General features: G+C 46.6%; 2 protein-coding genes and 1 non-coding gene across 11 annotated transcripts in view; all 3 read left to right on the top strand.

Annotated features, from left to right (window-relative positions):
* The first annotated feature begins 20,614 nt into the window (after positions 1-20,614).
* Positions 20,615-101,927, top strand: ALDH1L1 (aldehyde dehydrogenase 1 family member L1). 2 transcript variants are annotated; one of them, XM_050781623.1, is made up of 23 exons: positions 20,615-20,838; positions 44,265-44,414; positions 46,605-46,839; positions 47,702-47,867; positions 49,738-49,839; positions 50,606-50,701; positions 51,683-51,820; positions 54,463-54,588; positions 58,051-58,142; positions 67,647-67,794; positions 68,717-68,836; positions 69,929-70,056; positions 74,097-74,247; positions 75,329-75,399; positions 79,883-79,988; positions 81,152-81,239; positions 87,526-87,619; positions 90,997-91,096; positions 92,706-92,804; positions 95,461-95,626; positions 98,300-98,405; positions 99,590-99,789; positions 101,656-101,927. In XM_050781623.1, exons 2-23 carry the CDS (start codon positions 44,288-44,290, stop codon positions 101,709-101,711), a joined length of 2,715 nt encoding a protein of 904 aa, XP_050637580.1. In that variant the 5' UTR covers positions 20,615-20,838; positions 44,265-44,287; the 3' UTR covers positions 101,712-101,927. The 2 variants fall into 2 exon arrangements, with proteins under 2 accessions (XP_050637580.1, XP_050637579.1); XM_050781622.1 differs by lacking the exon at positions 101,656-101,927 and having other exon boundaries at positions 99,590-99,959.
* On the top strand, positions 44,813-44,976 carry LOC126949569 (U1 spliceosomal RNA). Its single transcript, XR_007723844.1, has one exon. It is a non-coding gene; the product is annotated as a U1 spliceosomal RNA (small nuclear RNA).
* Positions 101,928-118,366: 16,439 nt separating the features above from the next.
* SLC41A3 (solute carrier family 41 member 3) overlaps positions 118,367-143,088 on the top strand; it is a 78,635-nt gene continuing 53,913 nt past the window's right edge. Inside the window, exons 1-2 of one of the 8 annotated variants that reach the window (XM_050781705.1) lie at positions 118,367-118,553; positions 133,918-134,217. In XM_050781705.1, coding sequence (XP_050637662.1) covers positions 133,945-134,217 — 273 coding nt within the window. In that variant the 5' untranslated portion in view covers positions 118,367-118,553; positions 133,918-133,944. Of the gene's footprint in view, positions 118,593-118,634; positions 118,768-121,742; positions 121,841-123,680; positions 123,740-133,565; positions 133,587-133,725; positions 133,787-133,917; positions 134,218-143,088 lie in introns of those variants that run through there. The other 7 variants (XM_050781707.1, XM_050781710.1, XM_050781708.1 and 4 more) reach the window with 7 other exon arrangements.

Below are 143,088 nucleotides of genomic sequence, written 5' to 3' on the forward strand. Positions count from 1 at the left end.
TTAGAAACAGAATCTCACTCTGTCACCCAGGTTCAAACTCCTGGGCTCAAGCCATACTCTTGCCTCAGCCTCCTAAGCAGCTAGGACTATAGGTGCATGCCGCCATGCTTGGCTAATATACTTTTAAAAAATCTGTAGAGACTGTGTTGCCCAGGCTGGTCTTGAACCCCTGGCTTCAAGTGAGTCTCCCACCTTGGCCTCCCAAAGTGTTAGGATTACAGTCGTGATGCTTGAATAGTAACAAGAGTTTTGCAGGATAGTAACAGGCCTTCAGTTCTGTACACAAACAGCAGTAACAGCAATTGACTCAGGGAAGTCCAAAGAGGGTGGTGGGTTGTTAACTTTTTCTCTACTCATTTCTGGGTTGTTCCGTGTTGTATGCCGAGCACATATTCATTTTGTAGTTAATTTTAACCTTATAATAATTTCTGTTTACAGATCTTACATGTTGAGTTTAATGGGTCTTGGCAGTTTCACAACCTGTATAGTCACCATCTCAAACAAGCTAGAGGACATTTCATCGCGCCAAGAAATCTCCTAGGGTTGCTTTCCAGTCAACCCCACCCTCAAATGACTGTGCTGACTTTTATTATCACACATTAGTTTTGGTGGGATCTCAAACATCCTACAGAAAAGTCATACAGCATGTACTATTTTGAGTCTGGCTTCTGTCACTTAACATAATATTGCTGCATGTTTTCCTTCCTTTTTATTAATAAATAATACTCTACTATATAAAAGTATTAATTTTTTGATTCATTCTCCTATTGGTGGGCATTTGAGTTGTGTTCAGGTCTTGACTATGGTGAATAGGCTGCTGTGAAAATTCTACAAGTCTTTGTGTGGATGTATATCTTCATTTCTCTTGGGTAAAATACCCAGAAGTGGAATGGCTGGGTCAAAGAGTACATAGTTAATTTTTAATAACATAATTTGAAAAATAAAGCAAAAATCTACAGCAATTACGAAGGGTGGTGGCCAGCCCAGGAATAAGCAAACACCAACTGCAGAGAATAGAGAATATAAGAATGTGTGCGCTCCCCATCTTCAGCCTCAAGCGGGCCCTCGTGGCCACAGCCACCTCAGGACCCCTCCTTAGAACTCTTCAGTAACATTTGTAGGGGTCATTGATTTGGATCAGGCTCCTCTCCTGCACCCAGCAGACCAAGCCAATACGGAGTTGCTCATGCTAAATGTCACTAATTTCCTTAAGAGTATACTGAGGCAACAAATAGCTGAGTTTTGGTTAGTTAAGGCTTGAGCTTTATGTCATAGTAGGCAGCCAGCCGACCCAGTGATACAAAACACTGAGCTGTAGCCAGTTTAGTTGTTCTTTTTGCTCTATGTTGGTTTTCTGTTCATAAATGCTGCCTGACCATGTGGCAGGCAGGAGTTCTCTGAACCTGTTCTAGTTCTAAGGGCTGCCCAGCTTGCAAGTTTTTTTCCCCTTAAATAAACCTGATAAATTTAAGCTTGCCTGAGGTTTTTCCTTTTTAACAGATCGGTGAATGTGAAGGAACTCGAAGAGGAACATAGTGACCCCCAGGAGCAGGGGGTGGCCAAGCCAAGGCACACACCAGGGCCCATTGTGCCCACTGATCCCCTGGAACTGGGGATGGTGGGTCGAGCCCTCTCAGATTCTGAGCTCCACTCATTCGGGTTCTGAGCTCTCTGAGCTTATTTGAGAAATTCGATCCACACTGGGTTCAGAAATCTTGAAACTGGACTGATCCTATAGAGGTTTCAGATGTCTGGCTGGGCCAAAACAGAAACTGAACTGGGTGTGGTAGGTAGGGTTCCTAGGAGATAGGGAATCAGGGGTTCACTGGGATCCAAGGAGTTTAGAACTCCCCCATCTGGGACTCTCTAGTCAATTTCTTGTATATGAACTATGGACACAGAACAAGGGCTTTTCTGGAGAAATGGGTGAACCTTACCCAAAATAATTTAGAGTTACAGCAGCCACAGTGGGGAAGTTTGTTTGCTTGTTTGATGAGACAGAGTTTTACTCCTGTTACTCAGACTGGAGTGCAGTGGAACCATCTTGGCTCACTGCAACCTCTGCCTCCTGGGCTCAAGGGATTCTCCTGCCTTAGCCTCCCAAGTAGCTGAGATTACAGGTGCACACCACCACCCTCAGTTAATTTTTGTATATTTTGTAGAGATGGGGTTTCTCCCTATTGCCCAGGCTTGTCTTGAACTCCTGCTCTCAAGTGATCCATCCCCCTCGGCCTCCCAAAGTGCATGGATTACAGGGATGAGCCACCGTGCCTGGTTGAGAAGTTTTAATTTGGATAAAATTGTTTATTTGCAGGGAAAAATTAGGAATAGAAAGATAAAACATCCCACAAGAACAATGGAATGCATTTTAATTGGTATGCAGAAACATGTAAAAGATTAAACAAAGAGTGTCTGCCTTAAAAGTTTCTTCCTAAGAGACAAATAAAAAGCTTAATCAGCAAACTGAGGACCAGAGGAAGGAGGACTGCACGCTCATTGAATTAACTCTGACTGCTCCTTGCTGTCTTTGCCATTACTTCAATACCCCGAGTTCACTGATCGTTTTGCTCAAGTACCTTTCCATCTTGAGGCAAATGAAAAGGAGAGGTTGGACAACTGTCTTACAAAGTAAGACCCTCTGAACACCTAGGCCTGCCTGCTGTAACCACTTTTACTCCATGTTCTGAAGCTGAACTTAGAGCCTTCATAAGATACTTTCCTAATGCAAGAGAAAATCCTCAAACATTTACCTAGGAATTTAGAATTCCCATAGGAGCTTATGATCCAGGAACTTCTGACTTTATTAATTTATTCACTTGATTTTTGAACCTGGTAAAGCTCAAAAGAGTATAAAAGCAGTAGAATAGAGAGAACCCGAGGGGATATTAAAGACCCTAAAAAACCTTACTGCTACAACTAGCTGGAAGAACACTGAAAATCTTTTAAATTCAGTTCCTAAGTCTTCTGCACAAAAAAAGGATCCATCTGTCAGGCTTGCAGGTGAAAAAAGGACAGACCCATTTCATATTACAGAGCTGGTTTAGAAACACTATTTGCGAAACATTCTGCACTCAAAATACAACAAGGAGAATTTCCTGTAGGGACTAAAATGGCATTAACTGCTCTATTTATAAACAAATGTTGTCCTGAATTTAGCAGTTGCATTAAGAAGCATGAATTTGTATGGGGAATGACAGATATGGTTGAATTGGTGGCTTTAGCTGAGCATTTTCAAAGGACTCTAAGAAAAAGCACAGAAAGCTAATAAGCTTATATCTCTTCATTTGCAACAATTACAGCGGCCAAAGCCAAAGGGACCACCTTGTCCTTGTTTTAAACTACAGTCTAAAGAACCTAGAGTAAGAAACCCTTCACCCCAAGGTGTCTGCCTACATTGCAAACAGCCGGGGCGCTGGGAGAGAGGCTGTCCAGTCATCCCAGTCCACCAAGGAGCCTCCTCCTTTCAGTGGGGATGGTCTGCCCACTAGAGGGAGCCCAGGAGATCACAATCAGCCTGGCCGCAGGAGGGACCTTCCGGCTAGCTGTTGCCTGTGATGCCTTTTGATAAACAATGAGAAACAGAGGCTAAGACAAGCAGAGAACCTGTACCATGCTGGTGAATATTGGGGCTGGTTTATCTTTCACAAACCCCACTTTAATAAGCTGTTAAAGCAAACAGCTTGAGAAGGACTCTGTACTTCTATGGTTGAGTCCTTGTAGATGAACTGCAACCTAACTTAATAGGTGGACAAGATTGAAAATCTAACTTAGGAGTATGCACCTGTAACAATCGCTGAGTCCCGGCCAATCCCAGCAGCCATACTTCAACCACTCATACACCACTCAGTGTTCAAACTGTGTTCAAATGAGGCAAACGCCGAGCTATAACCAATCCAGCTGTTCTTTACCTCAATTCTGATTTCTGCTTATCATTGCCCCCCCCTTTTTTGTCTATAAATTTGTTCTGACCACGAGGCACCCTGGAGTCTCTTTGAATCTGTTGTGATTCTGAGAGCTGCCCAATTTGTGAATCGTTCATTGCTCAATTAAAGTTTTTGAAATTTAATTCGGCTGAAGTTTTTCTTTTAACAGGTAGTGTCAGAAGTGGGATCCAAAGTACAGCTTCTAATGACCCCCAGGAGTACTGAGTGAACAAGCAAGGTACCTGCAGGACTTATTTGTGTCCATTGATCTCTCAGAGTGGCTGGGGATCATGGGTAAGTTCTCTCTCAGATTTCAAAGCTCCATGGATTTGTGTTTTGAGCTCTCAGTTTCTTTGAACAAATTTCTAATCCAAACTGGGTTTGGAAGTCACAACAGAAACTGGACTGGGTCCAGGAATGGATTTGATCTGGGAATTAACTGGATCCAGTTAGAGGACTCTTACATCTGACTGGGTCAGAAAGGAACTGGTCATAAATGGTAATATTGTAGGGGGTGTAAAATTTGGCTTTTAAAAATTTGCAGGGATTTTTGTGTTCTATCTTTTGTTTCATTTTTCTTGTGTGTTTAGGTGGGAAAGAAATCATTGGCTAAGTTAATCAAGGAAAGCTGACAGTAAAGCCAATATTTTAGGTAAAAATGGGATCCTTAATTTCTAGAAAACCAGATTCCTTCCAGCTTATACATTAGGCCTGGGCAGCAACAAAGTCTTACAGAAATGGCAAAATGTTACTAAAGATAACTTACAGTGGTACATTCCAAATAAACAACAGATGCACTAGAGTGCATTAATTTTTTTTCTTTTGTGTTGCGGCAGGCCCCTGAAACAAACAAACAAACAAACAAAAACTGGATTAGGTCTCCATCTTGTTTTATGTCCCTGGTAGCTTGGCCTTGTAACTATGTGGCGGTACTTTCTCTTGGTCTCTGCCTTCCAGGGAACAGGAATTTTAGGGTTCATGTCACACTAAAGTCTAAAAATTATCTTGAGTAGTTGAAAGACTTTGCAAGTTCAAAATTAACTACTCTAGACTCCTTCTGGGAAGGGCAATGGAGACTGCCCAGTGTTGTAGCTCAGCAGCTAAGTTTTGTCCTTTCACATTGGTGGCCTGGGCTTGATTCCAAGCTTAGAGAATGAGTACTTTCTGGTTAATACCTGTGTGACTTTTACCACTTCCTGATGTTCTTCCCCTCCATGAACAACCTGTAGCTTCCCTTCTTAAATCTTCCTTTCTCTGAGTTACCTTTAAAAATTCCAGATTTTGTAAAAACTGCTTACCACCTCTTTGAAAATACCTAGTACACTTGTGGTTAAGTCATATCCTTAGTTGAGCTTTGTTGGTTTCATCTGTAAGATTACCTTTGGTAAAGTTCAAAAGTCAGAAATATCAGCCATTTGGCCTGGCTAAAGTCAGGTAATAAGAAATTTAAAAGGAGTTTTTAGAAAGAGCACTATGGTTAAAAGTCAGCTTAATTAAAAGCAGATATTCAAGCTCTAACAGCCTTGGACTCTTTGGAAAAAGTAGGAGGCGCCAGAGACCCCATTTTGGAAAAAAACCCTGTTTTCTTCATGGAACCCCAGGCATTGGAAATGGATAGATCCCTCTCAAAATCTAAGGCTCTGTTCTTTATACCAGATCAAGGATCTGATATAAAAATGAGACCCTTAATTTTTGAAGGTCAGTTTTGCCTTCCAGATGTGACTGCTTATTATATTAGGCCCCAGAAACTGCATGCTTTCCTGGCCCTGTTCTTCCAAGGACTCCACCCTAAACCCAGTAATCCAATTAAGAGATGTATAAACTACTGGGTCTTCTTCTGTTCTGCCTGTATAGTTATATATGTGTTGGCTTCATAATGTTTATATAAGAGAGCTCTAATTAATTGGCCTAAAGAAAAATATGTGCTTAAATCAAATATTTTTGTCAGGAAAGTAAAATCTGTAATGTCTTAGTTTATATAACTTTAGTAATCTTTGGGAAATAAAAACGGCTCTAAAGATTATTGGCAAAATAAAGACATTTGGTCTAATATAAGCAGGTCAGATATTAGGTTTGCTAAATGCTTTAAGGTTATAACCTGCTTTGACTTTTGGAAATTGTTCAACTTACCTACCTTGGAGACCTTAGATTCTAGATAAGGCCTGGGGACATGTGGAATTAGTCATGCGTCTTGGCTATGAAAATAAGGTTATAAAGAAAAGAGATTTTATATAGGAAAGGATCTTGTAGGGTAAATTCTTGTCTTAAAATAAAATAACTGGTTGTTTAAAAAGAGGGATGTTTAGGACAAGTCAGAAAGTCCAAGCATGTTGTAGATGGTCTGTGTATGTTGTGAAAGGATTCATGAAAGGAAATTTATGCACCAAAAGTAAAAGTTGCTAAGAGTTACCATTATAACATGTAATTGAAAATACTAAAAAAATAGTTTTACATGCAAGGTGTGCGAGGAGAGTGAAGCGTGTTTTTGGTAAAAGATTATAAGAAGGGATGGAAATGTAAATTTTTGCCTAGTTTAGAGGGCTAAAGGGTTGTTTCAAATTAGATAAGAAGAAGCTAAGGGTCTGAACAAGTTGTGGAAGATTTGTAAAAATTAACCTGATAAAAAAAATTGTGTGTGTGAACATATTGACTAAATTTAAAGGGGTACTATTCAGTTTTTCCATAAATTGAACATCGAAAAAAAAGCATAGATGGTTTTCTTAAAGCACTGATCTGCTCTTTTACAAAAATTGTAAAGGGTGATAAAAGGTTTATAAGAATCTCATCTCATGGTTAAACTGATTAAGCATAATATCAAATGTTTTAAACCTTTAACATATTTGATAGGCTTCCCAAAATCAAATTTCAGCTTCAAAATAGTCTTTTCTGACCTTAACTTTGGGATGCTACAGAGGGCCCCTGAAGTATCCAAAAGAGAGGTAAACAGGATTATTTGACATGTTATTACATGGGAAACATTGCCAAAAAAATAATATTTAACCTTCTTCAGATTATATTTTAGTGAATGATATTAATATATGTTCTAAAATTGTATGGGATTTCTAAAATTCTAATATGTCTTAGTATATACTATCAATCATAATTATGGTTATTATGTTAAGTTACTGTAGACCACAGAAATAACCAAATTACCATTTATATTATGTCTTTATGACTATTTAAAGTCATTTCCACAGTTAATTGCTTAATGCTGATGCAGTTTTTTAAAACTTCACAAGCATGTAAAATCCTAGAATATGGTGTCTTTTAGGAGACTCATGAAAGGATGAAATGGACCCTAAAAAGCACTCTGGAATGCAGGTTTCTAATAACTTTAGAATCATGTCATTTGAATTGGTTTAGAATTCCTGGAACTTTAATGAAAAGACTGACTAGGTTATAAAACTGCTAACCTAAGTAGAACAAACATTAATTAAATACCAAGAAAATATTTTGCCAGATTTTCACAGTAAATCAGCTAATACCGAAATTTTTTAGTTATACAGTTTGAATGAAATGCATGGTCTATGTCAAATTGCCTATTATGACCCATCAGTTATCAGTGCTATGCACCAAATTTGGAAAAACAACTGCTATTCAAGAGGACATAAGTCTCATGTTAATTAAGCATGAACTCATGGAGAACCAGGATGGCTGCCTTGTCCTTCCAGAATCCAGCTGAAAAAAATATGGGACCACGAGGACACTGTAAGCTATGAATGACATGCTGAAACCAGAAACCCAAAATTATGGTAACTGAAAGTGGTGCTAAGGCCCTAAGTTTTGGTTACACTCTAACTTAAGTGAGAACCCAGTCAAAAGGGAAGATTTTTTTAAAACAAAATTATAGGAGGCCATTGTTTTGGACTGAGCTCATGCACTAGACCCCAACAGACCAAACCAAAAATGGAGTTGGTTATGCTAAATATGACATAATCAAGCTAAGACTTTAAGGAAGCACATAGATCCTAGACCAGAATAGACCAGGTCTTGTTTTTCTCTTAAAACAGTATGTTCCAGCATAAGGAGGCACCCTCTACTCAATCCTTGTTCCTACCTTTGCAAAACCTACTGTTCTACTGTTTCTCAGTGGGTTTTAAGACAAAATAAGTACATTTACAATGGTGATAGTAACATCAATGACTAAAGTTTTGGTCAATCTCTCAAAATTGAGAAAATGACCAAAAGGGGGAATTATCAAAGCAAACTAAATATGGCCTGAGAAGGGCTCCATACTTCTATATCTGAGTCCTTGTGGATGAACTGCAACCTAAGTCAATAGGTAGACAAGATTGAAAACCTAATTTAGAAGTATGCACTTGTAACAGTCGCTGAGTCCTGGCCAATCCCAGGAGCCATACTTCAACCACTCACATACTGCTGAGCATTCAAATTGTGTTCAAATAAGGCAAACCCCAACCTGTAGCCAATTCAGCTGTTCTGTACCTCACCTCCAATTCCTGTACATCACTTCCCTTTCTTGTCTATACATTTGTTCTGACCCTGAGGCATCTCCAAAGTCTCTTCAAATCTGCTGTGATTCTGGGGGCTGCCCGATTTATGAATCATTCATCACTCAATTAAACTCCTTTAAATTTAATTCAGCTGACGGTTTTCTTTTAACAAGCTGACAAATCCCTGAAAGTGGAAAGGTCATTTCTGTGGTGGGGGTTTTGAATCAGACACAACAGTACCCATGTCTGAACCCATCCAGTTGATGCTGGGGCCATTTTCAGAAAAGTGAACCTTTTTCCTATGTGACACTATTCTAGTAACTTGCTAGGGCAAGACTTATCTGCTAAGCTAAAGAGGCATATGAAGTTTCCTGCAGAGCAGGAGTTAGAGTTTCCTGATCCCCTGAACGAGATCTGTTGTGCTCTCCACAGGCAGAAACTGACAGGCCTGCAATATCTCTGATCTCTCTAAAATATCTGAATGTTTATGGGCTTCTTCCTCTACTGATATAGGAAGGGTTAAAACTATGGTAACTATAAAAGTCTAAATAGATCATTCTAAACCTTTAGCTAAATTATCCTAATATTTACTGAGGCCTGGACAATTCAAGGACTCTCATCAATTGCAGAAGATTTCATTAAACAAGGACTTATTCTGTGTATCAGTCCTTGTAATACTCCAATCCTACCAGTTAAAAAAATCAAGGGACAAGGATGGACAACGAGGGAAATTTGTTCAAGATTTATGAGCACTTAATAAAATCGTGATACCAAAGTTTCCTGTGATTCCAAACTCTAACACTTGATTGTTCAATGTGCACATTGATTCAGAATGGCTGACAGTCATAGGTCCCTGTCCAGCTTTCTTTAGCATTCTAGCTGAGAAAGAGAGTCAGTATTTGTTTGCTTTTCACTTGGAAAAATCAAAGTATACCTGGACTGTAATGCCACAGAGGTTTCCTGAAGCTCCTTCTTATTTTTCCCAGGCATTACACCAGGACTGAATAACTCTGCAATTTCCTTGAAATTCTCCCCTCATTCGGCATGTAGATTATCTCTTGCTTTGCTATCCCAGTAAAGTGTGGTCTGAAATGGACTCACTTTACCTCTTACAGCAACTTGCACATAAAGGTCACAAAGTTTTGATGGAAAGCCTTCAGTTTTCAAGGGGGAAAGTTTCACTTTTTAAGGCATGACCTGACTGTGGAAAGGGTTTCCAAGAGAATAAAAACCACTCAACGTTTTCCCTGGCCTACAGCTAAAAGACAGTGAAGAGGTTTTCTGGGACTTGCAGGATACTGCAGATCCTGGGTTCCAAGCTTTTCCTTAACCACCTCACCACTGTATGAGCTCACTAAGAATGCAGTACCAGAGCCTGCATCATGAGAGGGCAGTCAGGAGCAGGCTTCTCACCGGCAGAAACCGGCCTTACCGCAGCCCCAACCTTAGTACTTCCAAATTACACTAAACCTTTCACCTTGTCCATTCACGAACATGGCAATCAGGCATGGGGGAAAACAATAGGCCCACGGCACATTATAGCCGGCAGTCAGCCCCCGCAGCTCAGGCACATCCTCACCACTAAAAGCAGTAGCCACAGCTGCCATACTGGTAGAGTTTTAACCTGAGTTAGTCTTAAGGAATGAACTTTTATGCAAGCCCTGCATGTTGTGGAAAGTTTATTAAATTCTAGTCAAATTCAGCATTTTTCAGCAAGTAGACTATCATCTTATGAAATCCTTTTGCTTCCCAATCTCCATCTAAGATGTTGCACTCTGCTACCTCTGGCTGACTACAGTGTGAGTGTGGTATCTGAATCAGTAGTCTTGCGTGCTGCTTTATGAAGCACTCCATTAGCTTATCCCAAGGAGACATTTGTTTGTTGATGAGCCTTAGGCTGAAAACTCAGAAGGAAAATGGCAGGTGGGGTATGCTGTTACCACTCAAAATGAATTAATAGGAAAGGAAATTCTTCCCCAATTTAAATCAGCCTAACCTGCAGAGCTTTTTGCTTTTACCTGAGATTGTCACGTAGTTAAAGATAAATCAGTAGATATTTTTAGACAGCAGATATACTTTAGAACTACTTCATAATTTCAGCATGTTATGGAAACAAAGGGAGCTTCTCACTTCCAGTGGGATCCCCATCAAAAATGAACTCCAAGTAGATGAACTCCTTTCTGCCATCCTGTTTCCATCACAAACTGCCATTATTAAAATCAAAACACCTACTTATAAAACTGCACCTGAGTATCAAGGGAATGCCCCGGCAGATGTTCATGCTAAGTCAGCCAGTACTGAAATTGTTAGGATGTGTAATTTCAATAAACTCCATAAGATTCATCAAAGTCAGCTCCCCTATGATGACTTACTTAATAAACAGTGCAGTGCACCAATTTGTAAAAACGAAATTGGTATCTGAAAGGACGTAAATTCAATGTGAAGTATAGACTCATGGAGGCCCTGGATAGCCACGTGGTCCTCTCTGAGTCCTTGAAGCTTCCATTGTTAAGGGCTCTGCACTCCATAGCTCATTACGCTGATCCAAATTATGAAAAATATTGGTAGGGTGATTGTTCTAAAATTGCTAAAAGGGTTTATAGCCAATGTTTGATTTGTCAAACCCATAATCCTGTGAAGACAATGAAAGCTTCAGGTGATGTATTTCTAACACATGATGAACCATTTGAATATTTACAGAGGTACTTCATTCAGCTTCCATCCTTGACAGGATATCAGCATGTTATTGTAATAGTTTGCATGTTCTCTGGTCAGATAGAAGCTTTCCCATGTAAGAAAACTGATGCTAGGACAGTTGCTAATATGTTATTAGAATTGTGTTTCCTTTCTGGGGTGTCCCTGGAGAGGAATCTCCTGCAACAGAGGAACCTATGTTACTGTTCAAACTCTAAAGCAGTTAAACAAGATATTGCAAACACAATGACACTACCATTGTCCCCATCACCCTCAACCTTCTAGAAAGATTGAAAAAACAAATGGCATTTTAACTGAAATTGACAACTGAATCAATTTGATTGCCTTGGCTTTGCGGGGAATCAGATCCACTCCCATCGGAAAACGTAGACTGGGCCTTTATGTAATATTTATTGGAAGCCTGTGCCCTTAATAATAGAACCTCATGTATCTCCCACTCTCCTCAATTCTGATATAACTAAATACTGTAAGGCTTTCATGTATTATGCCAAAGTATATTTTCACCAGATAAAAGAAACTTCCCATGATCCACCAACTGAGAACAATCAAGCCCCTCACAGTTTAGAACCTGAAGACAAGATCCTCTGGAAATGACATCAAAGAAAGATTGCCCTGGAACCCTGTTGGTAGGCACCATAGCAAGTTCTTATCACTACCCACACTGCAGCCAAGCTTCCGGGCCTTGAACCTTGGTTGGGTCCACAACTCACAACTCAAAGGGCCTCTCAAGATTCCTGGAACTGCACACCTGTTGTAGAATTTAAGGTAAAGCTGGCCATGGGGAAATTTTCCTGGAAGCAGATGACATATTAGATATGAACAGTTTTCCCAATACATGGGAACTAAACTCTTCTCTTAGTGAGATGCTTTCCCTGTTGAGCTTTCCTTGTTTATGCCTACTTTGTTTATGCCTACTTTTTTACTTGGAAGGATAATGCTGTAGTTAGAACTTCACAATAAATACAAAATGTTGGATCTTTTCTGCTAAACCCAGAACTTTACATCATCTGAGGGATCCATTAGTTCACTTAGTGATTAACTTTAGCAACATCCCTAATGCAACTGCCTATTTAAATTGTATTTGTGGTCCCTTTTATAGAGGTGGACTTCTGGCCCACTTGCTCTGACTCCTGCTTTGATTTGGCCCAGTCATGGGATGCGAGATGGCTTATTAGCTGAGCAAGGAGGAGTCAGTGCTGATGCTTTTTGTTGCATATGAATAAATACATCAGGTATTGTAGAGATTCAGTCACAAAAAAACAACAAACAGGCTATTTGGTTAAAATGGGTGCACTCTTCATTTGGTTTATTGTTTGATCTATTCGATTTTAGTTGATTTGTTTCATGAGGACCCTGGGTAAGGGGCATACTTTAAACTCTTGGTATCAAGCTCCCAATAGTCATAATAGTAGTCTTCCTGGTGCATTGTATTCTTTCAAAAATTTTTAAATGTTTGCATGCAGCTGTCTGTTAAACATTAAATGGTACCTTTTTATTGGAATGACAAAAATCCTCAAAAGTATGATCATGAGGACACTGTAACCTAGGAATAAATGACATGTTGAGACCGAATATCTAAAATGACGGTAACTGGGAGTAGCACTGATGCCCTAAGTTTTATTCACATTCTTACCTAGGTGAGATCCTGACCAAAAGCAAGGGATTGTTAAATAAAATTTGCAGGAGGCTACTGATTTGGAGAAGGCTCCTGTACTGGGCCCAGCAGACCAAGCCAATATGGAGTAATTCATGCTAAATGTAACTAATTAACTTAGGAGCACAGTGGTCTCTCAGTATCTGCAGGGCATTGGTTCCAGGACCACCTGTGGATACCAAAACCGGTGCATACTGAAGTTCCACAATTGCCTCTGTGAAACCCATGAATACAAAAAGTTGGCCCTCTGCATATGCAGGTTTCACATCCCACAAATGCTGTATTTTTTATCTGTATTTGGTTGTAGATGCAGAAGCTGCCAATATGGAGGGCCGACTGTATTTATTTTAAAAATCCCACGTATGTGGACCCGCACAGGTCCAATCTGTGTTGTCCAAGGATCAAATGTATACTCATGTCACAAATATCTGAGTTTCAGTTAGTAACAGGCAGCCGGCTGCTTCAAGTGAGATACAATGCTGAGTTGCAACCAATTAAGTTGCTCTTTTTGCCCCACTTCCACTTTCTGTCCATAAATGCAGCCTGACCGTGTAGCAGCCAGGAGCTCTTCGAACCTGTTCTGGTTCTGAGGGCTGCCCAATTCACAAATCTATTTTTTTTCTCAAATAAACTCTGACAAGTTTAAACTTGCTTAAGGTTTTTGCTTTATGACAGAGCCGTCGTCACCCAAACCTCTCGTTCAGACTCCCCACCTCCACCTTCTGTTCTCGGTCTGCTCTTTTAGTCTCCGGTCAACCGCTCCAGCACGACCCACTCTTTGGTCTTAAAGGGCCCTTGATAGCTTCTCTCAATTCACTAGCATTTTCCTTGTCCAGCTCAGAATCTGCAGTCCATGACCGCCCTTTGATTTTCAGTGAAACCATCTGGGTAAACTCAGAGATGGGTTTCCTTTTCCTCCGTGCCTGCTTCTTGAGTAGTCTGATGCATCTGGGGTCTCAAATGTGCAGTTTGGTCCCACTGTAAACTGAGGTGAGCCTTCAATACAGCCCAGGGTCCTTCCACCGCTCTCCCATTCCCCAACCCCACAAGGACTGCTCGAGCTTCCCTCTCCTGCACCCCACCTCAGGAGATGACCTTACCCCACTCTTTAGAGAGAGAAGGAAAGCCACCAGTGGGGGATCTTGTACCAACATGAACCATGGGTAAAGAAAACCCACCGTCCAGCTAGCCACCCACCCATCCATCCTGCCACCCTCCCTTCCTTCCTTCTGGTTATGATGCCATTCAAGCCACCTTGGAATCTGCTTTTGGACATCTTCCCTTCCCCCCCTTTTCAGGAACCACAGACACTACTGATTCTCCACTTTCTTGTATATTCAACTTTTCCTTCTCAGCTGAGTCTTTCTCAATAGCTTTATACACTCTTAAGTCTCTCTCGTTACAGCCTTTCCCCCATCCCACCATGACTTTCTCTTGTTACCCTCCCCTTCCCAGCCAAACACTTCGCAGCATGTGCTCCAGGAATGGCAGCAGCGTCTCCTTGATCCCCGCTCCTCCTAAAGAGCCCAGGGTGCCCGTTCCTGGATGGTTCCAACTTGAGAGCTCCACAGTGACTTCACCCTCCCAGCGTCCGTGCAGCCTCAGGTGGTGGCGGGTTGTGCCACTGCTGATCTCCAGCTGCCTCGCCACTTCTTTTTACCCTGCAGCATTTCCAGCACTCTTGCAGCTACTTCACGTGGAGCTCCCTCCACTGAGCAACGTGAGGTGGGCTCTCCGCTGACTAGACAGCGCCACTCATCTGCGAGTCTCTCTGGTCCACTCCCCACCCTTCATGGGGCCTGGTGCTTGGAGTCTGACCTGGAAGGGCAGCAGCCCCAGGCCTCTCTGCATCTGACTTGCAGAGACTTAGCCATTGGAGGGTCCTGGCAGGACATGAGGGGAGGGAAGGAGCCAGGTCTTCCCTGCTCCCAGTTATGATCACAGTTGCCATGTCTCCCAAGCAGCCCCTACACTCTGCACTCCTCTGGGTTCCATGAAGTGCTCCACACCCCAAACCCTCAGGCTCAGGGTCAGGGTCAGGGTCAGGGTCAGGGCTGTGCTGTCCCTGGCTCTGGGCCATGGTACCATCCTGCACTCCCCAACCAGTGCCACGTTCTGCTCACTTGTCTTGCACGTGCCAGGCTCTGGCCTGCGCTGGATCCTGGGTGGGTGATTTCCTTACACTCAGAGGCCAGCCCAGGCCCAGGGCCATCAGGGACAGAGCTTCCAACAAGGCCCAGTTGCTCCTTTCAGCTTTCTGATGCTACACGAACTTTTCCAACTCATTTATCATGATGGCTGGTGGAAACTGATTTTTTTGTTATTATTTTTAATTGTGGTAAAATAAACATAACCCAAAATTTACCATTTTAACTATTCTTCAGTGCACAGTGCTATGTTTTTAAGAGCATTCACACTGTTGTGCAACCATCATCGCCATCCATCTCCAGAACTTTTTCAACTGAAACTCTGTCCCCATTAAACATGAACTCCCCATTCTCCCCTCCCCATGGCCCCTGGCACCCCCCATTCCACTTTCTGTCTCTATGAACATGACTACTTTAGGGGCCTCATAGGAACAGAACCGTTTGTCCTATTGTGGCTGGGTTAATTCAGTTAGAGTAATGTACTCAAGATTCTTCCACGTCGTAGTGTGTGTCAGAATTTTCTTCCTTTCTAAGGCTGAATAATATTCCAGGATATTGATTTTTTAAAGGTGTTTTTACTTTGCAAAACAAAAAAATGAGAATCTAATATCAGTTACTGGAATGCTGTTGAAATTGCCCTGGCCTATGAAATCAGAACATCTTGTTACCACTGGACAACAGAGTGAAACCCACAGTCTGCACCCCATGTTGTGGCCTCGTGACCCCTGACTTTGCCAGCTCCTCTCCTGCAGCTATAATGCTTTCTCCTGGTTCCTCAAAAACAACCCACATCCCCACCTCCATGCACCCATGCATCATTCTTACATTCTCTTCAACTGGAGTGTCTTTCTCATTTTTTGCTGGTTAAATTCATCACAGTCTCACTAGGCCTTATCTCCCAGGTGGAGCTTGAAGTACCCAGACCTCATTTCTTCCTGTCTCCTCTCTGTGATGGTTCACATCCCCTCCCACCTTTGATATCTGCTGTCTGTGCATTCATTTCCCCCGTACGGGTGCAAGCACCTGGAGTAGAGACACTGTCCCTGCCTCCTCTTTTCTCTTTTATTCCTCTGCAGTGAGTTTCTGGGGGCCATGTGTCAGCCCGGTGCTGTCCAGGCATGCGAGTGCAAACACACAACACCCCCAGGTTAGATTTGGTGTGGGGCTGGAGAGGACCCGGCAGGAGCAGGGCTGTAAGCTCTGTGGCCCAGAAGCATTTCTTCTGTGTCTGCAGGTCCTCAGGTGGGCTCTGGTGCGTAGCACAGAGCTGTATTAAGGCTCATGCCTACTTTCACCTCTATAAGAAAAATTGCACGCTGGCCCTTTAAAGGGGAAATATGGAGAAAACTATTTTGAATTCTAGGTTCCCTTTGGGGAGAGGTTCTAAGGGGTGGGGATCAGGTGACATCATGAGTAACTCACAAGGCAGGGTAGAAGTATCTGAACGAGGCATCCCAGGAGATAAAGAGAAACACTGGCTCCAAATTAAAAAAAAAAAAACCAAAAAACAAAAACAAGCCCAGGTCACTTGGCCTGCCCGCTTTGATTTCCCACAGGTTATGACCTTCAAGTTAATGTTTCCTTTGCAGTGTACACACAGTCCCGGTTACTGATTCCCCAAAAACAAGCTGAATCATCATTATACAACAAAAAGAGAACCCATGTCTATCCCATCCCCCATTCACACAGCCCTGAGCCAGGCTCGCCTTCTAACCTGCCTCTGGTTTGGAGCAGTAGCCCCCATTGTTCTACCCAGACCTGGGCTGTGTACGTGCACACTGCTTTCCCTGGTAGGACTTAGCCACCAGGGCCCTGCGGAAAGCCTGGGCAGAGGCTCTCTCTGCAGGGCTTGTCCAGCCTCTCTCACTGCAGGTGCCTCTCCTGCATCAGGGCCTGTGTAGGGCTGTGGGATACACAGATGAAACAGGCCCTGTCCCTGCCCTCAGAGGTGTTGCAGTTGCGAAAGAGACAGACACACATATAAACAGTTGCATTACAGTGTGGTCTGTGCTGTGAGTGAGGGAATTCCCAAGGAGAAGGCTGGGATCAGGCTTCCCAAAGGAGATGATGCACAAGCCCATCCCTGGGGAACAGGCAGGGCTCAGCTGGTGGCTTCAAGAAGCAGGGCATTCCCGGCACAGTGAACTGAACTGGCAAAAGAGGGTTTCAGTGGGACTTGTTCAGAGAGTGTCATATAGTGTTGGGACAGGGACAAGCTGGCTTCTGCCACTCTCTGACCTCAACCCTCAGCTTCTCTATCTTGTCTATGAAAGGATGGATTCGGAAATCACACAGTTACTTCCACCATCTTTCATTTGTTAAAAGGAAGTCACTACGTTCAGCCTACACTCAAAGGCAGAGGAATTATGTGCTACTCCTTGAATGGAAGAGCATCAAAGAGTTTTAAAATGACCACAGTCCACCTAATGGCCACAAATTATTTACATCCTTCCACATGCAAAATACATTTGCCCTCCAAACATCCCCTCAAATCCTCATCCCACTGTAGAATCAGCTCAATGTCCAGAATCTCTGCATCTAAATCAGGCTTCGATGTGGGTGAAGCACCTTGGATATTATTCCCTCAAGTGTAGCTCCTTGAGTAGGGTTGTTCTCAATCTGCAGACTTGGGAATTCCAGAGACAAATTAACTGTGCCTCCCCTGCTGCACCGACCTGACATAAACTGGTGGGACAGGCATAGGATAACCACTGTAGACATGCCTGCTCCAAAGGGGACAAGGATGGGAGGCATGCAGGAGTCACTAGTCCATGGCAATTCTAAAATCTTCCTGGGCAGTTCCTTCAAGTTCCTTGAATAGTACTTAGTCTGACTCTGGCCCCAAAGTGATTCTCCATGGTCTTGGCTCCACCCTTTGGGTTTTTTGTTCTGTTCTGCAAGTCATCCCTTCTTTTCCATGAAATGCAGCCCAGGTTCATATCTGTGTAGTTTCTCAGCTTGCTTCCTCCCAGAATTTGGAGGAATCTACAGGTCTGTTTTCATTTTATATTGTCTCTGACCCTTTCAGTCTAAGTCTACACTGTTTTGCTAACATAATTCTTTTAAAAATGTTACATGTCTCCTGTAGATCTCACTGAGGTTCATGCCTTTAGACAACTGTCAAACCCACACATCTCTTTGAGAAAAGCCTGTCTCTCCCTTGGGCTTCTGCTGAGACTGCTGTCAAGGACGACCGTAAGCTTCTTAGAAATCCCACTATTTTAACAAAATATTCTGAGGTGTCCATTTGATCTCTTTGAAGATTTTACAAAAGATCTCATGGCCATACCCTTGGCTTCATCTTTAGGCCATCTTCCTGGCTCCGGGCTGCATTTGCTCTTTGCCTGGAAGCCATTTGTTAGTTTTAGCATCAGATGACATCTGGAGAAGCTGGATATTTTCACAACCCAAGTTCTGGTTCCTTTTTATTTAACAATCCTTCTTTTGACTTATATTCCTTCTCTCACATTTTAGTATAAGCAACAAGAAGAAGCCAGGAGGAGGCACCTTCAACAATCTTCTTAACCAGATCCCCTAGTTCATCTGGTACATTTTCTACTTTTCACATGATTTCAGAAAACTTCCTGCTTAAATTTCCCTCCTCTCCTGCTCCATACCTCTAAGAGTATGGATTCTTCTCTGATTTACTAATACATCTTTTTGGGGTGTCCAACCTCCAAGCCATTGATTCAGTGGTTCCTGTCACCCATCTGCCTTCTCTATTTTAGCTCCCAAGCTCAGAACACACCACTTTCCCGTTGCAGGCCCCTGACGCTCAGTCAGTTATCCTACAGATTGCATGGTGCACCTTCCACACATAGCGCATGCATTCGGCCCTGGGGACTTCCCAGGATAATAAGCTAGTCTTTGCCATCCTTGTCCAGAGACATGTTAATCAAGCAATCCCAGAAACAGTGATAAAATTGCAGTTGAAGGCCAGGTGCAGTGGCTCATGCATGTGATCCCAGCACTTTGGGAGGCTGAGGTAGGTGGATCATCTGATGTCAGGAGTTTGAGACCAGCCTGGCCAACATGGTGAAACCCCAGTGAAACCTCTCCTAAAAATACAATAATTAGCCAGGCATGGTGGTGCATGCCTGTAATCCCAGCTACTCAGGAGGCTAAGGCAGGAGAATCGCTCAAACCTAGGAGGCAGAGGGTCCAGTGAGCCAAGATTGCACCATTGGACTCCAGTCTGGGCAACAGAGTGAGACTCTACCTCAAAAAAAAAAAAAAAAAAAAACAACAACAACAACAACAACAACAACAAAAAAAACAGTTGAGAGAGGTTCATGAAGAAAAATTACAGGCCTCTCTGTGATCGCATAATGGAGGAATCTGTCCTAGTAAGGCTGAGGCTAGGGAAAGTTTCCCTGAAGTCATGGCATTTTAGTAGGAACTTCCTGAAGAACGAGAGGGGTTGTCTGGACAAAGATGAACAGCACATGGAAACTTTATAAGTTGAGAAGTTCCACAGATATGAGGGACAGCAGGGATACCTGCAAGCTGGAGCTTAAAGAACAAGGGGACAGTGCCTGAAAACAGGCCTGTGGATCGGCAGGCACAGGCCACCTCAATCCTGAGTGTCCATACTGGCTTACGTGAGCAAAATACATGCATTAAGCCATTCAACAAACATTTATTTAGCAACTGCTACAAGCCATCACTGTGTACTGGGGATGCAGCAGTGAATACATCTGGCAAATTTCCTGCCCTCAAAGAGCTTACAGTCTAGTGGAAGAGACAGATAATGAACAAACAAAGAAACAAGGAAATATCAGATATACAATTAAGTGCTGTGAAGGAAATAGAACAGGGTGATGTGACAGGGAGTGGCTGAGGTACTTCCTTAGTTTGTGTGACCTGGAACAGCCTCTCTAAGGCTCTGCATCAGATATCTGATATGTGATACCACCTGGGAGCAGGCTCTGAAAGAACACTACAGATAGAGAGGTAAAGGCAGGAGCTGCAGCAAGCCTGATGTGTTCAGGCACTGAGCAGAGGGCCAGGTGGCTAGGGCTCAGCAAGAGGGACGCCTCAAAAGAAGTGAGGCTTAGCAGGGCACGGAGCAGTGCGGCCGCAGGTGTGGTGGGAAGGGCATTCCAAGAGAAGGAGCCCCCTGGACACAGGCTTGCAGTCAAGAACAATACACCGTTATCACTCCCTGCATTCTACGTGGACTTGCCTGAGACCTGAGACGGGGCTGGCCAGGATCCCCGGGAAGCAGGGGGAGGGGTCTGTGGCACCAGGACTGGGTGGAAGGGAGAGTGGAGAAGGGGAATTGCAGAGAGAAAACCAGGGGCTGTTTTTCTCTCGGAGAGGCGGGTAGGCACTGGACGGGCAGAAGCGCCGCTATTCAGCCGGATGCACAGCTGCTGTCTAAGGGGCCGCGTCTGCAAGGGGCTGCAAATTCCCGGAGGGCAGCGTCTTGTTTGGCTTTGCTGTGTCCATAGCACATGGCAGGTACTTGGCCCATCAAGAGTGAGTGAGAGTGAGTGAGTGAGTCACCTGCTTGGCGAAGGTCTCTTCTGACCCACTTACCCTTGACAGTGCTCATAACTGCCAGCCTTGCTGGGTGCTTGGGCCTTTTCAAAGCCCTGGGGTTTCTAAAAGGGTCCACAGCAAGTCTTCTTGACCTAAGCGGGAAGGAGCGCAGGCCCCTGCGGCGTAGGCTTTTACATGGCATTTATAGACCCGCCCGGAGAGGGTGCGCGGAGCTCCCGCCACAGTCCCACCACCAGTGAGCGCCGCCCCCACTCGGCTGACTCTCAGCCCGCCCCGCGCCCCTCCCCTCACGGGCTCCGGCCTTAACCAGAGCTCGCGGACTGGCGGGGACCGGTCCCACCTCCTGGCTACCAGGACGGGTCGGCACCAACCCCAGTTTCGGGGCTGCGGCTCACAGAAGTCTAACCTGCCGGCGACGCCCGCACCAACTCCTGCGCGCGGTGAGTTTCTGCTCTCTCGAAAGCGCCGGACGCCCGGCGGAAGGGAGGCTGCCCTGGCTGCGGCTCCGGGGGCTCCGGGGGCTCCGGGGGCTCCGGGGGCTCCGGAGGCTCCGGGGGCTCCGAGGGCTCCAGGACTCGGTTCTCACCGCAAGGGCTCCTGCGGGGCCCATAAACTTCGCTGCTGGGACGCCGGGCTCGGGGTACGGGTCCGGAGTTCTTTGGAGCAGTTGAGCCTGAACCTGGCCAGGGGTCATCAGGCTAAAGGATTGCAGCGCCAGGACTGGCCCGCCGAGGATCTGGCCGGCCGCGGTGGTAGGGCCCTTACGGAGCCGGCGCCATCCTGTGGGGTGGGCACTACTGGTCCGGCTTATGGAAGAGAAAACTGAGGTTCGATAAGAGACAGGGACCAGCCGAAGGTGACACGATGATTTGTGACTGGGGACTACCTGTTTCCTGGGTCCCTCGACCCCATGCTGGGACAGGGAAACGTCTTCCCTGATTGGCCAAATCTGGGGGCCTGGCACGAGGGCCTCTTGTGATTGGAGGGGTCGACGTGCGCGCTCAGGGGCTGAGCTGTAGTCCCAGCTCCAGCCACTGCGCTCAAGTGGGAGGTCGTGTGCAGAGGGAGGCCGGATAGCAGACCCCACAATGTGGCTCCTGGGGCCCCGCTATCGAGAGCTCAGGCCCCGCGGGCACTTGCCTAGGAGAGGAAAGAATCTTCCCAAAGTGCAGACGGAGACGGAATTTAATCAGGAGTCTCAGACTTGGAGGCTTGGGCACTGGTGTCCCGTGACTTTGCTTCCTCCCCACGCCTCCACTTCTCCTTGACCTTGGGCAAGTTTCTTGTGTTCTGAATCTTAGTTTCTTGTCTCTAAAATCGGAGGGGCAATGAACAGTAGTGCCTGCCTCCCAAGGTTACATGAGAATTACATGAGGTTGCCCCGTGCCTGGCCCTAGGAAACCCTCGGAGAATGTTGGCTGCTGTTTGTTTGTTTGTGACAGAGTCTCGCTCTGTCGCCCAGGCTGGAGAGCAGTGGCATGATCTCGGCTTACTACAACCTCCGCCTCCCGGGTTCAAGTGATTCTCCTGCCTTAGCCTCTAGAGTAGCTGGGACTACAGGCAAGTGCCACCACACCCAGCTAATTTTTGTATTTTTGGCAGAGACAAGGTTTTACCATGTTGGCCAGGTTGGTCTTGATCGCTTGACCTCGTGATCAGCCTCCCAAAGTGCTGGGGTTATAGGCGTGAGCCGTCACTCCCCGCCGACTGCTGTGTTCTTGTTAGCGTTAACTCTCACGGCCATGGGGGGAGACAATGGTGTGGCGTCCCTTATAGAGAAAAGGAGACTGAGGCTCAAAGATGGATTTACTCAGGGTTGGCCTGAAGCCTAAGGTCCAGAGGGCCAGGTCTCTGGACGGGTCCTGTTGCCTGTTCCGAGGGCTGTGGGAGAGAAAGCGGGTAGAGCATGACCCCCAAGGGACAAAGTGGCCTCCCTGCCAAGTGCCAGACCAAAAAGGCTGAGTGCAGGAAGGGGTCGGCCTTGGACCCTCCAACGGGCAGCGGGGAAATGAGACACCTTGCAGCGGAATGCTGGCCTCTGGGCTGAGCCTCTGCTCGGTGCTAGAGCTGCGTTCGTGGGCCCCAGGACCCCAGCACCAGAACAGAGGGCCCAGAGCTGCAGTCCTGCAGGGTGGCCCAGCCTCACAGGGACTAGAAGCTGGGTCCTGGAAAGCCAGGCCTGGGCTGGGAATTGGGTAGGAGGGTTGGGAGGCCCAGGAAGCCTCCCAGTGTCCCCACACCACCAAGTGAAAAGACACTGAGCAGCAATGACGGGGGGAGGAGGCGGAGGCCTGGAGGCCGCCCACACGGCCCACAAGGGGCTCTCTGGGCTCTTTCCAGCCCCTCTCCCTGGAGGCCCCTGCTCTTTCTGGGGCCAAAGGGCAAGCCTGACTGAGGCCCCTCCCTAGGCTCCTGTGTCTGTCATGCTCGCTTTCCTTGGACTGTGACAACAGCCCCTTGGTGGTCACCTGGACTCTGCCTCCCTGCAGGGGGGGAACAACCTACTCTTTTATTTATTTATTTATTTTCAGAAGTAATCATGGCAATATAAAAAAGAACATTCTGTTAAGAAAACAAAATAATTACAGTCGTCAAAAACCTCTGAAACCCAAAACCCTTTACCCAGTGACTTTCAACATTTCAGTGTAAATTCTTCTAGGATTTTACCCTGCAAATAAACACACACATGCACACACATACACACACAAACTTAAGCCTTACAAAATTATTGTGGTTTGTTACTTGTTGGGGTGTTTTGACAGTGTCAGGTTGTATAATCCAATATTTACCAATATTTTCTAATAATTTAATGTTTTCTTCTTATATTTGATTTTCAAGTATTAATTTTTAACCCAATTGGACTGCATTTTGGAGTAAGATATGAACTATAGATTAAATATTCTATATATAAAAAATATTCATTTATTTCAGTTAATAGACATTTTTAGAGCACTTTTAGGTTTACAGAAAAATTGAGGACGAAGTGCGGAGTTCCCATATTCTCAGTCTGTCCCTCCCTGCATACTTCCTCCTATTTCTCTTTCTATTCTTTTCCTTTCATTTTTTTTTTTTTTTTTCTGTTTTTTTGAGACAGGGTCTCACTTTGTTGCCAGGCTGGAGTGCAGTGGCACGAACACAGCTTACTGCAGCCTTGAACTCCTGGGCTCAAGTGATTCTCATGCCTCAGCCTCCCAAGTACTGGGACTACAGGCAGGCACAACCATGCCTGGCTAATTTTAAAATTTTTATGTAGAGATGGGTCTCACTTTGTTGCCCAGGCTGGTCTTGAACTCAAGGGCTCAAGTGATCCTCTGCCTTGGCCTCCCAAAGTGCTGGGATTACAAGCATGAACCACTAGGCCTGGCCTCCCCTATTTTTAACATCGTGCATTGAGATATTTTTGTTATACCTTTTTTTTTTCTTTTTGACACAGTCTTGCTCTCTTGCCTAGGCTGGAATGCAGTGGCACAATCTCAGCTCACTGTAGTCTCTGCCTCCCAGGTTCAAGCAATTCTTGTGCCTCAGCCTCTCCAGTAGCTGGGATTACAGGTGCACCACCATGCCCAACTAATTATTGTATTTTTATAATAGTAGAGACAGGGTTTTACCATGTTAGCCAGGCTAGTTTTGAACTCCTGGCCTCAAATGATCAGACCGCCTTGGCTTCCCAAAGTGCTGGGATTACAGGTGTGAGCCACCAGGCCTGGCCAATTTTGTTATACTTGGTGAGCCGATATTGATACAATGTTATTAATGAAAGTCCATAATTTACATTAGAATTCCCTCTTGGTGCTGTACATTCTATGGTTTTGGACAAACATATAATGATGTGTATCCAGCGTCACAGTATCATAGAGAATAGTTTCACTGCCCTAAAACTCTCCTATGCTCTACCTATCCACCGCCAAACCCCACTACCTATCCCTGGCAAACACTGGTTACTGCCTTTGTAGTTTTGCCTTTTCTAGAATGTCATGTAGTATGTATGAATCTTATGGTATGTAGCCTTTCCAGACTGGCTTCTTTCACTTAGCAAAATGCATTTAAGCATCCTCCATGTCTTTCTGTGACTTGATAATTCATTTCTTTTGATCACTGACTTACACTCTGTTGTATGGATGTGAATGTACCACAGTTTATTTCTCTGTTCATGTACTAAAGGATATCTTGGTTGCTTCCAAGTTTTAGCAGCAAATAAAGCTGCTATCAACATCTGTGTGCATGTTTTTGTGTGGACATTAGTTTTCTTCTCATTTGAGTAAATGTCAAGAGCAATTGATGGATCATATGGTAAAAGTATGTTTGGGGTTATAAGAAACTACCAAATCTTTTTCCATAGTGGTGGCATCATTTTTCATTTCTACCAGTAATAAATGAGAGTTCCTGTTGCTCCACAGCCTTGTCAGCATTTGTTGTCAGTGCTCTGAATTTAAGTCTTCTAATGTGCGTATAGTGGTGTCTCATTGTTATATTTTAATTTGCAATCTATAATGACTTACAGTGTTGAGCATCTTTTTAAATGCTTATCTGCCATCTGTATATCTTCTTTTGTGAGGTGTCTGTTAATTTACTTTGCCCATCTTAAAATTGGGTTGTTTGTTTTACTGTTGAGTTTTAAAAGTTCTTTGTATATTTTGGATAAGTGCTTTAACAGATGTCTTTTCTCCCCAACCATGGCTTGTCTTTGCATTCTCTTAACAGTGTCTTTTGCAGAGCAGAAGTTTTAAATTTTAATGAAGTCTAATGTACCATTTTTTTTCCTCCATGAAGTGTGCTGTTGTTGTATCTAAAAAGTCAAATCCAAGTTTTGGCAGTTACAAATAAAGATGCTATAAACATCAGCAGATTTTTGGTGTGATTTTTGTGCAATGCAGATTTTCTCCATTGTCTTGCCTTTGTCTCTTTGTCAAAGATCAGTTGACTGTATTGATATGAGTTTACTTCTGAGCTCTCTATTCTGTTCCATTGATCTATCTGGCTATTATTTTGCCAATACCACACTGTCTTGATTACTGTAGCTTTATAGTAAAGTATTGGGGACAGGCAGTATCAGTCCTGTAACTTTGTTCTCCTTCAATATCGTGTTTACTATTCCAGGTCTTTTGTCTCTCCATATAAACTTGAGAATCAGTTTGTTGATCCACAACAATAACTGCTCGGGTTTTGATTGGGATTGCATTGAATCTATAGATAAAGTTGGAAAGAACTGACATCTGGACAGTATTGAGTTTCCCTATCCATGAACATGTAATATCGCTTCATTTATTTATACATATTTTTATGTTTTCATCAGTTATGGTTATTCTCACATAGATCCTGACATATTTTAGATTTATGTATAAGTAATTCACTTTTTGGTGCTAATGTAAATGGTTTTGTGTTTTTAATCTCAAATTCCAGTTGTTTATTGCCAGTATATAAGAAAGTAATAGCGGTGGCTCAAGTCTGTAATCTCAGCACTTTGGGAGGCCGAGGCGGGCGGATCACGAGGTCAGGAGATCGAGACCATCCTGGCTAACACGGTGAAACCCCGTCTCTACTAAAAAAATACAAAAAACTAGGCGGGCGCTTGTAGTCCCAGCTACTCCGGAGGCTGAGGCAGCGTAAACCCGGGAGGCGGAGCTTGCAGTGAGCTGAGGTCCGGCCACTGCACTCCAGCCCAGGCGACAGAGCGAGTCTCCGTCTCAAAAAAAAAAAAAAAGAAAGAAAGAAAGTAATAGATTTTTATATATTAACCATAACTTTACATCCAGCAACTTTGGTAGAATAACTTAGTATTTCCAGTTTTCTGTTGCTTTGTTGGCATTTTCCACATAGCCAATTACGTTTTTTGAGAACAAGGACAATTTATTTCTTCCTTTTCAATCTACAGACTTTTCATTTTCTTTTCTTTTCTAATTACATTAGCCAGGACTTCCAGTATAATGTTGAATAGGAAAGGTGAAAGGGAACATCCTTGCCTTATTTCTGATCTTAGGGGAAAATCTTCCAATTTCTCTCCATTAAGTATGATGTTAGCTGTAGGTTTTTCATAGATCTTCTTTATCAAGTTAAGTTTCCATTTATTACTAGTTTGCTGAAAGCTCTTTTCATAAATGGATGTTAGATTTTTGTCAAATGCATTTTCTGGATCTATTGATGTGATCATATAATTCTTCCTTAGCCTATTCATGTGATGGGTTACATTAATTGATTTTCAAATGTTTAACCTAGAATAAATCCCATGTGGTGTTATGCATAATTCTTTTTAAACATTGTTGGATTTAATTGCTGATTTTTTTGAGGATTTTAACGTCTTTGTTTATGATAAATATTGGTCTGTTTGTTTCCTTTCTTGACATGTTTCTGGTTTTGGTACTATGGTAATTCTGGCCAGAGAGAATTAGAGAATTTCCTCTACTTCTATTTTTTGAAAGAGATCATAGAGAATTGGCATAGTTTCTTTCCTAAATGTTTGGTCATATTCATTAACCCTAGTGCTTTCTATTTTGGAAGGCTACTGGTTATAGGCTCCTGTTCTTTAATCAGTATAGGCCTATTCAGATTATCTATTTCTCTTTCTGTGAGTTTTGGAACATTGCGCTTTCAAAGAATTGTTTCATTTCATTTCACTTACCGAATTTGTTGATATAGAGTTGTTCATGCTAGTACTTTGTTATCCTTTTAATGACCATAGGATCAGTATTGATGGCCCTTCTTTCATTTTTGATATTAGTAATTTGAGTCTTCTCTCTTTGTCTTCTTAATTAACCTGGCTAGAGGTGTATCAATTTTATTCATCTTTTCAAGGAACCAGCTTTAGGTTTTATTGATTTTCCCTATTGACAACGTGTTTTCAATTTCACAGATCCTGCTGTAATTTTTATTATTTCCTTTCTTCTGCTTATTTTGGATTTAATTTGCTCTTCTTTTTCTAGTTTCCTAATTTGGAAGCTTGCTTTTAGCTCTTTCTTCTTTAATAATATATGCATTCAGTGCTCTAAATTTCCCTCTAAACACTACTTTAGCAGCATCCCATAAATTTTGATGTTATATTTTCATTTTAATTTAGTTTGAAATATTTTAAATTTTTTCTTGAGATTTATTCTTTGGTCTGTTTACATGTTGTTTAGAAGTGTGTCATTTAGTTTCCATTTTTAAAATGTTTTTCAGAGCTGTTTCTGTTATAGATTTCTAGTGATTCTGTTGTGATCCAAGTACTCTCCATCATAGAAATAATTGATATTTGTTGTTGTGTGTTTTATGGCACAGAATGTGGTCTGTCTTGATGAATATTCTATGTGAGCTTGAGAAGAATGTGTATTCTGCTGTTGTTGGATGAGGTATTCTATAAATGCCAATTAGATACACTTAATTGATGGTGCTATTCAATTCAACTATGTCCTTACTGATTTCCAACCTGCTGGATCTATCAGTTAGTGGGGACTGGCCAGGCGTGGTGGCTCATGCCTGTAATCCCAGCACTTTAGGAGGCTGAGGCGAGCAGATCACCTGAGGTCAGGAGTTCGAGACCAGCCTGACAAACATGGAGAAACCCTGTCTCTACTAAAAATACAAAATTAGCCGGGTGTGGTGGCACATGCCTGTAATCCTAGCTACTCGGGAGGCTGAGGCAGGAGAATTGCTTGAACCCAGGAGGTGGGGGTTGCGGTGAGCCAAGATCACGCCACTGCACTCCAGCCTGGGCAACAAGAGCGAAACTCTGCCTCAAAAAAAAAATGGGTGGGGACTGACAGAGAGGTGTTGATGTCTCCAACTGTAATAATAGTGGATTCATCTATTTCTCCTTAGAATTCTATCAGTTTTTGCTTTACACATTTTAGCGCTCCGTTGTTAGGCACATATACGTTAAGGAGTATTAGGTCTGCTGGGATAATTGACCCCATTACCATTGTGTAGTGCTCCTCTTTATTCCTAATAATTTTCCTTTCTCTGAAGTCTGCCTTATTTGAAGTTAATAGAACAACTCCGTATTTCTTTTGATTAGTGGTAGCAGGATATATCTTTCTCCATCCCTTTGTTTTTAATCTATCTGGTTTTTATGTTGAAATGGGTTTCTTGTAGACAACATATAGTTAGGTCATGATTCTTTATTCATTCTGATAGTCACATGTTTTAATTGGTATATTTAGACCATTGATATTTAAAGTGATTTTTGACATAGTTGGATTAATATCTACCATATTTATTACTGTTTTCTATTTGCCCTTTGTTTCTTTTTTCTTCCACACTTTTTTCTGCCTTTTCTGATCTTAACTGAGCATTTTATATGATTCCATTTTCTTTTCTCTCTTAGCATATCAATTTTACTTTTTTGTTGTTGCTTTTTTAGTGGTTGACTTACAGTTTGCAATATACACTTAAAACAATTTAAGTCTGCTTTCAAATAACACCGTACACTTTATGGGTAGTGTAAGGGCCCTATTGCGGAGTATTCCTGATTCCTCCCTCCCATGCCTTATTATTACTGCTGTTATTCATTTCACTTATCCATAAGCTGCAATCACTGAACACATTGTTGCAATTATTATTTTGAACAAATTGTTATCTCTCAGCTTAAGAATAAGAAAAAAATTTATTTCACCTTTATTTCTTTCTAATACTCTTTTGTATGTTGATCTGAGTTTCTGACTTGTTCAATTTTCCTTTTCTTCTGAATAACTTCTTTTAACGTATCTTGTAAGGCAGTGTACTGGTGACAAATTCATTCAATTTTTGTTTGAGAAGTCTTTCTCCTCCAGTTTTGAAGGACAATTTTACTGCATACAAATGGAATCTAGTTAGTTCTAAGTTGATGGAATGTTTCAATTCTTTAAATATTTCTTTCTATTCTATTCCTGATTACACGGTTTATGAAGAGAAGTATGATGTAATCCTCATCTCTCTCCCTCTATACGTATGTCCTGCCCTGCCTCTCCCTGGCTTCACTGAAGATTTTCTCTTTGTCTTCTATTTTTTGCAGTTTGAATATGATATGCCTAAGTATAGATTTTGGGGTCAGGGATAATCTTTATCCTATTTGGTTTCCTCTGAGCTGCCTGGATCTTGGTTTGGTGTCTATCTTTAATTCTGGAAAATTCTCAGTCTTTATCACTTCAAATATTTTTACTATTCCTTTCTCTGTTCCTCTCTTTTTTTTTTAATTCCATCTCATATCCCTATTACAAGGATTTACACCTTTTGCAATTGTCCCACCATTCTTGGATATTCTGTTTTGTCCTTTTTATTCTATTTTTCTCTTTGTATTTCAGTTTGGGAAGTTTCTATTGATATTTCATCCATCTCATTGATTATTTCCTCAGTTGTATCCAGTCTATTGATAAACCTATTAAAGACATTCTTTGCATTTATCACAGGGTTTTTATTTCTAGAATTTTTTTGTTTTTTTCTTAGTTTCCATCTCTCTGCTTACGTGACCAATTTGTTCTTACATGTTCTCCACATTTTCCATTAGAGCTCTTAGCATTTTAATTATCATTTAAAATTTTCCATCTGAAAATTTCAACATTGCTTCCATATCTGATTCTGGTTTAGGTGCTTGTTTCATCTTTGCAAACTGTGTTTTTGTCTTTTATATATCTTGTAATTGTTTTGTGGAAAATCAGATATAATGTATTGGGTAAAAGGTACTGAGGTAGATAGGCCTTTAGTGTGAAGTTTGATATTTACCTGTCTAGGAGTTAGAATGTGCTTACTATTTGCTATAGCTGTGGATGTCAGAGGATATAATTTTCTCTCTTCTTCATCTTGTTTTTGTCTACCCTACTGTCTTTGGATTTTTCTAGAGACTCCTTAAATAGGCTCTGGCTTGCAGTTCTTTTATCCATAATCCCCTTACTATACTGGAGCCCTGTGGATGTAGTGGTAAGGTGTTTTGGTTGGGGGAAGTGTTTTACAGTCCTACAATTAGGTCTTAGTGTTTCAGTGAGCCTGCACCCCTGGGCAGTGGCCTTCACAGCTGTTTCTCATTCCTATCCCTTTTAGATGATGAGAAAGGCTAGAGGCGCTGGATTGGGGTTTTTCCTCATCACTTAGGTTAGTTAGGCCTTGGGTGTCCATTCACTTAGGTTCTGGTATAATAGTTTCTATGAGAGTAGATTTCTTGAGGAAAAAAAAAAAAACGACTGCTTTCCTTGCCTCCAGCCAAAAACAGAAGGGGATTTTTCTCCAATTCTAAGTGTGAGAACTGTAAGAATTAAAGAAAGAGGAAAAAAATACAAAAGCTGGCTTGCCAGTTAAGACATTTATTTTAGAGAAAATAAACCTGAGAGGAGCTTCTGACTGAGTTAGGTCAGAGGCACACTCTCTTACAGACTAAGAGCTTTTAAGGATTCAGGGTGGGAGAGTTTATCAGAGGCTTCGACTGCTTCTTTGTCTCTTGGTTGTGCTTACCTGGGAGGGAGAGTTGTCTACCTGTTTTCATACATTTTTCCTGCAGTGCAGGTATAGTCCCCCAGCCTGCTTTTACTTATTTATTTATTGAGACAGAGTCTTGCTCTGTCACCAGGCTGGAGTGCAATGATGCCATCTCGGCTCACTGCAACCTCCGCCTCCAGGGTTCAAGTGATTCTCCTGCCTCAGCCTCCTGAGTAGATGGGACTACAGGCATGTGCCACCACACCTGGCTAATTTTTCGTATTTTTAGTAGAGGCGGGGTTTCACCGTGTTAGCCAGGATGGTCTCGATCTCCTGACCTCGTGATCCGCCTGCCTCAGCTTCCCAAAGTGCTGGGATTACAGGCATGAGCCATCGCCGCGCCCAGCCAAGAGTCTGCTTTTAGCTTTCCTATCTTAGTGCCCCTGAAGGAAAAGGAATGTGCTTATTCCTTATTATTAAGGCCCACTGTTTTACTGGGGCCCATTGTATGAGGGTGAAGCTTGGCAGTTACCCACGAGACTTCCCCCCAACTTCCCTCTGCATCCCAGCTGTCTTATCTGTGTTTTACTGTCAGCTCTTTCTGGCTGCTTGTAGTTAGAAGAGAAGTGATTTCCTTGAAACGCATGAGGCTAGAAAGGGAGCTGGAATTTAAAGTGATGCTGTTTGTCTGAGATGACAGTGCTCCTGCTCTATCATTCCAGACCCTGTGGGTATAAAACGACAAGGGGGGACGTGTTCTTTCTGGCTACTTCCTGCTGATGTGGGGCGGAGAGTGTTTTGGTCTTGGATTGACTGCAGGAGCAACACCATTTGTAGATGTTTTGGAGTAGTTGTCTGCGAAATGGCCGTGATTCTGTCGGTTAAAAATTTTTGAAAAAGGTTAATTAAACAGAGTAAAAACATTAGTCCTAGGCTTTTCAGCAGCGTTTTTTATTAGGCCTGTGACAGAAGCAACTATTTTTTTTTTCTTTTAATGACAGGCAGAGGTGCATGTTTGGAAAGACCCATGTGTTATTTTTTGTTAGTAACTGTTATTCCTGCTATGAGGATAATAATTAAGCAGAATGCTACAGTAACTGAGATTCTCTGTCCAGTATTCCACTCTGAGGGTACACAGTGCTACTGCAAATAGTACAGCCATTCCCGCGAGCGTGTCATAGTAAATAATTTTCATTAAAAAAGGTTTTAATAGTTGGCTTAAAAGGAGAGGTAGAAACAAGAAAAAGTATTTGGTGAGGTAGGGTTGAGACTGAGTAAGAGGAGTAATTTTTACTAGTTACTTAACTTTTATGATTTTTAGCTTAAGATTTCTTTTTTCTTTTTTTTTTTTTTCTTTTTTTTTTTTAACATTAATAGGACGTTTTTCTGGGCTACTAGGGGTTGCTTTCCCAGCTCTTTAGGCTTTGACTTGAGTGTGATGTATCCAGGAGTTGATTTCTGTAACAGATATAATTTAAACTGTAGAAGATAATAAAAATTGAAAAACTTTAGGCAAGACTAGAATTTAGCAACAAGTATGCTATAGTTTTTGGAACATAATTTTTACTTTTCAGTCTCCTATTTTTATTAAAAGACAATTTATGGTAGGACTGGTTTGCTTTATTATACTTGGCTTAATTATTTGTATATAGTGCAGCAAGAATAATTATTTGCTACACAGGCCTTTTAAATCGGCTTTGATGGAACTTTGTTATATAGAAGGAATTTGAGATAAGACTTATTAAAGCCAAACCCAGCCATGGATTTGTACCATTAAATACTTATGAGTTGGGTGAATTCCTTTTCTTTTGAGGTTTTAAGATAACTTGGGGTTCCTGGCCTGTCAGAAAGTGACATTCTTTACTTACCACAGGTCAGAAACCCTGTATGGGGACCGTGCACACAAACTATGAGTCCAGTTTTCCAAGGGTTTCATTGGCTTTATAAGTTAAGTTTGATTCCTTAGAGGAGAGCACACCATTCCAGTCAAAGCCTTGATAAAATAACCAGTTTTTCCAATTGTATTCTGTTACAAAAGAAAATAGATTCTTACAGCACTGATGCAAACTATAGTGTTGTCATTTAAAAACACTTATACTCTAGAACTTAAAGTATAATAAAAAATTTAAAAAATAAAAAAAGAACACTTATAACTAGTTTTTAAATTCTAGAGGAACTAGGCAAAGAGAAAAAAACACACTTTAAATACTATTTACAGGAGTATACTTTACTTAGTTGTTAAAGGCTGTAGCTAGCTTAAGACCAGTTTTCTTGACTCTGAAAAATAAGATAAAGATTAGTAGCATTCTAAGGAAAAGGTAAAAACTTGTTTTTGTTTTTTATTAGTTTAGTGCATTTTATTAACTTTTATTTTGCTTGATATTTACAAACATTTTAGCTTTTTATGAGTTCTGTATGTTTTGTTTGTTGTTGTTGTATTGTTGCGGTTGTGAGAAACCTGCCTTTGAGAGCACTTGTTAAGGTTTCACAGCTTGAATATAAACCATGTTTTGAAGATAATTAAACCAAAATAAAAATTGTCTGTAAATAACAAAATGTCTAGCTTGGATACAGTTAGAAACACAATTGACAAAGAAATTTGGTTATTTTTGTGGTTTACAGTAACCCTGGGCCGGGCGCGGTGGCTCAAGCCTGTAATCCCAGCACTTTGGGAGGCTGAGACGGGTGGATCACGAGGTCAGGAGATCGAGACCATCCTGGCTAACATGGTGAAACCCCGTCTCTACTAAAAAAATACAAAAAACTAGCCGGGCGAGGTGGCGAGTGCCTATAGTCCCAGCTACTCGGGAGGCTGAGGCAGGAGAATGGCCTAAACCCGGGAAGTGGAGCTTGCAGTGAGCTGAGATCCAGCCACTGCACTCCAGCCTAGGCGACAGAACGAGACTCCGTCTCAAAAAAAAAAAATACAGTAACCCAACATAACAACTTTAATTGTGATTAATAGCACATATTTAGACATAAGAACCTTAGACATCCCATACAGTTTTGGAACATATGTTAACATTATTCCTTAAAATATAACCTATTAGACATTATTTTGGAAACTTTATGTTGCTAAATAATTCTGTTTACCTCTTTTTGGATGGTTTAGGGGTTTTGTGCAGCACCGAAAAGCCAGGGGTCAGGAAAGACAACCTCGAGACTAAAGTTTGATTTGGGGAAGGCTGTTAAATATGTTTAAAATGTAAAACCCTTGATATTATGAAATAGAATTTTAGATTACCATAAGTTTTTTTTTTTTTCCTGTTTGTTTTGTTTTGTTTTGCTAAAATAATGAGATAACAATCTGGAAAAGCAAAAACCATTTATTAGCCTTTGGTATTACATGAAAATTTTGTTTAAGAGAGAAAGTTAAATTTCACCCTTTCATTAGTTTGCTATTATTAACTTTAATTTTAATGAAACCTTATAGATAATTTTATTTAATTTTAATGAGTTTGACCATGAAGTGAGATTTTTATATACCCATTATAACCCTTGACAAGTTTTGCTAAAGAGTAGATTAGCATTTTAAGAAAAGTTGTGGTGCTTTTATTTTAGTGTTTAATTTACAGAAGAAAAAAACATATAATACCCTTTTGAGTTTAGTTCATGTGTTTACACACAGAGTTTTCTTTGCAGAATTAATTTTTACAATGTTTTTACAATTTGTTTTAACCTTTCACTTTATTTTATTTAATTTTAAGACAATTTATTATTCTTCAGCAAAATGTACATTTTTATGCCTTTTTATAATTTTTAACTAAAAACACTTTTTACTGTTTTTATACACCTTGCATGCAAATCCATGTTTAGCAGTTTTAATTACATGTTATAATGGTAACTTTTAGCAATTTTTCACTTTAATGTAAAACGTGTTAAGTTTTTTTGTGTGTGACTTGAAACTAAAAGCACTGACACATTTTGTAATTTGGGCAAAGTAGCTCTGAAATATAATGCTGTTTTTTTCCATTTTAAACACTTCGGTAAAATCGCAAGGTGAGTGCTTAGGTAGAAATAAGTAACTAATGAACAGGGCGGAACAAAGTTTAGTTGGGCAATACTCTTTATGATACTGACAAGTGAAGGCTTACTAGTTTTAAAAGTGCTGGCTTTATTTTTGTAGTCACAGAGTAGTCTAAAGGCAAGGCTTACCCAGCTTCTGGCTCCCACATGAACATTATTTATTTAGTATGCCAGATTTTTCTTAAGGTGCACTAGCCACTGCAGATATTTTTACTGGTGGGAACTCAGATTTTCTAGACACGTAAATTAGCTGCCAATTGTGGTTTATCTTAGGGACATGTTTATAGAGACAGTATTCTTACTTAGCTTGCATTCTAAATTTTGTTCGCTTATTATCTTGTTAAAGCGATGAATATGTTTGTACAATGAAGACAACGGTTTTTTTGCCTTTTTAGGTTACAGCTTCAGCATGAGAATTATACTTTGACACAGAAAATCAGGTCTATAAGTGAAATATAATAAAGTGTTCTGAAAAGAAGGAGACTACCTTACAACCCCAAGAGAAAAATATGTGGTACTAAGCCCTGGTTCCTTTTTTCCTTATTGTTTTGTCATTTTTTTAGAAATTTGGGAACTAAAATCTTTTTGTTTAAATGCTGAATTTATAAATTGAAACAAACTCTTGGGTTTTGTTATAAAGGCAAAGTAATAATACTTCTATGTATTTTATAGAGTTATAGAGTATAATAACTTGAATTTATGGTTGGATTTGACTGAACCTACGTAGATACTAATCTGAGTGACTCATATCTAGAAAATGTGCAATATTTTAAGTATAAAAAATTAAACTGGACTAGTTTGCTTTTGTTTTATAGTATAAATGAAAATGACTCAAACTATTTAATTGAGCAGAAATTATGAATGAAAGATATATTTTAGAGCTATATGACTGAGGGACATTTTAACTTGAATTCCTCAGTGGCAAAAGAGGTGTATAAACTAATGCTAGTGTATACACTACTAAAGTGCCAACTTATGTAACATTTTTTAATTTAATTTTTAAAACGAAAGTTTTTTTTTCACTGTAAAGGGCAGTAACATTAAATTTTCTCCATGGGTACAAGTGGATGATTTATTTAGTATATTGACATACTTAACTACTAGTATTTTGAGGAAGCTGGATGTGATATAAATTTAATTTGAAAAACATGGTTTATGAAATTTTATAATAAAATTATTAATAAAGACATTGTTCAGTTTCTATAAACATTAAATGTGAGTATCTGTTGTCACAGTTTTAAATGTCAAAGAAAAGTCTTTAAAAATTAATATAGTGAGGCCAGATATGTTGGCTCACGCCCGTAATCCCAGCACTTTGGGAGGCCAAGGGGGGCAGATCACCTGAGGTCAGGAGTTCCAGACCAGCCTGGCTAACATGGTGAAACCCCATTTCTACTAAAAATACAAAAAATTAGCCAGGCGTGGTGGTATGTGCCTGTAATTCCAGCTACTCGAGAGGCTGAGGCACGAGAATTGCTTGAACCTGGGAGACAGAGGTTGCATTGAGCCAAGATCGTGCCATTGCACTCCAGCCTGGGCAACAAGAGTGAAACTCTGTCTCAGAAAAAAAAAAATTAATATAGTGATAATATACATGTTCTGCTATTAAAGACCAAGAACAATACCTAGATTGATCCCTTAAGTAATTAAATTTTGAACTGTGCAATACAGTTTAGCATGTCTTTGGAAAACAATGTCAGAGCTGGAGAAATACCTAAGAATTAAAACTTAAACCATAAATAGTACTAGTATATCTTAGCACAGCTAGGTAGGACATCTAACAAAAGCACGCACACATAATAAAAAACCCACAATTTTGCTTTAACAGAGTAATAAAGTAAAATGGCAATATACACAGTATTACTTTGCTTAACATTTTCCTTAAAAATATTTGATTTAGGCTGGGCATGGTGGCTCACACCTGTAATCCCAGCACTTTGGGAGGCTGAGGCAGACAGACACGAAGTCAGGAGATCAGGAGATTGTGACCACCCTGACCAACATGGTGAAACCCCGTCTCCACTAAAAATACAAAAATTAGCTGAGGGTGGTGGTGCGCACCTGTAGTACCAGCCACTCGGGAGGCTGAGGAAGGAGAATCGCTTGAACCCGGGAGGCAGAGGTTGCAGTGAGCCAAGATTGCGCCATTGCACTTCAGCCTGGTGACAGAGCAAGACTCCGTCTCAATAAATAAATAAATAAATAAATAAATAAATAAAATGCATTTAATCGCTTATTTTTCTTAGGCCAATTAATTACTCAGAGCTCCTTTTAATAGATACTGCACTCGTAACACATATATAGCCACACAGACAACCAGAAGAAGATCCAGTAGTTGTAAGATTTACATTTGCTAATTTTTTTAGTTGGATTATTGGCCTCCGAATGAGGCCCTTTAAGAACAGGGCTGGGAAAACAATTTTCAGGGCCTAAAAAACAAGCATAGCTGGAATACAAGACAGATTTTTGAGAGGTACTTATTCACCTTTAATTTCAGGCGGTCCATAAGGAAAACAGAGATTTTTCCCAAAATGGGATTTGTGGCACCTTTTCTGTTTTCCCAGGGAGTTCCAGGCTACTAGAAGTTATTTTAGGGTTTTTTATGCATGCATTAAAAGTGGCAAGACACAGTGGAGAAATGAAATTTTGACTGAGAAAAAAACTTTTTTCAGGAAAACCAGATTTATGAAGAGAAAAACATAAAGGTCTTTGGAATATATTTTCTTGGATATCCATTTTAATTAAGCTGAGTGCTCTTTTTTATTAAGGGTAAGGGTGGAGGTTGGAATTATATAAATGTTATGCCAAGTTAAATTAAAGGATTGAGTTATGTACAGGAATTCCCTGCAATAATGAGAGGGATTTTTAGAGAAAGATCCCAGAAGCTGTTCGATCTGCCACAAATCAGACATGGAGAAGGGGACATGAATGTGAGCAATACCTTTTACCCTGGCCACTTCCCGGAGAGGGAGAATGGCAGAGGAGGTTTCATTGGTTGGAGTAGTTTTTGAACCAGTGGAGAAGGAGGAGGGGTGGGGTTTAAAGTAGAAGAAACCTTGAATATGGGGAACCTTTTGCCAGAATCTCTGAGATGCAGCTAAAGCAGTGTTAAGAGGAAAGTTTATAGCACTAAATGGCTTCATCAAGAAAATAGAAAGATCTCAAATTAACAAACTAACTTCACCTAAAGGAACTAGAAAAACAGAACAAACCAACCCCAAAACCAGTCAAAGAAAAGAAGTGAAAATTAGAGAACTGAATGAAATTAAGATGCAAAAATCCACACAAAAGATCAATGAAACCAAGAGTTGGTTTTTCAAAAAAATAAAAATAAACAAGATCAATAGACCACTAGCTACATTAATATACAAAAAGAGAAGATCCAAGTAAGTATAATCAGAAATGGCAAAGATGACATTACAACCAATCCACAGAAATTAGAAAAGATTTTTAGAGAATACTGTGAACAAATATATGGACACAAATGAGAAAATTTAGAGGAAATGGATAAATTCCTGGAAACACACAATCTCCCAAGACTGAAGCAGGAAAAGATTGAAATGCTGTAATAGACCAATATTGAACTCCAAAACTGAATCAGTAATGAGAAAAACTACCAATCAAGGAAAGCTCAGGGCCAGACAGATTCATACTGAATTCTACCAGACATACAAAGAAGTAATGACACCAATCCTATTGAAAGTATTACCAAAAAATTGAAAAGGAGATCCTACCTAACTCATTCTGTGAAGCCAGAATCAGCCTAATACCAAAATCTGGCAGAGACATAACAAAAAAAGAAAACTTCAGGCCAATATCCCCGATGAACATAGACACAAAAATCCTCAACAAAATACTAGCAAACCAAATCCAGCAGCACATCAAAAAGTTAATATACTATGCTTAAGTGGGCTTTATTCTTGGGATGCAAGGCTGGTTTAACATACACAAATCAATAAATGTGATTTGCCACATAAACAGAATTAAAAGCAAAAACTATATGATCATCTCAATAGTTACAGAAAAAGCTTTGGAGAAAATCCAGCATCTCTTCATGATAAAAATCCTCAACAGATGAGGCATCAAAGGAATATACCTCAAAATAATAAGAGTCATCTATGACAAACCCAAAACCAATATCATGCTGAACAGGCAAAAGCTGGAACCATTCCCCTAAGAATTAGAACAAGACAAGGATGCCCACTCTCACCACTCACATTCAACATAATACTGGAAGTCCTAGCCAGAGCAATCAGGCAAGAGGAATAAATAAAAGGCATCCAAATAGGAAAAGAAGAAGTCAAACTAACTCTTCACCAACAATATCATTCTAAACCTAGAAAAGCTTAAAGACTCCACCAAAAGGCTGCTAGAACTGATAAACTATTTTAGTAAGACTTCAGGATACAAAATCAAGTACAAAAATCAGTAGCATTTCTGTACACCAATAATGTCCAGGCTGAGAATCAAATCAGGTACACAATCCCATTTACAGTAGCCACAAATAAAGTGAAATACCTATGAATACAGCCAATTGAGGAGGTGAAAGATATTTACAGGGAGAACTACAAAACACTGCTGAAAGAAATCAGAGATTACACAAATAAATGGAAAAACATTCCATGCTTATGGATTGGAAGACTCAATATTGTTAAAATGTCCATAAAGTCTGAGGCAATTTACAGATTCAATGCTATTCATATGAAACTACCAGCATCGTTCTTCACAGAATTAGAAAAAACTATTCTAAAATTCACATGGAATCAATAAAAAGCCTGAATAGCCAAAGCAATCCTAAGGAAAAATAAGAAAGCTGGAGGCATCACACGCCCTGACTTCAAACTATTTTATCAGGTCATAGTAACCATAACAGCATGATACTGGTACAAAAACAGACACATAGACCAATGGAACAGAATGGAAAACTCCAAAATAAAGCCACACACTTACAACCAACTGATCTTTGACAAGGCCCACAAAAACAAGCAACAGGGAAAGGACTCCCTAGTCAATAAATGATGCTAGGATAGCTGGCTGGCCATATGCAGAAGAATGAAACTGGACTCTTTTGCCATATACTAAAATTAACTCAAGATGTATTAAAGGTTTAAATGTAAGACCTCAAACTATAAAAATCCTAGAAGAAAACCTAAGAAATACCCTTCTTGACATCAGCCTTGGCAAAGAATTTTTGGCTAAGTCCCCAAAAGCAATTGCAACAAAAACAAAGATTGACAAGTGAGACCTAATTAAAATACAGAGCTTCTGTACAGCAAAAGAACTATCAATAGAGTAGACAGTCTACAGAATGGGAGAAAATATTTGCAAACTACACATCATGCAAAGGTCTAATATCCAGAATGTATAAGAATTTTAAACAAATCCACAAGCAAAAAACAAATAACCCCATTAAAAAATGGGCAAAGGACATGAGCAGCCACTTCCCAAAAAAAGATATATAAGCAGCCAACAAAAATATTAAAATGTTCCTCATCACTAATCATTAGAGAAATGCAAATCAAAATCACAATGAGATACCATCTTACACTGGTCAGAATGGCTATTACTAAAAAGTCAATGAACAACAGTCCTGGTGAGGCTATAGAGAAAACAGAACGCTTATACACGGTTAGTGGGAATGTAAATTAGTTCAGCCACTGTGGAAGTTTCTTAAAGAAAAGTTTAGAGATTTCTTAAAGAACTTAGAACTACCATCCATCCCAGAAATCCCATTACTGGGTATATACTCAGAGGAAAATAGATCATTATATGAAAAAAACACATGCACTCATACGTTTGTTGTTGGACTATTCACAACAGCAGCGACAGGGAATCAACTTAGGTGCCCAACAATGGTGGATTGGAAAAATAAAATGTGGTACATATACACCATGGAATATTACACAACCATAATAAAAGAGTGAAAGCATGTCTTTTGTAGCAACATGGGTAGACTAGAGGCTGTAATCTTAAGTGAATTAAGGCAGAAACAGAAAACCAGATACTGCATGTTCTCACTTACAAGTGGGAGCTCAACATTGAGCATACATGCACATAAAATGGGAACAACAGACACTGCAGACTGGTAGAGTGGGTAGGGGAATGGGTTGAAAAAACTCTGTTGGGTACTGTGCTTGCTACCTGGGTGCCATATATTCATATATCAAACCTGCACCTGCACCCCCTGTTTCTAAAATAAAAGTTGAAAGAAAAAGAAAACTACACCAAAACCTGAATAGGACATTTGTTACAAGGAAGTATTTGACACATCAATATTTCTTTTCTTCTTTTCTTTTCTTTTTGCCTCACCCTGCTCTGCCCCGCCCCGCCCCGCCTTGCCTTTTTTTATTTTATTTATTTTTTTTTTTTTGAGACATAGTCTCACTCTGTTGCCCAGGCTGGAGTGCAGTGGTGGAGTCTCAGCTCACTCCAGCCTCGACCTCCCAGACTCAAGTGATTCTCCTGCCTCAGCCTCCCAAGTAGCTGGGACTACAGGCATGCACTACCATGTCCAGCTATTTTTTTTCTGTAGTTTTTGTAGAGATTGGGGTCTCACTATGTTGCCCAGGCTGGTCTTGAACTCCTGGCCTCTAGCAATCTGCCCACATCAGCCTCCTAATGTGCTGGGGTTGCAGTCATGAGCCACTGGGACTGGTTCACGTCAATATTGCTTACAAGCGTAGATTAAAAAACAAACAAAATACCAGCTCTTCAAATTTAAAGATATATAAAAAGGTAATATATCATGATCAAGTGGTATTCATTCCAAGAATGCAAAGGTGGCTTAACATTTAAAAATCAATCACTATGATCCACCACAATAAAATAAAAATCTCATGACCTACAGGAAGAACATTTGGTAAAAGTCAACTCCTTGTCATGATTGGCAACCAGAAATATATTAATAAGACAACTTTCATAATATGTTAGTCTATCTACCAAAATTTCCCAAAGCTAACCAATGGTCAAATATTGAATGGTTTCTTCCCAAGGTCACAGGAATGAAACAGGAACTACTATCACCATCTGTATTCAATATTGGCAAGTGCAATAAGGAAGTAAATGAAATGAAAGACTTCAGAATTGGAAAGAAAGAAATAAAACCAACATCATAACATGATTATATACTTAGAAAATCACAAAGAATCTACACAGTATGAAAATTTATACGTGAAGAAATTAAGGTGCTGTTTAATACAACGTCAATGTACAAAATCAGTTGTATTTCTACATGCTAGCAACAAAAAAGACAAACAAACCAATTTTTAAAATGGGTCAAAGAACTCAAATAAACATTTCTCCAAAGAAGGTATACAAATGGCCAAAAGCACATGAAAAGATGTTTAACATCATGATTCAATAGCAAAATACAAATCAAAACCACAATGAAATACCACTTCACAACTACTAGGTAGGTCAGCTACAATAAAACTTCAGGTTATGTATCTTCACTACGACAACAAAAGACATTTTTAAGCTATACTAAATGCAAAGATAGACAAACTGACCAAAGGTTCAAAGATAGATGTATACATGTATAATCCTTTTCAATGAAGAAACTTCTTTTCAGTAACTAGTGCTGGGTTAATTTTATATCCATATGGAAAAAAAATTCTGGACTTCTACATTACATTGTATGGAAAAATCAGTTCCAGAGGGATTGCACATCTAATGTAAAAGGCAAAACAATAAAGACCTTGAACGACAAGGAGAACATCTTCATGAACTTGGAGTAGGCAAAGATTTTTTAAATAGAATACAAGAACCACTAAACATAAAGGAAATGTTTGATAAAATGTACTATATTAAGTTTAAGAACGTCTGTTCATCAAAAGACATCATACGAGGATGTAAAAGGCAAACCACAGAATTAGGGAAGATGTTTTCCATACACATATCTGACAAAGAACTCATAATCTAGATGATTCAAAAACAAAACAGAAAAACAAAACAAAAAACTCCCTTTCAATAAGAATAAAACCACACAGACAAAAGATTTGAAGAGCTGATTCCCACAAAAGGATATACAAATGGCCAAGAAACATAGGAAAAGGCGAACAACTTCATTGGTTATCAGGGAATTGCAAATTAAACCCCAATGAGACAGTTGTATTTTATGTTAGGAAAAGAGCTAAAATGAAGACACAAACCAAGATGGAGAGCACATGGAAGTGGAAACTGGTACAACCACTATGGAAAACTGGCAGCATCTGTTAAAGCTGGAAATTTTCACACCTATGACCCAGGAATTCCTCCCTAAGTACATACCTGACAGAGATGTGTACATATGTACCATGAAGACCATATGCAAGAATCTCTGTAGCATCCTATTTGTAATACCTTCAAACTGGTAACTACCCAAATTCCTTTAACAGTAGAATGAATAAACGAACTGCAGGTCATCCACTTCTGCAGCAATGAGAATAAACTCACTACGACTACATGCAACCACAAAGATAAAGTTGAGGGAGAAAATCTGCAAAACACTGTATGATTCCGTTTATGTAAGATGAATACATATAAAGGGGATACATATACATATATCAGGCAAAACCATTTGATGCTGTTAGAAGTCCCATGATTCTTGGTGAGTGTAGTGAGTAGAAGAGGCTCAAGGGGCTCCTGGAGTTTTTCTCTTTCTGGTGGTGATGACAGTGGTGTGTTCAGTTTGTGAAATTCATTGAGCTACACATCTATGATTTGTGTACTTTATGTATATATGAAGTATACATTAATAAAATTTTCCAAAAAAAAACTTATTTTGGTAAACGGACAAGTTAAAGAAATGTATTAAGTGAATAGTAGTTTAGGTTTTATAGATATGCGTGAGGTGAATGAATGACCAATCTTTGGAGAATATGCATGATTAGCTAGGCTTCATTCCACACATCTTCCTTAGTGGAACCCCGTTCCACTTTTCACCACCTTCATCCTCAGGCCTGCCCACCCAGGCCCCTTTTCTGTTACAGCTCAGCTGGACAGCCCCTTCGGCAGGGACTCCCCTTGCTCCTTTTGTGGCTCCTGGCTCAGAGGAATAAGCCTAATTTGTAGACTGAAAGCCATTTGAGAGATGTGGCATCTTTCTCATGAACAAATGTGACTTTACCAAGGTGACTTGACCAAGGCCATAGAACTGGTTAGTTACTGGAATATGCTCAAATACATCTCAAACATCTTGACACCCAACATTCCACGCCAGTTTGGAAGGTTTCAAAAGGGAATCCCCTAATTCTACAATCCATATCCAGCTCACCCGCTGTGGCACTGAATATTCTGACATTAGGGATCCATTGGGTCGTGGGTACATGTTTCATCTGGTCTCTCTTACAGTGGCAGTCTCCCCTCAGTGGCCTGCCACCCACAGAGCCACAGAGGGAATTGGGGTAGAGCAGGCCAGGTGCCATGAACTGCCCCGTCTTAAACCAGGGCTGGCTTCTCTGAGACCAGCAATCTCTGTCTAATTGCTGCTTTATTCCTTCCCCAGGTCCTTCCAACCCTCCTGCTACCATGAAGATTGCAGTGATTGGACAGAGCCTGTTTGGCCAGGAAGTTTACGGCCACCTGAGGAAGGAGGGCCACGAAGTGGTGGGTGTGTTCACTGTTCCAGATAAGGATGGGAAGGCCGACCCCCTGGGTGAGTGAGCCGACGGAGCAGGGAAGCCGATGGAGGGCGGCCTGCCCGTCCAGGCATAGGGGAAGCAGTGGGTGGGAGGTTGGGAGCAGAAGTCTGCAGGGCCTGTGCTCTGGCTGGGTAAGTGGTCTACCTTGAATCCTGCTCCAGTGCCAACAGGCTGCTGGGCTTTTCTGGAATAAAGTGAAGATGCCCTCCCCACCTGATCATGGGGTGGCTTTAGGGTCCTGGAGAAGGGCTGTAGAGAAGCCCAGCCTGGTCCCAGGTCCCACACAGAGCTTCTCTGACCCAGCACCCATGCTTGGGAAGGGCTCCATGTTCTGAACTGGGGCTCCATGTTCTGAAAGGTGGGCATGCGCGGCATCACCATTGCTGGGGCTGCCGTCAAAACACACAGTGCTCTGCTTACCTGGCAGAGGACAGACCATGATCACAAAGGCGGTTTTCCCAGGGTGAGGCTTCTCCATTGTACTCTGGATGTGCTGATCCCTGCAATTTCCCCAAATGTGGGGAACTTGACTGCGTAATTTGTGGTCATGGGGAACTGCATTTGCACTCTCCCCTGGCATTTTAATTTTTTTAAAGAAAAGAACAAAACCACAGAGAGTACTGAGCCCACCCTGGGAGTTTCTGATTCAGAATGAGGTGGAAAAGTCAGAATTAGGTGAAATTTTTAACCTGGGACAAGTTCCTGGGAGATACTGGTGTCTCTGGTACTAGGAGAAGCACAGTTTGAGAATCACGGGTCTGGGCCACTGCCTTTGAGCTGGGAACCTCAGCAGACAGGATGCAGGGGCCTCAGCTTGGATGAACAGACCCTCTAGGAACACTGACTGGTCCTTCTCAGGCCTGATGGAGACAGACTGTGGGGCAGGGCTTAAGGATAGAAGGCCAGGATTAGGAAAGGGGGCTTGTAGGCCTGGCCAGGCACAGAGGTGTGGTTTCTTAAGGAACAGCCAGCCTCCCTCAATGGGGAAGCTGCAGCCTGGCCCTAAAATCAGCTCCAACACCCAACACCCAATGCCAGCCAGGGTTCAGTCTTGGACCTGACCACCAGTGACCCATGACATACCCTGACCCCACCACAGTCTGGACCTTACACCCAGCCACTAAGTGACCACTGATCCCAGCTGCTGACCCTGGACCCAGACCAGACCTGGCTGGGACTCCTACTTGACCTTGATCTCAGATGTCCTGCAGCAGTATTTCATTAGTCACTGTTGGACAGCTTTTGCAAGTGCAGTCCAATCTGCTGACATCACATCCCACCCTCTCTCAAAACCACCAGACACCAGGACAGAGTGACAGAGGAGGCCGGAGAGGAGGGCCAGTCCCATCAGGGCCCAAACATCACACCAGAGGCTCTAACAGAGAACTGAATACAAAGAAGTGTTCCTTGGGTATTGAAGAGTGGAAGGCAGAGAGCTGGAAGTTATCAGGGACAGTGACTGCAGGAAGCAGCTGCCCACTCTAAGGCTAAGATAAAGGAGGAAGCTTTAACTACAAAAACTTGGGAGCTTGGGCCTGTAATCCAGAGCTGTGAGGAGGGTGTGCTGGTGATGGGGCAGAGGAGGGGCCCTCCAGGCTGTATCTGGGCCCAGGGTGGGGTGTGGGGTGTGTGCATATTGAGGCTAGTTCTACGGATGATGGAAAAACTGATTTAGCCATTGCTCTGGGAAGGAACAACTGTGGCTGGGATGAAGAAGCTGGGCTGGGGGAGGCTCACTGGACAGGAACCCACTGAACAGAAAGGAGTGAGGATGCCCTTGTTACCCTTCTTCCCCTTATTCCTTCATCAGGGAACAGCTGACAAAGCAGAAATGCCATCTGCAGGGGGGCAGTCCCCATCACAGAGAGAGCAGTAGAGGGGACCATAAGACAGTAACTCAGTGATAGGGATGGCAAGGCCTCAGGAGAGGAGCGAGGGCAGAGGTCAGCCATCTGGGGTCTGGAAGAGGGAGGCACTCAGAGGTCCTGGAGCTCAGCAGAAGTCAGAGCAGGCAGGGCGGTCCCCAGAGCCTCATGCTTGGCTGGTGCATCTGTCTGTGTTGCCCAGTGGAGACTGGCTGGGGGTGGGGGGTGAGGGGGGTGGCATAGAGAGAAGGCCCATGGGCTGCTCTGCTGGGAAGGCAGAGTTGGCCACATGTGGGTGGGTGATAGAGAGGGGCCAGTTTCTTATCCACCATCCCACAGGTCTGGAAGCTGAGAAGGATGGAGTGCCGGTATTCAAATTCTCCCGGTGGCGCGCAAAAGGACAGGCTTTGCCTGAAGTGGTGGCAAAATACCAAGCTTTGGGGGCCGAGCTCAACGTCCTGCCCTTCTGCAGCCAGTTCATCCCCATGGAGATAATCAATGCCCCCCGGCATGGCTCCATCATCTATCACCCGTCACTGCTCCCTAGACACCGAGGGGCCTCGGCCATCAACTGGTGAGATGGGGCAAAAACACGGGGGACCATCCCTATACATGTCCCTCCATCAGCCTGACTTGTCTCTTTCCATTAGCCCAAAGCATTTCTAGGGATGCAGAGTGGGCATTGTGCAGGTGCTTGTCCTGTGGTTGCCAGCTATCAGCCACAGAACAGGCTGTGCAACGTTATCGATGACAGAAGGCTCTGGGAGCAGGTGTTGCTAAGCACTCTGCACTCCCACAGTTATCTGAGAAACTGGCACTGTCAGTGTTCCCATCCCCCAGCTGGGACAGAGAGGGCACCAGGAGGCGCAGGGTCCAAGGCGCCAGTCCAGGCAGTGGGCTGGGGGTCCTACTCTAACTTCCACTACCGCTGCTCTGGGCAGCACACTATGTAGAAAGAGATAAACATGGAGCAAAGGATGGCCTCCCCAAGGTAGTCTGACGTGACAGAATTCCCAAGAAGACAACAAAGGGGGTGACAAGGCAGATGGGTGGTCAAAGAGGGAAAACATTTGAGTTGAGAAAAGAGTGGATTCGTAGTCAGACTGGTCTGTTGGGAGTCAGGCTCTTTGATCTTTGTTGGTGTCACTTCACTTTTCTGGACCTTAGTTTCCCTATCTGTAAACCAAGTATACCTGTTATCCCTGCTGTGAGGACTCAGTTACATAAGGCATATAGGGCTTTTAGCACAATTCCTGGCCCATAGTTCTTATCAATACATGCTGTTTTCCTTCTTCTATTTCCCGCCGGAGCCGGTGTCAGTGCTACCCCTGGGAAGAGAGGGCCTCCTGGAGGGTGGCAGGCCCACGGGCCTGCACCCGGGGCGTCCTCCATGGCCCTTCGTCGCAGACTCCGGGTTTCACTCTTCTGCTTCCTAGGACCCTCATTCACGGAGATAAGAAAGGGGGCTTTTCCATCTTCTGGGCGGACGATGGTCTGGACACCGGGGACCTTCTGCTGCAGAAGGAGTGTGAGGTGCTCCCAGATGACACCGTGAGCACGCTGTACAACCGCTTCCTCTTCCCAGAAGGCATCAAAGGGATGGTGAGGGCCTGGAGCCGGCCGCGCCCTGCCCACCCGGACGCACACTCAAGCACCCTCCCTAGACCCAGCCCACTGCTCCTGGAGGCCAGGAATCTGTTCCCCAAATTCAGGATTCTGGAGGGAGAGAGCTCTCACTTCAAGGTTTTAGGGGCAGAATTAGGACAAACAGTGTATTGTATTAGGAGGGACTCTTGCTCACAACGGACAGACCCCAACTCAAAAAGCGTTTGGCAAAAAGGGGACATTTTGGGGCCCGTTTAATAGACAAGGCTAAAGGCAGGGACTGGGTCACGTCCTGCTGAATCCAGGAACTTCAGCTATAACGTCATTAAGTTTCTGTTTCTCTCTCCTTCACTCGTTGATTCTGCTTTTCTCTGTGTGATTAGCTTCATTCTCAGTTTAGCTGCCCTGAATTAGAGGAAACATAGCCACTGTAGCTCAAGGACTCTAATTCTTGATTCCAAGAAAAGAGAAACACTTTTTCTCCTAGAATTCATCAATCACAAATCAGGGGAGATTCTGATTGGCCAGTTTTGGGGTCATGTGCTCCTCATGAGCCAATCACCAGCTGGGGTGATAGAGTACTCTGATTGGCTGCCTCAGTCACATGCTTCCTGCTCGGAAGAGCTGGGAAGGCTTTGACCTGTGGTCGCATGGCCTGAGCCACAGGGCGGCTCAGTCACATGGGCAGCTGGCACTGCTGAGAGGCAGGGTAGCAGGCCATGGGCCTGAGCCCACAGATGGAGATCATATGTGAAGGCTGCTGGCCCCTGCCCGAGGGTGGGCTGACAGGGACAGCCAGAGGCAGAGGTGCTGTCCAGGCATGGGGCAGGAGGGACGACCAGAGGAAGAGGTGCTGTCCAGGCATGAGGCAGGAGGGACGGAGGCCCTGGGGAGCCGTTGCTGTTTGGGCACAGCAGGAAGCACAGCGGCAGCGTCCACCGTCCCCTCATCCTCAGCTCCTGGCCATTGCCTTTTATTTTTCGGTTGTGTTAAACTTGTCTTCCCCACAGACTGACCAGCTCACAAAAATAGTTAACAAAGTAGACTTGCTGGAGATTTAGTGGTACAGAGAAGGGGCTTACCTGTGCTTCCCACGGCAAGCAACTCAAGTACTCCTTGGAGCTGCACTGTTCAACAAGGCAGCCACTGGTAACATGCAGCTATTAAATTCATAAAATGAATTATACTGAAAAATTCAGTTCCTCAGTCTCAGCCACATTCCAAGTCCCCTGGCCACCATGTTGGACCGTGCAGACTTGGAATTCGTCCATCACCACAGAGGGCTCCATCGGGCAGCCCTGCCTCAGATGCTCTGACACTCGGTCACTTCCCGTTCTTGGCACCTCCCCGTCTCTTCCTGCAGGCTCTTGCTCACATAGGCTCAGGCTCCTTGGCTGTCCTCTCTCTCCCCTGATTCCTTTCCCACCACCTTCCTCTTTCCTGTCACAGAGAAACTATTTCCTGCTTCATCTCAGACCTCCAAACTTGCACCTTCAAGCCCACCATGGGGCTCAGGACCCACTCTCCTTACAAGGCAGAGAAGGCTTAGACAGCAACATGGACATTTGTATCTGTGTTATACCGGCAGGGCTTTACGGTTTATATAATCTTCTAAGATCTCAGAAGATGTAAGATCTATGTAATCTAAACCTTTGCCAGGTAGAGAGGACAGGTCTGCGTCTGTTGTGCAATAGAAGTTAGGTTCACACTGACTCCCTTGTTCATATGGCAGGTGTTTCTTGGGTGCCTGCTGTGTGCCAGGCAAGTCTGGTCAGTCTGGGGAAGGGTCCAGGCTCAGTGTAGGCCCTGGGGCTGGGAAGGAGGCAAGGTCCTACTGCTGGGGATAGCAGCCCACCGGTCTCCCCAGGTGCAGGCCGTGAGGCTGATCGCTGAAGGCAAAGCCCCCAGACTCCCTCAGCCTGAGGAAGGAGCCACCTATGAGGGGATTCAGAAGAAGGAGACGGCCAAGGTGAGTGCTGGGTCCCTCCACACCCTCATCCTGCCTGTGAGCAGACTGGGGTTGTAGAGGGCAGCCTGAGGAGGCTGGAGTTCAGCCTAGATGGTGCAGGTTGTAATTCTTTGAGACCAGAAGACAGGGCAGCCCAGGTCAGGGATGCATGAAGAGAGCCGTGGAGGAGGAGGACCCTGGCACCTGGGAGGGCAGCAAACAGGTTCATTGAGGTCCATTCCAGGTTCTTTCCTGTTCCTCTTTAGGAGGAATGGGCAGGCAAAGCCCAGAGGGAGGGAGAAGAGTAGGAGTTAGGGGGCAAAACATCAACCATAGTGCGAGCAGTCTCTATGCGAGGGACAGTGTGGGTCTCTGGAGCAAGAGCCGGTCGAGGAACCTCAGAGGCCTGTGGGCTGTGTCTCAGCTCAGGAGTATGGGGTGCTGTGTGGGGACCCACAGGGGCCCTGCCAGTGAGGAGAAGCAGGTGGGTCCCTATGGGATGGGCCTGAGCACATTGTGCTGGGGCATCTGTGTAGAGTCTGGGCCATCTTGACAGCAACAGAACATTATCTTCCCCAAACCATTCTGAAGTCTGCTCAGCCCATGAGAGACTGAGGGTCAGAGAGCACCCAGAACTGGGGGCACCAGCTCAGGGACTCCTGCAAATGTCTAAGAGGAAGCTGGGGTTACCGGCTCTCTCACAAGAGCTTGGTCCACTGTCCAGACTTCATCAGGGTGGGAGGGGAGTGAGAAGAGACCAGCTGAGCACACACCCTGCTCCCCACAGATCGACTGGGACCAGCCGGCAGAGGCCATTCACAACTGGATCCGTGGGAACGACAAGGTTCCAGGAGCCTGGACAGAGGCCTGTGAACCTCTGCAGGTATGTCCCTGCATGGCTGGAATCCAGCCAGGTGCATTGGTATATCCCACTGGCCATAAGACTGCCACACATGTTTGAACTGGTTGGTATAATAAATAGCCACTGCCCTGGCCCCTACTCCCACTGGGTGCCCCTTAAACATCCCCAGGAATGACAGACCTACCCAGCCTCCAGTAGCTAAACGATAGATGTCCTACATAGCTGGAAGCCTCCAGGCCCTTATAGTGCCCCTGGGGCCCAGCTGTATTGGTTGTGAAATATTTTGAGTCTCACTGCTGAGCTTGTGGAGACCCGAGGCCCAGTGCTGACTCTGACTTGGCCTCAGGCAGGGTGGGGCAGCACATTCAGGGCCAGGCTGACCATGGGCAGGCCAGATGCTAAAGATGGGGAGCCTTGGGGGTCACAGGCTCTGGTGAGGCATCAGGGGTGGCAGGACTGTGTGTGGTGGTCTTTGTGAAAACCTTGAAGGCAGTCTTGTCCCCGACACAGTCTCAGACTGTCCAGACCCTTGACCCTGAGCCAACTGCCCAGACCGTGGCAGGAAGCCTGCTGTCCTCATCAATGCAGAGCCCTTTGTACTAGCAAATGCACCTTCTGATCAAAGCAACCACTGCTTGGCAGCACCCTGAGAGCAGGTGACCTCACTCCATGACGCCTGGAGCACGTTCTCCCCCAGTCTGTGCACCTGAGGTCTGAGGCCATGGGCCAAGGAGAAGGGGCTTATGGGGCCAAGGAGAAGGGTCTTATTGCAGAGTTGAGGCAGACCTGCTATTAGCTCCTTGAGGCCACTGAGGCTCCTCCAGGTCTCATTTGTGCCCCAACAGAAAGGTCCTCAGGGGTCACATGGGCTTTGAGCCAGCTCCCAGGTCTCAGCTGCCCCTGGCCCCTCTCCCCCTCCCAGCCCTGCTCAGACCTACCTAGGCTGCTGGCTTCGGGGACTTCTTCTCACCCACCGTCTTCCGGTTTTTCTTCCCTTGACAGAAACTGACATTTTTCAACTCAACGCTGAATACTTCAGGCCTGGTGCCCGAGGGAGATGCTTTGCCCATCCCAGGAGCCCATCGGCCAGGGGTGGTCACCAAAGCAGGACTCATCCTCTTTGGGAATGATGACAAAATGGTAAGGGCATGGCTGTGGGTTACTTGCCTGCTCAAAGCCACCCATGCTCCTGTCCTTGGACTCAGGCCTTGCAGGAAGACCCTAGGCTCCTCTGGAGAAAATGGAAAAAACCAGACCTAGGAGGGACCACCGACCCTGATCTGTCCCTGACCGCCTGGCTGGCCCTGAGCAGAGGGTGTCCGAGGCAGTTTACCCACTTCTCTGTTCTGGGAAAGCTGGGCTCCCTACCCTTCCTGGCTAGGCACCCATCTCCAGGCTACTGATTTTCTACACAGACACAGTAACAGTCTGATCTCTCTCTCCCCTGCACAGGCTGGGCACCCTGTGTGGGTGTCAGAAAATCCAGAATCAGAGAGAAGCCCTCCCAGGGAGCCTGGGCTCAGGGCCTGTCTGTGGTCTATCAGAAGCACCTCTGGGCGTGGGGTCATTAAGCCTCTGTGCCTCAGCTCCCATCTCTTTGAACAGGGATGCCGTGGGGACTTAGCATGTGCAGAGCCTTGGGAGCCATGCTGGCCACCTGCTCTTGTTATTAGCAGACTACAACTCACGGTACCAGCAAACACTGATGGAGCACCTTTTATGCCAGAACGATGTATACGCATTAAATTTAATCTGCCCAACAACACTATGATATATGTATAAACATAATATCCTTATAGAGGAAAAAACGGAGATTTAAATAACTTGCCCAGGATCATCCAAGCTAGCCCGTGGCAGAGCTGGGATTCAAACGCTGAAATTCTGGCTCCAAAGCTGTGATACTGGTCTTGGCCATGGTAGCTTCCTGTTCATATACACTCTACTACTCCTTCTCACATGAGCAGCTGGGGGTAGGGAGAGGGCAGGCAGGGGTCTTCCCACACACTGACAGGTCTGGACAAACCCAGTGGGCACGGTACCCCCAGCCGTGTTGCTGTGTCCAGCCAGCTGGAGTGAAGCGTGGCAGTTTGGGGCCTGGCCTGTGCTCACTCTTGGTGTCCAGTCTGCTGTGCTCCCCTGTCAGAAGGTCTAGGCTGCTGTTGATGTCTGCAAGGTAGTGTTTTGGGTATCCAAGATTGATATATGCAGCTGCAAGAGAGTATCTGTCTGTGGTCAGGTTCCCTAGAAGCAGCATCTAAGGTAAAAATTCTTGTGCAAGTGATTTATTGATGCAATGTTCCAGAAAATCATGCCAGGCAGTAAGGGCAGAGGAAAGTAAAGCAAAAGTAAAAGTTCAGGAGAAGTCTAGCCTGGGGCTGCTCCCAGGGTGGGCTTTGGAGTATTAACTGCACTCTCCAATTATACCTGCCTGTCCCCACCTCTGGCAGCCTTTGGTTTCAGTGGCCCCTGGGGTGGGGTAGAGGACCCCCCAGGCATCGTCCCTTGGCCTCTCTGTGTTCAGGAACTCTTATCCATCCACAGCAAGCAAGGAAGGGACAGTTCAGGCCGTTATCATCCATCCCTTGCTGCAGCTGGAGGACAGGGCACCAGCCACGGGGTCTGAGCGGGGCACCCACAGCGTCTGCCCAGAGACCCGCAAAGACAGCAGTGCAAAGAAGGCAACTAAGTGTCTAAGAGGAAGCTGGGGTTACCGGCTCTCTCACAAGAGCTTGGTCCACTGTCCAGAGGTGGTCAGGGTGGGAGGGGAGTGAGGAGAGACCAGCTGAGCACACACACCCTGCTCCCCACAGATCAACCCAGAAGACCCTGGGTTGAAGCATCTCTCAGGCATGCCCTGTGGGGTCTGGCTGGGCTTTAGCTTGCAGAAAGCGCCAGAACATCTTTGAAAGGCAAAGGAGCGAGGGTCAGGCCGAGAGGCCCATTCCAGTTCTGGCAGAGCATGCATAGAGGGTGCCATTCTTCCATCGCCACTCTTAACGCATAGAGACATGCACCCACCCGTGAGCTTATCCATAACTCCTTTTTATATGTTTTTTTTTCCTGGCCCCTAACGAAAGCATTTGTTGAAAAACTATTGATAAACAAGCAGGCCCCAAACAATTCAAACATGTTATTAAATACAGTAAATCTGAGGCAGACACTAGAGTATCCCAGAGTCATGAGCTGCAATGGGGGTAGTTCATGTCTGGCAGCCAGAATCCCCTTGAACTGATGGCTGGACGCAGGCTCTACCCGGGACCAGCTTGAAGTGCTGTCCTGAAGCTGCAGACTGCAGGGCCGGCCAGACCCTTTTTCAGCCTCTTCTCTTCCCACCTCTGTATCCCACACAGGCATCTGGTGATGTTCTCCAGGTGTTTCTGTGGCAGTTCCGGGAGCTGCTGGGTGATTGCAGGATTTGTTGTTTTTCTAAGTTTACTTTCTATGTGGTGCCTGAATGACATTTTCTTTTTTTGATCGGTAGGAATCCTTTTTTATAGAAGTAATAAAGTCATTACACTTAAAAACAAAGTGAAAGTGTAGTGGGAGTGAGTGATGGAAAATCAAGCAGCTGGTAGGAGACATAAGCTCTGCAATTTCCTCTTTGTCCCTGGAATAGTGGCCTCCCCACTGTAAATTCCTCATCACTAACCTGGGACTCCTGCTCCATCCTCATCTGAAGGGTGGAGACAAGGCTGGAGTGCCCGGCACAGCACCCTGTGTGGAACGTCTTCATCACTGCCTCAGGTCTGACCACAGGAACTGTGAAATCCTTCCTTTTGCAGCTACTGGTGAAGAACATTCAGCTGGAGGATGGCAAAATGATCCTGGCCTCGAACTTCTTTAAAGGGGCAGCCAGCAGTGCCCTTGAACTGACAGAGGCGGAGCTGGTTACTGCAGAGGCTGTGCGGGTAAGACGCAACTTCAGGGCTGCCATCCAGTTGTGCAGGTTGTGCCGAGCACATGTGTTCTGCAAATCGCGCTCCCCAGAGTTGGGCAGTGCCAGCCCTCTGTGGGTGTCTGTGTTGGCCCCAGGTGCAGTGTTGGTTCTGTCTTGTCTTGAGCTTTCTGTTGTCTTCTTGCTGCTCCTTCCTCTGCAACTGGCACCCTGGGATCTGGCCAGTTCAGTCTGACTCTTCTAAGGGCTCATTGTCAACAGTTAACGAGTGAAACAGAAGCTCCTGGAATATTTGAAAGAGTCAGGTGTCAAGCCCATGTCCCCGTGATTAGAATGTGAGCACTGGAGCCTTCCAGAAAGGCTGCACCAGAGGCAGCATCCCGGGCTGTGACCAACACAAGCTGCCTGTGAGGCACACCTGGGCTCCAATCCAGCTTTGCCCCAATGTGATGCTGTAGGGAGCTTCCCTCTCTGAGACTCAGTCTTCTCAACATGAATTTCCGTCTATGCTCACTTCCCGGGATTTGTTCCTGACCCTTCATGCTCCCTCCCACTGTATCCTTCTTCCCTGGGTGGAGAGAAGAGAGCTGGGGGAAGACCTTCAAGAGAGAAGGAACAGCAAATGGCAAGGCCCTAACAGGGCAGAGGCCTCCCTGTGTTCAGGGAGTTGCCATGGGAGGGCACTGTAGCTGGAGCCCGGGGGTGAGGGGTAGAGTCAGGCGGGCACAGCTGGGGACCTTGGGTGTTCACAGCACATGTGGGGCAGGGCTCAGCAAGGACGGACGTGAGGCACTTGTGTGATCCAAAGGCACTGAGAGCCAGTAACTCCTTCTTGAAAGTGGAACACCTTGAATGTCTGTTTTCCAAACATATCCCTGGAGCAGTTGCTCTGGCCCTAACTTGGTCTGCCCTGGGGTTGCAGGGCCAGCTGGACAGACAGCCCTCCTGGAGCCCACAGCTGAGTGGCTCTGGGGATGAGTTGGGGTCATCTGTTTGTAGATGTAGACTTGAGTCAAAAGATGCTATCTTACAACAGCTGCAGCTGAGTCCTGCGTCTGTAAAATGGGAATAACAAGCCCTTCCTCAGTGGATGTTGTGACTGGTAGAGGAGATAACACACATGAAGAGGTTTAGTTCAGTAGCTGGCATCTTTGAGGAACTCAGTACCCATTGGCAATACATCTAAGCATCTCATGAGAAAAGCAGATACTTCTAGAGTGTGTACTCTGGACAAAAGTTCTCAGAAAATGAATTTGGAGAACAGAGACTTTATTCCAGTGACCAGTTTGCAAACCATCCAAAGGCAGCTTCTGGTGTAACAGGAAGGTGCGTTCCTGAGAACAACGGGAAGGGTGGGATTTTATAGAAAAAGCGCTCACCCAGGTCCCCATTCAAAGGAAGGGTTGAAACCAGTTCTAATTGGTTGGTACAGCTGAGCCCTGATTGGCTGGTTCAGGTGAGCTCTGAAAGACCCAAAGATAAAATGGTGCAGGTTTTGGGGGAACCCAGAGTACATGTGTGACCCCTAGAAAGCAAATGGTCACTTGGCTGTGTTTTAAATTTAGGCCCAGTTAGCTTCTGGGGATCCATCTTGAAGGACTGGCTCTTTCAGGTTTGCATTTGTTCACCATGCACATTCAGAGTTGCAGGTCCTCCTGGAAGAGCAGCGTGTTTATTCATGATAACAACTCTATGCAGTAGGTGCCTTCAGTACCTGCATGTCCCACCTGCGGAGCCAAGGCCTGAGGAGTGGAGTCCGGGCTCTGGAGGGCTGGGCTCGAGTCCTTCTCTAGCTGTTCACCATGCAGCCCCCTAAGGCCATCGCTAGGATGGCTATCATTAGGCCTCTTGCTCACAGCTGCACTCAGCCTCCAGGATGTGTGATCTGGAGACCAATGGGGTAGAGGGAACATGGCCAAGACGAGTAGAGGCCAGTCTGGGGCTGTGCAGCTCCCTGGTGTTGGTGGAGGGGCCTGGCCTGTGACTGTCCAGCAGAACACTCCAAGAGCCCACTGTGGGCTGGGCAGGTAATGGGCCACAACCCCCTATGCCCTCCTGAGCTGAGGCTGGGCAGGTGCTGCCCATGGTACAAACGTTGTGTTTACTGACTCTCTCCGTAGTCCAGACTCTGCCTGCCTCACACACGGAATCCTCACCCAGCTGCTGTCAGCACTGAGGGGCTGTCTGAATTTTGATGGCTTGGTGGGCTTTGGCTTTGTGGTGCACTCAGTGACCAGTCTGCCGCACTGCCCCTCTGTGGCTCCACTCTCATCTGATAAGGGCCCTGGACACTAGCAGTAGCCATCCAGTAGTGGACGACTGGTGGCCCCAAGTGATGTGGTCTGAGGCAGGTAGATCCTGCCAGTAGAGTGGCCAGCAAAGGTTTTGGGGAAGAGGTGACACAGGAATTGGACCCTTAAGGATGCCCAGGACTTAAATATTAGCTGGGGAGTCAGAGGAAGGTGTCGCCAGCAGGTGAGAGCCTAGCAGAGGCCTCAAGGGGCAGGCAGCAGGTGTGCGACAGACAGCGTGTGGCTTGTCGTGGTGTTGATGGTCACCCTGAGGATGGGAAGGGCAGATCCATGACATTTTTCCAAGAAAGAAAGAGGAGAGCCAGGGGTGCTTGTGCCAGGTGTTGGGGGAACTGGTTCTGATTGGGCCTGAACCAGCATCTCATGCCTCACCCCCATCCTGGGCCCATGATTGACAATGGCCTGGAGTTCATCCAGAGAGTGAGGACCTGGCCTGATATTGCTGGGGCCCCTCCTGGCTCCCGCCCCACCGGGCCTCACCAGCAGCCTGCCCAGAGAGCAGTCGTCCCATCTTGACTGCTGGACCGCCTTACAGGGTGCCTTGGCGGGAGCTGAGCACCCACATCCACAGGGCCAACTGGCTGGGCACTACTGCCCTCCATAGGTCCCAGACTCAACCCTTCATAGGACACAGACCAGTTAGCATCTTGGTGAGGTCAAGACCCAGGTCTCCTGAGCCCATGTGTGAGCCTCATAGTCACCCTCAGGCCCACCCTCTCCCCAGCCTGCTGCTACAACACCTGGGCATCGGTGTCACCCTGGGGACACCAGAACCTGAAAGCTAACACCAAGGTGAGTGGGGCTAAGGAGCAGCTGGGCCCTGCCTTTGTAGTCCCCAGCCATGCCTAGAGGCCTGGCACGTCTGTCCTCCACCAGCTGGACTGCCATGGGGACCCCAGAGAAGCCGGGGGTTGAGGTGAGGTGACCGTGAGGACAGCAGCCAGCATCAGAGAGGCCTGGGCTGTGGCAGCTCCTTCTTTCCCAGAAGGTGGTCACTCCAGGACCATTAAGCCTCCTGGGAAGAGGCAACATCTTGGAGGGTACATAGAGAAGCCCAACCTGGCCCCAGGCCATCCATGAGTCTGTTCAGGGCTTGCTGTCCCAGAGTGGCACTTGTCCCCAGCTCCCCTGGGGCCACCCTCTCACCAGACCTTGCTTTGCAGAGTGCTTGGCAGCGGATCCTCCCCAATGTCCTGGAGGTTGAAGACTCCACTGATTTCTTCAAGTCAGGGGCCGCATCTGTGGATGTTGTGAGGTAAGGCCGGGAGTGGAGGGGTCCTGTCCCAGGTACTTGGTGCTGTGTCACAAATCTCTGCAAAACTGAGCAGCAGGAAACAATCATTTGCTTACTCATGGATCATGTGGGCCAGGGACCCAGGAAGGGCCAGTGTGCAGGTCTCCTGCATGCACACCTGGGTGGGCAGCACAAATGAATGGTTGCAGGTCTTTATGCGAATGTTAAGAGAGGCGCAGTTGCATGCAGCCTCCCCAGGGAAGTTCTAGGAAGGAATTTGGGAGGAGTTGACTCAGAAGAACAGTACTGAGTTCATGGGGAGAATTGGGGTTATGTATTGTGCCAACCATTTGTGCTGTGCAACAATGCACCCCAAAACATTGAGATTTCAACCAACACCATGTCCTTGGCTCACAGTTCTATGGGACGACAGTTGGTGCTGGGCTCAGCTGATTTGCATCAGATTCAGCTGCTGTCAGCTGGCCTCACATAAGCTGCCGGTCAGCTTGGGGCTGGCTGGTCCTGTGGTGGTGCTGGGTTCCAGGAGGGAGAGCAGGAGCCCGTGTTCATTGCATTCTGTTGGCCAAAATGAGTCACAGAACAGGTCCAGCTTCGAGGGGTGGGGAAAGAAGCTCCACATCTTGCTAGCAGGTGCTGCACCTTCACATGGCCAAGGCTGTGACTGCAGGGGTGGGCGCTGTGACCAGTTTTGCAATCTACCATGCATGAGTTGGGGCTGAGTCAGCTGAGTTGGGCCTATGTGCTTGGAAACCTTGGGCACTGTGGACCTCTAGTAACTCACTGTGAGGCAGTATGCAGTTTAGAATAATTGTTTTGTAAAAAATATGCCAAGAAGAAGAATGTCAGACACCTGAGAGAATGGTGTCCAGAGGCCAGGCCATGCCTTGTGTACAGCTACCGAGCTGAGGATGCAAAGAAAGCAAAACTGCTTTTCTGTAAATAGTTAAGAGTGTATGTCCTTTTTAAAAAAAAGTGGCCAAAAAAAAACCCCACATAATACAACATCTACCCTCTTAAAATTATAACTTTACATTGTAGGATTGTTAACTATGAGCACAGTGTTGGTCAGCAGATCTTCAGAACTTTCTATCGTACAACTAAAGCTTTCTATCCATTGAACAGCCACTCCCCGTTTCCTTCTCCCCCGGCCCTGGCAACAGCCATTCTTTTTGCTCTATTGAGCTTGGCCACTCTAGTACTTCATACAAGTGGAATCATACAGCATTTGTCACAGAAAATTGACTGGCTTGTTACACTTAGCATGATGTCTTCAAAATTCAGCCCTGTTGTAGCACATGGCAGGATAGCCTTCTTTTTATGGCTGAATCTTATTTCATTGTACAGATAGACCATATTATCTGCTCATCTGTTGATGGACATTTGTGTTGTTTCCACATCTTGGCTGTTATGAATGAATGTGGAAGTGCATGGGAATTTGAGATCCTGATTGCAGTTCTCTTGGACAAATACCCAGCAGTGCGATTGCTGGGTCATATGGTAGTTCTACTTTAAATTTTTTGAGGAACCTCCATATTGTTCTCCATAGAGGCTGCACCATTTTACATTCCCACCAACAGTGTACAAAGGTTTCATTTTCCCTGTATCCTTGCCAATACTTACTTTCCTTCCTATCTTCCTTCCTCTCCCCTTTTCTTCTTTCCTTTTGAACAATAACCAGCCCAACAGTGATGAGATGGTATCTCATTGTAGTTTTTATTTGCATTTTCCTGATGATTAGTGATGTTAAGCATCTTTTCATATACCTGTTTGTCATGTGTATGTCTTCTCTGAAGAAATGTCTGTTCAAGCCTTTGCCCATTTTTAAATTGGATTATTTGTTTTGTTTGCTATTGAGTTGTAGGAACTCCTTACATATTTTAGGGATTAACCTCTTATCAGGCATACAATTTGCAGAAGTTTTCTCGCATTCCATGCTGATTGTTTCCTTTGCTTTGCAGAAGCTTTTTACTTTGATGCATATCACTTGTATATTTTTGCTTTTGTTTCCAGTTCTTTTGGTGTGATATTCAAGAAATCGTTGCAAAGACCAATGTCATGGAGACTTTCCCCTATGCTTTCTTTTAGTTTTACAGTTTTAAGTTTTACTTTTAAGTTTTTCATATATTTTGAGTTGATTATTTTTATGTGTGGGGCAAGATAAGGATCTGATTTAATTCTTTTGCATGTGGACATCCAGTCTTTCCAACACCATTTGTTGAAGGGACTATCGCTTCCCCATTATGTATTCTTGCCACCCTTGTTGAAGACTAGTTGGTCATATATGTTTAGGTTTATTTCTAAGCTATCTTGTTCATTGGTCTATATATCTGTGTTTATGCCAGTATCATACTATTTTGATTATTGTAGTTTTGTAGTACATTTTTAAATCAGGAAATGTGAGTCCTCTTTGTTCTTTTTCAGGATTGTTTTAACTATTCACAGTCCCTTGATAGTCCATATGATTTTAAGATGATATTTGTAATTTCTGCAAAAAACCATGGGATTTTAATAGAGTTGGCATAGAAATTGTAGATATCTTTGGGCAATATTGTCATCTTAACAATATTAAGTTATCCAGTCCGTGAACATAGATGGTTTTCTATTTATTTAGATCTTCTGTAGTTTCTTTCAGCAATGTTTTATAGTTTTTAGTGTACAACTCTGTTGCCTACTTGGTTAAATTTATCCTTATTTTATTCTTTTGATGCCATTGTAAAGGGAATTGTTTTCTTAATTTTCTTTTTGGATTGTTCATTACTAGTGTATGGAGTTGCAACTGTTTTCTTGCATGTTATTTTTGTATCCTGCAATTTTGCTGAATTCCTTTATTAGCTCTAACAGTCTTTTGGAGGCGCAGAATATTTAAGGTGTTCTTCTTCTGTTTTTTAGACATGGTCTTGCTCTGTCACTCAGGCTGGAAAAGTGGTGTGATCATAGCCCAATGCAGCCTCAAATTCTTGGGCTCAAGTGATCCTCCTGCCTCAGCCTCCTGAGTAGCAGGACTGCAGGCATGCAGCACTACACCCAGCTAACTTAAAACAATTTTTTTTACAGACAAGGTCTTGCTATGTTGCCCAGGCTGATTTTGAACTCCTAGTCTCAAGTGATCCTCCCACCTTGATCTCCCAAAGTGCTGGAATTACAGGGTGATGCATTACACCTGGCCCATTTAAAGATTTCTACATGTAAGATCATGTTATCTGTGACAAGATATGATTTAACTTCTTCCTTCACAATTTGGATTAATGTTTCTTTCTTGCCTAATTGCCCTGGATGGAGCTTCCAGTACAGTAGTTCTCCCCTTATTTGTGGTTTTGCTTGCTGAAGTTTAAGTTACCCATGGTCAATCATGGTTGGAAAATATTAAGTGGAAAAGTCCAGAAATAAACAATTCATATGTTTTTAAATTGAGCGCCATTTAATAGAATGATGAAATCCCATGCTGTCCCACTCCATCCCACCTGATATGTGATTCATCCCTTTGTCCAGGATATCCAAGGTGTATGCACTGCCCACCCATTAGTCACTTAGTAGCCACTGGTGTTATCAGAAAAAGCATAGAATATGTAGATGGTCCCAGACTTGTGATGCTTCAACTTAGGATTTTTTGACTTTATGATGATGTAAAAGTGATACGAATTCATTAGAAATTACACTTTGTGTACCCTTACAAAATTCTGTTTTTCACATTCAGTACAATATTTAATAAATTGTATTAGACATTCAAAACTTTAGTATAAAATAGGCTTTGTGTTAGATGAGTTTGCCCAACTGTAGGTTAATGTAAATATTCTGAGAACATTTAAGATAGCCTAGGCTAAGCACTGATGTTCCGTATGTTAGGTAAAATAAATGCATTTATGACTTAACATTTTCAATTTATAATGGGTTCTTGGGATGTAATCATATCATAAGTCAAGGAGCACAGTGTAGGCTTCAGCCCTATATGTGGTTTCAGGCATTCACTGGGAGCCTTGGAACAACCCCCGCCCCGCGCCCCACCCATGGGTAAGGAGGTACTACTATATTATATTGAATGGAAGTGGTGAAAGCAAGCATCCTCATTTTGCTGCTGATCTCAGGGGAAAAGCTTTCAATCTTTCACCAGTGAGTATGTTAGCTGTGGGTTTTTCAAATATGGCCTTTATTATATAGATGATACTCCCTTCTATTACTTTGAGTGCTTTTTAATCATGAAAGGATATTGAATTTTGTCAAATTCTTTTTCTGTATTAAATGAGATGACCATGTGTTTTTCTCTTCATTCCATTAACGTGGTGTGCTACATGGATTGATCTTCATAGGTGAACTACCTTGCATTCCAAGAATTAATCCCACTTGGTCATGGTATGTAATCTTCTTAAAATGCTGCTGAAAGCAGTTTGCTAGTATTTTCTTGAGGACTTTTGCATCCGTTTTCATAAGGAATATTGGTCTGTAGTTTTCTTTTGCTATAGTATCTTTGTCTGGCTTTGGTGTCAGAGTAAATGCTGGCCTTATGGAGGGAGTTGAAGAGGTGTTCTCTTTTCAGTTTTTTTGGAAGAATTTGAGAAAAAATGGTGTTAATTTCCCTTCTAATGTTTGGTAGAATTCACCAGTGAAACCATTCAGCCCTGGGCTTTTCTTTACTGGAAAGATTTTGATTACTGATTCAGTTTCCTTACTAGTTACATATCTATTCAAATTTTCTATTTCTCCATGAGTGAGTTTTGGGAGATTGTGTGTTTCTTGGAATTTGTTCACTTTACCTAGTTATCAAATCTGTTGCCATGTCATTTATCATATATTTTCTTATGATGCTTTTTATTTCTGTAAGATTGGTATAATGTCTCCCTTTGATTTCTCATTCTAGTAATTTGAGCCTTCACTTTTTGTGTCTTGGTCAGTCCAGCTAAAGGTTTGTTAATTTTGTTGATATTTTCAAGAAAACAAAATTTGATTTTGCTTATTTTCTGTATTGTTTTTCTGGTCTCTATTTCATTTATTTCTGTTCTAATCTTTATTATTACTTCCTTCTTACAGTTTTGGGTTTAGATTGCTTTTTAATCTAGTTCCTTAAGGTGTACAACGTAGGTTACTGATTTGAAGACTTTATTCTTTTCTGATGTATGTATTTACACCTGTAAACTCTTTCTTAGCACTACTTTTCCCGCATCTCATAAGTTTTGGTATGTTGTGTTTTTATTTTCCTTTGACTAAAGGTATTTTCTAGTTTCTCTTGTGTGTTCTTCTTTGACCCATTAATTGTTTAAGAGTGTGCTAGTTCATTTTCATATATTTGTGGATTTTCCAGTTTTCTTTCTGTTATTGATTTCTAGTCTCCTTCCATTTTGATTAGGAAAGATATTTTGTAAGAGTTCAATATTTTTACATGTATTAAGACTTATTGTGTAACCTAACAAATGATTTATCGTGAAGAATGTTCTGTGTGCCCTTGAGAAGAATGTGTGCTCCGCTCTTCTTGAGCAGTGTTTTGTACGTGTCTGACTGGTTTGTGGTGTTCAAGTGTCTTATTCCCTCGAGTTGTTCTATCCATTTTTGATAGTTGGGCATCTAAGTATCTAACTACTATTGTAGAAATGTCCATTTTTGCTTCATATATTTTAGGGCTGTGTTAGGTGTGTATGAATTTATAATTGTTATATCCTCTTGCAGCATCAAACTTTGTATCAATATAATGTCCTTCTTTGTCTCTTGTAAACTTGTTAGATTTAAAGTCTCTTTTATGTTACTATTTGCATGGAATATTTTCTCTGTCCTTTTACTTCCAGCTCTTTTGTATCCTTATATCTAAGTGATTCTCTTGTAGCATATGTATGGATGCTGGGTTATATCCAGTCATCCAGTTTGTGCCTTCTCATGTTTAAACTTTAAATAGATTAAACAGGAGAGTTTAATCCACTTACATTTAACCTGCTAACTAATAAATAAAGATTTATTTCTGCCATTTTTTTTTCTGCATGTCCTATTTTTTTGTTCCTCGGTTTCTCTATACTGTTCTTTTTTGTATTTGGTAATTTTTTTGCAGTGTATCACTTTGATTCCCTTGTTTCTTTTACTGTATGATTTTAGTTATTTCTGGGTTGTTACTTGGGAATTACAATTAACATCTTAAATTTATAACAAGGTAGTTTGAATAATATCAACCCAGCTTCAATTGTATACAAACACTCTCATTCTATACATCTCTTTTCTTTCCCCTTTTTAGTATTACTGTCACAGTATACATTTTTATACATTGTATATCCATTAATATATATTTAAAATTATTGTTTTATACACTTGCCTATTATCATATAGGAAAAAGAGAGAAGTTACAACCCCAATAAAATATGATAATATGGACTTTCATACTTACCTATGTAGTGGCCTTTATCTGTGTTCTTTATTTTTAATTGTGTCATCAATTTACTGTCTGTATACTTTTATCTCAACCTGAAAGACTCTTTTCAGCATTTCTTCTAGGGCAGGTCTACTGATAATGAATTTCTTCAGCTTTTGTTTCTATAGAAATATTTTTTTTATTATTATTATACTTTAAGTTCTAGGATACATGTGCACAACATGCAGGTTTGTTACATATGTATACATGTGCCATGTTGGTGTGCTGCACCCATTAACTCGTCATTTACATTAGGTATATCTCCTAATATACCTTCCACCCTCCCCGCTCCCCACAATAGGACTGGGTATGTGATGTTCCCCTTCCTGTGTCCAAGTGATCTCATTGTTCAGTTCCCACCTATGAGTGAGAACATGCGGTATTTGGTTTTCTGTTCTTGCGATAGTTTGCTGAGAATGATGGTTTCCAGCTGCATCCATGTCCCTACAAAGGACACGAACTCATCCTTTTTTATGGCTGAATAGTATTCCTTGGTGTATCTGTGCCACATTTTCTTAATCCAGTCTGTCACTGATGGACATTTGAGTTGATTCCAAGACTTTGCTATTGTGAATAGTGCCGCAATAAACATACGTGTGCATGTGTCTTTATAGCAGCATGACTTATAATCCTTTGGGTATATCCCCAGTAATGGGATGGCTAGGTCAAATGGTATTTCTAGTTCTAGATCCTTGAGGAATCGCCACACTGTTTTCCACAATGGTTGAACTAGATCTTAATTTATCTTTCATTCCTGAAAGATAGTTTTGATGGATACAGAATTCTTGGTTACCATTTTCCCCCAGAACTTTTAATATCCAACTGCTTTCTGACCTTAAAGGTATTTTTTTGGAAGTCAGTTTTTAACCTTATCAAAGATCTCTTCTATATAACAAGCCATTTCTCTCTTGCTACTCTCCAAATTATTTCTTTTTCTCTGGATTTCAGCAAGCTGGGTGTAATGTGCCTTGGTGTGGATCTCTGAGTGTATCCTGCTTGGACTGCATTCAATGTACATCTTAGATGTGTATATTAATTTCTTTCCTCATGTTTGGGAGCTTTGGGACCATTATTTCTTCAAATAAATATTTAGAGAAACCTTTTTCTCTTTTTCTCTCTGGAGCTCCTGTGAGTATGTTGGTATGTTTCATGGTATCCTATAAATCCTTCAGGCTCTTTTCATTTTTCTTCACTCTTTTTTCTTTCTGCTTCTCAGACTGATTAATTTCAAGTTTGCTCATCTTTCCTTCAGCCTGCTCAAAACTACTGTTAAACCCCTTCAGTGAGTTTTTTGTTTGTTTGTTTCAGTTATTGTACTTGCCAGCCGAAGAGTTTCTGTTGGACTTGTTATTATAGTTTCTGTCACTTTATTCTCATTTTGTTTGTACATCATTTTCTTGATTTCCTTTAGTTTTTCATCCATAATTTCCTTTAGTTCATTGAACATATTTAAGGCATTTGACATAATGTCTTTAACCAATAGTTCCAATATCTGATCTTCCTCGTGGATACCTTCTTCAAATTCTTTTTTGTTCCTGTGAATGGACTCTTCTTTCCTAATTCTTCATATGTTTTGTAGATCTTTCTTGATCATAACTGGACATTTTGAGTGTTATGTTGTGGTAATTCTGGAAATATATTTCTCCCACTCATTAGGGATTATTGAATCTTCCTTGTTGAGGGCTAGAACCATCTGTTTGTGACTTCTCCAAATTATTTTTGCAAGGTGTGTTCCTTATTGTGTGTTGTCACTGAACTTTCTGTTCCATTGTTCCTGCAGTCAGCCAGTGACCTGACAAAGATTTCCATAAATGTCTGGCTACCAAAGTGGAGGGAAAGTATTGCGTTTTATAATCTCCTGGAAGCTACTTCAGCCTGTGAGGGTTGAAACAGTGACTGCCAGCCTTTGTGATAGCCTGTCAGCAATCAAAAGGAATATCAGTGCTCAGGACACAGTGCTGGTGGTCAGAGGACAAGGTCCTTATTGCCCACCCTGGCTTCAGCAAGCTGCGCCTGGAATATGACCCAGCCCTGCTTCAACTTTTTGTGGCAGAGGTGGGAGGTGAGGGGTGGCAACCAATATCTTATGAGAGGCTGAAATTCACTGAAATTGATTGACATTTACCAGCTTCTTCACCAGTCTTTCTCCTTGGTGCTGAAAGCATTTGACTAGACCCCAGAGTTCCAACATGTTTGATTCATGTAAGTTCCATGGTTATTTAGGTAAGGGGATACATTTTTGGAGCTTCCTGTTCTGCCATCTGCTGTCTAGAGATAGGCTTTTATTTCTTTTGGATAAATACTTAAGAGTGAAGTGGGAAGTATGTTTAATTCTTTAGAAACTGCTAAACTGCTTTCCAAAGTGGTAGTACCATTTACATCCCCACCAGCAGTGTGTGCAAGCTCCAGTTGCTCAGGGTACTACATCCTTCCCAATAGTGGGAATGGTCAGGCTTTTAAATTTTAGACATTCTAATAAATATGAAGCTATATTCTATTGTGGTTTTAATTTGCATTTCCGCAGTGCCTAATGATGTTGATTGTCTTGTCATATTCTTATTTGCCATCCTTATTCCATATTTCTCCTTTTGAGAGGCATCTGTTCAATCTTTTGCTCATTTTTAATTAGGTTGTTTGCTTTCTTACTATTGAGTTTTGAGGGTTCTTTATATATTCTGAATACAAGTCCTTTATCAGATAATGTGATGTGGAAACATTTTCTTCCAATCTGTGGCTTATGTTTTCATTCTTTTAACAGGGTTTTTTGGAGATTATTATTAATCTACTAATTATTGTTATTATTAGATGGGTCATCGTATTTAATCATCACAAAATAGCAGAGAGTCTATTATTATTTCTGTTTTACAGGTGAAGAAATTAAGGCTTAGAGGAGTTAGTCATTTGCCCAAGGTCACAAATTAGAAAGTAATGGAGTGAGAATTTGAATGCAGGACCATCCGAGTCCACAGCCTGGGCCCTTCTCCCCAGTTCTGGGCTCATGGCTACCCCGTAGTGCTGGGATGGAGCCTCTCTGGGGTGTTTGGCCCCACTGCCCCTGCTGCTAGCGATGCAGGCCTGCCGAGCCCCTCCTGTGTCCCCATCTTTCCATCTCCTTCCTCCAGGCTGGTGGAGGAAGTGAAGGAGCTGTGTGATGGCCTGGAGTTAGAAAATGAAGATGTGTACATGGCAACCACCTTTGGGGACTTCATCCAGCTGTTAGTGAGGAAGCTGCGAGGGGATGATGAGGAGGGCGAGTGCAGCATTGACTACGTGAGTGCTGGGCCCTCCCTGCGGCAGGCCCTGCAGAGCCCTCAGGCAGCTGCATCTATGACTACATAAGACAAGAGGGGAAACCTGGGCATTCAGAAAGCCAGGGCCCCAGGAGCCCACCCTTCAGTTTCCCACACTCTCCCTGCACCCAGGATAGCCGGGGGATGTCAGTACAGTGAGGCCAACTCCCAGAGGATGTTGCTGTCTGATGCTCAGGACATGGGCCAAACTCTGAGTCCCAAGGCATGTGATCAAGATATTAAGAAGAGACTTTTAGTTCCCAGTAAGGAAACAAATAATCCTTACATTCAACTTGTGTGTATGGAAGTGTGATCAGTAATTGAAAATCTATTCTTTAAAGAAATTAAGAAATCTTCCCTGAGCTATCTTGGTAGACTGCCAACTCCCATAAGAATGGGCTTTGGCGTAGTTTGTTTGGCGGGTAGATTGGAACAAAAGTGGGTGAAGAAAGTACAGGGGGCCAACCAAGGTGGACCCCAGAGTGTCCTTGGGATTGAGGACAAATGACTGATGAACAGATTTCAGGAAGAGGATGGCATCCCAGAGGTGCCTGCGTTCAGGCAGAAATTGCCAATCCACGGGGATGTGAGTGGTGGGGGCTGCCAAGGGCCTCACTACCCACTGGCATTTCTTCTGTCTGAGAGTCCTCTTAGCCCATCCTGAGGAGGCTGAGGAACCAGCCCAAGGCGGCACAAGGAGTAGGTGGAAGCGCAGGGCTCCCACCAGGCAGCCTGGCCTCAGAGCCTGTCCTTCATCTGTCTCCTGCTCAGCTGTTACCCACATGCAGCTCTGAAGCCCCAGGAGGCCCCTGGGCAGTGCGTGTGTGTGGCTGTGTGGTCCTCTGTGTATGCCTCCTGTGCCCTGCATGGGTTTGTGCTTGTCACTGGGGCCTTTCTTTCAGGTGGAAATGGCAGTGAACAAGCGCACCCTCCACATGCCCCACCAGCTCTTCATCGGGGGGGCATTCGTGGATGCCGAGGGCGCCAAGACCTTTGAGACCATCAATCCCACCGATGGAAGTGTGAGTGCAGGCCCAGCGCCCCTTCTCCACATTCCCCAGCCTCCCTGTCCTTCCTTCCCTGCCCCCACTGGCCTCTTGGGGTCCTGACCCTGAGAGCCTCTGCTTGGACATGTGCCTTTGAGAGGGACGGGAAAGGATGCCAGTTCGTTTCCAACCAACCCTACTGCAGTGGAGTAGAGAGGAGGTGCAGGGTGGTGGTGGGAGGCAGGAGGGCTCAGAAGGGTCTTGCACCTGCTTCAGAGACTGGGAGCAGAATTCCTCCTACCCCAAGGAAGAAATTGGGCCACTGCCACACCTCCACACTTCAGCAGTAGCCCCAGTGTGAGACCTACCTTGTCTAATCCTTGAGCCCTCCACCATTAGGACATTCTTCCTCAACTTGAGTCCCGTGTTTGCCGCTCTCTCTTGACTGTGACCTTGTGGCATCATGAGCCAAAGCACACCTATGGTAGATACACACATGAGCATATCTGAAACACAGGTTTCAAAGCCGGGCTTGCTCTTATGACTGCACACTGATATTTTTCCATCCTGTCCATCCTATAGAATCGGCTGAGTCCTTGCAGAAGACAGAGAGCACACTCAACATGAGTCATTTGAGGGGAGTTAATGGAAGACTCATCTGCAAAGGGAGACGGAGGGGGTAGGGACACAGGCAGGACAGTGCAGTGCCCTTGGGATGGAGCATCAGGAGGGGCTGAGGATGGGGCCTTGGCAGAAGGGGCATGGCTATGTGTGGTGGCAGACAGGAGGCAATGGCTTTGCCCTCCCACCCCAGAACCCCACTGGCTCCCCTCACCACACCCAGCAGGTACCGAGGTGAGGGAACCTGCACGGATGGCACACTCAGAGCAGGAACAGGGTCAGGACCCTGGGGTGTAGACACACAAACAATCCTCTCCCAGGCCCCCATCTTCCCTTCCTGTATAAGCCCTCCCAGGGCTGCCCTTTGGCCATGCTTCACCTCCACACCTGCCCATGTGGCTGGGGGCCACCTCAGTGGGGCCCCAGGAGGAGGCCAGGGAGGCGGGCAGGGGTGTCTGTGTGCAACTGGCTGAAAGAGAACTGGTCATGGCTTTGCTTCCACTATAGGTCATCTGCCAGGTATCCCTGGCCCAAGTCACCGATGTTGACAAGGCAGTGGCCACAGCCAAGGATGCCTTTGAGAATGGACGGTGGGGGAAGATCAGCGCGCGGGACCGGGGCCGGCTGCTGTACAGGTGGGAGCCCAACGTGCACCTGCCAGCCACTGCCACCATCAGCTTCCGAGAAGGGGGTAGGAGGGGCCCTTTCTGTAGAGGCCCCTTTACCTGCCAGGAGGAGCTGGGTCCTGGGGAGGCCATGGGACCGAGGCCATCAGATGGACCAGGCTGGGGCTCCTTGCCTGAGGCTCAGAAAAGGCTTCTCAGAGGAAGGGATGGGAGAAACAGGAGGCATTTCAGCAGAGTGGCCTCGGGAGGTGCCTGCTGGAGGTGAGGTGAGGAGGTGCGGAAGCCAAGGGCTGCTTCCAAAGTAGGCGCAGGCTGGGCCTCCGAGGCAGGCAAAGCACTTCCCTCGCCAGCCTGGGCTGGAGGGGACTTAGCTCCTGCACGCAGAAGACAGCAAGGGCCAGAGAGGGGCTGGCCTGGTCTCTGCTTGCTCAGCCTGGCTCTGACTGCTGGAATCTATAGGTCTCACATTTTCTTTATAAAAAAAAAAAATTAAGCCAGAGAGAAAGGGGCCTTCTCTCCTTAGTTCCAGTTCAGACATCTTAGGCAAAAGGACTTATGATGACTTTAGCTTATGACCACAGAGTGAGAGGGAGGCTCGGAAGAGAGGTGCTGCGCCCCTGGAACCACAGGGCCTGGCGGGAAGGAGCAGTCACCCTCACAGAGGTGGGGTGATGTTCCTGGAAGAAGGGAGGGTGCGGCCAGATGAGCCGAGAGCACAGGCGTCTCGGGGCCTGGCTCTTTCCTGAGGTCCTGGGAACCTCTAGGGGTGTGAAGCCGGGTTATGGCGTGGTCCCAGCGAGGCTTCTCACCTGGCAGGAGAGACCCTGCCTTGGCCTTGCAGTCGGAATGGCTTCTGTTTCTAGTATACTCCAGAGGCCATAAAAGCCGGGGCAGCCCAGCAGCAGGAAACTAGAGAGAAGAGTTGCAAGAACATAGTTTGCAAAACCTAATGGAGGTTAAGGTAGGGGCGGGGAGGGCTGTGGGAGCCAGGCATGCCCAGACTTTCGAAGGTTCCAGTCCCCTTTGCAAGCCCCTCAATTCTAGAAAGGCACTGGCCATGCCAAGCAGTCCCTAGAGCTCCTGGAGGTCAGGCAGAGCTGTGAAACAGGCACGCCAGGTGGTGGGAGAACCTCTGGCCTGGGCCCCGCATGCTTTTGGTGGACTGCATGGCCAACAGCACACGTGGGGTCCCTCCCTGGGCCTCTGCTGCCATCTGGTGGTTTGTGTCATAAGAGATCCTACTCACCCACAATGACAGTGAGGGGGGCACCCTGGGCAGCTGTAAGTGGACCCGTTCCTGCCCTGTGCAAACTCTCAGGCCCCGTGGAGACCTGGGAGTCCCCATTACTGGTTCTGCCTCAGCTCAGCACAACAGAGGCTGGGTCTAGGTGTCCCGGAGGGGGCAGAACAGGAGCTCCCAGATAAATGGCTGCAGAGAACCCTGTCAGGGTGGTGGGACCACCGTTGGTGTTAGGGAACACGAAATTCACTGCAGGGATCAGACATTACACAATTGTGGAAGCTGGGAAGAAGGATCCAGAGGGAGAGTTAGACAAGGTTCCTAGGCAGTCCCCTGAACTCCTGGTAGACAGGATAGAACCTTCAGGAAGTAGGAGCAGCTGTATCCAGCTGCCAAGTGGGGCCACAAAGAGGAGCTCTTGGGAAAGACCATGGGGAGCTGCTGGCTCTGCCCAGATACCACTGTGGTCCATGGTCGAGAATCTGATGGTGGTCCAGGCTGCTGGTGGTCAGTAGGGCTGGCTGAGCCTGCTGGGCACCCCTGCATCTGCCCTGCAGACCTTCAGAGGGAGATGGCGGCAGCTTCACTTCTCCTGCACTGCTACCCTGGCACCCAGGGACCAGGCTCTGGGGAGTATGGGTGCCAGGGTGTCAATTCAGCAGCCTAACTGAGCTGACAATAGAACAGTCCTGCGAGGCAGCCTCTCAGAGCTTCCCGAATAGTGCACTCGGGTGATGGCTACTTTAGAAAGAGTGTCCTGGGAACTGGATTGATGACACAGCCATGTCATACACAGGTGGAATTGTCTAGAAATGTGGGGGATTCAAGGGATTGGGGCTGATGAAGGAGAAGGATGTGAGCACGGGAGGCATGGCACACCACAAGCTTTAGTGGGCTGCCGGTTGGGCAGGGTTGCGGAAGATGAGCAGTGAGACTGTCCTGAGGCTGCCATGTGGGCTTCCATGTCCAGCTGACAACACAGAATGATGCAGCGGGAGCCTCTGGGTCTGAGGGCTGCTAAGGGCAGTAGCAGCTTTCGCCTTATCACCACAAGGCCCTGTTTTATCAATGGGCAACAGCTGCTACTTGAAGTTCCTCCGGGTGTGCAAAGCAGCAGGCCCTAAGTGGCTAAAAACATACCTGTTTGGGCTACTTTAAGCCTAACTGGGAGTGGGAAAATTTGAGTTTGGTGCCAGCAGGCTTTGGAGCAAATGTGTCTCATTTATATAACAAAGAGGCAGCTCCTCTGTCCTCGCAGCTGGGGAGCCCAGTCCTCTAATGGCCGCTAGATGGTGTTTTTACTTTTTTCCGTACCAATCGGTTTTTCTCAGAAACCGATTTACACATGGGCTCTTCTTGCCCAGGGTGGCCTCACTCAGTTAGTTTTATGCAGCAAACCTGAGCTGCATAAAACTAGCCCAGCAAAACTGGGCACATGCTTCCCGCATGCCCCATGCTGTGCTGGAGCTGGGTGCTGCAGACAGCAGGGAACTAGATAATGCCGTGCCTCCTGGAGCCTGGATTCTGGTGGGCAGGCAAATTGTGATGAAATTATCATCTACGTGAATGTCTGTTACAAACTGTAGTGGTGGGGGAGTGAAGAAAGGCAGAGGAGGTTATCAGAGGACGTGACAGGGAGCTCTGATCAGTCAGAACGTGGGTGGGGATTCGGGTCGGCTTCCCAGAGGGTACGGCATTTGAGTCCGTGTCTGAAGCAAGTACAGAAGGCTGGGAGGAGAAACAGGAGTGTGGAAAGAGGGTCCAGATGTGCAACACAGCCCCCCAAAAGCCCCAAGGCCGGAGGCCTGACTGACCTGAGCACCTGGAAGAGGCCGATGTAAGGAGGAGGAGGGAGGCAGAGGGGCTCGGCTCTCGCGGCCCCAGAATGAAATGGAAACAGGGCGGGGAGCTGCTCGGCCAGGCACAGAGTTGCAGATGCATCCTGAGTGGCAGGGACAGCTGCCACCGGTCCTGGTGGGTGGAGGCAGGTGAGGACCGGAGCAGGCCTGGGGTGCATGTGGGCTTCGTGGTGCCTGTGTGCGGAGGGGAGCAGTGTGGGAAACGGCTGGCAGGCTTTGATCCCACACTCGCCTCTGGGCCCGAGCTGCCCTGTCTGCAAGGCTGAGTTTGCTCTGGGCCTGTGGTCTCCACTTTCCCTGTCCACCCTCCCCCTAGGGGACGAGAGGGGCACCCTCGTAACTCCCAGGCTGCCCAGAGCTGCACATCCATCAGAATCAAGGGACAGCAACCCGACCTTGGCATGCTCAGACTGGAGCCGGTCTGTGTAAAAGCGCCAGCCCCGCCGTTGCTCCCTAGTCAGTCCTCCTGTGATGGGGATAGGGCCACCTCTCCACCTCTGGAGACTCCAGCCTCAGGAGCACGCCCCCACCACCTTGGTTTATTGGTGCTGGAAAGGCAGACGGGCTTTCTCCTGGTTCAAGCTTTCTGAAGACAGGAAGGGCGGCCTCTTGGGCCATAACCCCTTTGCTGTCTGCAGCAAGTAAGTGAATGCCTCTGTAGGGTAATTTCAGAGGAATAGGATAAAGTAGTGGATCCACAGATATTTCAGGAAGGAAGGGAGGGAAGAGCGAGGAAAGGAGAGAGGGACAGAGGGTGTCATCCTCACAGCCATCCAGTGGAGTAAATGGTGCTGGCCCATTGCATGGATCAGAAACAGAGGTCCTCACATCTGAGAGCGGCAGATCTGGGGTGGAGGGCAGGGCCCCAGCTCCTTGAAGAAGGGCTTGTGAGGGCAGACGAGGCCGTGCCAGGCCTGAGCCCACCTCCCGCTTCCCCTCACCCTGGCCAGGTTGGCAGATCTCATGGAGCAGCACCAGGAGGAGCTGGCCACCATTGAGGCCCTGGATGCGGGTGCCGTCTACACGCTGGCCCTGAAGACCCACGTGGGCATGTCCATCCAGACCTTCCGCTACTTTGCCGGCTGGTGCGACAAGATCCAGGTGGGGCCCAGGCTCCCACCAGTGTGAGCACACACAGACTGGCCCAGCCGTATAGGGGAACTCCGAGGGCAGCACAGTAGTCTGCATGCTGCACAGCAAATGACCACAGCTGGTGGCTTGGAACAACACCCATTTATTAGCTTGTGGTTCCGCTGGTGGGAATTCCAGGAAGGCTGGGCTGGGTTCCATGCTGAGGTCTCACAAGGCCAAAGCTAAGGCGCTGGCTGGACTGGGCCTTATCTGGAGGCTCTGGGGTAGAACCTATATCCGGGAGAGTTCTGGTGTTGATAGAATTCAGTTCCATGTGGTTGCAGGGCTGAGGGTGCAGGTCCTTCCTGGCTTCAGGTGCCTGCCCAAGGCACTCTATCTCCCAGCGGCAGCAGGTCACTGTCGGGCTTGGGATCCCTGTGGCACTCTCTTCTGCCTGCTTTGCTGGGGGCTTCTGCAGTTATTCTGGGTTCATGGGCACGATGTCCCTGCCCTAAGGTCAACAGGGACAGTCAACACCATCACAGGAGGGAGTGCTCACCTTATCTTCAGGCCCCCGCCATCAGTTGTGGAACCTGAGGGCCATTTGTAGAGGCTCCCTGGGGAGACTCACCCCTGCAGGGCTCATAGTATCTCTGCCAGATCTGGGCTCCATGGTTCCTCCTCTCCACCAGGGCATGACAGCGACAAGGGAGGTGGGCTGCTTGGTTACCACCCCCACTCTGCTGCCGTGTAGCTTCTGGCTGCAGCTGGCCCCAGGCCTGGGCCTCCTACACATGCTCAACTGCTTAGAGCTGTGGGGAGGGGGGCACCTGGCCCCACCCCCACCCTCACCCTTTCTTTCTCCAATGCCAAAGCTAGAGGCTTTGCTGGTACCAGGACCAGTTTCCACCCAAAGGCTCTGCCTGCCAGGCTCAGGGTGAAGCAAACACCTTGCCCCTCCGGCTGCCCTCCTGCCTGTCTCTCAAGCCTCAGGTCACACCTAAGCTGGTGGCTTTGACTTCCTCCTGGAGCCACTGGGGGAGACTGGTTGCCCAGAGGGGAAGGGGTGTGGACCCTGGGCCCCTGTGTGACTGCCCCGTTCCTCTTCCAGGGCTCCACCATCCCCATCAACCAGGCCAGACCCAACCGCAACCTGACCTTGACCAGGAAGGAGCCTGTCGGGTGAGTCCCTGCCCAGGGCGAGGTGCAGCCTCGTGGTGCTTTCTACACAGTACACGGGGCTATAGTACACAGCCTGCGGGAGCTCACAGCACCGTGTGTGTGTGTTTATCAAACAGCCATCCATGTGCTTCTAGAGCACCTGCTCCATACCAGGCATTGTTGTAAGGACTTGAGGACAATTGTATTTAATCCCCCAGTAACACTGGATCAGTCTGGTCCAGGGTGGGAAACAAGAGTAATCCCAAAAAATGTCCAAAATGGGAATGGCGGTCAGTGTTCATAAAGATGAGGAACTCCTGCACAGCACTGAGGAACAGGAAGCATAGAACAAAGGAGGAACAGTCAGAGGATGAGAGCCGCTCAGCAGGAGGAGTGCAGACCCCGCTGGACACCAAGCATGTAGGCACCGGGAAATGAACCTGGTGTGAGGCACCTCATCTCGCCACCCAGTGGCCCAGGGCAGGAGTGGGGAGAAAGGCTTGGAACACAGCCACAGGGTTCTGGGTTTACCCTGCCAGTTGAAACTGGGAAGTGACCACTCGAGGCCATACGTCCTGATTTGGCCCCAGTCCTGGTGAGAGTCACTCACATGCGTGCCTGAGGAGGCTCACCCAAGAGTGCATGGCCACTGTGCTTGGCTGGTGACAGCAAACACCAGAGTGGCAGGTGCTGGCGCAGCCCTGATCCGTGATTTGTGCTGGGAACACGCATCTAGCTGAACCTAGAGAGCCCCAGCCCTGGGTCGACCCTTACTATGCCTGCACATGGTGCCAGAGGAGGGCCCGGCCAGGGTGACCTGGGAGCAGGGCCCAGCTGGCATCAGCACCACAGTCATTCCCGCCTGCTCTGTGCCCCTTGCAGGGTAGGGGACCTCACAGCTGTGGACATGGCCAAAGGCCCCTCAGCTCCACCTGAATGTGAGAGTGTTTGCAAGAAGAACATGCTCCAATGTCCCTGTGTCACTGCCAGCTCATGCAGATGAACAATCAAGTCCTCAGGCACAGGCTGGAGGAGGCTCCTGTGGGAAAGTAGGCTGTGGACCAGGAAACCTCTCACTCCAGAGCCCCAGAGCGGAGCCAGGCTGCAGGTGGAGGCATCGCCTCCAGGGTCCCCACAGAGGACATCAGGCAATGTCTGCACATGGTTTTGGTTGTCCCAACAAAGGAGGTGATACAGGACAGCCCCCCACAAGAAAGAACTGCCCCACCCCAAATGTCAGTGGTGTAGAGGCCGAGAAACCCTGCTATGGGGCAGTGGTCAGAGACCTTTGTCGTGCTTTGAGAGGGGCTGGGCTGGGCAGAGTGGGTCATGGCCCACCTGGGGTCACAGGTCAGAGCCACACTTGGGTCTGTGAGGCTGCCCACCCTCCCAGCTGCCAGCATGGGGTGGGGGGGTGTCCACCCCCATCAGACTGAGGAGGAAACAGACACTCTGTCACCCAGAAGCATCCCTGTGTCACCCTGTGAGGCTGGCCTTGGACCCGGGACTCTGGGTGCCCAGTCAGCACCCCAGTGTGAACACATCCTGCCCTGGGGCCTGGTACAAGCAGCTTACACAGACCAGGGCTTGCCCAAAGGCAGGCAGGCAGGGCCACTGCTGACCATGCACCTGGCAGGCTGTGATTCTGGAACTAATGGTCTGTGCCTGGCACGGAGGCCGCCAGGACCTCTGGGCTTCACCCCTCCCCACCTTCACAGGGGACCTCGCCTCAGTGGGAATGTTCTGGAGCCGGAACCCAAGGTTGGAATCCCAGCTCCTCCCCTTTCTAGGGCAAGCTCCCAGCCTGTCTGTACTCAGTCTCCCCAACTGTCAAATGGTAATAAAACAGTCCTGTCCTCACTAAGTTGTTTTGATGGGTGAGTGTCAGGTGTCCAGGGCATGGTGTGCTGTGAAGGAGTTAGGAGGGCTAGGTGAGGAAGCCATGCAGGGCCGGGCCTCCTGGGTGATGGGGCTAAGAGGAGAATTCTGTGTGTGGTTCTGAGAAGGAGCAGAGTCCAGCTCTTTCGGATGTTCGTATTAGGAAATTCACAAGAGACTGTCACAGATCCACTTGGAATCTGGTGGCTTCCCAGTGCCTTTGACATGGAATCAAACTCCTCGATTGACCTTGCAATCCGGGCCTGGTATCCTGGCCCCCTCCCCAGTCCACTGTGGTTGGCTGTGCTGGCCTCGCAGATCCTGGGCCCTCCACACTCGTGCGCCGCTGAGCACTTGCACCTGTGTCCCACCTCCAGCCCTCACCAGCTGTCCTCCAGCTCTCATCTGTGATGCATCCCTGAGACTTCTGCTCCCAGCCTGCCCTCTCTGATCTATAACCCCATTTTATTATCTGTGTGACTATTCAGACTGATGCTGCCCTGTGCCCATGCCTGTCATCATCCCAGCACACCTGCAGGGTCCCATACATAGTGCAGAATGACTGAGTGACCAGACCTAGAGAGCCCCAGCCCTGGGTCCACCCTCACTGGGCCTGCATGTGGTGCCAGAGGAGGGCCTGGCCAGGGTGAGGGGCTGCCCATCTCCTCCCCTGACCAGTGCCACAGCAAACTCAGCAGTGAGGCTGTAGCTGCCTCATAGGGAGCCCTGTCCCCTCATGTCCTCAGCCGCATCCTGGCCCAACAGCTGCTGGAGATCCCTAATGAGCCAAGTGTTTCTTGGGGACACCAAGAAAGCTTGCTTGGTGTCCCCTGCCCAGGCCCCATGCTCCCAAGAGAGAGAAGGAACTCTACCCTCCACCCTCACCATCCACGCAGCTCCCCAGGAGCATCAGAGGGCAGAGGAAGGACAGGCTCAGGGGTGCACAGCAGGAGAATGGCCCCAAGGGAGGGAGGGACAGTCCTAAGACTCACGGGGTGGTTGTCCACTCAGTCCACTCAGTCTCCCACTAAGAAAGGCTACTAGGAATCAGAGGCAGTAAGGCTAATGAAGGTCGGTTCTCACAGCAACTGGGCAGGGAGGATTCACCTGGGCCTGGGTCTTGTAGCCCTGCTCCTTTGACCCTGTGCCAGGGCTCTGCACACTCCGGTCCCGGGGTTTGGCCTTTCCCCTAGCCAGTGAGTGTGGGAGTCAGTTCCGGCTGCTGTAGAAGGGACCACCAATCCAGGGCTTAATCAACGGAAACTTATCTCATGGTTCTGGGAGCTGGAAGTCTGAGGTCAGATGTGGGCAGAGCTGGTTCCACATGAGGGCTGTGAGAGTCTGTCCTGACCTCTCTCCTGGCCTCTGGTGGTTGCTGGCGACCTCTGGCCTTCCTTGGCTTGCAGGGAGCCCCCATCTCTGCCTCATGCCCTCTTGGCATTCCCACTGTGAGAGTCTGTCTCTCCATGTGGTGTTCTTTGTATGAGGACAGCATTCCAGCTGGATTGGGGGCCTACCACCCCGGTGCTACCACGTGCTAATTAATTACAATGCAGCGATCTGGTCTCCAAGCAAGGACATGCCCTTAGACTCTGGAGATTATGGCTTCAGCATACGCATTGGGCAGTGGGGGCACAATTCAGCGCATAACTATGGGGCTTTTCTGATGTGTTTTCTTTTCCAAGCTCCCCTCAGCCCCCTTCACTGTAACCAACGGCCTCACCCTGCTCCCTGGGAACACTCAGCAGCCCGTGCTGTGAGGTGTGGGGCGGCTCCCCTACCCTCTCAGTGCCCCCCACTGCTCCCCCATGATGCCTCACATGGGTCCTGCCCACCACCTGGGTCTGACTAAGCAGCTGTCTTTTGGGGAAACACCCTGTGATGGTGGTGGGGTGGTGACAGCACGGCCCGTGGTCTGCGGGGCTCTGTGTGGATGTCCTCATCTAACTGTTCAGCGTTCACCCAGAGTGGTGCTGTATGGGGCGAAGGCAGGGCCATGCAGGATTCATACCCGGCCAGTGTGCCAGCTGGTCCCTGGGACTCTGCGGCCTCCCCAGTGCCTACGGTGCTCTGAGTGTGAAACACCTGTGTCCGGCCAGAGGCTCGCTCTGGAACCCAGAGTGGTGCTGACACTGGGCACCATGGCTTCACACAGAGCACCCTGAAGTCATCAGTGCTGGCTTGCCCACTCTGTCTTCTCTTCTTGAGGACTGACACCTGGCTTCACACTCTGGAGGACCCTCTCCAGGCCCTCCTCACCCACCCCTGGTGACCCCTGACCCTCTTTAGGTCCCCCTGGCTTGTGTCCTCACCTGTGCCTGCTCGCCATCACCCTCTCTCATTGCCTGTGCCCCAGACAGTTCCACAGCTTCCATCAGAAACGGTCCAGTGTCCCATGCCATCCTGCCCTGCTAGGAAGAGGGGCTGCTGCCAGACCAATTCTTAATGTAGCATCTAGGACAGAAAGAGCAGGCGTGAGCTGCCTGTCAGAGGGACCTTGAGTGTCTTATCAGGAAGCCTGGTTTTGAGAGTGGATGTCAGGCCCTGGGTGAGGGGGAGGGAACTGGCAGGTCACTGTGGGCCTGGTGGGGAAGAGGGACAAAGGCCAACCTCTTTTGTGTGGCAGGGTTTGTGGCATCATCATCCCCTGGAACTATCCCCTGATGATGCTGTCCTGGAAGACAGCTGCCTGCCTGGCTGCCGGGAACACAGTGGTGATCAAGCCAGCTCAGGTGAGCGTGGGCTCACTCCAGACAGGGCCTGCGGGCCACAGAGAGGACCAGGAACCAACTCTGTAAGGGAGGAAGGGAAGGGCCTCTCTTGGCCACACGGGCACTGGACAAAGGGTCCTGCTAATGCCAGCTGCTCTCCATGGCCCTGCTCTCAGTGGGCAGAGGTGTGCGTGGCAGGCAGAACTCTCCCAAGCAGACTCCTTCAGCCGCGGCTGCTTGAGGCCAGCTGGCTGTGCTGGAACTTGCAGCTGCTCGGGTGAGCAGAGGCAGGGATTTCTGCACCCTGGATTCACGGGGCAGAAACCAGGCCCATGCTCTAAGACAGCCTGAGTAGTCTATGCATAAAGATGGTGCCATGTCTCTTATGTGGCTTTTGAGACCAGAAGTCCTGGAGGGAAGCGAGGTGAGCGGTGGGATTCGTGGCCCCCATCCCTGCACAGAGAAGCTATGCAGTGTGGTGTCTGAGAGGTGTAGGTGGGGGAGTAGAGGCGGGATGTCGAGGGTCACCCAGGCATGCTGGGAAGGTCCTTGGAAGTGAGGACACCGCCAGTGAGCCTCAGTTTCTTCATCTGTACATTGGCAATGACAGCCTGCCCACTGCCTGCCTCCCAGGATGGTGCATGACATGGCAGGGATGGTGTGCCCAGGAGGGCACACACTTGCCAGCTTCTTTGGGGTAATTTCACAGCAAGGGCATTGATGTAATGAAAAACAATAATGATGGCTGACATTGATAGTATTTACCCTGAGTCAGGCATGCCTCAAGCATTTCAACATGTATCACAAATTAGATAGTAATTTACATACATTTGCTTATTTAAGCATCACAGCAACCCTCTGAGGAGACCTTAACCTCTGGCTTTAGAAACTTATGCTGTGCAGAAGGGAACCCAGGCCTGGCCGGGGGCTGGAGCCCTGCCAGGAGGAGAAGCTAGGGCACCAGAGGTTGGCCCACCCTGATTCCCAGCTGGTGCTGTGGGCATGCTGGCTGGGCGGGCAGGGCCCCCTCTGGTGGCTTTCCTGGGGTCTTCCTGGTGCCACAGTCTGCAGCTACACCTCCCTGCTTACTGCTGGGCTGCTGGGAGAGGAAGGCAGGGAGGGAAGGCAGAGCCCCACTTTCAAAAACCTCCTTACCCAGTCTCCTTTCCTGGCTCCACACCCAGGTGACCCCACTCACTGCCTTGAAGTTTGCAGAGCTGACATTGAAGGCTGGCATTCCCAAAGGTGTGGTCAACGTCCTTCCAGGATCTGGTAAGAGCCATGGTCGGGGGCAGGGCTAGGGCTTCTAGCAGCTGGAGATGCCATTGGGTAGAGCAGGCCCTACTGGATAGGGGCATGAGGGCAGAGCAGCCTGGGGAGAGCCCAGGCGGGGGCCAGCCTGTGGCAAAGGAGGCTGCTCCCATGGGGGAGAGCGCCTGCACTCTGGAAGGGTCTTCAGATGCCACAGCTGAATGTGTTCCATTGTGTGAGTGTGTGTGTGTGTGTATGTGTGTGTATGTGTGTGTATGTGTGTGTCTGCGTGCCCTGGAGTAAAGTTGTTACTTGGGAGTTATCTGCCCTTGGAAGTTTGAGAGAATTTTTCTGTAGAACATTTCAGGCTTAGAGCATTTAGGGAGGTCATACATGAATTACTTTTTAAGTTTCTGTTGTGTTTAGTGGTCTGGTTTATGGAAAAGTCCCTTCTTATGCAGATTTTAAATGTATTAGCATGAAGTTGTATATAATAATCTCTCATAATTTTTATCTCCTTTTTGGATTTTCCTTTTGATTGTTATAATACATTCTTTATATTTTTCCTTTTTCTCTCTCTTTTTAAGTTGATTAAATTGGTGAAAAGTTATTGCTTGTCTCCATCCTCCACCCTAAAAAAATCAAATACAGTTCCTCGATTTCCTTACCTTTTCCATTGCTATTTTTCTAGTTTCCCCCTGCTTTTATTGTTCTCTTCTGTGTTCTCCTGAGTGGTTCTTCTATTTTTTTTCTTTTGTAGCTTTTTGGGTTGAAAATTTAGTTCATTAATTTTTTTCTGGTTCAGATAAGGAAAGCATTTGAAAAAGTTTTGGTGATGACCAGGCACAGTGGCTCACGCCTGTAATCCCAGCACTTTGGGAGGCCGAGGTGGGTATTTCACCTGAGGTCAGGAATTCAAGACCAGCCTGGCCAACATGGTGAAACCCCATCTCTATTAAAAATACAAAAATTAGCTGGGCATGATGGCAGGCGCTTGTAACCTCCGCTACTCTGGAGGCTGAGGCATGAGAATCACTTGAACCTGGGAGGTAGAGTTTGCAGTGATCTGAGATCGTGCCACTGTATTTCAGCCTGGGTGACAGAGCGAGACTCTGTCTCCAAAAAGAAAAAGGTTTGATTATACCTCACACCTTGTGACTGACACCTTTATCATTATAAATGCCCCATTTATCTTTCATGATAGTTTTTGTGTTAAAGTCAGTTCTGTCTGTTATAAGTATTACCACACTAGCTTTCAAATGGTTGCTGTTGACATGATATATATTTTTACATTCTTTTACTTTCAACCCGTTCATAGTTTTGAATCTAAAATGTGCCATATATAACATATAGTTGGATCTTGGTTTTTATCCAGTCTCATAATCTCTGCCTTTGACTGGAGACTTTACATTAATGTTAATATTGATACAGTGGGTTTACCATTTTACTTTTCACTTTCTATGAGTCTGCTGTCTTTTTTCCCTCTGTTTCTCCTGCTGTACTACTTTCTTTTGCATTAAGTGAATATTTCCGAGCATAACATTTTAATGCTTTCAATGATTATTTTCAGTATACATTTGCAGTTATTTTCTTAGTGGTTATTCTAGGACTTATCACATACTTATCAAAATCAACTTCAGATTTATACAAACTTAATCCCAGTGAAATGTACAAATGTTACTTCTGGATGGGTCTATTATCTTCTCCCTGTTTGTGCCAGGATCACGTATTTTTGTACACATAGAACATCTATGTATGTTACAAACCCAATAATACATTGCTACATATATTACTTTATATAATTTTACATCTACTAAAGAAGTTGAGAAAAGAAAGGAGAACAAGTCCCTATGTGCAGAGTCTATGTTATCTGACTCACAAGTTCTGGTCCTCTTTAGCTGGTCCTATGGATTTGAACTGCTATCTGGTGTCATTACCTTACTCCATTTAAGTTTTATTCTCACCTACTTCCTTTCTGCTTTTATTGTCCAATATATTACATTTCTGTTTGTTACCCCACAATTATACTATTATATATATAATCATTTTATACAATTGCTTTTTAAATCAGTTAAGAGAAGAAAGCAAATAAAATACGCATTGATACTGTTTTTATAATTACCTAATTACCTTTACGGTGCTCCTTGCTTTTTCCTGTGGATTCTGACTACTGTCTGTAGTCACTTGCTTTTAGCTTGAAGAACTTCTTTTAGTATTTCCTATAAGGTGGGTCTACTAACAACAGATTATCTCAGTTTTTGTTTATCTGGCAATATCCTTATTTGCCTCTACTTTTCGAAACACAGTATTGCTAGACATAAGATTCTGGGTTGACAATCTTGTTCTTTCTTTGCACTTGTTCTGTCTTGCACTTTGAATACAGTCATGCGCTGTCTTCTCCGTCTGGCACACCTGGGGTAGATTCTTCCCCTTATGAGTGCTGTCTGGGTGGAGGAAGGGGCCGCAGCATCTTAGCCATAGTCACCAAGAACTTAGCTTCTGCAACTGAGAGGTGGTGGAGATGAGAGGCCTTGGTGGCCTGCACCCACTGGTGGATGCCAGCTTCCTTCGTTGGGAGCTGAGAGGGAAAGGAGCGCTGCCTTCCTGGCCACACCTGCCTGGAGTGGAGCTTCCCTCAAGGGGAGGGAGCAGACTGTGCCTTCAGTGTCGCAGACTTTCCCTGCCCTTATTGAGAGTCAGATTTTCTTGAAGAATGTTTTTCCATTTGTTGTATGTCCTTAGAAAAATTTCCAGGAGTTTAAGTGGTTGTTTTTAGATCATCTTCACCAGGATAGTGGTTTCCCTGGGGAATTGACTGCAGGGCTCCTCAAGCTGGCCTTCCGGAAATGCACTCCTGCCTCATGCCTTTTGAGCAGGTTGTGTTCATGTTTTTATTATTGTTAAATATCATATAGTTGTAGTTTTGGTCTTCTCTCTAACACAGTAAGTAAAAAGAGATTTTAAAACAATTGCCAAGTTGTTTTTTGTCTAAAATTTAAAATTCTGTTCTTATATTTCTACTTGTATTATGTCATGATCAGAGACTATGGCCTGTATGTGAGTTTGCCAGGGCTGCTGTCACCAAACACTGCAAATCGAGTGGCATAAACCACTGCAAGGCAGCGCCTCACAGCTCTGGAGGCTATGAGTCTGAATGGAAGGTGTTAGCAGGGCCATGCTCCATCCAAAAGGTTCTAGGGAAGAGTTCTTCTTTGGCTCCTCCTAGCTTGTAGAAGCATCATCCCAATCTGTGCTTTCATCTTGACATGGCATTTCCCTGAAGGTGTGGTGTCTATGCCCAAATCTCCCATTTTTATAAGAACACCAGTCATTTTGGATCAGGGCCCACCCCAGTGACATCATCTTAACTAATTTTACCTGTACTGACTTCATCTCCAAATAAGGCCACATTGTGAGGTGCTGGGGGTTAGGATGGTGACCTATGAATTTCTAGTGAGTGGTTGGGGGAGGCACAGTCCAACACATAGCAGCTTGTAAAAATCCTGTTTTCTAAAATGGAGAATGTCTGTGGTCTGATATATGATACCTTTTTGGAAATATTTCTTAAATAGCCTAAGAAAGTGTTATTATTTTTGTTACTATTATTATTATTACTAGTAAATAGACTTTATTTTAGAGCAGTTTTAGGTTGATAGCAAAATTGAGCAGAAAGTACAGAGTCCCTATATACCACCTGCCCCAACACAGACACAGCCCCCACTACTAATATCCAGCATCAGAGGGGTATGTTTGTTACCATCAATGACCTACATTGACACCTCATTATCCCCCAAAGTCCATAGCTTAGGGGTCACGCTTGGGTTGTACATTCTATGGGTTTTGACCACTGTGTAATGCCTTGCATCTACCATTAGAGTGTAACACAGAGTAGTCTCACTGCCCTAAGAATATTCTGTGCTATATCTTTTATGTCTTCCTCTCTCTAATCCCTGGCAACCACTGGTCTTTTTCTTGTCTCCACCGTTATGCCTTTTCCAGAATGTCATGTAATTGCAATCATATGCAGACTTTTCATTTGGCTTCTTTCACTTAGTGATATGCATTTGAGGTTATTCCATGACTTCTTGTGACTTAATAGCTCATTTCTTTTTAGCACTGAATAATATCCCTTGTCTGATTCACATCAGTTATTTATCCATCCACTTTCTGAAAGACATCTTGGTTGCTTCCAAGCTTTGGCAATTCTGAATAAAGCTGCTGTAAACATGCGTGTGCAGGTTTTGGTGTGGACATAAGTTTTCAGCTCCTTTGGGTAAATACCAAGGAGCACAGTTGCTGAATCATATAGTAAGAGTGCATTTGGTTTTTAAACTGACTGCCAAACTGTCTTCCCAAGTGGCTGTGCCATTTTGCGTTCCCACAGCAATGACTGAGAGTTCCTGTTGCTCCACATCCGTGCCAGCATCTGGCGTCATCAGTGTTCTGGATTCTGGTTGTTTAGTAGCTGTTCAGTGGTATCTCATTGCTGTTTTAGTTTTTTATTCTCTAATGACAAATGACATTGAGCACTGTTTCATGTGCTTACTTGCCATCTGTCTATCTTCTTTGATGATGTGTTTATTTCTGTCTTTTGCCCAGTTTTTAGTGGTTGTTTTCTTATTGTTGAGTTTTGAGAGTTCTTTGTATATTTTGGACATCAGTTCTTTAGCAGATATATATTTTGCAAATGTATTCTCCCCAAAACAGTGATTTAATGGGGAGTGGTGGAATGGAGTTAGTATCAAAATCACTGGTAGAGCTTTAACTGTGTATAGAGGGAGGATACAAGGGTCTTATTCCAAACCTGCCAAACTGGAACCTTCACAGGTGTGCCTGGGCATGTGAATTTTACAAGGCTGGAGGCAGGGGAGTGGTGGAAGATGAAGGGACTGGATAGGTGCAGGAGCTCTGGACTGAGTGAGTCATGGGATGGGGAAGGGAGGTGTCAAGAATGACTCTTGGATTCTTGGCTTGAACCAGCTGGCTGCAAGGAGAAGTTGTTTACTGAAATGGAGAACCCTGGAGGAAGAGCAGGTCTAGGGGAATGATTAAGAGTTCAGTTTCAAATCTGTTGAATTTGAGAAGCCAGAAGACATCCAAGTGCAGATGCCACGCAGGCAGAGGAGTAACCAGTGGATCTGGATCCCAGAGGAGCTTGACTGGAGAGGCCGATTTCGGGGGGTGACGTACCTGAGATGGCCCTTGGAAGCCTGTGAGATCAGCTGAGCACACAGCGTAAACTGAGGAGAGAAGAGGGCCTGGGACGGAGCCAGAGGTGCTGGATATTTTAAGGTTAGGTGAGCAAAGGAGATGGAAAAAGAGCCGTCAGAGAAGTAAGAGGCGAATTAGGAGGGTGCGGTGTCAGAAGCCAAAACAAGAGAGTGACTTAAGTGGGGAGCTACGCTCAGTCTGGGAGGAGGCAGCATCCGGGAGCCCACTCTGAAGTCTCATTAAGATGGAGACCTGAGGGACAGAAAGGACTTAGCCAGGTTGGGGACAGGATTTGTCCTGGGCGCGGCTCAGAGTGGGGGCTGGGGGCATGGGACAGGGCAGGAATCACGGCATTCCCTGGGAGGAACGGCAGGTGGCAAGGCCTCTGTGGCTGGCTCACCTGAGGGCGGGTGTTTTAGAGTCTGTGATGCTCAGGATGCCACACCCCTCAGGGACCTGGTCAGGCATCCTTGGGTCTCTGTTTGAGCCCCTACAAGAGCTGAAGGCTTGGTGCCCTCACCTTGGGGTCTGCGTGATGGTGGAAAACCATGTGGGGAGTGGGTTGGTTTGCTTGGGCTACCACATCAAAGCCCCACAGACCAGGGCTTCAGAAACAGACGGTTATCATCTCTCAGTTCTGGAGGCTGGAAGTCCAAGATCAGGGTGTCAGCAGCGTCAGCTTCTCCTGCAGCCTCTCTCCTGGGCTTGCGGACAGCTCTCCTCTCCACTCTCTGTGTCCTCGCATGGTCATTGCCCAAATCCCCTCTTCTTAGAAGGACACCAGTCAGATTGGATTAGAGTCCATGCCAATGACCTCATTTTACCTTAATCACCTACGTAAAGGTCGCGTCTCCAAACACAGCCCCATTCAGAGGTACACAGGGTGAGAGTTTCAGCATATGAATTTTAGGGGACACAGTTCAGCCCCTAATAGGGAGTGAGGCTCCACGAGCCCCAGACACCATGGGGATCAAGCATGTGGGGAGCATTTTGAGGGCCCCAGACTCCCAGTGGACCTGTGTAGGCCTGGAGGTGGGCTCCTGCCTCCCCAGCACCAGGGGGACTGCCCTGATTCCCCCCTCCCTCCCACCCACAGGCTCCCTGATCGGCCAGAGACTTTCAGACCATCCCGATGTGAGGAAAATTGGGTTCACAGGCTCCACGGAGGTGGGCAAGCACATCATGAAAAGGTGCGTGGCTGGGGGTGGGGCAGAGGAGGGGCTGCCGCAGGCTGCGCCTGGAACATGGCAGTGCTGTCCCAGGAGCTGTGTCCTGCTTCTCAAGCTCCAGGGCGCAGCCACTTCCGCGGCCCTGCTGGGCTCTATGCAAACGCTGAAGAGGCATCTGCCTTTCTGACAAAGCCCTGGGAGGCCTGGACGGAGACCTGCGGAGCACTGTCAGACCCGCAAGGGACTGGATTGAGAGGTGCTGAGAGTGTAAAACACACATGGATTTCAAGAACTGAGCACCCACAAAAAACTGAAATGGCTCATTAACAGGATGTTTTTTGTTTGTTTGTTTTCTGAGACAGGTCTTGCTCTGTCACCCATGGTGGAGTGCAGTGGCACCATCATAGCTCACTGCAGCCTTGACTTCCTGGGCTCAAGTGATGCTCCCACCTCAGCCTGCCAAGTAGCTGGGACTACAGGCATGCACCACCAAGCCCAGCTAATTTTTCGTGTTTTTCATAGAGACAGGGTCTCACTGTGTTGCCCAGACTGGTCTCAAACTCCTGGGCTCAAGCAATCCACCTGACTTGGCCTCCCATCTCAGTGCTGGGATGACAGGCGTGAGCCACTGTGCTCTGCCTTCATTAAGTTTTTATATTGCTTTCAAGTTGAAATGATAATATTCTTGATTAATTGGGTTAAATAAAATATAATAAAGTATTTTATTATTATATATTAATATAAAAGAAACCTGTTTCTTTTCAGGTTTTTTTTTTTTTTCAATGGAGTCTCACTGTGTCACCCAGGCTGGAGTGCAGTGTCATGATCACGGCTCACTGCAGCCTCTGCCTCCCTGGCTCATGCGATCCTCCCACCTTAGCCTCCCGAGTAGCTAGGACTATAGACACATGCCACCACACCTGGATAAGTTTTTTTATTTTTTGTAGAGCTGGGGTTTTGCTATGTTGCCCAGCCTGGTCTCAAGCTCCTTTAATGTGGCTACCATCAAAAAAAGTCCCATCATCTATTTGGCTAGTGTTTGAAGCTTTCATTCTATTTCTATGGACAGAAGTGATCTAGGTCAATTCACGTCTTCATTCTTGGACTTTGGCTTCAAACTGACTGGTGTCATCTCCCAGGCTCTGTCATTAAACCACAATATGACCTGGGTCACACTCATGCCTTGGGTCCCCCACCAGTTCCATTACAGCAGCTTGACAGTGCAGGAGTTCTCGTCTCCATCACCGACAAGCTGGGAGAGCCAGCCAGGGCCAGACCACAGGGTAGCAGCTGGAGCCCTGACTGACACTGGAGCCTGCCCCAGCCCTGACACTGAACTTTTGGCGGTGGGTTTTGGCACCTGCACTTTCAGTAATGTGGGTAGGGGAATGGGGTAACTGCAAGTAGTCACAGCAGGTTTGCCTCTCCTGATTCAAAACCTAGCTGGTCTCTTCCTCTGAGGTGTGTAGGTTGTAGTCACATCTGGGCACAGGTGAGTCAAGTCCGGGGTGAGGGCTCAGGAAATGTCAGTTCTGAGCACTCCAGAGCTGGACAGAGGGTTTGGGTGGCAAGATATGTTGATTTGCCTCACCGTGGTAACCATTGTACCATTGATATGTAGTTCATGACGTCATGCTGTAGCCGAGCGTGTGGTGGAACATGCCTGTAGTCCCAGCTACTTGGGAGGCTGAGGTGGGAGGAGCCTGGGATGTGGAAGCTGTAATGAGGCAAGATCATGCACTGCACTCCAGCCTGGGCAACAAAGACAGCCTGGCTCCAAAAAAAAAAAAAAATTGATTAATTAAATAGAACAGAACAAAAAACAAAACTACCTCAATTTGAGCATTTTATATAAAAAAATAAATACTAGGCTGGGCATGGTGGCTCGTGCTGGAATCCCAGCACTTTGGGAGGCGAGGCCAGCGGATCACTTGAGGCCAGGAGTTTGAGACCACCCTGGCCAACATGGTGAAACCCCATCTCTACAAAACAAACATACAAACAAACAAAAAATAGCCAGGTGTGGTGGCACATGCCCCTATATTCCCAGCTACTCGAGAGGCTGAGGCAGGAGAATCACTTGAAGCCGGAAGGCGGAGGTTACAGTAAGCCAAGATCACACCACTGCACTCCAGCCTGGGCAACAGAGTGTGACTCTATCTCAAAGTGGGGGGCGGGGAAGCTGGGTGCTGTGGCTCATGCCAGTAATCCCAGCATTTTGGGAGGCCGAGGCGGGCAGATCACCTGAGGTCAGGAGTTCAAGACCAGCCTAACCAACATGGTGAAACCCCATCTCTACTAAAAATACAAAAATTAGCCGGGTATGGTGGCACGTGCCTGTAATCCCAGCTACTCAGGAGGCCGAGGTAGAAGAATTGCTTGAACCCAGGAGGCGGAGGTTGCAGTGAGACGAGACCATGCCTTTGTACCCTAGCTGGGGCGACAAGAGTGAGACTCCATCTAAAAATAAAAAATAAATAAAATAATAAAAAACTAAAAAAACTAAAAAACTAAATGCTATGAACCTCAAATACACACAGTAAAATTTATTTCAAAAAAAAAAAAAGAAGAGCAAAGCAGAGCTCTGAGCAGCTTCCTGCCCCAGCATCCCTGGTTCTGCTGCTTTCTTCTTCCCAGACTGCCATGTCACCCGGACCTGCAGCTGAGATGGGGGCCATCTCCCTGGGTTGCTCCTGCAGAGGAGGCCTCTCCTCCCCAGTGGAGTCTCCTACCTGCCGGCTGTTAACTGAGTGTCCGGCTGAGGACAGCATCCCTGCAGTGCATTTCTTGCCCACTGATGTGATGTGTTCATGACTCCCAGCCTCTCTCTGTTTGCTCTGCTGCTAATACAGGGAGGTGCCACAGCCTCTGGGCCCCTGCAGCTGTACCAGCTGATGGTGCTGTTTTGTAATCCTTAATTTGTGCAGCACCAGCTGCGTACAGGCACTGCATTTGGCACTGGGGCTGTAGTATGACCCAGACAGATGCGTGCCTGCCCTGGCCAGGCTCATGCTCTGCAGATGGGGTCAGAGGTCAACATGCAATAGAGCAAAGGGCAGCAGATGGGGTGCGCGGGCAGGCTGTGGTTTTATACAGGTCGATCAGGGAGGCACCCCAGAGAAGGGAACACAGGCCTGCAGGAAACAAGGTGTGGAGCATGCAGCAGGAAGGGCAGTCCAGGGGGCAGCGGGGCACAGGCCCGGTATATACGGGCCAGGAAAGAAAGGAAGGTGGCTGTGTGAAGCCGCAAGGGGCGGGGGGAGTGGGGAGGCACTGGCTGGGTCTTGCTTCTTGCAACAAAGCATGCTTTGAGCCTGCCCAGGTCCCTGCCACCTGGGGGCCCAATGCCCCTACCTGCTCTGGAGGGACCGGCCCCACCAGCCCTCTGTTCCTTGCAGCTGTGCCATAAGTAACGTGAAGAAGGTGTCCTTGGAACTGGGCGGGAAGTCACCCCTCATCATCTTTGCTGACTGTGACCTCAACAAGGCTGTGCAGATGGTGAGGGCCGGGCCTGGAGGGGGTAGGGACAGCAAGTGGGGACAGGGACCGTGGAGCCCAGGAGGGTCTCTCTGATTCCACAGCCACACTCACACGTGTAGCCCTGGTGGAGTCCATGGTGTCACCACAAGCATAGCATGGCAGGCAGCAGACTTAGTGAAGAAAGACATGTGCCCTCCAAACATACTTCCCAAGAAGTTTCATAACTGCCAGGATAGCTGAGATCAACTGCCTATAACATATGTGTGTGTGTATTACATATCAATATGAAATCAGGAAACACACGCCACAGTTCCATCTGTTCTGAAATAAGCATGGCGCCCTTTTCTGTCTGGTGAGAGGGCAAATCAGATGTGTTGATCTGCTTCACTATGGTAACCACTTTACCATCTATATGTAGTCCATAACTTCATGCTGTAAACCTCAAATATACACAATAAAATGTGTATTTTTAAAATAAAAGAGCAAAGCAGAACTCTGAGCACTTGGGCCCAGCCCTGCTGACAGTGACGCTCTCTGCCGGTGGCCGTGGGTGCATGTACCTGGCTCCACCACTCACCTGCTGGGCAGCCTTGAGCAAGTTACCTAACCTCTCTGGCGTCTGTGCTCCCACCTGTGGGTAGGGACCATGGTGATACCCACCTCCTGGGTGGCTGCAGAACGAATATGTCTGAAGGGCTTAGATTAGTGGCAAGTGCCACGTAAGACACATGTGTTGGTCCTTGTTCTTACCGTTAGTATTGTTGTTGCCTTGGTCCTGTCCTCACTCCTGTGGGAGCAAACCAGTAAGGCCACATTCTGCCAGGTCCCCAAATATGCCCCCGGCCCTATCTAAGTTCCACTGTGCCGTGGAAGACGGCCTGACACCCTAGCATGGGTGTGAAAGGGAGTCCAACCTTATTTGGTAGAGAAACTGAGGGAGGCAAGGGCCTTGTTCACAGGCCCAGGTGAACCCATCAGCCCTGGGATCTAGCCAGGCTTGACCATGGCTCTCCGTCCTCCCCTGGGTCTCCCACAGCAGGCAAGTTTGAAAAAGCAGGCTGCCTGCGGCCTCTGAGGGCCTTTGTTGTGAACTGCTGCTGGAAATTCCCTGGGCCAGGGCTGCCCCACCCCTCACCCACCCCCGTCAGGGCTGCCTGCCTGTGTCTCACCCTCTGCCCTGTCACCCGCCACCTGCTCCGTGCTTACACACACGGCTGGCATCTCTCCTATCAGCTCCGAGAATGTAGACTCTGAAACAGGAGTCAGCACCTTCTGGGCCACCCCAGCGAGCCCACCCAGGGTGCAGGAGGGTCTCAGGCAGGCCGAGGCTCACTCCCACTTGGTCCCCATGCTCTGCAGTATAGATGGCGGCCTTGTCCTCCAGTGGTAGGAGTTGGGGCGTGGTGTCTCTCTGTCACTGCATGGGCCTCAGCGTCTTTACTTCCCACACCGTTATGTCTCACCTCTCCTCTTGAGGTGACTGAGGATTGAGTGCGGCCCACAGGAGGAGGTCAGGACACATGCGTGCCTCCCTTCCCAATGAGAAAGGGCAGCTGGGCCCTGGCAGAGCAGGGGGTTGGTGTCCCAGGAGGAGCAGTGACCTGGTGTTCTTGTCCATTCTCTGAAGGGGATGAGCTCTGTTTTCTTCAACAAAGGAGAGAACTGCATTGCAGCAGGCCGGCTGTTTGTGGAGGACTCCATTCATGATGAGTTCGTGCGGAGGGTGGTAAGTCCTGCCCCAGGGTCTGTGGGCTGCTGGTTCACCGGGACAGCAGCCTGGCTGGAGGGGGTTGGAGGAGGGGAGACAGGGCAGGGGTTAAGTGAGGCTGGGCTCCTCCTAGAGGACACTGCCCACGGGGGTCAGGGAACTCACAGCGGGAGCTGTGCTGAGTCTTCACTGGATTTTATTATTTCGCGAAGAAATAGCAGACCTGTAGCTCAAATTGACATCACCAAAAAGGGCCTGTCTTGGGTTGGCTCCCTAGAAGTGGAGCCTGGGGCAAGAATTCGGTGCATGTGGTTTACTCAGAGTGGACTCTTAGGTGAAGCCTGGAAGGAGAAGGGACCAGGGGAGGACCAGACAGAATGGAGCAAGGGCCTGGTCTCTGGTCAGCCTGGGTCTGACCATGGACATGGGCCCTGGAGCACAAATCCCCCTACATAGGCATGCCCCTGGGGCCAAGTGGCCAGGCTGCGGGCCCCTGTGGCAGGTAGGCTTGGCTGTGGGCCGCCAGTAGGGGCCAGCAGCTCCCATCAGGTTCTGCAGCCACCTTGCATGGCCTCGGGGATCTGGTGGGCACAGGATAGTGTCTTCCACCAGATTTATCCACTCACTCAGCCACGCCTGGAAGAGCAGGCTTGATGCTGGCCTCGGTGGTCCTGAGTCCCCTTGGGAGGTTTGTAATGTCTGGCTTCTCGGTTCCTCGACGGGTTGGCATCATTCTCTCCAAGCAGCTCGGATATGGTGGGGAGTATGGGGCTGGCGGCACCAGCATTACCTTCTCACCACTTGGAGCCAGAGCAGGACATGACTCCTTCCTCACCACCTCTGTTAGAAAACATTGTGGGGTTGTCATGAGCCAGGCCCCAGCCATCCTTCATCCAGGCCATGATACCAGGGGTGGAGCAAGCTGAGGTTGGCTTAGCTTCCGCGAAGGGCCCCCCCACCACCCCCAGGTTGTGGAGAGCAGCATCTGATCCCAGCAGGTAGCGGCAGGGATGCGGGAGAGACAACCAGCAACCTCCACACATGGTTTCAGACAGATGGTGCCTGAAAAGCCAGGGAAAAAGAGGGCCCGTGAGCGGAGGGGTGAGGGAGGGGTCCCTGGAGGAGAGCTGGCGCTGGACCCAGGGTGGTGGCTCAGAGTCCGGAAGGAGTGGGGAAAGGAAGGACTTTCTGGGAGGGGCTGGAAAAGCTTTTGCCGTATAACAAGCCTCAACACAGAGTGGTTGGAAATGACAGCCCTGCCCTCAGCTTGTGATTCTGTGGGCAGCAGTGGCAGTCTAGGCTGGAGTTCGCTGGGGCTCACGTGGGTTTGTCAGAGCTTGCCCAAGCATCTGCAGTGAGGCTCGGGGGCAGCAGGGCAGCAGGCAGCTTCGTGGGACAGCTGTCCTTGCCCTAGGGGCCTGTATTCTGCAGCATGTGCTGGGGCATGTTCATGTGGACAGTGGCAGGACTCCTGAGAGTGACAGCACAAGCTGAGAGGCTTCTTGAAATGCACGAAACATTGCTTCCATGCATTGTGCTGCCGAAGCAAGTCACAGGCTGGCCCAGATTTAAGGGGTGAGGAAACGGACTTTACCACGTGATGGGAGGCACAAGCTCATCTTCCGTAGTTAGGGAGCTGGCCTGCCTGGCCAAGCGAGACCCATTGCCGTGATGGGCCCAGCACAGGAATAGCAGGACCAGGATACAGACCCAGGGACTACTGGAGATAAAGTGGCAGTCATGGGTGGAGTGTGGCTGCGGGGACATAGAGCTGTGCACACAAGGTCCTGTCTGGGGATCTTAAGGGAGTCATGAGACTTCCACAGTCAGGTGACTGCAAGGGCCATTGTCCCAGGGATAATTCTCAGGACAGTCACAATCCCAAATAAAGGAAGTGAGGCCAGTGTTCAGGAGGCTCAGTAGGCTGCTTGTCCTTTGTATCCAAGAGAGATTGGGGCGCAGTTTGGGTCTCCAGGACAGGAGCAGAGAATGAGGAACAAAAGCAACTGGGCTTGGCTACAGGGTGGAGACCGGACAGTCAGAGGCACTCAGTGGGCCCTGGTGGGAAGGGCAGAGGGGTGTCCCGGGTGCTTGGGTCACACCTGTGTCTGATTAGGGCTGACTGGGGGTGCAGAGTTTGCAAGATGTGAGATGCCCTGGCCTTGGAGGAAGAGGGTCAGCAGACTAGAGCCTTGGGCCCCTCCCCTCCACTTAATTTCTTTCCCACTTTAGCACCGGGACTATTGCAGCAGGGCTGGTGTATCCCACCCACCCCACATCCTGGAGTCCCCCAGACAAACAGTTCTTTCAGCTTCTTGATCCATGAGGCTGGTGCAGGACCAGAATCAGATACATGTGGTACTGAGCCCCATCTCCTCAACTAGTCAAATACACCGGCCTCTCTCCTCCTCACCCACACTCCTGTGCACCTCCATTCCCAGCCCATCTATTGCTGGGCTTCTGTCTCCTTGGAGACTTCTGTTCCTCTGCGCATAGGAGCCATCTGGGATTTCAGACTGGAAGGTGGATTTAGAGTCAGAATTCGGAAAGCCCTGAGGCTAGAATAGAGTGTGAACTTTCCTCAGGGGTCAGCCGCGAGAGCTGAGTCAGGTGAGGATCATTGTCAGAAACTGTGGCAGAACGAGCCACGCCTGACTTGGAGGACTTTCTGCAGGTACAGGAGGTGCGGAAGATGAAGGTGGGCAACCCGCTGGACAGGGACACCGACCACGGGCCACAGAATCACCATGCCCACCTGATGAAGCTGATGGAGTACTGCCAGTGCGGCGTGAAGGAAGGGGCCACACTGGTCTGCGGTGGGAATCAAATCCCTCGGCCAGGTGAGTCACAGTGTGCCAGGCCCGCTTGGGTCAATTGAGGCAGCAGGTCCCATGGCCTCTGGTTCCCTGTCCAGCTGAACTGGAGAGAGCTGAAGGCCGGGTACCTGCACAGTCAGGCTGCAGCCCCATCTGGGACCTGGGATGGACTGGGCCTTGGCTATTTGGGCACCAGCCAGACCCGGGAATGGGATGAGCATTATTCAGTGCTGGTTTAGTCAGTATTGAACTGGACTCTGACTTGCCCTTACTGTCACCACAGCCTTGAGAGTCTCTCCCCGATAGATTTCAAGAGACTAGATTTTATGATTTTCCTTCTACTTCACTGGCTGTTAACCTCTCAGCCGTTGCTCCACCTGTCCCCTCAATGCAGGTGCATCCCTGCCTATCCTTAGCTTGGAGCACCTCTCATGGGGGACAGTTCGCCTGCAGGATCTCTCCCCTGCTCAGACCCTACCAGATACAGGCCTCCAGGCTCCACCCCACCCAGAGCTCCTCACCGCATAGCCAGCAGCACTGGACACTTCCACCTGGATGTTCCCCAGGCCCTTCAAACTCAATGGTCATTGCAATGTCCCAGCCAGAGTTGAGCCCAGACACACACACCTGCTGCTCCAGGACCCTCTGTCTGATCGAGTCATCCAGGCCAGAAGTGCAGCAGCCACAGGGATGAACTGTTGATGCTACTGCCAAGGGACAGGTGCCATGACTGTCTTCCTCACCCCTAGCTCCTTTGTGCCTAGACTGGGCCTTGCACAGAGTAGGTGCTCAATTAATCTGATGGCAAGAAGGAGGAAAGGGAAGAAGGAATCCCTGACTCTTCTCTTTCTGTGACCCCCATTTAAATTATTTGCCTGATTCTGTAAAATCTGAGAATTGTCCCACTCTGGACCTCCTCTGCCTCCTGACCCTTGTGCGGGCTCCCTGCATCTTGCCTTGCTCGGTGTCACAGCAGCCTCCCAAGTGGCCTTGTGAGCCTGCTGATCCTTTACTCACACAGTTGCCAGGGTCTGGTGACCTCTCCTCCGTTAAGACCTCGTAGCAGTGACCCACCCTCCAGCAGTGCAAGTTCAGACTCCTTGACCTTACAGCCAGAGTCCTTCATGATCTGTGCCTGACTTGCCCTTGACCTGTACTGCAGCCACATTTCATTCTCTCCAGAGGTTTCTAGTGCTTTCCTGGGCTCCATGCATTTGCTGCTGCTCGACTTAGTGGAGGCTTTCGAGTGTCCCCACCTGGAGAGCTCCTGCTTCTTTAGCTCACAGGACATCCAAACCCAGGCATGCCCATGTCACAGGGTGCCAGGCACCACACACCTCAACAGAGCTCTCGTGACCACTGCACTGCTGCTGTCACTGTCCACTTACCCTCTTCCCACTCCTGCTGGACTGCGAGTTCCATGAGGCAGATGGGGTGGGAGGAGCATCACCAGGGCCCTTGCAGGGCAAGGATGGCCGGGTTCAGGGTTGGTGGGATGGAGGCCCTGTGCCAGGAGCAGGGCTAGGGAGCCAGCAAGGGTTAGAGCAGCACCAGGGAACCAGGAATAGTGGGGAGTCATCACCCCACCCTGGAGAGGGTATGAGAAGGAGCAGAATTCCTACAGCCGAGTGAGCGGCAGAGCATGGGATGGGGCTGCTTTCTGGTGGCCCAAGGACCAGGAGACCAGCTCTTAGGGTCTAGAGGGGATAGGGGAGAGTACAAGGTAGATGGGGAGGGGACGACAGAGGGGTGGTCAGCATGGCTCACATGCCCCGGCAGAAGTGCTACAAGACTGTGGAGTAAACACAGACCACATAAACCACTGTGTGTGTACATGAGTCACATTTTCACAATTGTAATCAGTGTTAAAATGTCATTTATAAATGTATGAAAAATATTGAATATTTTATTAGTTAAATAACTTTGTAACGTTTTTTGAAATTCTCTATTTCTCTAAAAACTAGAGTGAGAAAATTCCCGGTCTCTTGATTATTCCTAAGTCAGGCAGGATTGAATTTCAGTGAGGTCAGGCAGGATTGACCTCAGTGCAGCAGGTCTCACGGCTCTGTCTCTAGAGAAAAGAGAGAGAAAGCATTTCAGTTGTCAGAAGTGCGTCTGCCCTGGCAACCAGGGCCTGTAGGGGTTGCATCCAGGGTTGGGATTAGGTGGTCCCTTCTTGACTGGAGAGCATGAAGTTGGGCCTTGGTAGGGACCCCAGAAGGGCAGAGGGAGGGAGTCCCAGGAGGTCCAGTGTCCAGAGCTCCTCCCCTCTCACCTCCTCCTACTCCATGGGTTGTAGCCACCAGGGTCAGTGGCAGAGCTGCCTGGGAGGTTTCACCTGCCAAACGATCTAGGAGGTTGTAGATTAGCTGTCACCAGAAAAGCTCCAGTCTTTGCTTTGGCCATGGGTTCTGGCACTAAGATTGGACTTGGGATCAGGTCTCAGCTCTGTCACCTGCCAACCTGCAGCCCCATTTCCCTCAACAGCACTCCTTTAGAAGCATGGTGAGACCCACATCAAAGAACATGCCAGGTGGGAGAGCCACCTGTAGCATGGCGACACCCATCACATGGGTGCCACGACCCGGCGCTTATGTCAGGTCATCTGCAGGTGTCTGCCCAGGCCCTGCTGACAGGGAGGCTGGACCATCGGTCACTGTGTCTCCCATGTACAGCGGGTCTCCATCTCTCTTGCAGGGTTCTTCTTTGAGCCAACTGTTTTCACAGATGTGGAAGACCACATGTTCATAGCCAAGGAGGAGTCCTTTGGACCTGTCATGATCATCTCTCGGTTTGCTGATGGGTAGGGAATCCTGCTGATGTCTCAAGGGCCCTGACTCTCTCCCACGTGTTACTGGGGTCTTCGTGTGGGCTTTGGGAGGTAGTCTATGGGCGGTGAGGAGGAGAACTCAGGCAGGGTGCAAGCCATCGACATCCCGCCTGGGCCGCCTGCTGAGTCTCCACACCCCTGAGAAGAGACCTGGGGCTTTGAGTCCCCCTGTGAGCAAAGACAGTTCCCTTCCCTGTCCTTGTCCCTTGCCACGTGCTCCGGCATGTTTCTTGCAGCCCACTGGACTCTGTTCTAAGGTCTGTTACCGTGCACTAAACCCCCCACACTGAGTGGCTTGGAATAATCAGAGATTTATTTTACTCATGGTCTAGGTTCAATGAGGCGAACCCATCTCTGCTCCATGCAGTATCTGGCCTCAGCTGGGGCGACAGAGTGGCTATCCTCACGCTGCCGGGGGTCTCCCAGGAGGCTTCCTCCGCGTGGCAGCCTCGGGATTGCCAAGGCACCTGGTTCCCCCTCGGAGGCCAGGTGAAAGCCAAAAGGCTCTTTATAATCTGGCTCTTCAGAATCCCAGAGCATCCCTTCCACCACAGCCTAGTGATCAAGCAAGTTACCCAGGCCAGCCTGGGCTGGAAGGGAAAACTGTACTCCACTCACAGTGAGGCCACAGAGGCCCATGCTGATACTTCTCAGGCTTACCCCTTATCTCCGTAGCACCTTGGAGCAAACTGCAAAATCGTGCCTCATCCTTACATTTTACTATCCAACTATCAAAAAAACCCCAGAAATTATTGTCATATGTCAATGGCATTAGAATAAGAGACTTCAGTGCCACCTAGCCAATAAATATGGTTGTAGTAAGTCTCCAGATCACTGATGTCTGGTGAATGCCCAACCTGCCAAGGGCACATGTGGGTCCTTCTGCATGTGAGGACCCAGTGGCTCCTCTCTGGGCCCCTGCTCCCAGTCTGTGGAATAAAAGGCTCACCCCATGATCCAGGAGCCCCTGTGGTGGCTGCCTGCATATGGGCCCCTGCCCTTCCTCCTCACTCGCAGCCCAGCCCAACCCCATCTTGCCCCGGTGCGGCAGCCCGGCACATTTTCTCCTCGGAAGGTCTTATGCAGCTGGGGTGTAGAGCAGGCCAGGCTCTTGTCTGCACCTCCCTCAGGGAGTTCTTCCTGGACTTTCCCTCCAGGGACGTGGACGCCGTGCTGTCTCGGGCCAATGCCACGGAATTTGGCCTGGCTTCTGGTGTCTTCACCAGGGACATCAACAAGGCCCTGTATGTCAGTGACAAGCTCCAGGCAGGCACTGTGTTTGTCAACACGTACAACAAGACCGACGTGGCCGCTCCCTTCGGAGGATTCAAACAGTCTGGATTTGGCAAAGATCTAGGTAACCTACTCCTGCCTGTGGGGTTGCTTTCATTTATTCATTCAGCAAACATCCGTTCAGAACCACTTAGTGCCAGGTCCTATCCCAGATGCAGAGATGTAGCCTTGAACATGATGGCTGTCAGGGCTCACTTCTTACTGAGAGGGAACATGTGACAAGTCCATGAGCAAGATGCTTGCAGAGAGGGGTGGTGCTGGGAAGAAGGCAAGAAGAGTGGCCTGGGGGAGACACTCCGGCCAGGAGGCAGTGGGGGCCTCTCTGGTGTGGTGGCGCCTGTGCTACCCAGAGCTGCATGGCAGGGAGGAGTTGGCCGTGAAGACCCAGGGGCCCGTGTTTCTAGCTGAGGGTTCAGCAGGTCCTTGGGGGAACCAATTTTGGTCGTGGAGTTGCAGAGAGGCCAGAGTGGTGGGAGTGGGCCAAGGGGGAGCAGGAGGGAGGAGAGGAGGCCTGAGAGGCAGGGAGGGGCCAGATAGAAGGCCCATGGGCCATGGTCAGGGGCTCAGGTTGCGTCCTTAGTGTAAAGAGGAGCCATGAGACCGAATGTACCCCCCAGGTGAACACCATGGGTGTTGCGAGTCTCCCAGTAGAGATGAAGTCACTGAGGCGGCAGCAGGCGGGGTCCCCCAGCACACAGCGCAGGCCCCCCAGTGCTCTGTCCGCTGGGTGGCATGGAGTTCTGCTCCAGCCCTCTCTCCCTGGGCTGCTCCAAGCCTTGGGCCTCATTCTGCTCTCTCAGCAGTGGGGACTAGACAGGTCTTATGGGCAAGCTTGGCAGGGGTGGCTGGCAAGGTCCGGGGGAGCCATATGCTGTCTCAGAGTTCCCACCTGTCTCTCCAGGCTCCTGTTCCAGCCCAGAGACCACAGGCAAGGTCATGCTGAGGCTGAGGGTCAAAGGGTGGTCACTGTTTCCAGTTTTCTCTCCTCCCCCTGCCCCCATCTTTCAAGCCCTGCAGAAGCCCCCAAGGGTGCCTGTGAGAGGGGCCCATGTGTGCCCACAGGGCTGGACTCACATGCACGTATAGGCTGGACACTCCTGCTTCCTGTGTCCCAGTCTGCCTCCTCTTCCTGCCTTCTCCCAGGCCACCTTCCTGGTGTCCACCATGGGAATCCATGAGGCCCATGGCCACCCAGGGAAGGCTATGGCTGCCAAGTCCCCACAACATGATCTGAGCCCCTTATGAATCCTCCCCGAGTTCCCCTGGCTCCCTCCCAACCCTGGTCCCCATGTCCCGCTGAGAGGACCAGCACCCTCCTGGGACAGGCCCACAAGCCAAGCCTTCCAAGAGCCCGCCTGGGCAGGCCCAGGACTTCAGAGGGACAGGGCAGTGGCATTTGGGGCAGTGCCACTCCTGGGGCCAGCCAGAGCTGCTGGGGAGCTGTCAGACAGCCCCAGGCTTCACACTTGTCATGGGGCTGAGACACACCAGCCACATAGCACTGCCAAGGTCTGGGGCCTCAGGCCCCTGCGAGGCATCTCCTTTTCCCAGCCACAGCTTGATGCAGACATAGCTGGGGGCAGCCACGGGAGAAGAGATGGGCCAGTGAGTCCGGGCAGTAACACCAAGTCCTCCACCCCCTTCCGCCTGAAGGGGCTTCCCGCTGTCCAGACAAGGCGGTGGGAGCCAGGGAAGATTCTTAAATGGCTGCCTCAGATTGGCTTTGTATTCTGGGAGTCCTGGCCCACTATCCACTGTCAGGGATAACCTGGGTAAGATTCATGACCTCGCTGGGCCTCGACGTCACACCTGGAAGTGGGGTGAGCCAGAGCTGCCCTCACGCGGTTGCTGAGGAATAAGACACTTGCAGCCCCCAGCAGTGGTTCCTGCCTGTGGTGGCAGCTGCTGTGACCTTTGTGGTGTCTTACAGGAGAGGCGGCTCTGAACGAGTACCTGCGGGTCAAGACGGTGACCTTCGAATACTGAAGAAAGGTCTTTGTGAGAAGAAAGTCCCTGCCCCTCCCTGGCGGCTGGGCCCCTCCCTCTTCAGCCTGGGTGCACAGCACCTCCCACCTGGGGGCTAGTGGAAGCCCTCCTGCCTGCACCCCATGTCTGCATCTGGGACACCCTCTGTCCAGTCAGCAGCAGCCCTTGGCTGGGTGAGGTGTGCCCCTCCCAGGGAGAATAAAGCTTCTGAAGAGAGACCATCCACACCTCCGCGTCTCTCTGCTCCACCCGTGGGTATTCCTGGGTGGGCCTGGAATTTGCGGTCACCTGGGCATGACGGTGCTGCTTGGCCTGGGAGAGCCAGACACCTGGGGAGAGAGACAGGAGGAAATGGGTGTGGGCCATCTCAGCCCCAAAGAGCAGAAGGTGTGACAGAGTCGGGGTGCAGGAGGTTTGAGGGTAACCCCTAGGAAACTGGTGGGAAGATGGGGGTTGAGCTGGGCGAGCCCTGGACTGGGAGGCAGCTCAAACTCCCTCAGCAGATGGGGGCTGGGCCCTCGCCCCTGCTCTGTCAGCGTGGCCTGCTCTCAGCTGGTAGCCAGCCCGAGGGCCTGCAGTAGAGGGCCGGGCCCAGCTGGGAATGCCAGGCAGAGCTCGTCTCCCATCCAACACGGATGTACCTTTATGGCTTCTCCTTGGCCCAGAGACCTGCCCTATAGCTCCTTCCCGTGCCCTCTCCCTGTGGGAGCTTGCGGCCCTCCTCTCTGCACCCTCATCCTGTAGGCACCAAACACTGCAACCTGACCTACCTGCTGTCACCTCAGTTTCCCCACATGGAGCTCTCTTCTTGGCATCTCATCTCCCCACCCACCTGGCTCTGTCCCTCTGGGTCCCACAGGCCCACTGCAGGCCCCTCTGTCCCTCCCCATGGGCCCAGGCCACGCTGAGAGCTCTAGGCCCAGCCTCTGCTATGTCTGGGAACAACTTCAGGCCTCTCCGTGCAGCATGCTGCCCTTCAGAGGCCTGTGAGTTCCCCGTCTCCTCAGGGATTCCCCGCCCTGCTTTCCTTTATGATTCCTGCTCTTCTAGGAAGCGTGTGCTTCCATAAAGGCCTGTCCAGACCCCGCCGTTCGAAGGCTGCTGACAGCGATAGTAACAGGCAGTGCCAAGCTCCATACTGGCTACACTTCTGTCCCTTGAGCACCAGCTCGATGCCAGGCAGGGCTCCAAATCCTCCATGCATGTTTCTCTTGCTGCTCATGATCCCAGGGAGGCAGGAGGTATTTTTATCATCATTTATAAATCAGGAAATGGAGGCAAAGAGACATTTAACAGCCCAAGGTTACATAGCTACTGTGAAATTGTGTTCCCCTTACTTCCCAAATTAGGAGGACGTTGAAGCCCCCTCTGCCTGCAGAGTAACTCACCCCTCCCAGGTGCCGAGTCTCCCAGAATAGGCCTTGGCTGGGGGTGGCCTGGCAGAGGTGGCTGTGCTCGTGGGCACCCACACCCACCATGGGAGAGGCTCTACTTTCCCATGGCCACCCCACCCAACTGTGAAGCAGGCCTTGCTGGGGTCAGGTTGAGCTGCTCACACGGCCTTCCTAGAAGTCCAGGAGAAACCTACCAACTCCCACTCCATGCAGTTCCTCAGAGCCTGAAGCCCAGGCCCAAGCCAGGCCCACTGGGAGTGTCCCCTTCCCTCTTCCCACCTGCCTCCTGCGGCAGGGCCGGCTCAGACCCCAGAGTGCTTCTGGCACGTCCAGCCTCACATCTTGCTGTCTACAGGCAGGAAAGAATGTGCCTTCACTTCCACTTAAAGCCTTCTGGGCTCTGTTGCTAGCTCAGAATTGGTCTTCTACCACGATGCTTGGTGCTGGAGACGGCAGCTTCTCAGAGAGAAGCTGTTCCCATCTCTAGTGGTGGGACTTGCCCTAGCACGCACCGCTTATACCAGAACAGATGAGTCCATGTCAACCCTTTCCTGGGTTCCCTTTGTTCTGCCTCAAAACACTCCCATGGCTGGGGTATCCACGGCAGCGTCCAAGCGCATGCAGCTGTCTGTCATCCCAGTCAGGTCTCTCACACTCCTCCCAACAAGAGGTGGAAGCCTGCCTGGTGTCTCCATAGGGTTAGCCCTGGCTTCCCTGTAAACATCCTTCGTGACAGAAGAGCAGGCAAAGCCTCAAGCACAGGCCCATCCAACTCAAACAGAGCCAGGAAGCGCCTCTCCCCACTCTTCAGACACAGTTTTAGCCAGGGTGCCTACTGCAGTCACGCTAGAGACCTCTGGTGCAAATGGGCAAGACTGGACCCAGCTTTCCAGCTTTCTTCCCCTTCCCATAATTCTTTCTTCCCCTTTCCATAATTCTCCTGAAAGTGTAAGGTAAGGACATAAGATTTCGTCATCCCCCAATTTCCTGCCTTTGTCCCCTTCTTTCTTAAGTCATAACCTCTGCATTTTACTTGGGCACACAGCTGCCCAGAAGAAAGGCTGGATTTTCCTGCATTCTTTGCACTAGGTGTTGGTCAAGGAACCAAATTCTTGTCAACAGGATCCAGGTGCAAATGATCTGTGCGGTTTCTGACATGCACCCTGTAAGGGGGGTCATGCTGTTGCCCTCCTTTCCCTCCCCGGGCTGCCTGGAAGCAGACCCAGTGACATGGCGATGGGCATTGCCCAACCCTGCGAATGTGGGCAGTGCCTGGGCCCGGGGGCGGGGGCGGGGGGGCAGTGGGCAGCTGCCCGAGATGGAGGAAGCCGAGCCCAACATCATGGAGGCTCATCTTCCCCAAAGCGACTCACCGCCAAGCTATTCGGTGGGAGATAAGCTTTTATAAACTTTCGTGGCCTTTGAGCATATTTATGTCTCGTCTGTTAACAGAAGCATTTAAGGTGGTTTAGAAGTATAATAAACAAAAATATGCATGAGCGAATGGGGGCTGAGAGCAAAGTGGTGGTGAGTCAAATCCAGAGTGTGGTCTGTATCCAGACTGCAGGCTGCAAAACTACATACCCTTCTAAAGCTGGGCCACAATTCAGCTCAGAGCTTTCTGGCTGCCAGGAGTGCAAGGACACCTGATTGGTGACCTAATTCACGGTGTCCAGATGCCAGAAACAAATTAGTGTTCTGGAGGATAACTGCTCCTCGTAGAGATAGTAATCCATCTCATGAATCCTCCTTAAAAATATTTTATAGGCGGGGCACGGTGGCTCACGCCTGTAATCCCAACACTTTGAGAGGCCGAGGCAGGTGGATCATGAAGTCAGGAGATCGAGACCATCCTGGCTAACATGGTGAAACTCAGTCTCTACTAAAAATACAAAAAATTAGCCGGGTGTGTGGTGGGCACCTGTAATCTCAGCTGCTCAGGAGGCTGAGGCAGGAGAATGGCGTGAACCCAGGAGGTGGAGCTTGCAGTGAGCTGAGATTGCGCCACTGCACTCCAACCTGGGCAACAGAGTGAGACTCCGTCTCAAAAAAAAAAAAAAAAAGAAAAAGTTTTATAATATAATGACTGCTGTCTTATGTGACTTCAACCTAGGGTGGCAAGTTGCACACAGCTGTTTCTTATGACCTTCCCCAGTGTGACTGAACGCACATTAAACCCCCGCCACTACCAGCAGCTCACCAGGGCAGGGAGTATGTGCATGGAGGGGCAGCACGCTGGATCCAGGGCTCTAGTGCTCTGCTGATCTGACTTCATCCAACTGGGATAGGGTGAGGAGGAAGTGGAATTCACCAGAAGTCTTTCCACGGAGAGCTTTGCATTTACCTAGAACATTCTGATGTGGTGAAGCTGGGACAGTGGGACATTCAGTATCAAAGGCTTGCCACAGACTTGCTCTAGGTAATAAAGGGAAGGAGAATCCTAAGGGAGGTGGAAAAGAGAGGAGGTGGGACCCAGCCAGGCTGGTGCTGGAGGGAGGGAGGGGGAGTAGGACCCTCCGTAGCAGAGTCGAGACCTGTCTTTGGGGAGAATATGGGACTGTGTGATGGAAACTCCCTTCCTTTTCTCCCCTCCAAAATCAGCAGTTCCTCTTTGTTCCCTGTTCTTTGTGGGAATAGCCCCTTTTGGGCAAGCTCAAAGAGGAGCTGATTTCTGTAGCTCCAAAGACACAAACAGGAGCAGACTGCAGAGCAAAGCCCGCCACATCTGGCTGGACTGCACATCCATTAGGCATCCTCCACAAAGGCTGCTTCTCCCTCTGCCAACACACAGTGGACATGTGTAGAACCAAGAAATTAATCCTTGGTGTCATAAGCTACTGAGAGCTCAGGGCTGTGTTGATGGCTGCAGTGACAGACTCTGGGCATCAGTTATAATGCAGTTATAAAGTTTTGGAGCAACCAAAACAGCAAACAGTAGAGGAAGAGTTAAAACAATGATTCCCAACCTTAACTACCCCAATATCTTCATTCTACCCTCTTTATTTATTTAGACAGTCTCTGTCACTCAGATTGGACTGTGGTGGTGCAATCTCAGCACACTGCACCCTCCCCCTCCCGGGTTCAAGCGATTCTCCTGCCTCAGCCTCCCGAGTAGGTGGGACTACAGGTGTGCGCCACCACGCCTGGCTAATTTTTGTATTTTTAGTAGATATGGGGTTCACCATGTTGGCCAGGCTGTTCTCAAACTCCTGACCTCAAGTGATCCACCCACCTTGGCCACCCAAAATGCTGCGATTATGGGCATGAGCCACTGCTCCTGGTCTCATTCTACTCTCTTTAAATCCTCTAATGAAATTCACAGATCATATTACCAACACATTATCTAAATGATATTACTTCAATATAAATGAGAAATAAAGAACAGAAATTTTAAAATAAGATAATCATGCTTCACCAGGTAGATGGTGGGAAAACTCCAGTTGCTGTGAGGCTCTGGAGCACCAGCTTGAATTCAGATTTTATTCACAGGAAGCTCAGAACCTGGGATTCAATTACAAAGTAGCTGAGGGCTAATCAGGGCTGTCCTGGGATGCCAGTGTGCCTTCTGCTCTGCCACATGGTCACAAAAGGCTCCAAGCATGGACTTAGAAAATATTGTGAGAAAACATACTTAACATAAAATTTGGCCAGGCACAGTGGGCCGAGGCAGGTGGATTGCTTTGAGCTCAGGAGTTGGAGCAACATGGCAAAACCTTGTCTCTACAAAAAAAAAAAAAAAAAAAAAGCCAGGTCATGTCCATCACTCCTGGAGCAGCTATCAGCAGAAGGCAGGGCTTGGCCAGCCCACCACTAGGGCCTGTTCCCAGAGGGCCACCTGCCAGCAGTGGAGGGGAAAATGGAGGCCAGCCCTGGGCTAAGGCTGCTGCCACCAACCTAGAATCCATTTGGGGATGATAGAGACTGAATGGGAACACCAGGTAGACACTGTGGTAGCAGAGTGACAGTGAGAAACTGGAACAGACATGAGGAAATGTGTGGGCAGGGCCAGGCCTGCCTGGATGCCCATGTCAAGCTCATAGTCAAGCCCTCCCTGTTCCTCAGACCTCCCCCGTGGTCGATCTGGGAGCCCGGAATCATTCCTTCCTTAGAGATTTGTCCCATCAGAGGTTTAGTAACAACAATAAACATAACAGCAGGAAACACTATTGAGCTCATTACATGTGAGGCACCATGCTGAGGGCTCTACATGGATCACCTCATGTAATCCTCAAGCCTATGAGGGAGGTGCTGATACTGTCTCAATTTTACAGATGAGAAGACTGAGTCTTAATGACTTCCTCAAGGTCAGCTTGCTTTGAAAATAGTAATCCTCTGTTATGGCAGCTCATTACAAAATACCATGGCCCAGGGGTTTAAACAATACACTTATTTTCTCACAGTTTTGGAGGCTGGAAGTCTGAGGTTAAGGTGCCAGCAGGATTGTGTCTGATGAGGCCTCTCTCCCTGTCTTGCAGATGGCAACCTTCTTGCTGGTGTACTTGTGGAGAGGGAGCTCTCTCTGCCTCCTTCCCATCTCTTCTAAGGACTCCAGTCCTATTGGATTAGAGCCCCACCTAATAACCTCACTGAATCTTTACTATCTCCTGATAAGCTCTATCTCCACATAGAGTCACATTGGGGGCTAGCGATTCAACATATGAATTCGCAGGGACCCAATTCAATCCTAATAGCTCCTAACATTGTATGAGACTTTATTATTTACCAATATATTTTATGTCTATCCTATCTTTAGTTTCCACTGAAAACTGCAGTTCCACCATAGCAGCTCTCTGCCAAGCTACTCACTGCCTAGACTCCAGCCAGGCCTCTGGATTCCTGAACTAGCACTTGGCAAGTGCCTCTATGAAAGGGGGAGACAGAGGGGCATGAACTAGTCTACAGGAACTGGTACACACTGCCTGCCACTTACCAAGGTCCCAAGAAATGAATCCTGTGCCCTGGTGTGGTGACTGCCCTTTGGAGCTTGGCTGCAATGCTTGGTTGCCCCCTTTTCTAGAATGCTCCCATTTTCCCTGTGCTTTCTCCATGACTGAGGCCAGTTGTTGGTTGCTGTTTGTCATTATACTTTGCCAGTTTATTTTTCATGCATTATAGTTAAGAACCAAATAGTGTCTTGCACCCATGACTCTATGAAAACCAGACAGGCCCACCTCAAAATTTATAGAGCCCAGGGCAAAAGTACAAGTGAGGGTCCACAAACCATATATCTAAATATTTAATGATTATTGTAAGCCAAAAATAAAATTTTAAGTCCCCCAACCAATTGAATGTGTTACAGGTAGTTAGGCATGAGCGAGGCAGGCTAGGGCTCCCCCTTAATCCACTGAAAATGTTGGGTGATGGTTCGGCAATTATTGAATTGCCTCTCTAAGAATGATAATTCCACAGCGCCTTGGAGAGGCTATTTCCTGATGGCCCACACCTGTTAACAGCAAAATGTTAATTGAATGCAGGCCCCAGGGAGAAGCAACTTCCTGGGCATGCATGTTAAGAGGCAAAAACATAGTGAAGTATGATCTTCCGGGGGGCACACTCCACTGGAAAAAGGAAGAAAGCCTCAGATGGGCCTGCGTATAACTCCCTAAACACACCACGCACGCTCAATTCTAAAGGGTAAGGAGAGCACTGGGCATGAGGAAAATCCACCCCCAGGGAGGAACCATGGCAAAGAAGTGAGCTTATAAAAGTCCTAGGATCATGGTTAAACATGACCTTCTCTCTTTAACCTTCATGTGCTTGCTTGAGTCTCTTCCAAGCACACCTTCCTTTCATTCCTGTTCTAAGACTTTTTAAATAAACTTCCATTCCTGCTCTGGAACTTGCCTCAGTCTCTTTTTCTGCTCTATGCCCCTCAGTTGAATTCTTTCTTGCGAGGAGGCAAGGACTGAAGTTGCTGTGGACCGGCAAAATTTGCTGCCAGTAACTCAGGGTAACTCAGATCTCTTTCATGGGTCACACATGGACCCCTCCTCTTGACCAAGGACCTGAAATTAACCTGAAAAAGTAGTTCAGGCCATGATGGGAAGGAGGAGAGTTGGATGTGCCTCATTATACACCCCTCTGTTTGGATTCAGGCACAGCTGACCAGCATTAACATCAACACAGAGACCTTCAGACTGACAGACTCTTTGTAGCAATAAGATACCAACATGACAGATAGCAGGCTGTAAAATAAATCAAAGTATTTTACCCCCAAATGTATTTCTTTGACATATTTTGAAGTGGCCCTGCAAAGCTGTCTCTTGTGGGGGAAAATCTACATTCTGTAGAGAATCCCCTTCCCTTTCCAGGTCTTTTTCCTGATCCAGGAGAAAATTAACTAAGAGTCTGACACCTTTTTAAGTCTGATAAGAAACATTTACAATCTATTCTCTCTGAAGCCTGCTACCTGGAGGCTTCATCTGCATAATAAAAACCTTGGCCTCCATAACCCCTATCTTCTTAACCTACACATTCCCTTCTGTTGATTCCAGGTCTTCAGATAAGCTTTTTCAACCAATTGCCAGTCAGGACATCTTTGAATTCACCTGTGATCTGGAAGCCTCTCCCTCTACCCCAACCCCTCCTGACTACTTCAAGTTGTCCCTCCTTTCTGGACCTGACCAATGTAAATCTTACATGTGTTGTCTTTTGTTTCCCTAAAATGTATAAAACCAAGCTGTAGCCAGACCACCTTAGGCACACATTCTCAGGACCTCCTGAGGCTGTGTCATGAGCATGTATTTAACCTTGGCAAAATAAGCTTCTGATTGAGACCTGTCTCAGATACTTTTTGGTCTACATTATAAATAAAACCGAACAACTGTAAAATGGAGTCTATCTTCTGGCCTTGACAAATGTATAGAGATCTGTGAGGCCAAGTTCAAATGTAGACTTCTTGGACTCCTTGGAGTTCCATGGGGCCCTGTGAGAAGAGACAGCAATGCCCCAACCTGCTTTTGTGGGCGTGTGCTGATCTGGGCACACATCCTAGAAGGGGGATTGAAGCCATTGGAGCTCTCAGGTCCTAGGCAGCTGGAGTACCATGCAGAGGCTCCCAGTGGATATGGCCCATCACTCCATGACAAGCAGGGGATAAGGGCCGGAAGAGGGCATCTTTGTACCCATTATTGATTTGGAGGGTTTGACCTTGACCTAATTTCATCCCTCAGAATTGGCCCTTACAATCTCACATGCCCAACTCTTCCTCAATAGCCACTAGGCCTAGAGGGAGGGTGCTTTTATAGTTTTAGCAGCAGAGCATTTGCAGTGAAACAGGTCTGGGCCCAGTGGGATGCTAAACAAGGGACTCATCTCTGGTCTTCAGAATACCATGATTTTGGTTTCCTTGGAAGTAAAACAAGAAGAGAGAAATAACATTTATAGTTTGACAATTATAAGAGTAATTTGTGTGTCAGAACAGAAAAAGGAGCCTATTCAATTAGGGCACCAACTAAAAATATAAAGAAAAATTATAACCTGGTACTCTCTATAGGATTATTGTAGCCAAGAAATAATTCATGATTTAATCTACACTTAAAAAAACAAAAGTTAGGGTCAAAATCTACTACCAAGTGTTACATTTTTCCTTTAAAACCATTTTTTAGCTCCTTTCTTTTCTACTAAAGAGAAATTATAGTAAGACAATTTCTGTGTAAAGTAAGTTCTAGGCTTATTATACTTGTCCTGATTATTTGCATAAAATCCAGCAAAAATTGATTAGCCATATAGGCTCCTTTTAAGTTGGCTTTGCTGAAACTTTACCTAAAAATATACTATTTTAGTTAAATTCTTGGTAAATTAACCAGTGTCTCCAATTGTTCTGTTTTAAAATACTTTTTATTGAACTTACACAAATAACTATATTGTCATAAAACAACAATCTGGATTTTGGAGAACCCAGAGAGAAAGGTACATTTGTTTAAAAACATACTTCACTCAAATAAAAAAAAAAAAAAATTTCTTGACCTTCTTTAACTAGAGCAGCATCTTTCAAATGAGACGTCTGTTTACCTTGGAAATACCATTCACAAGCCAAGCAGCTCATGAGAGCTGTCTATCAGGCACTGTGGAATCCAGCAACTCCCCCTAGAGTTAGAATTAGTCCTAGGAAAGGGCTCCCTGTTTATCAGTATCTCCTCCTTATATTTCCAGGTAGCAAGATTCTATGTAAACCATTTTTATTTTATTATGGAACTCTTTTGGGCATCACATTGTTTCCATTAACATAGGGATAGCTTCAATTAACATTCCAGATTAAGGCAGTAAATGGCCCTCAACTAGAAATTCTCTAGTTTAGTCATTGTCATTGGGAAGAACTCAGCCTTTTGCCATCAGCCCCAGTAAATGTTCCACAAAGGATATGAAGTGGAGAATAGCTTCTACCCTATAGCATGTGGGTTTAGGCAACCTTACCAGTTCCCATTTAGTGTGTCCAATTTCTCAAAAGAGCAGATTTACATGCCCTTAGTTTTATAGTACTAGAAAGGGGAAACATCCCCCAGTCAAATGCAGTACCGATTTTCATAAGACATTTAGGTAAAAGGTGTTACAACTACCTTACATAAAGTTTGTTTAAACATTTTACATTTCATTATTTTATTAACCTATACGTTTATTTTATTAACCTGTACGTTTAACCTGTCCTGGTCCCAGGAACCTTTTTCTACCCCCAGACCATTTTACCTTTTCTGGTGAAAAAAGGTTTGGGTTCCTAGCGGCAAGTTGCATCTGCAAAACTCATGAGGGATGGCAAATTTGATAAGGCTTCTCAAGCAGTCGTTATGATTCTGTGGGAGGGGCATCCATGTAAAAGGGACCCCCTCAACCCCTAAATTTACCATGACTTGGGTAATAGGCATATTTGGTGGGAGGATTTACCAGTTATCCTAACTCCAGTTATATGGCTTGCATATGAAGCATATTAACTGCTTCATCTGAGGTGCTTGTTTCACTTGGTATTTTATACAGAGTTGGGCAGTCCCCTTCTCAGGGCAGACAGACATTATGGTGGCATTTATCTGGTCCACTAGACTAATTGTTCTCTCAGAAATGACCTCTTGTGCATTTGGATCATATATATTCATTAGTGATTGTTCAATAGTGAGCTGTGGGGTGCTGCATCAACCCAAACAAGCTCTTAATTTCTGTAGCATTTAAAATTAAGGATTTTTTCCTGAAAGTGGTTATTTTTACAATCCACTATAGTAAAGTTTTTTTAAGAAGCTGATGATACAAATCTACAAAATAAAACAATTTCTTTATATTATACCCTCTGGTTTTAAATAGTTTTGCCCTTCCCCCACACTGACTATCTTTTTGGTACCCACAGGTCTGAGTTAACTTTTGTTGCTCTGGCTTAATTGTTCTATTTAGCTTTATCTGTATATATATTTTTCTTCATTCTAAAGCAACTCTTAAGTAGTTTTTTTAATTAGAGAAGAAAAACCTACTTTCCTTTTTTAGCAAAATCAACATCATTGTGTTTTACAAACTTCACCAAAAACGTATTTTATACTCCTATTTTAACTTTTAGTAACTCAAATTTTCCAGTGATAAAAACTGAGGTTTTAACATGACTTTAAGATTTTAAATTACTAGAGTTTTGAGATTAAATTTGCTAAATTAATTTTACTAAAGATTACCAAGATCATGTGAATTAACAGTCATCTGAGCTAGCATCTACCAATCTGATAAGCACTTACATTTTTAAAGTTACTAGGTTAGAGCTCTTTCATGTAGTTTGGTAGTGAAATATCACTTCCACATGACACATATAAAGATAAAGATATAACAGGCATGCAGAATTAAAAGGTCTACAAGATCTAATTTTATTGGCCTGTTTTCAAAAAAAGTTATCTCCCTTCAGATAATTGTGTTAATTATCCTGTAACTATTATGAAGTTACAGGAACCAACAAAAGGTGAAAGAGAGATCTATTATCCAAGGTCTTTTCAAAAGAGAAAGAGCTGAACTTGTGAGATATCAATCTGCAGAATGTCAAAGAGATATAGAGTTTATAAATTAAAAACATTAAAAAGAAGTCAATATTTGTAATAAAATATTGTTTTAGCCAATTATTTAGTTTTGTATTAGTGTATTTTTTAAATATCAAAGACTCATCTCTAGAAGGACTACTATAATTTCTTCTTAATCATAGCCAACTGAATTATACAGTTTTTTTAAACAAATCCCTTTTTACTAACCTTCTTACAACTTATATAAACCATTCACAACATGCTTCAATTTTCTGTTCTGTCCTAAATATCTCTCTTTCTTGAACAACTTAGTCATTTTATTTTAGGACACAAATTCACTAGACAAGATTCTTTCTTACATAAGATCACTTTCCTTTTTGCCTTCTGTACTAAAAATTACCTCTTTATGTCTTATCTTTCTCTATATCTCTTATTTCCTAGTTCCTTTGACCTTGTTTTATACATAACCTTTAAATAAGCTAAATTAGAAAAAGATATCTACTGTTTAAAAAGAAGTTTTCCTGTAATTTTTAAATTGGAAATTACCCAGATACTTAACATTTATTAATAACCTGAGGTCCTAAATTATATGACAAGTTTGTTTACAAACACTTATTCCATTACCATTACCTGATTAATTTATTTGTTTACCTGTATTATTAACAAAACCTGTGACAGTCATTATTTAAGTTTTTTCCCTGTTAACCATTTTTATAACTGTGAATTTCAGGTGTTTACTTCAATAATGAACTTATGATTAAATATAACAGTATTTTTACCAATAACTCAAGATTTAGCTGTTTCCATTAAACCAACAATATTCCATGCCTAATTTATCAAAAATTATACAAGCAAAGATCATTCTGTCTTGGGCTGGGTTTTACAGTTTCATAACCCTATGGCTAATCTTATACTATTCTGAAGGAATAAGCATGAAGCCACTTGATCAATAAATGTAAACAAAAATACTAACAATTCTTAGAACATTTCTGATTTTTTTACCAATGATTTTAAAGACAGCTTATTTATTAAATATTTTACTTGTCACGTGAACTTAAAAGCCTTTGATTAGCATTTTTTGATAAAGTGTTTAAGTGCTTTTGTTTTTACTTAAACTAAGTAGAGCTCTTTTACATATTTTTAGTAATGAAAAATTGTGTACACAACACATAAACACATAGAATATTAGGCATGGCAATAGAAGTACATCTTATACATTTGTAAGACCTCTTTTTTCCTCAGACTTTTTTTTTTTTTTCTTTTTCTTTTGAGACAGAGTCTCAGTCTGTCGCCCAGGCTGGAGTGCAGTGGCATAATCTCGGCTCACTGCAAGCTCCGCCTCCTGGGTTCATGCCATTCTCCTGGCTCAGCCTCCCAAGTAGCTGGGACTACTGGTGCCCGCCACCTTGCCCGGCTAATTTTCTGTATTTTTAGTAGAGATGGGGTTTCACCGTGTTAGCCAGGATGATCTCCATCTCCTGACCTTGTGATCCGCCTGCCTTGGCCTCCTAAAGTGCTGGGATTACAGGCGTGAGCCACCACATCCAGCTTTCCTGAGACTTTTAAATTCATGATAGCCTGTTTCATCACCCTATGCAGTTGTCAGCTAAATAGTCCCACATTTGCATATTAAAGGAAAGAACTCTTAGGTGAAAAACAGATAGCAAAATTTGCATCTCAAAGTACCAAGAGACAGTCTGGTGTGCTAGAGGGAAATTAAAATGGATTTAATCTGCCAATTAAACAAAATTATAGAAGTCTATTATAAAATCCTTTTAAATACACACACACACACACACACACACACACACACATCCTATAGCTTTTACTCCAGAACTTTAGCCATGAGATAAATACAAATTCACCAGCTTGCAAAAAAAAAGAAAAAAGAAAAAAAGAAAAAAACGTTAGATCCAAACAGTGGTTTTTATCTCAGCAGAAAAGTAAAAGCAGATTTAAAGCAGGCAGAAAATATAGAGAAGAGTACTTAGGAACTCTATGGTGTACAGGTCAACCTTAGGGCTCTTTTCCTTAGTGTAAAGGTGCACAAGGATCATTTTATTTCCATTTTACATAATCTCTGGCAAGTAGAGGCACCATAAAACCAACAGAGTGCCCAAAATGGGGTCATTCTCCTTGTTTTCTCCTCATTCTTAGAATACTTGTTTCCCCCTTTTTTTTTTTTCTTAAAAGTAGGAACTTAGCTGTGGCCTAAGGTTTTTGTGTGGTGGATCAATGTGTGCTGCTTGTGGGTAGGACTCCACTGTGTGTCACCACTGAGTCATTTCCACCCTTTTACATGTCTCAGTTTCTCTCTCCAGAGGTGTATTACCTTTGAGAGGGCTCAAAATGATGAGTGATCAGTCCTTATATGCATTCCTGGACAAACTATTTTTAAAATTAATTTTTGTTGGACAAACTATTTTTAAAATTAATTTTTGTTGGGGATTTCCCCGTAGGGCTGCTGCATGTCACAGGATATCAACCCCCCAGACACTCCCACAAGGCCCCAGTCACCCAGGAGCAACTTTTGACTGGGAAGAGCAAATGCCTTTTCTCTTCCGAGCTTAGAAAACTCAGTCTCTCATTTACCTATGAAAACAACAGTTCAATTCGTCACACAAATGCGCAGACAAGCCAAATCAAGATTAATTTTGGGAGAAAAAGCAATAAAGAAAACCCTTTAGAATGTGTCTCTGAACTAGAATTAGAATCCTTAAACAACAACTTCCTAGGAGAAAAACCAGCTCACACTAAACCAAGGACTGTCAACCAAAGAGAGATCTGGGGCTCAGGAGGACTTACCAGTTCCAGTGGGGGAGAAGCTAGAAGTCTGGGAGGCTTCAATGGGCCCCACTGGTATCTTAGCTCCGAGTTCAGGCAACTCCTTTGGGGTCCTGAGTCTTCTCTGAGGCCCCACGTTGGGTGCCAAATTATTGTTGATGAAAAGAGTCAAACTCTGTAAAATATTTGAAGAGATTTATTGTGAGCCAAATATGAGTGACCATAGCCAGTGACACAGCCCTCAGGAGGTCCTGAGAACATGTGCTCAAGGAGGTCGGGGTGCAGCTTGGTTTAATACATTTTAAGGAGGCATGAGACTTCAAGTTAAGTTCATTTAAGAAATAAATTTGTTTGATCCAGAAAGGCAGGAAAACTCAAAGAGAGGGAGGGTGGTTCTAGGCTATAGGTCAATTTAAACATTTTCTGGTTGACAATTGGTTGAGTTTGTCCAAAGACCTGGAATTAAAGAATGTCTTGGTTAAGAGATTGTGGAGACTAATGTTTTATCATGCAGATGAAGCATCTGGATATGGTAGGAGGCTTCAGAGAGGAGACTATAAAATGTTTCTTATCAGACGTAAAGTCTGTGTTGATGTTAATGCAGGAGGATAATGAGGCATGTTTGGCCTCTACTTCCCCTTATGGCCTGAACCAGTCTTTCAGGTTAAAAGCCCTGGCTGAGGAGGAAGTCCATTCAGATGATTTGGTGGTTGGGGGCGGGGGGTGCCTTAGAGTTATTTTTTGGTTTACCAAGTCTTGTGAACCATCAAGCCTCCCTCAGGCCTGGACTGGGAATTGCCAATTTTGTTAGGTGTGGTGGTAATACTATGGGAATGTTTAAAAAATAGGCCTTATTGTTAAACATACTCGAGTATTTAAAGAATTTATCTACTGGGATGCTTTAAAATTAGTCTGGAAAAAAGGAAAACGAAAGGCACGTCTGGGACGAAGCACAGACTTTTGGCTGTTGTTATGTGTCCGGAATTGGTGGGTTCTTGGTCTCCCTGACTTCAAGAATGACGCTACAGGACCCTCGCGGTGAGTGTTAACAGTTCTTAAAGATGGTGTGTCCAGCGTTTGTTCCTTCTTCCCAGTGTGTTCGTGGTCTCCCTGGCTTCAGAAGCGAAGCTGCAGACCTTCACAGTGAGTGTTACAACTTATAAAGACAGCACGGACTCAAAGAGTAAGCAGCAACAAAATTTATTGCAAAGAGCAAAACAATAAAGCTCCCACACTGTGGAAGGGAACCCGAGTAGGTTGCGGTTGGCTGGGGCAGCCTGCTTTAATTCCCTTATCTGACCCCACCCACATCCTGCTGATTGGTCCATTTTACAGAGAGCTGATTGGTCCATTTTGACAGAGCGCTGATTGGTGGGTTTACAATCCTTGAGCTAGACACAGAGCGCTAGAAAACTTTTCCAAGTCCTCACTAGGTTAGCTAGACACAGAGTTAGCTAGATGCAGAGTACCGATTGGTGTATTTACAAACCTTGAGCTAGACACAGAGTACTGATTGGTGTATTTACAAACCCTGAGCTAGACACAGAGTGCTGACTGGTGTATTTAGGATCCTCTAGGTAGACATGGAAGTTCAAGTCCCCACCAGATTAGCTAGATGCAGAGTGCTAATTGGTGCACATACAATCCTCCAGCTAGATTTACAAGTTCTCCAAGTCCCCACCAGACTCAGAAGCCAAGCCGGCTTCACCCAGTGGATCTCACACCGGGGCTGCAGGTGGAGCTGCCCATCAGTACCTAGCTGTCCAACCGCACTCCTCAACTCCTGAGCAGTAGACCGGACCGGGCGGCGCCCCCGGGGCGGCTCGGGCAGCGGTGGAGCTCACTGCGCGGGGGGCGGTTTCGGGCATGGCGGGCTGCAGGTCCCGAGCCCTGCCCCGCGGGGAGGCAGCTAAACCCGGCGAGAATTTGAGTGCAGCGCGGAGGGGCCGGCACTGCTGGGGGAGCCGGCGCAACCTCCGGAGCTGCTGGCCCGGGTACAAAGCCCCTCACTGCCCTGGGCCGGCGGTGCCGGCCGGCCGCTAAGTGTGCGGAGCCCGCCGAACCCGCGCCCGCCGGAACTCGCGCTGGCCCGCGAGCGCCGCGCGCAACCCCGGTTCCCGCCTGCGTCTCTTCCTGCACACCTCCCCGCAAGCAGAGGGAGGCACTCCGGCCTCAGCCAGCCCAGAGAGGGGCTCCTACGGTGCCGTGGCGGGCTGAAGGGCTCCTCAAGCCCCGCCAGAGTGGACGTCGAGGCCGAGGAGGTGCTGAGAGTGAGGGCTGTTAGCACACTGTCACCTCTCAGCTGTTGTTTTAAAGCAAAAGGAAGGCTCCAAGGGAAGCTGGCTGTCGGGTGGGTTCCAGTTCTCTGTACCCTTTCTAGCTTGACAGCTCCATAATAAAACCTGCAGCCGCACGGGCGCCTGTCCTGTAGCGCTCCCGCGGGGGCGGCTAGTGGGGCCCCAGCTGCGAGGAGGGCCGGGGCTTGCGAGCTTCGGTTCCCCACTTCCAGCCCCCCGAGCCCCTGGCGGGGCTCTGCGCTGCCGGGGCTGGGGCGTCTGCTGCAGTCCCCGAGCACCAGGTCATCCAAGGTCCTGCCGCCCGGCCGGGGCGGAGCCAGGGACGCCCGGCCTTCCTGCTTCCTGCGTCCTCGGCCCGCCTCTTTCCCGCCGCCGCCTGGATGGGACGCGGTAGGCGCAGCCCTGTTCCGGGCGGGGTTGGGGCGGAAGGTGGGGTCAGCTGGGGCCCAAGGGGGATTGGGGAGGCGCGCGGGAGAAGGCGCCCGGGAGGGGGTGCGCGGGAGGCGGGTGAGCCGGGCGCCGGCCCTGGGGGCCCGGGCGGGAGGAGGAGCCGGGGGGTCGGGGTTCGGGGGACGCGGGGAGGGAAAGGCGCGCGGGAGATGAGGTAAACCCAAGGGGTCGGAGGAGCGGCCTGGGGCGGGGTGGGGCCACGCCTGGGGGAGGCCACGCCTGGGGGAGGCCGGGAAAGGACCCAGGCGCTGGGGGTCGCGGGGCAGCGGGCCGGTCCTACCCTTAGGTGTCTGAGGCCGTTCCCCACACCGCCGCGGTGTGCTTTCAGCGGCCCAGTCTTCTTCCTGGCCTGCTCCGGGCACTGCCCCTGGTTGGATGTCACACGCGTGACTCCTGCAGCGTCCGCGCACAGGGAAACCCTCCCTGCCTCAACCAGACCTCCCGCCAGCCTCCGCCACTGGCTCAGCCCACTGTCCTGGGTGGGCTTGGTGCAAAACTCGGGTGAAGAAAACCTCCTGGGGTGCCCAGCCGGGAGTCTCTTTCAAAGTCCCACACTCTCTCCATCCAGGAGAGCCGGTGGGATAGGTCTCTTTGAAATTCCTTCCTTCCTTCCCTTCCTTCCCTTTCTTTTATTTTCTTTCTTTTCTTTTTTTCCTCTTTTTTCCAGTTTTTTTCCATATAACTAGTGATCAAATCCCACTTTTTTTAGAAGGCTTTTACACCAGTAGTTTTCAAACTGTGGTCCCAGGACCAGCAGCACTGCCTTCCCTGAGATCTGCTAGAAATGCGGGTTCCCCAGCCCCACGCTGACCTTCTAAAATCCTAAACCTTGCGGGTGGGTCCACATACTTGTCTTTAGCAGGCCCTCTTGGTGGTTCTGACCATTGATCTGAAACCTTAGGGCTTTGAGGAGTATGAACTGAGGGTGAAGATGGGCCAGGTGCCCTGTGATGATAATGCATGACTCCATTTAATCTTCACAGCCCTATACAGTAGGTAATATTACCCCATTTCGCAGATTAGGCAACGGAGGTACAGAAAGTTTAATTTTTCCAAGGTCACAGACCTAGAAAGGGGAGGAGCTGGGATTCCAACCTTGGGTTATGGCTCCAGAACATTCCCACTGAAGCGAGGTCCCCTGTGAAGGTGGGGAGGGGTGAAGCCCAGAGGCCCTGGCGGCCTCCCTGCCAGGCAGAAACCATTAGTTCCAGAATCGTGACCAGCCAGGTGCGTGGTCAGCAGTGGCCCTGCCTGCCTGCCTTTGGGCGAGCCCTGGTCTGTGTAAGCTGCTGGGACCAGGCCCCAGGGCAGGATGTGTTCACACTGGGGTGCTGACTGGGCGCCCAGAGTCCTGGGTCCAAGGCCAGCCTCACAGGGTGACACAGGGATGCTTCTGAGTGATAGAGTATCTGTTTCCTCTTCAGTCTGATGGGGGCGGACACGCCCCAACCCCATGCTGGCAGCTGGGAGGGTGGGCAGCCTCAGACTCAGGCGCGGCTCTGACCTGTGGCCCCAGGTGGGCCACTACCTGTCCTGCCCAGCCCCTTTCAAGGCACAAGGGTCTCTGACCACTGCCCCATAGCAGGGTTTCTCAGCCTCCCCACTACTGACATTTGAGGTGGGGCAGTTCTTTGTTGTGGGGGGCTGTCCTGTATCACCCTCTCTGTCGGGACAACCAAAACTATGTGCAGACATTGCCCGATGTCCTCTGTGGGGACCTTGGAGGCAATGCCTCCACTGGCATCTTGGCTTCTCCCTGGGGCTCTGGGATGAGAGGTTTCCTGGTCCACAGCCTACTTTCCCACAGAAGCCTACTACAGCCTGTGCTCGGTTGTTAATCTGCACAAGCTGGCAGTGACACAGGGACATTGGAGCATGTTCTTGCAAACACTCCAGCGTTCAGGTGGAGCTCAGGGGCCTTTGGCCGTGTTCACAGCAGTGAGATCCCCCACCCTGCAAGGGGCACAGAGCAGGCGGGAATGACTGGTGCTGACACCAGCTGGGCCCTGTTCCCGGGTTACCCTGGCCAGGCCCTCCTCTGGTACCATGCACAGTGAGGGTGGACCCAGGGCTGGGGCTCTCTAGGTCCAGCTGCATGCGTGTTCCCAGCACAAATCACGGATCAGGGCTGCGCCAGCACCTGCCACTCTGGTGTTTGCTGTCACCAGGCATAGTGGCTATGCACTCTTGGGTTAACCACCTCAGGCACGTGTGTGAGTGACTCACCAGGACTGGGGCCGAGTGAGGATGTGTGGCCTGGAGTGGTCACTGCCCAGTTGCCTCTGGCAGGGGCAGATCCAGAGCCCTGTGGCTGTGTTCCAGGCCCTTCTGCCCACCCCTTGCCCTAGTGGTAGTGAGGTATGGTGCCTCACACCATTCATTTATTTATATTTAAAAAATTTTATTGACACCTAATAGATGTACGTGTTTTTGAGGTGTCTGTGATAATTTAACACATTCGTGTAACTTGTCAAGATCAAATCAGTGCAATGTAGACATCCATCATTTTAGAGATTGGTCTTTTATTCCAGAAACATTTGAATTATAGCTATTTTGAAATATAAAATAGATTATTGTAAACTATAGTCACCCTATTGATTCATCAAACACTATTTCTTATTTCTTCCATCAAACTGTGTATTTCTAGCCATTAACCACCCTCCCTTCTTCCCCCTGTCCCCCGACAGGCTTTGGTAAGCAGTGAACTCTCTACCTCCTTGAGATCCCCTCCTTCAGCTCCCACATATGAGTGAGGCCATGTGAAGTTTGTCTTTCTGTCCACAGCTTATTTCACTGAATGTAATGACCTCCAGTTTCATCCATGTTGTTGCAAATGACAGGATCTCATTCTTCTTTATGGCTGAATAGTACTCCATTGTGTATATGTACCACATCATCTTTATTCTTTCATCTGGTATGGAAACTTAGGTTGATCCATATCTTAGCTATTGTGAATAGTGCTGCAAGAAACATGGGGTACAGATATCTCTTCAATATCCTGGTTTTCTTTCTTTTGGATATGTCTCCATGAGTGGGATTGCTGGATCATATGGTAGTTCTGTTGTTAGGGGTTTTTTTTTGTTTTTGTTTTTGTTTTTTCAGAGATGGAGTCTCACTCTGTTGCCCAGGCTGGAGTGCAGTGGCACAATCTCAGCTCACTACAACCCCCACCTCCTGGGTTCAAGTGATTCTCATGCCTCAGCCTCCCAAGGTAGCTGGAACTACAGGTGTGTGTCACCACACCCAGCTAATTGTTTGTATTTTAGTAGAGATGGAATTTCAGCATGTTGGCCAGACTGGTCTCAAACTCCTGGCTTTGAGTGATCCTCCCACCTTGGCCTCCCAAAGTGCTGGGATTACAGGCGTGAGCCACCGCATCTGGCTTGCTTTTAGTTTTCAAAGGAACTTCCATACTGTTCTCCATAGTGGCTGAACTAGTTTACATTCCCACTGACAGTGTACAAGGAATACTTTCTCCACATCCTTGCCAGTGTCCATTATTCCCTGTCTTTTTTACAAAAGCCATTTAAAATGGGGTGGGATGATATCTCATTGTGGTTTTGACTTGCATTTCTTTCATGATTAATGATGTTGAGTACTTTTTGCATATATGTGAGCCATTTTTGTCTTCTTTTGAGAAATGTCTATTCAGATCTTTTGGCCATATTTTAATTGGATTTTTTTTTCTTTTTTCTTTTTTGCTATTGAGTTGTTTGAATTCCTGGTACTATATATTCTGGTTATTAATCCCTCGTCAGATGAGTGGTTTCAGATATTTTCTCCCATTCTGTGCGTTGTTTTTTCGCTTTGTTGATTGTTTCCTTTGCCTTGCAGAAACTTTTTAGCTTGATGTAATCCCATTTGTCTATTTTTGCTTTGGTTGCCTGTGCTTTTGAGGTCTTACACAAAAAGTCTTTGCCCAGACCGATGTCCTGCAAAATTTCCCCAATATTTTCTACTAGTAGTTTCATGGTTTTAAATCATATAAGCGTTTAATCCATTTTGATGTGATTTTTTAATATAGTGAGAAATAGGGGTCCAGTTTCATTCTTCCGCATATGGATATCCAGTTTTCCCAGTCCATCTATTGAAGAGACTCTCCTTTCCCCAGAGTATGTTTCTTGTGCATTTGTCAAAAATAAGTTGGCTGTAAGTGTGTGGATTTATATCTAGGTTCTCTCTTCTGTCCATTGGCTTATGTGTCTGCCAGTACCATGCTGATTTGGTTACTATAGCTTTGTAGTTTATTTTGAAGTTGCTATGATGGCTCCAGCTTTATTCTTTTTGCTCAGGATTGCTTTGGCTATTTGTGGTCTATTGTAGTTACACGTAAATTTTAGAATTGTTTTTTTCTATTTCTGTGAAGAATGACATTGGTATTTTGGTAATGATTGTGCGATTCTGTAAATTGCTTTGGATGAAATTGTCATTTTCATTGAAATTCTTCCATTCCTCAAGCATAATGTATCTTTCCATCGGCTTTCATTTTTATTTCCCTAACACCTTCTCAGGTGGCTGTCTAGGCTTCCTTTGTGTTTCTCCAGCTGAGCTCTTGTTCCCATCCTGTGTCAGTTTCTCCATGGTTTTCTCTGTAGGAGTTCTTCATTCTTTTTTGTGCACTTATCCTTTGTCTCTTGTATTGGGTCCAACTATTATCTCCTAGGCTTTTGCTTGCTTTTAAATTTTATTTAGAAGTTTTGTCCTACAGAATATTTAAACTTTGATGTAGCTAAAGTAATCATTTTTCCCCTCTGATTTTTGCTTTCAGTTTGTGTGTGTGTGTGTGTGTGTGTGTCCCTTACCCTTAAGGAATTTGAATCCCTGATTTTGTGTGTGTGTGTGTGTGCGCGCACGCGCGTGTGCATACACGTGTGTGTGTGTATGTGTGTGTTTCCCTTACCTTAAGGAGTTTAAATCCCTGATTTAGGTTCAAAATTTTTTCCGACTGTCCACTTCCCTGGTTGATCAGGACATCCAAGCCCTGCCTTTCTGGCAGAGGGAGCTGGGAAAAGTTAACCTCTCTTTGTTCCTGTCCATAAGCCTTGGGCATCTGGGTGCCTGTAGCATTGCTCAGGTGACCGCTGGCCTTGGCAAGAACAGTTTGCATCAGGAGAAGAGGAGGGGAGGTGAGAACACACTGTGGGCATGATTCTTTGTATAATTTTTTTTGCCATTAAGAGAAGGAGGGGAATGAAGTGAGAGCTAGCTTGAGGTCAAGGCTGGGTTTATAGAGGCAGATCCTAGAGCAAGTTTCTGTTCTCATCAGATGATCCCACAGAGGTAGAGGGGAGAAACTGAGGCAGCGGGAGAGAGGGGTTCCTTGTAGGTGCGACCCCTTGAGAGGACTCCAGTAGGGGTCTCTTTTAATCCTCTGTTTCCTCTTCTGTGTAAAGTGGTCAGTAAGAAGCTAGCCTTCCCACGGTCCCGTGAGGATTAAAGGAGGTAAAGCCATACTGCACAGGTCATCAGTAGCTGTGTCTGTTATTTTTGGAAAAGATTAGGGATCTGGCACTGCAGGGACCCCATGATTCCTACCCTGTTCTGCCAAGCGTGCGTCCTTCTCATGGTTCTGGGGCTGCCACCCTGAGAAGCAGAGTGGGGCCTGGAGAGCCAGCCAATAGCTCAGCTCTGTGTAGTACGGGTTCCTCCCAGTGTGGGCAGGGTCCAAGTCCTCCTCCTCTCCTTTCCTCTCCACTAGTTGTCTCTCCATGATGGCCAGGCTTCCAGTGTGGGCCTGGCTCAGTTTTATCAGCATTGCTACAGAGGATATGATGGGAATTTAAAGAAAATGGCTGGTCTGGCCGGAGGGGTCAGGCTGGAAGGTTGACGACGAGAAGGTCATGAGGAAGGTGGAATGGGTTCTGCTGTTAGGACCTAAGGGATGCAGCAGTGGCCTTGCCTAGCCAGGAGGGTGGCCATTCCTGCCTGTGGGAGTGGGGCGGAGAGTTGGAGGGGCCTGGTGTGGTGAGAGGGAGGCATTTTCTGTCTCTGGCATTGGGCCCCTGCAGGTCCTTCAGGGAGGTGGGAGGCAGGTGGGAGTAGGCAGTTCCCATCTCTGTTCATTGCCTCTTGGAGCCACACCGGTGCCGCCTGGGCCCAGGTTCTCTGGGCTGGATGAGGGGCACCGTTCCTACCGCTGAGAGTGCCGCCGACTCGAGAGGCCTCCCTGTGCCCTGTCCCCACTGCATGTCATGGTCGCCCAGGCCGGCTGCTCCTTTACTGACTTACCACCTGCTCCATTCAGGCCCCTGAGAAGGAAGCATTGAGGATGCAGGAGGTGCCGTGACCCTCCGCTTCTCCCTGCTGCAAGGCACAGCACAGGGCACACATCCCTGTTCAGTTCTTCCATCAGCTCCTCCTGAATCCATAAATTACATGGGAAAATGTTTTACTAGCAGCTGGGTGGCGTAAGCCTCCCACCTCATTCCTTGCCTGAAACTGTGATTGACAAGCAAGGATGACAAGCAGGCAGGCAGACATCTTACTGAACAGGGGCCAGAGATGTATACATTCTATCAAATTTTAAAAATCCAGGATCTAGAACATGGATTTAAAAAAAAAAACACAGTGAGTGTGTGGACCTGTGTCTGTGTGTAAACATTGGAAGGATATACACTAGACTTGCACTGATTATTTTGGAATAGTGAAATTGTCAGTGATTTTTAAACCACATTATATTATTATTTATTTATTTTTAAGACAGAGTCTCACTCTGTCCCCTAGGCTGGAGTGCAGTGGTGTGATCTCGGCTCACTGCAGCTTCCGCCTCCCAGGTTCAAGTGATTCTCCTGCCTCAGCCTCCCAAGTAGCTGGGACTACAGGTGTGCATCACCACACCTGGCTAATTTTTTGTATTTTTTGATAGAGATGGGGTCTCACCATGTTGGCCAAGCTGGTCTCAAACTCCTAGCCTCAAGTGATCCACTGGCCTCGGCCTCCCAAAGTGCTGGGATTACAGGGGTGAGCCACCATGCCCAGCCTCATTATATTATTTGGTATTGTCTAAATTATATTTTTTATTAACACATGTCACTTTTGTAATTAGAAAAAAAATCCCGTTATTTTCATTTTGGAAAGGAAAGGCGGCTGAGGTGGTTTATTGATTATAGAATAGATGAAGAGATTGTGGGGCAGTCATACAGTTCAGTTTTCTACAGCAGTAAAATAGATTCAGCAGCATGGCTGAATCTCAGAAACCTAATGTTAAGTGAAAGAAACTGGACATGAAAAGAATCTGTGGAGTGTTACTTTGTTGATCTAAGTCGCAAAGTAGGCAAAACTCAGCTGTAACACTTAGGGCTGCACACATTGTAAAACTAAAGGAAAAATAAAACAGACCAAGGAATGGTCATCCCCAGAGTGAGGCTAGTGTCACCTCTGGTAGGGAGGGATGAGTTGTTATCAGAGAGGGGCTCAGAGTGGAGAAGCTGGTCATGCTTTGCTTCTTGAACTTAGTGGGAGTGTAAGGGTTCTTGCTTTAATAATATAAATGATTCATAATTTTTTATTGTGATATAAATTTCATACCATAAAATTCACCCCTTTTAAATGTACAGTTCAGTCAAACAGAAAACTCATATTCACACAAAGACTTGTACATGAATAATAGGAGTATTATTTGTAGTAGCCCCAAAGTGGAAATAACCCAAATGTCTGTCACTCATTAGTGGGTAAGCAAAATAGGATATGTCCATACAATGGAATATTACTCATCTGTAAAAAGGAATGAAGTACTGATTCATGCAACAACATGGATGAACCTTGACAACATTATGTTAGGTGGTATCTTAGTGTGGTTTTGATTTGCATTTTTCTAACAGTGAAGCTGAGCACTTTTAATGTTAAGTGACGCCATCATTTCATGTGCTTATTGGCCGTTGTACATCTTTGGAGAAATGTCTGTTCAATTCCTTTGTCATTTAAATTGGTGTGTCTTTTTATTGTTGAATTGTAAGTATTCTTTATGTATTTGGGATACTAAACCCTCATTAATATAATGGCAAATACTTGCACATTTTGTGGATTGTCTTTACTGTCTTGAGAGTGTTCTTTGAAACGCAACTTTCAAATTTTTATGAAATCCAGTTTGTCAATTTTTTCTTTGGTTGCTTGTACTTCACATATCACATCTAAGAAACTGTTGCCTAATCCAAAGTCCCTGAGATTTACACCTGTATTTCATTCTAAGTGTTTTAGGTAGTTTTAGCTCTTATGTTTAATTCTTTAAGCCATTTTGAGTTAGTTTTTGTATGTGGTTTGAGGTAAGGATTCAAATTCATTCTCTTGCATGTGAATATTCAGTTGTCCAGCACCATTCGTTGAAGAGACTACTCTTTCCCCAGTGAATGGTTTTTATACCTTTGTCAGAAATCCATTGGCCATAGATGCATGAATTTATTTATAGACTCTCAGTTCTGTTCTATTAATCTATATTTCTATTCTTTGCCAATACCAAGTTTTACAATAAGTTTTGAAATTAGGAAGTCTGTGTTCTCCAACTTCATTCTTCTTTTTCAGAATTGTTTAGGATTTTCTGTTCCCTTGCACTTCCATTTGCATTTTAGAATCACCTTGTCATTTTCTCCAAAAAAGAAGAAAGAAAAATAAAAAAAAAAAAAACAGACTACTGGAATTTGAATAGGGATTGTATTAAACCTGGAGATCAATGTTTTGTAGTTTTCAGGGTACAAGTTTTACACTTCTTTTGTTAAATTTGTTCTGAAGCTTTCTTCATTTCTTGCATTTCTATTGCAAATGCAATTGTTTATTTACTTTTAGATTATTCATTATTAGAGTATAAAAATAAAACTGGATGGGTACAGTGGCTCACAGCTCTAATCCCAGCACTTTGGGAGGCTGAGGCAGGAGGATCACTTGAGCCTAGGAATTTGAGACCAGCCTGAGCAGCATAGCAAGACCTCATTTCTTTTTTTTTTTTTTTTTTTTAAAAAAAGCTGAGCATGATAGCATATACCTGTAGTCCCAGCTGCTCAGGAGGCTGAGGTGGGAGGATCGTTTGAACTCAGGAATTTGAGACCAGCCTGGGCAACATAGCAAGACCCTGTCTACAAAAAATTTAAAAAATTAGCCAAGTATGGTGGCACATGCCTGTAGTCCCAGCTACTCAGGAGGCTGAGGTGGGAGGATTACTTGAGCCTAGGAAGTTGAAGGTGCAGTGAGCTATGATCGTGCCACTCCACTCCAGCCTGGGTGACAGAGTGAGAACCTGTCTCAAAACAACAACAAAAACAACCAAACAACCCAAAAACCCAAACAACAAAACAAACAAACAGACTTTCGTGTATTGACCTGTGTCCTCCAGTCCTACACCTTGCTGAACTTGTTTACTGGCTGTAATAGTTTGCGTGTATGTGGATCCCTTATGATTTTTTATGTATAAGATTATGTCATCTGTAAACAGGGGTAGTTTTACTTCTTCTTTTCAAGCTGGATACCTCTTACTTCTTTTTCTTGCTGAACTCTGCTGGCTAGAACCTCAAGTACAGTGTTTAATAGAATTGGCAAAAACAGGGATTCTTGTCTTGTTCCTAATCTTACTGGGAAAGCTTTCAGACTCTCGCTAAGCTTTGGATTTCTCACAGATGCCTTTAATCAGGATGAGGACATTCCCTTCTATTCCTCTTATCATTATCAAATAACTTTCTTTGTCTGTGGTAAGAATTCTCATCTTAATGTCTAGGAATAGAAGGGAATGTCCTCATCCTGACTAAGGGCATCTATGAGAAACCCAAAGCTAACTTTTTAAAGTGTTTTTATCATGAAAGAGTGTTGGATGTTGCCAAATGCTTTTTCTGTGTCTGTTTAACTGTTTTCTCCCTATTATTATATTAATTTGGTGTATTACATTGATTTTCATATGTTAAACCAACTTTACATTCCTGAAATAAATCCCACTTGGTTCTATTGTAAGTCTTTGTATGTACTAGTGGCTTGAGTTTATTAGTATTATGCTGAGGATTTTGTGTCTGTATTCGTAACATCCTCCCAAAGTGCTGCAAAGCCTCCCAAAGTGCTGGGATTATAGGCGTGAGCCACGGCAACTGGCCAGATAGGTAGTTTTTTGATCCTCTTTCTCCTCTCACCCTCCATTCTCAAATAGGCCATGGTGTCTCTTGTTCCCTTCTTTATATGCATGTATACCCAATGTGTGGCTCTCACTTATAAGTGGAACATGTGGTATTTGGTTTCTGTTTCTGCATTAGGTTGCTTAGGATTATGGCCTCCACTGCCTTCCATGTTGCTGCAGAGGACATGATCTCGTTTTTTCATGGCTGCATAGCATTCCATGGGCATATGTACTACATATTCTTTATTCAGTCTTCTGTTGATAGGCATTAGGCTGATTTTATGTCTCTGCTATTGTGAATAGCGCTGTGATGAACATATCTGTGCATGTGTCGTTATGGTAGTATGTTTTATATTTCTTTGGGTATACACCCAATAATGGGATTGCTGGGTTGAATGGTACTTCTGTTTTAAGTTCTTTGAGGAATCACCCCCACTGCTTTCCACAATGGCTGAACTAATTTACATTCCCACAAGCAGTGTATAAGCATTCCCTTTTGTCCACAACCTCACCGACATCTGTTATTTTTTGACTTTTTAATAATAGCCACTCTGACTGGTGGCTTTTCCAATTTGTTGGCTTATAATTAATCATATATTCTCTTATAGTTATGTTTAGTTTTGGTCATGATGTTTCCTCTTTCATTCTTAATTTAACTATTTGAGCCTTCTCTCTTTTTTTCTTCATCAGTCTCTCTAAAGGATTGTCACTTTTGCCGATCTCTTCAAGGACCCAACTTTTGGTTTTGCGGGGTTTTTTTGGTTTTGTTTTACAATTCTCTTTCATTTATTACCAATTTAATCTGTATAATTCCTGCCTTCTCCTTTTTTTGGGTTTAGTTTGCTCCTCTTTTTCATCTGAAGGTGGAAGATTGATTTATTAATTTGTTCTTTTTAAAGAAATGGATATTTATAGCTATAAACTTCCCTCTAAGCACTGCATTAACACATGCCATAATTTTTTGGTATGTTGTATTTTCATTTTCATTCATCTCAAAGAAATCTCTAATTTCTTTTGTGATTTTTGTCTTTGACTCATTAGTTATTTAAGAGTATGGGCTGGGCTTGGTGGCTCATGCCTATAATCCTAGCACTTTGGGAGGCTGAGGTGAGCAGATCACTTGAGATCAGGAGTTCGAGACCAGCTTGAGCAACACAGTGATACCCCATCTCTACAAAAATTTTAAAAATTAGCTGGTTGTGGTGGCGCACACCTCTAGTCCCAGCTACTTGGAGGGCTGAGATGGGAGGACTGCATGAGCCCCAGAGGTCTAAGCTGCAATGAGCTGTGATCACACCACTGCACTCCAGCCTGAGTGCCAGAAAGAGACCCTGTCTCCAAAAAAAAAAAAAAAAGGGGGAATATGTTGTTTAATTTCCGCATGTTTATGAATTTCCCAAATTTCCTTCTGTTATTGATTTCTAATTTTATTTTGTTGTGGTTGGAAAACATATTTTGTATGATTTCAGTCTTAAATTATTGAAGTTATTGTTCCTAAGATAGATCAAGCCTGCAAAATGTTCCGTGTGCACTTGATAAGATTAAGTATTCTGCTATTGTTGCACGGAGTGCTTTGTATAGATGTGTTTGTTTGGTCTAATTGGTCTATAATGTTGTTGAAGTCCTCTTTCTTTTGTTGATACTCTGTCAAATTGCTTTATCAATTATTGGAAGTGAGGTATGTCCAACTATTATTATTGAATTGTCTTTTTCTTCCTTCAATTCTGCCACTTTTACTTTGTGTATTTTGGGGCTTTGTTGTTAGGCATATGTGTGTTTGTAATTGTTATAGCTTCTTGATAGATTGACCCTTTTATCATTATTAAATATCCTTCTTTGTCTGTAGTAAGAATTCTTGTCTTTATGTCTATTTTGCCTGGTAATATTAATAGCATTAAAGCCACTCCAGTTATCTTTTGATTACTGTTTGCATGGTATATTTATTTAAATCCTTTTACTTCCAACCTATCCATATATACTTAATGTAATAATTGATAAGATGGGATTTGTGTCTGCCATTTTGCCATTTGTTTTCTATATGTCTAATGTCTTTTTTCCCTGTTTCCCCATTACTACATTGTTTTGTATGAAGTAGATCTTCCCTAGTGTATCACTTTTATTCACTTGTTACTTCTTTTACATTTTTTTTTCTTAGTGGTTGCCCTGAGGGTTACAGTAAGCACCTTGGTTTATAATAATCTTTTTTGGATCAACAACAACTTATTTTTTTTTTTTTTTTTTTTTTTTTTTGAGACGGAGTCTCGCTCTGTCGCCCAGGCTGGAGTGCAGTGGCCGGATCTCAGCTCACTGCAAGCTCCGCCTCCCGGGTTCACGCCATTCTCCTGCCTCAGTCTCCCGAGTAGCTGGGACTACAGGCGCCCGCCACCTCGCCCGGCTAGTTTTTTTGTATTTTTTAGTAGAGATGGGGTTTCACCGTGTTAGCCAGGATGGTCTCGATCTCCTGACCTCGTGATCCGCCCGTCTCGGCCTCCCAAAGTGCTGGGATTACAGGCTTGAGCCACCGCGCCCGGCCAACAACAACTTAATTCCAACTTGATATACATAGTCGTCTTTAAATTGGATAAGAGTAAAAAGAGTTACTAACAAAAATGTGTTTATACTTTAAAAAAAATCTGTCTAGGTGGTTCCTTTCTCTGTGTGGATTCAAGCCTAGGTCTTGGATTCCAGCCTTAGTCTAGGATGGTAATTTGGCCTGAAAGACTCCCTTTAGTGTTTCCTTTAGGGCAGGTATGCTGGGGACGAATGCTCTGTGTCTGTTTATCCAAAAATCTCTTAATTTATTCTTTACTTTAAAAAGATAATTTTGCTAGTTAAGAATTCTTAGGTGACAGCTTTTGTTCTTTGAGCACTTTAATGTGATCCTGTTGCTTTCTGGCTTCTATTTCTGATAAAAAATGAGCTGTTAATCTTATAGAGCAGTGGTCCCCAACCTTTTTGCCACCAGAGACTGGTTTTGTGGAGGACAATTTTTCGATGGACTGGGGCGGAGGGGAGGCGCTGGTTTGGGGATGAAACTGTTCCACCTCTTCATCAGGCATTAGATCCTCATAAGGAGCACACAACCTACATCCCCTGCTTGCGCAGTTCACAATACAGTTTGAGCTCCTATGAGGATCTGATGCTGCCGCTGATCTGACAGGAGAGGGAAGCTGATCAGGCAGTGCTGCTCGCCAGGAGCCGCTCACCTTCTGCTGTGTGGCCCAGTTCCCAACAGGGGTTGGGGACCCCTGCTCTAGAGGATCCCTTGTACATGATGAGTTGCTGCTCTCTTCCTGCTTCTAAGATTCTTGGCAGGTCTTGGTGTGCTCTCTCAGAGTTTATTCTACTTGGAATTTGTGGAGCTCTTTGGATGTGGAAATTAATGTTTTATGAAGTCAGGAAAGTTTTCGCCCTTTGTTTTTTAAATATTCTTTCTGCCTTCCCCCTTTTCAACATTTATATTGTTATGCTTGATATTATTCCATAGTTCTCGGAGGTCCTGTTTCTTTTTCTTTATTCCTTTTCATTTTCGTTCTTCATACCGAATAATCTCTCTTGTTTCAGTTCAGCGATTCTTTATATTCCCCCTGCTCAGATCAGCCGTTAGCTCTTCTTGGGAATTTTACATTCCAGCTCTCGTACTTTAAAACTAGTGCATTTCTATTTGGTTATTTTTTAAAATAATTTTTATCTCTGTATTGGCATTCTGTATTTGAGTAGATATCATTCTGAAGCTTTCCTTTGCTTCTTCCAGTATGGTTTCTTAAGTTCTTGGAACATATTTAAAACAGCCAATTCAAAGTTTTGGCCTCCTTCAGGGACAGTTACTATTAATTTTTTTTAATGGGCCATACTTTGTTATTTCTTGGCATGTCTCATTTTTGTTGTTGAAAGCTAGACCTTTAGCAGTATATAACATGACAGGTGTGGAAATGAGATTCCCCCCTCCCCTGGATTTGCTGTTGCTGCTTGTTGTTTGTTGTTTGTATAGTGATTTTTCTGGACCAATCCTGTAAACATCCTCCATTCTCTGTTGTGTGTGGCCATGGAAATCTCTGCTCAGTGCCAGCTGATGACCAGTTACAGATTTCCTTGAACTCCACGCCTGGAACTCTGTGCCAGGAATGAGTGTGCCTCCCAGTCTTTACCCAGGGGCTCTGTGTGCACACTGGGCACATCCAGTCTGGTGCTCGCCAGAGCCTCCGCAGCCTTTACCTGCTGCTTGTGCGAAGTGTCCAGGAGGTGCAAACTTGGGGCCTTCCTAGGAATTTCCTGAGTGTGTTCCTAGTCACCAGTGTGGCACTATGTATTGGTGGCCTGCTGTCAGGTTGGTGTGAAAGTAATTGCAGTTTTTGCCATCAGAAGTAATAACAAAAATTGCAATTACTTTTGTACCAACCTAATAGATTCCCAGAGTGTGCAGGAATTTTTCAAAACCCCTGTTTACATCCCCTTCCTCAGCTTTTCCTTTAAATGTTTTCATTATTCTGTTGTTCACCCCAGCTAGTAGCCACTGTGCCTGTAATTGTTTTCTACTAACTTCTCCCAGGGTAAAAGGTTTTGCACCAGGTGAACTCCAAGTGGGGTTAAATACAGACAGACCTCTAAGTGGGGTCTTCCAGGGATCTCCAGATCGGTCAAAAAATAATTTTTTGGGCATGGGAACTTGAAAGAACTCCAGCCTTGTCATACCCTCCAGGCTGCTGGCTCTCACTGCAATTGTGGGCTGTCCATTTTCAAGGCTAGGGCAGAGCTGGGGAGGGTAGTGGGACTAGGCAAGTTAGAATGTCACTAGCAGCTTGAATGTTACAAAGTGATCTTCCTTGCTGAGAGTCAGCAATTTTTCTTGGATAGGTACTCCTGGATGCCTTGAGCCTTTGATATCAGTAAGAGTTCTGAAAAAAAATGATTTTGACAGTTTTTGCTGTTTTTTAGAATTGCTTTTATGGAAGAGAGAATTTTCAGAGGCCCTTTTTTGCTGACTTCAGCCCATATATGTTTGTGCTCTTCTGTATGTTTTGTGCTCACACGTGCATATTAAACAACAAACTATTGGAAATTGGGGTGCAGGAGTCTGGTGGAGCAGGTGCTGAGTGAGGGCTGCGGGTTGGATGGGACCATACCAGCCTGGGGCTGGACAGGTGCCTGAGGCTCCTTGGGTGTTAGCGCCATGCGAGTCAGGAACTCAGCCCTACAACTTTGTGTCTTCCACTGTAGGGCTGCCAGGCACCCAGCTGTGCCCAGATGGATGGGACAGAGACCCGGCAGCGGAGGCTGGACAGTTGTGGCAAGCCAGGGGAGCTGGGGCTTCCTCACTCCCTCAGCGCAGGAGGACTCCCTGGAGCCTCAGAAGATGGAGCTCTCAGGGCCCCTGAGAGCCAAAGTGTGACCCCCAAGCCACTGGAGACTGAGCCTAGCAGGGAGACCGCCTGGTCCATAGGCCTTCAGGTGACCGTGCCCTTCATGTTTGCGGGCCTGGGGCTGTCCTGGGCCGGCATGCTTCTGGACTATTTCCAGGTAAGAGGGAACTAAATGGGGACGGGGAGGGGGACACTGCCAAACATCACCTATAGAGTAGGCAGCTGCATGTCAGGTCGAGCTTAAAGGTGGTTGGGCAATCCTCTCAAAAAGCCATTTTTTTTTCCTGTATATTGGGCAAGATTCTTTTAGTCTCTGGTGACAGAGACTAAATTTAACCCAAGTTAATCTTCAATAGACAATTTATTAGCCCATATGATTGATGTAGAACAAAACGTACTTAATCATTTCCCTTCTGATGTACTTTGAAGTTTAACACAGTTGACTGATTGTGTCAGTCAACAACTGCTGCCATAACAAAGTCCCACACACTGGGGGGCTTCAACAACAGACATTTATTTTTGCACAGTTCTAGAGGCTGGAAGTCCAAGATCAAGGCGTTGGCAGCACTGGTTTCTCCTGCGGCCTCTCTCTTTGGCTTGCAGATGGCTGCCTTCTCTCCGTGTCTTCACGTGATCTTTCCTCTGTGCATGTCTCTGTCCTAATTGCTTAAGAGGACACCCGTCAGATTGAGTTAGGGCCCCCCGTAATGACCTCATTTTAATTTAATTACCTCTTAAAGGCTGTGTCTAATTACAGTCTCATTCTGAGGTACTGGGTGCTAGGACTTCAACATATGAATTTTTGCAGGGACATAATTTAGCCTATAACCACTTTAAAAAATGCTGCAGTGAATCATCTTGACATAAATCATTTTATACATCTCTGAATAAATTGGTAGGATAACTTGTTGCGAGTAGAATTACTGGGCAAAGAGCATGTGCGTTTGTGGCTTTAATGGAGATCACCAAATCATTTGTTTAGTGGTGCGGGGTTCCAACCCACAGACCCTGACCCAGCGACAGATGAGACACGTACATTAACCAGATATTTTGCCTGTCAGTTCAGCTAAGGGGCTCTGCTCTGAGTCTGCAGCATGGCCCCATAAGCCAGTGGAAGTTCGTATTTATTTACTACAGATTAAATGACAAAGGCTTTGAGTCAGCACACCTGTGGGTAATTAATCTGGTCGCCCTCCACCAGAGAGAGCAGTCCTACAGATGATCAAAGGTTTGTCTTAGAACCACACAAGTAAACAAGCTATTTAGATAAACTCCCCCACATTCCCTTGTTATTTGCCCTTCTGCTATCAACTCAAAGAGGATTAGGCTGCCTTCAGCCAAATCTTTTACTGAAGCTATGCAACACCCCAGCCTTCCAAGAAAGTTTGTGACTATTTCCTATAACTATGTTTATAATTTTTCCCACCACCCAGACTGAGCTCCCACATCATGGTAGAATGTCGTACTTCCTCCACACCACAGGGAAATGCTTGTTCCCAACACTCATCAACACAGGTTTTTTCAACCTTTTTGATCTTTAGTAATCTGCTAGCTAGAAATTGCATTTCATTGTATTTAATTTCTCTCGATGCCTAACAAGTTATCCCAAAACTCACGCATTATATTAAGCATGTGTGTATCCCAATAATACACACATGCTTCATATAATAGCATGTATTATCTCGTGGTTACTGTGGGTAAAGAATCCTGGTGAAGTTTAGCTGGCTTTTCTGCTTCATGGTCTCTTCTGAGGCTGGGGCACCAGCCCAGCTCACTTAGAGGGTGACATTCCTGGCAGATACTGGACTGCGAGCCTTAGTTCCTCATTGCTGTTGCCCAGAGGCCCCCTCAGGTCCTCTCCATGTGGACGTCTCTAGCATGGTGCCCACCTCATCAGGGTACAGTCCAAGACGGAAAAAGAGTCTGCTGGCGAGACAGACATCACTGTCCTCTGTAACCTAGTAATAGAAGTGGCATGGCCTTGCTTCTGTTGGTGAGAATCAGGTCACCAGGTTCAGCCACATTCCAGGGGAAGCAGGTGGCTAAGAGCATCAGTACCAGGAGGTGGTCGGGGGCCTTCCTCAAGGGCTGCTGCCTGCTGTGGTCATTATAGTGTGATCTGTGCTTCTTATTACAAGTGAGAGAGTTTGAGGATCTTGGTATTTCTATTTATATTCTTTGCTCATATTTCTATTGAGTATTTTCCTGTTTTCTTATTGACACCTAGGGGCTTTGTATATATTAAGGAAATTGGTTGTTTCATTGTAATGTGAATTATAAATGTTTCCTATGTTTTCCCCATTTATCTTTTGACTTTGCTTTTGGTGGCTTTTTGCTGAGCATTCATTTTTTAAAATGCAGTCTCAGTCATCTTTCTTCTAAGGCTCTGAGTCTATGCCCTCCTTAGAAACAGAAGCTGCTTTTTATACAGGTGCCCATCTGCCCGTGTGCGTGCACAGGGCAGCATATATTAGAGACTAGGTATGCGTTCCCATGAAGAAGAAAAACTCTCTGCTACAAGTCTGCTTTCTTTCCATTGCAAATATGAGAGGTTCAAAGTGGATGTACACAGCTGTCATGCTGGTCTGCATTGGTTTGTTGGCTGGTTAGTGTTCAGTTCGGTGCAAACATTTCAAAATTGGAAGCTTTTCATTACAGTGCTTATATTCAGTTCCTCTATAAAACTCAGACGATTTGGCAACATGTGGTTTATGTGTCAGTTTTCTATTGCTGTGTTCCAAATTACCACAAATTTAGCAGCTTAAAACTGCATGCGGCTGGGCACGGTGGCTCAAGCCTGTAATCCCCGCACTTTGGGAGGCCGAGACGGGCGGATCACGAGGTCAGGAGATCGAGACCATCCTGGCTAACACAGTGAAACCCCGTCTCTACTAAAAATACAAAAACTTAGCCGGGCGAGGTGGCGGGCGCCTGTAGTCCCAGCTACTCGAGAGGCTGAGGCAGGAAAATGGTGTGAACCCGGGAGGCGGAGCTTGCAGTGAGTTGAGATCCGGCCACTGCACTCCAGCCTGGGTGACAGAGCGAGACTCCGTCTCAAAAAAAAAAAAAAAAAAAAAAAAAAAAAACTGCATGCATTGATTAGCTCATAGTTTTGTAAGGCAAAGTGCAGGCATGGTGTGGCTGGGATCTCTGCTCAGGGTCTCAACAGCTGAAATCCACATGTTGGCCAGGATGCCTTCTCTTCATGAGGCTCTGGGGAAACATGTACTTCTAAGCGTATTCCTGTCTTCAGAACTCACCTCCTGGTGCTGTGTTCCTCCCTGAGGTTGAAGGACTGCGGTTCCATTTCCTTGCTGGCTGTCAGCCAGGGGCTGCACTTCACTTCTCCAGGCCACTCCTGTGTCTTGCCATGTGGCCCTGCCATCTTCAAAGGCAGCAGTGGAGACACCTCCCTTGGATGAAATCTCTCTCTGACTTCAGGAAGCACCTGCTCCCTTTAAAGGGTTTACCTGATGAGGCCAAGCTCATCCAAGTTAGTCTTTCTGAAATTCCACCAGGACTCCTCACTGGAATGCGTGGAGCAGGCAGGAGGGCCAGCAGTCTCCAGAAATTGATCCAGTCCTGGGCTCCATGGGTGGGCTGGGATGAGCATTGTGTGCATGTGCTGGGAAGAACGGGGGTCTCCAGGCAGGCTGTGGCCTTACAGAGACATGGAGCAGTCTAGAAAGGCCAGGAGGGCAAGAGGGCTGGCTGGAGGGGCATTCCGTGTGGGCAGAGAGAGAAGACTGGGAGTGCAGGAGGAGGTGAGGGCAGCCTGTTTTGATTGCCTCCTCTTTACTCTGCTGGTGAGGATGCAGGGGTCCTGCCCTAGGGTTATGGGGATGGTGGACACTCAACACCTGACTCTGAACAGGTGGGGACCACGGCGATTTGTCAGTCCTCATACCGATCACACAGGCAGGAGGACGTCGCACACCTTGTAGGGCCACTCGGGAGCAGAGTGAGCCAGCAGGGGATGTGGGGGGCAAGATTTGTCATAACAAGAGCGTGGGAAACCCGCCCTCCATTCCTGACTATTTGCGTAATTCCACAGGGTGGCAGAAACTGACGCAGGCTCCTCAGGGATGTGGAGGGACAGTTCCTGCCCTGAGATAAGGAGGCTCTTGGGCTGGGAACCTTGTCCATAGGAGCAGAATCAGGAGGGGAACGCGCCACTCACAGCATCTTTGCTTTCTCCAGGTGTCGAGGCAGCACTTCGGAGTTTTAGGCCTTATCCCACCATTGACCCCTTGATGCCTTGATGCCAGCTTAAGCCTTGATGGTGACTGAGACTTCCAGGGAATAGAAGAGCCTCTCCAGGAAGCAGCGTAGACCCTTGGCCAGGAGAGAGAGTGCCATGTGGTGCCCTTGAAAAGTGAAAAGTGTCTGCTTTGTGTCCAGGAAGGAATTTGGTGGCCTGGGTATGGGGAGTGTGTGTCCCCGGGGCAGGGAGGGGGGATTGGATCCAGCTTAATCAGTGCCTGTGACAGTGGTGACACCCAGTGGAGGTCCCTTTGCCACCTGTCACTTCATCAGAGTTCTTTGAGGGGCCCATGTGCCTCCTGCTAACCCTGGCTGCCTGTGGCCCACCCGGGAAGTAGGGGCTCCACTGGGTGCTTCCTGCAGAGTTAGTGCTCTGTATTTCAAGAAGGAAATGAGGGCCTTGGCCACCGTCGCCATGCCTGAACCTTAGAGAGGATCAGGAGTGACTGTCTGAGGCCTTGTGTGTGGCTGTAGTGTATGTGTAGGCATTTGTTACCCTGTTCTATATTGTGTGTGTCACTGAGGCAGGAAATTCCCAGAGCTCTGTACCCCCAAGTGGGGCAGCTTCGAGGCCCTGGGCCAAGAGCCTGTGCACAGTGGCAGAGGGAGCGCCAGCAGGCCAGGGTGCCCATGCTGTTGCTTGCCTGATGCTTGGCCACTGTGCTGACCCTTGGAGGTTTGCTCCTTCTCAGGGACTTCCTGGTTAAGATGGGAAGCAGCAGCCTTCCCCTGAGCTCCCTCACATATATTACATGGCAGCACCCTCCGTGAAGCCTATAGCTCCCACCATGAATGGCCAGCCCATCTCAAGGGCCTTGGGTAGTCAAGGGGCCCAGGGAGGGGTGACTTCTCTGGCACCATGGCATCTGGCAAAGGACTGAGGACAGGGGAGACCACCCCTCCTGCAGGTGGCATATGCCAGAGGGCCCAGGTTTGGCTCCATTCTATTTTTAAGGAGACCTCAGTAGCTGTACTGAGCTTGGGGGTGCCACCTGTGAAGGCATAATGGGTAGTGGGAATGGAGGGTCACAGGCACAGCGTCCGTGAGAACCTGTGCTTCCAGGAGAGCCCAGCATGTGTCCAGCAGCTGCTCCTCTGATGGTGCACAGTGCAGGGTGGAGGAGAGCATCTCCCTGGATCCACAGCCCCTAGACAACGTATGGCCATCAGCCTGTAGACTCCAGGGCTTGAGGGGAGGTTGCTAATGCCCCTCTCTTCCATGAAGGCGTTTCTGGGGGCACTAATAGGAGTGACTGCTGATTTTAACTTGGGCAGATCCTAGAGCCTTTTGTTGGAGTGGCCTGTTTGAGTTGGCTTGCTTTGCAGATGACAGCATAAATGGGCATAAGTAAAATTTGTAGATGAGAAATATGTTGCTTCCAGAACCCAAAAGGAAAGTGGCAAAGGGACCTCCACTGGGTGTCATCACTGTCACAGGCACCCAAAGGTCCGGAACGCAAAAGGAACTAAGAGATGTTGGAGACTTGTATTAATGTTGTGGATGCTGAGAGGGTTAATAGCTCTTTTGTTGCAGTGTTGGGGATGGAATGGCTCTCAGTTTACCAAATAATTTTCAGGTGTTTAACCAAGATGCCAGGCCTCACACCACATGTGGGGTGATGGCCCCCGCTCTCGTTGTGAGTGCCTTTGTGAGTTACTTGTATGCCCTTAATTAGTGAGTCAAAGGAGCCTGGAGGAAGGCATCGTCAGTGTAATGTAACTGTGTTCCTGAGAAAGGCAGATGCAGGGGAGACCTTGGCCACATGACTGTGTGTGATGGCAGAGCTGTGGAGGTCCCCATGGGGAGCCTGGAAAAGATATCTAGTGTCCCTTTAGAGGGGAAGGCCAAGTGTGTCTGAGGCTGGTGAAATAGACACTGAACAGAATGTATTAACCAAGTCTATAGCAGCAAAGTACCAGTTGATTTGGATGGAGTCAGTGATTTCTATAACATTCGGTGTTGGATGTGGGGTCTGAATGGACAGGGTCACGGCGTTAAGGTGGTGGTAATCCACCAGGAGGCACCCTTTCATTTTCTCCAGGTTTAGGAATGAGCCAAATTGCCCCGTGTAAAGGAGAAGCAGGGGGATTGACGTACCCTGTTTAAGTCTTGCATAATAAGTTTCCCTTCTTGAAGGTCCTGTTGTAATTTGCATTGGATGGTATTAACTGTTTTAATGGGGAGCAGGGGAGGGTCTGTGGGGTCTCATCTTGTCAAGCCAATTTGTAAGTCAGACCAGGTGGCAGGAGTGCCAGGGAGCACCCGCCAGACTCACACCAGCCTTTAGTCAGTTAATGGTAGTTCTCGTCATGGGGGCAAAAACAGCCCTTTAGGGTGGGAGGAGATGACAGAGCCCGAGAGAGATAGCAACTGGCAGTTGCATCCCAGCTGACTGTTAGGGCTTGTTAGCAAGCAAAGAGCAGGCAGGGAGAGCTGGCCAGGTGTCCTCAGTCACGGTGGGCCCATCTGTTCGTGAGCCAGTTATGGTCACCTCCTCTTCACCTCGTTGGTGAGGGAGGGGGGGTCTCACCCTTGGGTTAAGGGTATGGTGGACCCTTGACACCTAGCCCTGGGCAAGTGAGGACCACAGCAGTTCGTTCATTCATTCATTCATTCATTCACTCATTCAGGCAGCATATACTGTGTGCCTGTGCCAGGCAGACAGCCCTGCCCTCATGCCGCTCACACAGCAGGCGCTGGGGTCAATGTTGATAGCAGTGAGGACTGTGTGCTCCAGCAAATGGTGGGAGCGGCCCTGTGGAGGGAGGCCAAGAAGATCCCCTTTCCCCAGGAGGAGGTGTTGCAGGGGAGGCAAGAGAGCTGCTTGGAGACAGTGCGTGAGCAGGCCAGCCTGGCAGGGGGTGGCCAAGTCTTTCATCTTCACCCGTGGGTGGTTTCTGCCAGTCGAGATCAGAAGCAGAAAATAAAGAAGAACCTTAAGAGTTATTTAAAATTTAATTGACCTGATCTGTGAGATCTGAACAAGATGGGGGAAGAATTCATGTAAGAATGACCGTCTGGCTGAGAACCTGCCGAGGGTCAGGGTGACCCTGAGAAATGAATTGGATGCTGTGTTGGAAACTGCTCCTGGTAAACAGGCAGTTCCTGCTGCAGCGTCAGAAATGTACTCCAGAGCCCCTGCCCACGCTGTGTGGACCCTCCCCTAAAAACACACCCCAGTAAGAACGAGGCGGTGGGCAGAGATCAGTGGTCCTCAGTGTTCTGATCCTGTGGTCTTCGTGGGGTCTGGGCGGCCTGTTGCAGAAGCCCCTCAGGTGGTCCTGGTACCCTGATGGGTGAGCACCACTGATCTTGTGCCACCTGCTCATGCTGTGGGCTGTGGGGTGGACTGGAGGCCCAGAGGTCACACAGAAACTGCCGGACCCAGCTTCCACCTGGTGCTCCATGTAGCTGGAATCTAGTTCAAGCTCTCAGATTTTTCTGCTGTGCTACTGAGCTATTTTTAAAACCACACTCTTTATTTTCTGGATTATAACTCAGTGAGCTGTGTTGACATGTTTTGTTCTCAGGTTTTCACAGGAAAGTCGTTTTTCTTATATAATTACATTATTTGCTTTTGATGACAGTTTTTCTTGATTTATAAAAGGAAATAATCACAATTGTCAGAATAGACAGAAAATTATAAAATAAAGATTACTTATGAACCCACCACCCAAAGGCAACTACTGTTAGCATTTTGGTATATATCCTTCTGAATGTTTCACAGTGCATGCACGTGTGTGTGTGTGTGTGTATCTTTCTCACTCAATTTTTTTTTTTTTGAGACAGAGTTTCGCTCCTGTTTTCCAGGCTGGAGTGCAATGGCATGATCTCAGCTTACCGCAACCTCTGCCTCCTGGGTTCAAGCAATTCTGGTGCCTCAGCCTCCCGAGTTGCTGGGATTACAGGCATGCGCCACCATGCCCAGCTAATTTTTGTATTACTAGTAAAGATGAGGTTTCTCCATGTTGGTCAAGCTGGTCTCGAACTCCTGACCTCAGGTGATCTGCCCGCCTCGGCCTCCCAAAGTGCTGGGATTACAGGCGTGAGCCACTGCACCTGGTCTCTCGCTCAATTTTTAAACAGATTTGAGAAACATTTTTGTAGTGTTTTGTAACTTACTTGATCAGACACCTCTTTCTGTATGAGAGTATGCAAATAGTTGTTTATTTCTACATCTCCTGTGCTGATGAGGATGGTTCCAGGATTCACTGTGTATGATTATAAGTTGTGCGATGATGTTTGACCATGTCCAAAACTGTGGCGACACTGAGAGGTACTGACACCTGAAGGAAGTGATCACCTGTCTGGGGTCTTCTCAGCTGTGTGCCTTGGGAATGTGCATCCCACAACAGACCTTGAGCAGCCAGAGAAACTAGGCCAGCCTAGAGGACTCTGTCTTTAACCAGGTGATGCCTTTAAACCAGTAACCTTCTGCAACACTTCTCCAGAATCAGGCCATTTCTCTCTGCCTCCTGCCGGTTCAATCTCCTGTTTGAATAAGCTGATCCTAACCATGGATGACGGACAGTGATGGGGTTGGCAGGCAGGAGTGGCAGCTCAGAAGCTGAGGGTCTTGGCCTGCCTTTGACACTAACTTGCTGTGTGATCTTGGGAAAACTGTTCATTTTCTTTGTTTGCAAAACAGAATGCTGTAGTTCCTGTGAACATCCCAGGGCTGTTGTGAAAATGATAGAATGTGAGAGAGCTCTGAGAATTACAGACTGCTGTACAAGGGAACAAACGGGCATTCCTTCATTCATT

Source organism: Macaca thibetana, chromosome 2, assembly GCF_024542745.1.
Source record: "Macaca thibetana thibetana isolate TM-01 chromosome 2, ASM2454274v1, whole genome shotgun sequence".
NCBI lineage: Eukaryota > Metazoa > Chordata > Mammalia > Primates > Cercopithecidae > Macaca > Macaca thibetana.

Excerpts from the sequence above, each read along its gene's own strand:
- ALDH1L1 (XM_050781622.1), top strand. The coding sequence starts at position 44,288 with ATGAAGATTGCAGTGATTGGACAGAGCCTGTTTGGCCAGGAAGTTTAC. Across the intron at positions 67,795-68,716 it reads GCGAGTGCAGCATTGACTAC|GTGGAAATGGCAGTGAACAA; the intron begins GTGAGTGCTGGG and ends CCTTTCTTTCAG. Across the intron at positions 91,097-92,705 it reads TCAACAAGGCTGTGCAGATG|GGGATGAGCTCTGTTTTCTT; the intron begins GTGAGGGCCGGG and ends CATTCTCTGAAG.